Consider the following 144,179-nt stretch of genomic DNA (forward strand, 5'->3'; position numbering starts at 1 on the left):
GTAAGCTTTCTCCTTTTCAAGTGTTTTAAAGGACATTGAAATATTTTAGCAATATTCAAACTTTATTTTTTAGTAGACAACTTTCCTAACCTTGGAATAGGTAACAGGTAATGATCCATAAGAAAAGGCAACAGCTTTTCCATATAACAAATCTTTTAAATTTTTACTGTTTAAATTAGCAAAGCAGATGTTAGCTCAAACACTCAAATAGATTTATAATATCACCATTTTGAAAGGGAATGCTCCCTCCCAATCTGCACAGCCTATCCATGTCTACTCATTCCATGTGACACTTCTTTATGTCCTTCCATAAGTTTGCCAAAGGGAGACCACCCAATATCCCTCTCTTTTTCCTTACATCTCAAAGACACCAGTGGAACACTTAGGTCATCCACTTATCTTGTCTTATCCTCAAAAAATTACCAGCTCATCTTCTTTTCTATCATACATTTTCAGGATGACATCCAGTGATGGGATTCAGCAGTTTCCCACTGGACCTAATTTTGGGTTGAGTTCTGTGAACCCATTGTTAGCAGGGGCGGGTCCTGCGCCCTCCACGTCAGCAGCGGAAGTGGCACCTACGCTTGGTTTCATGGAGAACCCCTTGTTAATTCATTTGAATCCCACCGCTGATAACATCCTTAAATCCTGTTCTTCAAAGCTTCTCATTTGTTATATGTATCAATCTTTTCAAGCATAAAGTGCTCCTCTCCAATGCCACTTGTATGATATTAATTTTTTTAATTCTTTGGAAACAATTATATTCCATGTTCCATCGCCATATAGAAATACCAATGAATATTGGCAGTGAGATCCTGGGGCCAGCTCAAACTGGCTCACAAGAGCCGACTGTTAAATTCTCGATATGAATATTGACATCTCAAAAATAATCAAATGCTATCAATCTGGGCATGATTTACTGTTTTGTTGACCATCTAGACTTAAGAAAATGATAGAGAAAATGTTAACAATGGAGAGCTTTACCATCATACCACTGATACTAGTATCAATACTTTCCACATGTCCTAGTTACTGCTACCTTGGGTAAATTCTTTAACCTGTGTGAATATCAGCATCCCCACCTCTACAATGCCCATCTCACAAAGTTGGGAGAATTCACTAACATAAGGGATATGAAAGGGCTTTGAAATGGTGCTCACTATGTGAGGATCCTAATTGAATAGTTTCAACCATAAATGCCTTATTGTGAGAAAATGGCAAGCATGGAAGCTGCCTTTAGTTTAGACACAAACCCTCTGCATTGATCATAGGATCATATGTTTAGCGTTAGAAGAGAGCTTGGAGGCCTATGAGACGACACCTTTCATTTTACACTTAGGAAACTGTAGAATTCAGTCGTGGTTGTTAGGTAACTTGCCTAGTGTCACAGTAAATAGAACTAGAAAGAATAATCGATGTGGAAGTCAGATTCAAATAGAGATTCAATTCAGTCTGTTAGATAATCCTCTTATTCCTGGTATATTGAAATACTTCCATTGATGATCTCATTAGATTGTGAGATCTTTGAGGGCAGAGACTATTTTTGCTTTTCTCTAGGGCTTAGCACAAAGCTTGGCACATAGCAGGCTCTTAAGAAATGCTTACTCTTTTGGTGATTGCTAAGTTCACAATAAAAAAAAAGTTAAGAACTGTCATATAACTGGAAATTTTAAAAATATCACAATACATTTAAAATAATGTTCTTTTGATTACTAATTCTAACATTTAACTTATATTTTTAATTCAAAAATGTAAATTATATTTTAAGCCTGAAATAAGAAATTAATAATACTATTTTAATTTTGAAAACACTACATAACCGGATTCAGAAAATATAAAAATTATGTAGATTGTAACTTAAGACTATCTTAATTTAATTGTTTGTGATATTTGGTTCTGATTAGTGCTCACTGTCTTTCAACTTTCTTCTTAAAGAAAATCTTTATAATATACAGGTATAAAATTTCTGGGTCACTTAGGCTTATGAATTCTTAATCTTTAACCATAATTTTTGCTGCTCTCTCTTGTGCCCCTATTTGCACTGAAGTTACTGATTATCAAGACCAATGTCAACTTTGTTAGGAGGATCTTTTCAACTTCTTCATAGAATTTCTATACCTTTTTATCCTCTTCAACAGATGTTGGCACATAAGAAGCAATTAGCTTTATGGTGATCTTTTTGTTTATATTCATAAGCACTGCAAGCCCTGATGGCCAAATATCCCATAAAGTAAATGTTTCTTATTTCCTTTGGCTGCATAATATAACCACCTGTGCCAAATCTTTTTTTTCCCCTCTCCAAGGAGAAGTTGTGAGCTACCTTTTCATTCAGCTGTGGCTTCTTTTATGAATTCTGATTTTATTTATAGTGAGAAAATAATAAGATCAAAGATCTATACCTTTGGGAAAGAGACCTCAGCAAATATCTTACCCTCTCATTTTACAAATGAAGAAAATGAAATTTATGAGTATTAAGTGATTTACTCAAATCATACATAAAGCATTAGAAGTAGGATTTGAACCCTGATCTTCTGACACCAGAATCTGCGCTCTTTGATATATAAGATCCTTGCAAGTAGGGATTGCTTCATTTTTTATATGTGTCCCTAGAGCCTAGCATACAGTAGATACTTTAAAAACCTTGTTGGTGATTTCATTGGAACCATGTTGCAATGTTAATATGATTCAGTTTCTTTAGCATTGAACAATAATCTCAAATACTGTCAACAGTTAAATTCATGTTTATAAATAATCTAAAAATTGTGTCATTCTTAGCCCTGTCTACTCCCCTTTCCAATACTCTGCCACCAAAGATGTAAAAGAAGAGTGCATGGAACCAAGAACCATTTTATATTTTTGTTTCATGAGTTGCCATAGCGAAAAAGTTCATCACCTATTGGTTACACTAAATATCTTTATGATAGGATTGTATACGTAGAGCTGGATAAGAGTTCAGCACTAATAGATCACTTAATCTTTCTGAGCATTTTACAGCTGAAACTGAGAATAAAAAAACTGAAATGATTTGTCTGAGATCACATGGCTGGTTGTTGTCCTTCATTCTCAAAGATGACCAAAATGACATCACTATGCTTGAGTCAAGATTCATTGTGTCCTACTGTTGCTGATCAGACCAATACAAGCTCAGAATGTTCTACCACAGGTCGGACACAAATAGTCTGTGTGAACATTTGGAGTGGATACTCCAAACCTGTGCATCCTGCATTTCCTTTGAGCTGTTTCAATTCTGCTTTGTTCATATAACACAGCACCTTCTCTGATGTGGGAACTCCATGCTGACCAGTCCTGTGCCAATGTCTCCCATGTCAGACAATCAATTCCAAAGTTCTTGAGAGAGACCTTGAGAGTGTCCTTGTATCGCTTCTTCTGACCACGATGTGAGTGCTTGTCCTGTGTGAGTTCTCCATAAAATAATCTTTTTTGCAAGCTGATGTTTTGTATTCAAGTAACATGGCCAGCGTATCAGAGTTGCGCTCTCTGAAGCAGAGTTTGAATGGTTGGCAGTTTAGCTCAAGTAAGAATCTCAGTGTCTGGTACCTCATCCTGCCAAGTGATCTTCAGAATCTTCGTAAGACAATTCAAATGGAAGTCATTCAGTTTCCTGGCATGGCACTGGTAGACTGTACAGGTTTGACAGGCATATAACAATGAGAGCAGCACCACAGCTCTGTAGACCTTCAGTTTGGTAATCAGTCTGATACCTCTTCTCTCCCAATCTTTCAGGTCTACTGAATTTTGTGTTGTCTCTAAGTGTGCACACATTCCATGTGCCAATGGTGAGTGGAATTGTCTTTGCAGAAGATCACATATGTGGTATATGGCAGAATTTGAATTTTAACCTAGGTCCTCTGATTCTACATCCATTACTCTCTAGTCTGGGGAAACTGAAGAGGTATTTTATGGACAATTAAAATACAATTAAATAATTTTAAAAATTGAATCTTATATTAATCCCCAAAGGTAAAAGCAAAATATATGCTCTATTTAGTAACTAAATTAGGTAGAAATGTTAGTGTATGACTTTTACATTAATATTAAGTACATGCATATAGAAACAGCATTTATTTAGATCACTCCATGAGTATGACATTAATATTGAAACATTTTGACTGTTATTAAAGTTACACTACTGATAATTGTATTCATACAATTATCATTTGTATAGTCTATACTAAGATGCCCTTACTCTATTGTAAATTCCTGAAGGGATTAGCACATTTGCTGGCATATAGTAGGTATAAGTACAAATATAAGTAGGTATTAATAAATGTTTACTGACTGAATAATTGCCTGAATGGTCTCAACATTTATTCTCTGATATAGATAGGCCTTCTAAACTACCATATTTCCCAACAGTATTTAAAAACTTTTCTTTATCCTTTTTCTCCTCTCTTGAGCTAGTCTCAGAGGATCAAAAATATAGAGAAACTTTCCTCCTTGCCAATGTTATCTTATTTTTCATCTTAACCTGTTTCCTGCATGATTTTGCTTCATTCATCACAATTTTAACTTCATTCTCATCTTCAGTGATGATACTCTTTTCTGCAACCTTTTCCTACAAATATGCAAAGGTCTTCCCTTTCATAAAAATATGTGTTCCCTTGATTCTGTTGGCATCTCAGTCTATAATCTTATCTCTACCCTCTCCTCCATTGCAAAACTTAACAGTTCAAACTGACTGCCTTTACTTTACCAGTCACTTCACTTCATCTCCCCTAATCTGGCTTCTCTCCTCATAACCCAGTTGAAATCACCCTTTCCAAATTTACCAATAACCTCCTAATTGCCAAATACAATGACCTCCTCTCAATGCATCTGTGATACTCTTCTTTCCAGTTCTTCTTTTACCTAAATTCTCTTTCTGAGTCTCTCACTTTTGAGCTTCTTTTCCCTTCCACCCCCTAAAGCACACATATCACAAGGTTCCATCTCACATTGTACACTTTCTTGGAAATCTCTTCTCCTTCCAAGGCTTAAATTATCAGCTCTATGCAAATGATTCATAAATTTCTCTCTCCAGGATGAGCTCTCCCAAGTTCTAGTTTTACATTTGTCAGTAGGACAACTCCATCTAAATGCACAGCTCCAACTCAAACTCAATATATTTAAAATCTAAGTCATCACTTATCCTCCAAAGCATGCCCCTCCTCTTAACTTCCCCATTTCCTTGATGGTACCACCATCCTCCAGTCACCTAAGCTCAAAACTTCTGTCATCTTTGCCTCTTCCTTCTTCTTTCATTGACATTCAGTCAGTTGTCATTCCCAATCAATTCTGCCTTGGTAGTATCTGCTGCATCTGTTCACTCCCCTGTGCTCTCACTGTCACCACCTCAGTTCAGGTTCACATTATTTCCCAGTCACACTGGCCTTCTGACTGTTCCAGGAGTAAGATATTCCATCTCTACACACACACGCGTGCGCACACACACACACAAACACACACATATAGTGCTTTGCAAACCTTAAAGTGCTAAATATTATTATTATTGATATTGATGATGATGGTTTTAAAATCCTAAAGCACTAAATAAATGCAAATTATTTCTTTCTTTCAAGAACTCTATTGCCACCTCTTTCATGGTGTCTTCTTTGATCTCCATCTCCTGAAAATGATCTTTCCTTCCTCACATTTCTTAGAGCACTTTGTCTAGACCTATTTACTCTTCTTACATTCCACTTTTGATCATAATTTGTTTATATATCTTAGTTACACTATTAGTTTATAGCCATACTATTAGATTATATACTACTTGAAGTTGGGGACCATGCCATTTTTCACTTGATATTCCCAATGCCAATCTCAGTATACTAAGTGCTTAATGTTTGCTAAATTAAATTAATACTATAATGAATAGTAGAAAATTATTTAATATTGTTGCACTGAATGGGCATTTATAAGTACCTTGATGTGTAAAATACTTTGTTAGTTTAAAAAGCTGAGGCAGAGAAACAAACCAAACCATCTGGAAAATTATGTTTATAGGAAAGGCTTCCATAATTACTCCAGGCCAAAATGATGTTTGACTTCTACAGATCTCTATAGAATTTGTAAATTTATAATACAATTTAGCAATTGCTCATATACTGTTTTGTATTCTGACATTTTAATGTTGGCCTATTCTCCCTCATGTTTGTCCTCAGTTCTTTCTGTCCCAGACTGTAAATTCCTTGGAGGAACAAATCACATATTTTTAAAAATTATTTTTTCTTCTTTTGCTGTACAATCAATCAATGGGCACTTACTAAGTACCTACTGTGTGCCAGGCATTATGCTAGTCACTTGCAGATATAAAGACAAAAAACAGAATGCTTATAATATCCTATCCCACATCTAAGAGACAGTAGGATGCACCACCAAATTACTCATTTTATGTACCTATTCATGAAATTTGTCATTTTGGGAGGGATGGGGGTTGAATGGGGCCAGGGGTCACAGATGCAGAAAATTCCCAATGAGGAAATTTCTACTAGATTTGCAACTATTATTCAGGCTGTAGTCTTTGACAAATTTCCTGGAACACTGAGAGGCTAAATGATTTGCTCAGGGTCCCACAGTCAGTATATGCCAGAAGCTGGACTTGAACTTAAGTTCTTCCCCACTCTGAAGCCAACTTTCTATCCACCATACAATATTGTCTCTTTTTAGGTTATCATAACCCATTAATTCAGTGCTTTAATCTGATCTCATCAATATGGGTATTCCCTCTACCAATCCAAATCTCAAGCCACTGATGTCTGTCATGTGAAACTCTTGCTCATGTTCTCCTGTAAACCAAAATGCTAAGGGCTTCCTCTAGCTCTCTGAATATCATGTGTCTGCTTGTGGACTGTCCAACAGTCATTCCTTGCTTTTTCTATATGATTAGCCCATTTTTTTTCCAGGGCATTATGGTGACATTATGACACTTTTTCGTATTATTCATTGGTAACATTTGTAACAAGGCAAAAAAACCTGCTACTGGTCCCCTAGTCTTGGGCACTCATTCCCTCCCCCTCCCCTAATGGGTCCCTATCAGCTCTGGACCTATACACAAAGACCATGTTAAGTGGATGTGGGTGGGTGAGAAGAGTAGTACTGTCCCTGGCCTTCTAGAGATAATCATCAGGCTCTCTTTCTTTCACTTTCTAGCTCTTCACACTTTCTACCCTGGAACTCTAGGGAAACATCACTTAAAGCTTAGGTTTTGCTAATGTCACCAAACTGGGTGGTGGTGGTAGTGGTAGTGGAGAATAGAAAAGTATTCAATGCAGAATGTAACTCAGATATAGGACAGCTACCGTACAAAAGAAATGCTTAACATAAAAGACTCGCAAGTATGTGTTAACAAAGACAAGTAGGAGTTATAAATTATTGTTATCCCTTGCAGATTGAGACTTAAAACATTGAACCATGAAGCATTTCACCTTCACCTCTGTTCCACAATGCAAATTCCTCCAGGTCCACATCTCCTAGCAAACCAGGCCAGGGGTTGCTCTCATCCCCTGCTGGTGATCAGCCTCTCTAACACACAAATTATTCCAGCTATAAACCAATTCTCACTGAAGGACCCAATAATTGAAAGCAATACACGTTTTCCCAAGGATTCTCTGGCCTTTTTGTCTGCTTCTGCAATTTGTGGTCCAGTTCACTGACTATCTGCAGTTTTTGACCAGATAGAAGAATTCTATGAGTCATCCATCCAAATGCAAATCACACAATCATAGCTTTAAAAGAAGAAGAAGTCTTAAAGGCTACCTAGTTCAACTCCCTCATTTTACAGATGAAGAAGCTGAAGCAAAAGGGAACCAAGTGACTTGCCTAGGGTAAGCTAATAAGTGTCTGAGGCAAAATACAGGGTCTTCCTAATTCTAGGTCCAGTACACAACCTACTATGCCATACTCTTACTCACATAGTAGGGATAGTGAATATTCTACTTTTATTTAGATTTTTCCATGTGAATTAGGTAAAACTATTTTGAGTGATTTGGGTCTCATTTAGAAGTCTTCAAAACTGGAAATTTGATGCAATCAGAACGTGTATCTAGAATGATAGGAGTATCTAAAGGAGGCAGTATGGTATAGTGGAAATAACACTGGCTTTAGTTAGAAGATCTGGATTCAGATCCTGTCTCTGATGCTTGATTTGACTTTGGGGAAATAATTTAAATTTCCCTCAGCCTGTTTCCCCATGTGAAAAATGAGGGAGCGGACCTCTGAAGTCTCTTCCAACTCTAGAGCTGTGATCCTATTAGAATTTCATTAATTACAGGGAATCTTCTTTCACTGAACTCTGTTCTGGACATCCTTGACAACAGGAACAAACATCTTCAGTGAGCTGTGTCTCTCTGTCATTTATATCTCCTGATATTAATCCAAGAGCTATCAAATAGTTATTTTTAATCTATAGTGGCTCCTCTTTGCTTTATTTTCAGAAATAAATTTGGCTCAAAATTTGTTTTTACATCACCTACACTTCCCAATATTTCTCATCTCCCTCCCTTCCCAGAAAGTCATCTCTTATAACAAAGAATAAGGAAGGGGTGGGTGGAGGGGGAAGTTCTTTAAAACCAACATGTAGAAAAAAAAAATGTAACACTACATGTAACATTCCATATGCCCACCCATTAGTAAAGAAGGTGGTGAGGTACCTTCTCATATCTCTTCTTGGGGGACAAGTTGAGTCATAATTTCACAACGTTCATTTTCAATTGTCGAGTTGTTGTTCTTTCCATTTATATTTAGTCATTGAACATGTTGTTTTTTCAGGTTCTCCTTATTTCACTCGGCACCAGTTTATGTTTTCCCATGCTTCTCTGTAATCACAATTTCTTACAAATATATTCCAAACTACGGGCATCTACTTGTTTCCAGTTCTTTGCTATCATATATTTTGGTGTATACAAGTCTTTCTTTTTATCATTTACTTCCTTAGTGTATATGCCTAGCAGTAAGATTTCTGGATCAAAGGGTATAGGCATTTTATTCACTTTCTTCATTTAATCAAAATAGCATCCCAGAAAGATTGAAACAATTCACAGTTCCACCAACGGTGCATTACATCAGTGTTCCTGTCGTTTCTACACATCCTACAATACTGATTCTCATCTTTTGCTAACTTTGTCAATTTGCTGAGTAATGAGTGAAACCTCAGAGTTGTTTTGATTCGCATTTCTCTTATTCATATTTCATATAGTAATAAATTCCTAGCAGTCCTAGCTTTTGATAACTATTTGTTCACATGCATTATCTGCTTATATCTATGGGGAAATAGATTTTTGGTTTTCTATGTGTTACTTGCCTACATATCTTGGATATCAGACCCTTTCCAGAAATATAACAGATTACTTTCCAAATGACCAATTCCATTTTTATTCTGTTACTGTTGTTCAGTAATTTTTTTTCAGTCCTGTCTGACTCTTCATGACTCCAATTGGGGTTTTCTTGGCAAAGATAGTGGAGTGGTTTGCCATTTCCTCCTCCACCTCATTTTACAGATGAGGAAACTGAGACAAACAGGTTTAAGTGACTTGTCCAGGGTCACACAACTAGGAAGTGTCTGAGGCTAGATTTAAACTCAGAAAGGTAAGTCTTCCCAATTCCAAGCCTGGTGTTCTAGCCACTGTACCACCTAGCTGACCTATTCTATCCTAATTGCAGTAATTCCGTGTAAAGCTTTTCTATTTTATGTAATCAAGACCATGAATGAATGAAAAAGTATTTTAATAAGCCAGGAACTTGGCTAATTATTGGGGATACAGATACAAAAAGCTCAATGGCCTCTGCCCTCTAGGAGCTTACATTTATTATTATTTTTTTCTTTTTTTAATTTTTAGTTTACAACACTCAGTTCCACAAGCTTTCGAGTTCCAAATTTCCTCTCCATCCCTCTCCTTCCCCCTCCCCCCCAGATGGCATGTAATCCGATATAGGTTCTACATATACCTTCACATTAAACTTATTTACATAATAGTAGTTGTAAAGAAGAATTATAACCAATGGAATGAACCATGAGAAAGAAGAAACAAAACCAAAAAAGAAGAAAAAGAGAGAGAGCAAATAGTTTGCCTCAATCCGCATTCAGACTCCGTAATTCTTTCTCTGGATATGCATAGCTTTTTCCATCATGAGTCTTTTGGAGCTGTCTTAGAACCTTGTATTGCTGAGAAGAGCCAAGTCTATCAAAGTTAGTCATCACAGATACTGTGTGTCTGTAATCACATATAATGTTCTCCTGGTTCTGCTCCCCTCACTCAACATCAGATCACATAAGTCTTTCAGGTTGTTACGAAGTTCATCTGCTAGGAGCTTACTTTTTCTTTTTGGAGGGAGGAAGGCAGGGCAATTGGGTTAAGTGACTTGCCCAAGGTCACACAGCTAGTAAGTGTGTCAAGTGTCTTGAGGCTGGATTTGAACTCAGGTCCTCCTGACTCCAGGGCCAGTGCTCTACTCACTGAACCACCTAGCCGCCCCGAGCTTACAGTTTAAAGAGGAAGAAAACACAGATGGAGAGGTCTTTTGATCTGGGAAGTCATAATGCCATTGGCCATAAAGCCACTAAAGGTTTGAACAAATGACACATTTCCTTGCATGGAAAAACAGAGTTGGTTTCTGTTGCCAGAGCAAGAGACAGAATATGTGTGTCAGGGAAGGATACATGTGTAGCAGCATGACAGATAGTGGGAGTGCAGGATGGTATGTCTGGGGGGCAAACAGATTGCAGGGAAGTTATTTTGAATAAATGAATAAAGCCTTTATTAAGCACTTAATTATGATTATTATGAAATTTATTTTTGTGATTACTTCTGTTACTTGTTTTGTTAATTTATCCCAAAGCTGTAACTGTGAAAGGTATCTAATCTGTTTGTATGGTATGATGTTTAATATCCAAGTCACATGTCTATTTGGTATAAGTTGTTGTAAACCTAATTTTCACCAGATAGCTTTCCAATTGTCTAAGTAATTCTTGTCAAATAGGGAGTTCTTCCCCAGGTAATTTGTTTTCAGGTTTATGGAACACTGAGTTCAACTGTTTCTGATTCTTTGTTGCCTAATGTATTTAAACAAAGTTACTTCTGTTGTTTCATCTTTCAAGGAACTTTTTTATGGCTTTGGCATGTGCCAGGGAGGAAGAAACTTTAATCAGGCAATATATTACATCACTGTGCATCGGCAATAAAAATAAGCTGCTTTTGCCTCTAAAATATGGCATGATGTGAAAAACACTGGATTTGAAGTTAAAAGATCTGATGTCAAATCCCTGTTCTATTTACTGGATGTGTGACCTTGGGCAAGTCACAACTTCTGAGAAGTATTCATATCTATAAATGACTTAATTGGATTAGCTCTGAATCTATGTTTCTATCATCCTAAAATGGAGTTCACTTGTGGTTCCTTCAGTTTTCTGTGGAATGCGTAATCTTATTCTGCATGCCAAAAGGATAGAAGTTTTAGGGCCTTTGAGGTCCAGCAACTTTTAAGAGCTAGCTAGCATTTATACAGTGCCTTAAGGTTTACAAAGCACTATATATATAATTAATGAATTTGATCCTCACAACAATCCTGTGAGGTAGGTGCTATAGTTATCCTCGTTTTACAGATGAGAAAACTGAGACATAGAGAACTTAAGTGACTTATCTAGAGTCATCGCAAATAAGTGTATGAGGTAGAATTGGAACTTAGGTTTTTCTGACTCCAAGTCCCACATTATTCATTGTGCCACCCAGCCGCCTGGATACAAATGAAAAGAGTTGACTAGAAAGAAGCTGGTCTGCAAAAACTATTTCAGTTCAGTGATCTAGAGGAAGTCTCTTTACTTCTTAACCAGTTTCACAAAATTTCAGAATTGGAAGGTGCTTAGTAGCCATCCAGGCCAACCCATGATACTACAATGTAACCAACAAGTATTTATCCAGCCTATTTGAAGACCTCCAAGGAGGGAGAACCCACTACCTCTTGGAAAAGCCATTCCACTTTTGGACTACTCTTATTGTTAGAAAGGTTTTTCCTGACATCAAGACTAAATTGGTCTCTTTGTAACTTCCACCAGTTGCTCTTGGTTCTCTAGAGCCAAACAAAACTAGCCCTTCCTTCTACCACATGACAAGCCCTTCAAACACTTAAACGCAGCTACCATGTCTCCCTGTCTTTTTTACAAGCTGCCCAGTTATTTCAATCAGTCTTTATGTCATGAACTCAGTCTTTTACCTTACTCCCAAACTCATAATTCATCAGCAGCCCTGGCCCCTGGGACCCCTCCCTGCCTCCCACTGGAGAAAATGGACAGGCATTGGAGAGCTCCTCCCACATCCTCCACCACTTAAGGAGGGTAGCTAAGGAGTTGTCATTTTCCACCCAGTTGTTTCCTGGGCTTCATGATCTCCAGAAACTCATCTTTTCACAAGGTGAAATCAGTTCAGAAATGTTCACCTACTCAAATCATTTCCCACCCCAAATGCAGGCCTTCTTCATGCCCTGGAGCTGGGTAATCCCTCTCCACCACCACCACCACCACCACCACCACCCCTTCAGCTTCTTTTTGTCTAGTCTTCCCCAACTAAACTGTGATTTCCTTGAGAGCAGAGACTGTCTTTTGCCTTTCTGTGTATCCCCAACACTTAGTAGGCACTTAATAATTATCGACTGATGCTGATTGCCCTCTTCTGGACACTATCTAGTTCATCAATATTCTTACTAAACCACAGCACCCAAACTAAAAATATTCCAGATGACATCTGACAAGGGCAGAATACAATGCAATTATCACCTCTCTATTCCTGGAAATGAGGCTCTAAGATCACAGTAGCCTTTTTTTTTTTTGGCTGCCATATTACAATGCTGACTCACTTGAGCTTGCAGTCCACTTAAATCCCCAGACACCTTTCAGAATTGTTATCCATGCTTCCATCTTATGCTTATGGAGTTGATTTTTTTTTAAAATTCATGTGAGTCTTGTATTTATCCCTTTAAAGTTGATTATATTAGATGTGACTCAATGCTCTAACCTGTTCAATGTTTTCCTATGTAAAATGAGGGAATTGCTTGGGATGACCTCTAAGTTCCCTACAAGCTCTAAATAAACTATCTAATTCTAAAAATACTCAAGAAGCTAGTCATTGAAGGTTCGGTCTGTGTAGTTTTAAAAAAAATTCTTCACATTCTAAATACAAAAATGTAGTGCAACATGTAGAATGCTTAGGGACTAAGAAATTCTGAAGTCTTCTGAATAGGTAAGGACTTACCTTACCCTGTCAAAACAACCTTTTTTTTCTTTTTAATCATTTTGGACAGAAATTGTTCTAAACTACTGCACACCTGCTTTCCTAAAGACTTCAGTGGGCATTATTTGTCTCTTACTGATAGCTTCTTATTACAACTATATGTTTCTGTATTGTACTATACTTGCAGTGAGGCCTAGTTAAGAGCTATTTGCCCAGCTATTAATGGCCCCAGAATATCATACCTTTTTATTGGTCTCCTTTCGAAGTTATCTCTAACATTCTTCAATTTTACTTATGAGGTATATAGTCTTTAATTTCTACAACTTCCGGCCATCCTTCATATTTGTTTGTATCCTTACAGTTCTTTAAGTGTTGGTGAAAACACAACTTACGACTGATGTAGCCAGTTCATTTTTTCCAAAGGCTGTTACTTCAGAAACTATACCACATTTCCAATCTCTATCCTATCCTGGTAGATGGTGTCTACCATTGGATAGATGAAGTTGCTGGGTAATTCTAATAAAGTGAGGCTGTGACTGTGCTGTGTCAACTCAAAACGTTAGATACCACAGGAAACCTACAGGGAGAAGACTTTCTGCCAGCTTGTGCACTTTACCATGACTTGTCCTTGGATGAGGGCATTAAACTACAGAAAATAATTCATCAACAAACCAATTGTGATACAATGTAAAGTGCTTTGGTCTTGAGTTAGAAAACTTCAGACGAAGACCTCAGCTTGTCACTGTAACCTTGAGTAAGTCCTTCTCCTCTCTAGGCTTATTTCCTCATACAAAATGAAAAGGCTTGTAATTCTAGCTATAACATTGTGATCCAAAAGCCCATTCCTGACCTCAAGAAGATGACTTTTTGTTATGTATTAGAAACATAAATGCATAACTAAATGCAATGTAAGTTCCCCAGGCAGAATATTCTAAAGTGATCTGGGTTAAGATTCTAGTCTTTTCTGTGGTGTGGGGTTGGGTCTTGTTATGTGTTTTCAAAAAGCATTGTGCTATAGAATAATAGTTAAAATTTTCATCTAGTGCTTCTTGTGTGCCAAGCATTTTAAGTGCTTTACAATTATAATCTCATTTAATCAGCGCTGGGGGTATTATACCCCCATTTTACAACTGAAAAAAACTGAGGCAAATAGAGGTTAAGTGACTTAAGTGAAGTTAAGTGACTTTAGTCACATAGCTAGTAAGTCTGAGACCAGATTTAAATTCTTTCTACTTCAGCTAGCTGCCTCTAGGAAACCCATGAAGAATTTCAAGTCCTGGCTAAAATGATGGCTTTTATATAGTGCCTAGTAATTGCCAGACACCTTGAAAAGTGCTTCACAAATATTATCTCAGTTGATCTTCACAACTCTGAGAGGTAGGTGCTATCATTATCCCATTTTACAGAGGAGAAACTGAGAGGTTAAATGACTTGCCCAAGGTCACACAGCTAGTGTCTCCAGGTCATATATGAACCAGGGTCTTCCTAAGGCCAGACCCAGTACTCTACCCACTTAGCTGCCCAGGCAGAAAAATGCTGCGGTTGGGGGCTGAACAGTAGAAAGACCAAAATTTAACAATATTTTTAAGAAATCAAGCAAATCCTTAATTTTATTTAAAGATATCTCCAGGAACAGTCCCGGTCATTCTAGTGTTTAAAAGACCAAGATTTAAATCCACTATTTGCTACTTCCTATTTGGAAGTCACTTCACCTCCGTCCTTATCTGTACTGCAGGCTCCAGGAGGGCAGGGTCTGTTTCACGTTTGCGTCCTGGAGCGCCTGGCCCCGAGTGTCACAGAACCTATTAATAAGTGTTTGTTGACTGATTGCTTGACTGGTGATGCCTAAGGTCCCTATCCAACTTTGAGCTGACCCGAATCATTGAGCCAAGTGGCACCTGCGGCAGGAAGATGGGGCTGTGGGGGCGGGGACCTCGATGGAGGTCTGACTGAGGCTTCTCCCCAGCGCTCAGCCGGGCGTGGACAGCTTCGGATCTTGGGGCCCGCGTCGGGTCCAGGCTGCTCCTCGCCTGCCCCGGGGTCGCGCTTTGCTCACGTCCCCCTCAGGAGCCACCGACCCAAAGCCTGGGCTCCTTCCTCGACCCAGACTCCACAAACCTCGGATGTTCTTCTTAATCCTCTAGGGAGGCTTTCGGAAGAAGGGAAGCCCAGCCGCAGGGGAGCACGTGACGCTCCCGGAACAAAATGGCGGCGGCGGCGACCAGGGCTTCTTACGCGCAGGCGTTGGGTCGCGCGGAGGTTGACGCCAAAGGCTCGCGCCCGCGGCGCCCGAAGGCGAAGGTTCCTCGGGTGAGGGCGGGGGGACTCGGGCTGGAGTGAAGGGCGGGGGGACTCGGAGGAGGAGGAGGAGGGGAGGAGGGGAGGAGAGGGAAGGGGAGGAGGAGGAGGAGGAGGAGAAGGAGGAGGAGGTGTCGGGGACAGTTTGTTGTGTTCAGGCGGCGAACATGGCGGGTGTCGGCGACACGGCCGCCGGCACCGCAGCCATCCCGGGCAGCGGCAGGGACAGCAAGGACCGGGACAATCGCGGCGAGGTGGAGCAGCCGCCGGCCGGAGGCGGCCCGGGCCCGGGAGGCGGCAGCGGCCACCGCTTTTCCTCGGGCCCCGGCAGCGGCGGCGTCAACGGGCCCCCGCCGCCCCAGCTCACCGAGACCCTGGGCTTCTACGAGAGTGACCGGCACCGGGAGAAGCGCAGGAGCCGCTCAGGTGAGAGGCGACAGCCGCGGGCCTCGCGAGGCAGGGCGGGCGGGCGGCCAGCTCGGGCCAGCGGCTTCTTCGCCTGGTCCTGCCTGCACCGAGCCGCGGGCCGAGGGAGACCGGCCGCCAGCGACCGGAGCCCTCCGGGAGGGACTAGACGGGACGGGATGAGACGAACGAGCCCCTTCCCCGGCCCGAGACCCTGCGCTACAGCCGCCGCCTGGGGCTGGGAGGGGGACTGGGGCAGAGGTCACGCCCGGCCCGGGGCTGGAACTGGAGAAAGTGGGGAGACGGGCCGGGCGAGGGGCTCCAGGAGCCCCTGAAGCTCCGCGGGGCTTCGCTGTTGTTATTGTTATGATTATAATTGTTACATTTAAGTGACCTCGGAGCTCCTTTCCCTGGGATTGCCCCTTGACTAGCTACTATGTTGCAGCTGCAGGTTCTTTTCCTTTCCATGCCCTGCATTTGACGGTTGACAGCTACACTTTGTTACAAGTAACTAAACCCCAGCACTTAGTTCATCTCTGCGATCAGCTTAAGGGCTAAAACCGGAAGAATTTTGCTGGGTTTTGTAAGCTGTTGTTAGTTATTTTAAAGAAGTATTTAAAATTTTAGAAGTTGTCATCTAGGTAGCATTGAGCAAGTCGTGAGTGCCTCAACCAGACAGACATTAGGCATTTCGAGGGTGGAGAGCATACTTTGATCGTCGTTATGATCTTCATGGCAGTGACAGTGTTTTAAACCTTGAAGCTCCGTAGAATTGAGAATTATCATTGTTATCCAACAATCAGACTAGTTAATTTTGGAGGGGGTCATCACCAGAATTTCAGTCATCGCAACTAATGACTTTTTTTTAAATCCACCACAACTTAGGGAGTCAGACAATCCACTAAACTGTGGCTCCATTGGTAGAAGGTAGAGGGAGAATTTGTAGTGAACGCCTATATTTTTGAATCATTGAAGTGATATGATTTTGTTATGTTGATATTTGGGGGAATCGGGAAGGGTGTAATAGAGGAACAGAAAGGTATTGGGAGAGAATTGGGGAAAAGCAATAGAGCCCAGTTTTTCTCCACATTCTCAGAAATGTTAATATAGAATTTAATCTTCCTCAGATTTTCACTAAACTGTAACTTCTTGGGAGGGGGGAGGGGATATAAGGAAATAGATCTGTACCGTTTCGTTTAGTATTGTTATTTTCATGTTGTCTTATAATAATGTCTTATTTATATGAATTTTGTTTATTTTTATAAAGGGTTTTACAAGTATTACCTCATTTCATCCTCATGATAACCCCATTAGAGAGACAGTTCAAATATTATATCCATTTTGCAACTAACTAAAAGGAGGCTTGCCCAGTCATCCAGATAGTAAGTAGCAGGGAGAATTCGAACCAAGGTCTTTTGAATTCCAGTCCCGTGTTAATACATTTTTTTAGATTAAACGAAGCTGCTGCCCTTAAAACAATTCCTTTAAGTTATGGAATTTAAAAACCATAAAACTTTGGATTTGGAAGGAGTGTTAGCTATAGGATCTACGTTTATTCCATGCTTTAAGAAACAAGTCCCTTTACATCTTCAACAGGTTTAAGGGACTTATCCAAAGTTGTTCTGCTGGTAAGTGACAGAACTAGAACCAGCACCCAGGTTTCTAGAATCTTTGACCAGTGATTCTAATACACTAGCTGCCATTTGTGTATTCTGAATCTGATTTAATTGTTGCCTCCAGAGACAGGGACTGGAACTGGACATGTGATTTCATTTAATGAATAAATAGACCTTAACAAAAAGATTTGTTCTGTGAAGTTTGGATTCAGTCAAAGGGCTGCATTTCAGGACCTAGAGGGCCACATGTGGCCTCAAGGCCACAGGTTCCCCACCTCTGCAAGGATTAACCCCATATACCAACACACATCAGCACTTTTTGCACATTATATCTAGTAGAGAGGGATTAAGAGACTTGCTCAGCATCTACCATGTATCAAAGGCTGGACTTGAACCCAAGTTCTCTACCCACTACTCTCACTGCCCCAGAGTAAGTGGGATAAATGTTATGGTAATAATACTGTTATTGTATATGACATCTGAGAGAACTGAAATTGTTAGTCTGCTATTTCACTGAATATGGACTGATTGTACCATTTTTTATTCTTGCACATCAGTTCATCCAAAGGCACACAAGTTCTTTTTTCTGTTATTATTGAAAAGTTGCTTAACAGTCCATTCACCCTTAAGTCTGCTGCATTATTATTAATTCATAAAATAATTCATAAAATTGACCATATTTTAGCATTGAAATTTGAATTACCATGACTTTGATGATTTGAGAGCCTGATGTGTAGAGGATGGTGTGTAGTATATAATAATAGATATGTTAAATTCTAGAGAAGTCTACAGCCTCAGCATTTTTCCTTTGAGTGTGGAGGAAGTTGAAAATTTTAAATTGTTCATTTTTTTCTCCTGAACTCTGTTATGTTCTTATTTTGTTGTCAGATTCCTGCTTGAAAGTAGTATTTACTCTCTGAATTGGCAGGAGCTAAGTAAGACAAAGGTATTAAATGTTCCTTTTGCCTGAATGTTTTATTTGCCTGGACTTAAAGATCAAAAGCACTCAGATTGAGATGCTGCCAATCTTTACTCTAATTTCTTTAAAGTTATATATGAATTTTAGGAAATCTGACATTTCAAAAGTTGCTACTGTGCCTGTACCTCTTGTCAAGACAAATAATGTAAGTCTTTAGAACTTTAAATATAGTATGCCACTATTTTTTACTTAGTGTTCTTAGGTAGCCCACATTTCTCCATAGTTCCATCTTTGCCTCCCCAAATCAAGATGCTTTGTTTACCACAGCCTTAAGCACACTCACCATATTCAACTGTATCAGCATTATTCAACCATTGAACTATGAAGCTGTAACATTTGGTCTTGTATTTAAAATACAGTTAACAGAAAAAATATCAAAGCAGACACCCTTTTTGGAGGATAGGAGAATGTTTGCCCCTTAGATATCAGCTCTGTGTGTGTGTGTGTGTGTGTGTGTGTGTGTGTGTTTGTGACTAGCAGTGATAGTCAAAGAAATGGTACTAAACCAAAAATTATATAATTTTAGCCAGTACAATTTTTTGTTTTGTATTTTTGGATTATACCCTTGTTCATTTATACAACAGTGTTTCATTCCAGTAGATGAGGCTATGGAGGAAGGGAGGAGGATATAGGGTAGTAATTCATTCCTAAGCTTTTAAAAAAAAATATGACTGAAGAGGTAATCTTCCTTTTTAAGATTTTGGATTTTTTTATACAAAAGCAATTCATTTTTTCACTTTCTGTGAATCTTTCCAGAGGTACTTGTGACTACTACCAAGTGTCTTTGGAAATGGATACAATGCTAGTTCTGTTGTGGTATCTGTGCTTCTTGCTTTTATTATCTTGCAGATAGCACTCATTGATCATATCAAAAGCCTTGTAGCTTTCTTTCTCCACTTAAGTGACCAGAAACTTAGAGGCACAGTGCCAAAGGCAGACCTGATAATCAGTAGGGACTTGTAACTCAGGAGAGTAGCTAAACAGGTTAGTTGAACTATTATCCTTAGGTCTAATAATTTTTCTCTTTCCCACTCTTGTACCAATAACTACCAATCTTTTCATTTCTCTTTGCTAGAACAGAGGATAATAAGCATAAGAGGATAGTAAACATAAGAGGATAATAGTACAGTCCCTGACCTAATGATTGCATCCCACTTGCTCTCATCTCCCTGTACACAGTAGGCATTTAATTAATAGTTCATTGAATTGAGCAACTTACATTCTCATCTTTGTTCAGTTGCTAACTTGACTTAAAAAATCCTTACATTGCTTGCTTAATATTTCTGTTCCATTTTTGAGGCTCAGAACATAAAATATAGTGGAAAACAATAATTATCTACAAATAGAAAATGTCTAAGGGAGAAGTTTTAAGGATGAATAGATAAAAATTTGTAAGGAGCTTAGAGTAAGATTTGACTGCTATATTTGCTAAGAGCGCTATGGGTGTTTGGACTTAGTAAAAATTTTAACAACTATTCACATCATAACAATATTCTAGATATGCATTTTTTGAATCATTTGTCAGTCTTTCTATTTTTCTCCATACTGACCGTTTAATTTAGTTATTGAGAGGGTAGGGAAGGCAATGAGCAGAGTTGAAAAAAGTCAAATAAGTTAATTATTACTTTCAGCAATTCCTCCAAAAGATTTAGTTAGAAATGATTGAAACTAATAATGAAACAGAGAGTTTGGGATTTTTCGTGGCTTTTGATTACTCATATATGCTGATATATATATATATATATATGTAAGCAAAGGAATACAGTACTAGATTTGTACTTAGCCCATTCAAACCTGGGTTTGAATCTTGTCTCTGACATAACTGTGTGACCATGAGCATGAAATATATACTTACTGACTAGGTTTCCTCACCCGTGAAATAGGGGCAGTATTTGTAGTACCTATCTATTGCACTGTTGTTGAGAAACTTAAATAAGATCATGTATGTAAAATGCTTCCCAGGCTTAACAGTACTCTCTAAATTCCAGTTACGATTCTTTATGTGCGTTTATTTCACCAACTGCACATTCTTTCAATTTTTGCTTTGGTAATAAATTTTAAATAATTTTTTTTTTCGAAAGAAACAGACATAAAGAAGAGACTGAGAGGAGAGGAGAAGGAGCATTCATTGTTGAGGAATGGATTAGAGTACTATTAGACTTGGAGTCAGGAAGACCTGTCCTTTCTCAGATCCTTAGCAGTGTATCATATGCTTTTGGAGCATCAGATTCCTTATATGCAAAATGAGCATAATATTTGTAAATATCATAGTTAAGAGGCAGTGTGGTATAATGGCTAGAGAGCCTACTCTATAGTCAGGAATTCCAGGGTTGAAGTACTTGTCCCTTGACACACACTGGACATGTGACCATGGGCATGTTTAACTTCTTAGTGTCCAAGTCACATCTCTAAGACCGATCTGCATTGGTAAAGGACATTTCTCCATCAGAGCTCCCTGAACCAATAAAATCATAGGTCTGCTCATGCATACATAAGTACGTACATACATACACATACATACAACATAGATTGTTAGATATATGACTCTAAACTTCTCCTAAACTCATGAATTGCTGAAGGCTAACCTTGATTGTAAAGCAAAGATCTAACCTCTGATATTTACTGCTTGTGAAATCTTGGACAAGTCACTTATCCTTTCAACACTTCTTTTTCTTAATCTATAAAATGGTGGGATTTGATTAGATAGTTTGTGAGGTTTCTTCCTAAATCTGTGACCCTAGAACTTGATAGTGAAGTTGGATTAATTGCAGATCATTTGCAAAGGAAAGTAAGCCCATTCATAGCACTAGCTAATACATACAATATCTTTTTACATGATAACCTGGAGTAACCACAAGCCTAATCTAGACAAGTGGAATGGATTTACCACCACACTGATAAGCTAATCTACATTTTGAATTCTTAAATTCTTTAGTCAACAAACAAATTTAAACTGAAGCTGCAGATGCAAAATATTATTCAGATGTCTTTGCCATGGTATAGCATTTAAAGTCTCAACCAGTTGAGAATATTTGATTTTTAAGAATATTTTTATACAGGCTCCCTTTTTTCTTTGTGTCTATATCTCTCTCCTCCCCCTTACCCCCTTTAGTGCTACCAGTGATATGCCTGCCCTGAACTATACCATAAAGTCTAAAATAGTCAAGAAGAGAGCCCAAAAGTTCATCTGACAGCAATCAGATTAATATAGTGATACATTACTCTAATATATATTCATTATATATATTATATATAATATAGTGATATATACTATATATTAATATATAATGAAATTGTTGTAAACCAAAAGGCATTGTGCAAAGAACATCCAAGTGATAGATCTCAATGCCAGTGTTGTTTGTAGAAGTGATAAGAAAACCAAATATGTGCTACTTAGTAGATTCCAAAAATTTATGGTACACAGTGTCAAAGAGCTAGAAGTGGGTCTGATATACAACAAATCTTACTATGCAGAGATTGCTAACAATGTTTTTCATAAATATCATAAAGTGGAGACAGTAACTCATAAGGCCATCAGCATTGATCTCTCAAGTATTTAACATCTATCCCTTCCCACTACTGCCACCTAATATAGGCTTAGCCACCCATTTAGACCATTACAGTAGCCTCCTAGCAGGTCTTCCCACCTCTGTTGCCTGCCAATTCATTTTCTAGCCCACTGTCAGACTCATCTTTGTTATACGTAGATCTGGTCAGATCACTTCGCTACTAAAAAACAAACTTGATGACTTGTTTTTCTTTTTGCTTACCAAAGAAAATTCAAGCTCCTTTTCCTGGTACTCAAGGATTGTTATGGTAGGATGCTGTTTTATTTTTCTATGCTCATTTTTTGCTACTCCCCTCTGAACTGGCCTTATTATCCCCAGGATACACATTCTGCATTTTCCCATCTAAGTTGATAAGACATAAAGTAGTTCAAGATGCAAAAAGAACTATCTTAGCTTTTATACCTAATGTTACTGTATCTTGGGTAAAATTATCAAACTTGGGAAGGCATGATGTTTTCAAAATATGTAAGCATTTGTTCTAGTAATTAAAAATGAAGAAGACAGCATAATTGGTAGTATCTTGGTGAGTTCTTGGTGAGAAATATATCAATTATCATACATTTTACTAACTTAAAGTGAAAACAGTAGAAGTTTACTAAGTAACACAGTTTAATGAAAAATAAGGATGCAACTGACAAGAAAAATTATTGAAATAAATTATTCCCTCTTGTAAAGAAAGTTGAGCAAAAAAAAATGACTCCTGCATTACTCTGTCCAAAATTATAGAGCAGAATCACTTCAGAGAGGTTAGACATATGTGTAAGAATGTTTACAGTAATACTGTGTAAAAAAAAATTAAGCATATGTTCTTAGGAGGGAATCAATTTAACATTTATTGAGCACTCAGCATGTGCCCCAGGCACTTGGTATACAAAGATAAAAATTAAACAACCTCTACCCACACGTAGCTTCTAGGTTCTGTGGAAGATAGCATGTACACATATAAGTAGAAACAAAATACATGCAAGATAATTTTGAGGGGAGATACTGCCCATTGGGGGAGGGAGGAGTGGACTAGGTCTCCTTTGGAAATGATTTTTAAGTGTCAAAGAGAACTTGGGATTCTAAGGGGTGAGAAGTGAGCATGTTTCAGACATAGAGGACAGCTTGTACAAAGGCTTGAAGATGGATGAGAAATAGTGTGTCATGACTGAATCACAGTGTAACTGGATTTAAGAGTACCTGAAGGGGGCTAAAGTATAATAAGGCTGGAAAGGTATATTGCAGCCAGGCTCTGAAGGGCCTTAAAATACCTAATGAAATTTTATATTTGATCTTAGACATAATAGGGAACCACTGGATTTTACTGAGCAGGAAAATGAAATGGTCAGATCTGTCTATAGTTTAGGTATGGTACTTCAGCAGCAAGGACAGAAATTTAAGACAGGGAGAACAATTACAACCTATGGTTAGAGGACATGATCTGGAGGAGGATCCAGTAAAGGAGACTGAGAAGTAGGGGTCAGATAGGTGAGAGGAAAACCAGGAGAAAATAATGTCCTGAAAACCTAGAGAGAAGAGGGAATCAAAGAGTATTTTCTTAACAACCCTCTCCCTATGCCCCCTTGTTTCCTTGATGAGTTTGATATATTTCTACACCAAATTGTACATGTGTGTTCAATACTACTTTGAGTTAAGTTCATCTTATGCCACTCCCTCTACCCCTTCCTCCATGCTTGTATGTTCTGTAGTGTATATTCTACTTCTCATGCCCAGCAATTATGAGAAATAGCAAGTTCAAGCCCTTTCTTACTTTTTCCCCTACATTAGTGTATCCTCTTACCCTCCCTTCTCTTCTTTCTCTTTCCCCTCTTAAAACTCAAAACAACATTAGTCTACCCTTAGGGCCTCTGTTGTTCTCATTTAACTCTACTTGCAGTATGCTTTGAGGATATTGAGGTTCTGAAGGGATACTTGTTTCTTCTCCCCTTATTAAAATTTTAGTACTACATCATCTTACAGATGGTTCCAGCTAAATTTACCTTTCTAGGTTTCTGTGGACTCTTGTGTTTGTATTTAAAAGCTCCTGCCCAGCTCTATTCTTTTCATCAGAAATGTTTGAAAGTCCTCTATGCCATTAAGGTCCACTTTTTCCTGTCCTGTAGGATGATGTTCAGCTTTGCAAGTTATTCTTGGTTGTAAGCCTGTTATCTCTTGTCTTTTGGACTGTAGGATTCCACGATCTCCTCTCACTTTAGTAAGAGTTACAAGGTCTTGAATGATACTGAGCCTATTTCCTTGGTACTTGAATTACTTTGTTCCGGATGCTTGCATTATTTGGGGGGGGGGAGGGGCGGAGTAATGGGTGTTATAGATTTTGGCTCTGATATTCCTGGAACTTTTCATTTTAGGGCTTCTTCCAGGTGGTGGTTAACAGACTCTTTTTAGCTTTACTTTGCTTTCTTATTCTAATAGATCTGAACATTTCTTTTTTTTAAAACTAAGTCATGGTTTTAGAGAGTCTAATGATTTTTAAAATTTCTGTCCTTGACCTCTTTTCTTAGTTGTTTATGTTACAGATACACTTTCTTTCAATTTCTTCAAACTTTTCATTTTGTTCTAATATCTCTTGTGCTCTCAGGGACTCTGATTTTTCTTTAGTCTATTCTAGTTTTTAGAGTTTCCATTTCTTGGACAGAGTTTGTCATTTTCTCTTCTGAACTACTTATTCTCTTCATACTTTCCCCTAGAGTTTTTATTTCATTTTTTTTATCTTTTCATTTTTTTTTTCTAAATTCTCTCTGCTTGCAGTCATTATGGAGTTACCTGTTCCTTCTTTGGGGAATCTCTAGATCTACAATAATTTATACTGTTAGTGATTTTTATTTACTCACCTCTCCAGCATTATTTCTTAAATTGGGTCTTTGTTCCAGAGCCAGGCTCTACCCCCTGGTGCCATTCTCACTGGAACAGTTTGTCCTGTTTGGTCTTCCTGCATTGACCATCTCCCAGTTTTAGGTTTTCTACATCTTTGAGGATCTGAGTGCTGGATCTTCAGGACCCTCTCTGGCATGTCAAGAAAGAATTTTCTAGCCGTTACAGCCTCTAGTCTTGGGGTGTCCTTGTCTGAGTTCTTCAGTACCTTCTCCACTGAGCACTGCCCACTAATGTTCCCATGGCTTCCAAATTCCCCACCCTGGAGCTTTCTGACCACTCTGAGACCTTCTCAAGGGAGCCTTTCATTCTTGCTACCTCCAGACACAGAGCCTTGTAGGCTACACATTTCTATTGCTAGTTTCTGGTCTTGCTACAAGGCTACCCAGTTTTAGAGCTGGTAGACTCTCTTTCCTGTTGCCCTCAGGATTCTACCTGATCTTTTGTTCACTTCTGGGTTGGAGCAAGGCACTTATTGTAGTTTCCCATGGGAAAGTTTAGAACAACTGGGTTTACAGTAAAAGATAATGAGATCATATTTTGATATGTTGATTTTGAGGTATCTATGGGACATCCAGTTGGAAATACTTAATAGGCAGTTGGTGATTAGGGACTGGAACATAGGAGAAAGATCAGATCTAGATATATAGATGTGAAAGGCACCTGCATAGAGATGCTACTTCAACCCATGAGAGCTGATGAGATCATGAAATAGGAGTGTGCTGGCAAATGTTTAATAACTGATTCTCCAGGAAAACAAAACATAACCAAAACAAAGAGGGAATCACAGTATGGCCATTAACTTTAAACTGCATTATTAACATTTTGTCTAGTCAGTAAACATTTATTGTATCTACTTTGTGCCAAGCATTGTGCTAAGCACCGGGGATACAAAGAAAGGCAAGAGATAGTTCCCATCCTTGAGAAGCTTATAATCTAATGGGAGATACAACATGCAAATAACTATGTACAGATAAACTATATACAGGATAAATAGGAAATAATCAATGTAGGGAAGATACTAGGATTAAAAAGAATTTTGACAGGCATCTTTCAGAAGTGATTTTAGCTGGGACTTGAGGGAAGCCAGGAAAGCCCAGAGGTGCAGATGTGGAGGGGGAATATTGCAAGCATGAAGGACAGCCACTGAAAATATTCGGAGTTCAGAGATGGAGATGGAGTTATCTTGTTCAAAGAGCTCAGCAGGGAGGCCCATGTCACTGGACAGAATATTAAGTGATGGAGTATACGATGTAAACAGATTCCAAAGGTAAGAGGGTCTGTGCAGGTAGGTTTTGAAGGACTTTGAACGCCAAACAAAGGATTTTACATTTGATGCTATAGGTGATAAGGAGTCACAGGAATTTATTGTAGGCAGGTGACATGGTTGGACCTTCACTTCTAAAGTGTAGACAATCAGCCAGATAATAAGTCAAGCCCTAATTTGTAGTATTTGCCAATTTCTGAGGTGTAAATGCTTACACTGAAAATTAATAGTCAACTCTCTAAAGCCTGTTCAAACTAGCTCCAAATACATCCACACATTTTCTGAGAAAATGTAGAGAAAAAATAGAAGAGGGCTCAGGCTAGAACCTTGAGATACACTCACAATTGCGGCATGACAGAGCCCAACAAAGAAGGCTGAGAAAGAGCAGTTAGACTGGTAGGAAAAGATCCAGAAGAGGACAGTGTCACAAAAAATCTAGAGAGGAGAGAGCATACAGGAGGAAGAAGATAGTCAACAGTGTCAAGTGCTGCAAAATAGTAAAAAGGATGAGGATTGACAAAAAGCCATTAGATCTGATGAGATCCTTGGTAAATTGGAGAAGAGCAGTTTCAGTTGAATGTTCTAGCTGGAAGCCTGATTACAGGAGGTTTAGAAGAGAGTGGAGGGAGGGTTGGAGGCAACCAGTGTAAACAGCTTTTTCCAGGAGTTTATATGAGAAAGGGAAAAAGAGATATAGGATGATAGCTAGTGGGGATAGAAGGTTTTGTTTTCTTTTTAGGATGAGGGAAATGGATTTGTAGGTGTTAGAGAAGCAACCAAAAGATAAGACACTGAAGATTAGAGAGACTTGAAGAAATGATAGTGGAAACCAAAGGGCCTTCTTTTCTTCAGACTAAATAAAGGAGAGGTGTGAAGTGGTTATCAATGAGGATAAGAGGAAGATAACAGTTAATGACCTCAATTTTCTTGGTAAAATATGCAGTATGATCCTCAGCTGAAAGGCTTTGGGGAGAAGCGTGCTTTGAGAATCTTGAGGAGATATGAAAAGGTTTGGGACTGCCACTACAGTGGATATGATAATGAATCAATTATGGAGAAGTAAAAGAATTGTGTCACTGCAGGGAGGATAAAGTTGAGATTAAATAACGTGAATTCTAGGAGACCCAGCCCACATAGTTGAGTGATTTTCTCTAGCTATTTTAGTAACACTTAGGATTGGAAAGACATAGGAACAATTCACTTTATAGGAGATTATTAACCTGCCTACACAGATATTGAAAAGGAAAGATCATAAGTAAATAAAGTAGGAACAAGGATCCAATGGGAAAAAAGAGAAAGGAAACCAGATTTACTCTGATCCCTGTAGTAAAGAGAACATTAATTGGAATTTTAACCTCAGGTTACAAGACAAATAAAGGGGATAACTTTGCATTCCTCTCCTTTCTCTGGATGGGTCAGAAGGAATGTCCACTATGATACTACACAGATCTGGCCTTCGATTGTTGGATTGATTTTGGAATAGACTAAGAGATTCAGGTTCATGCCAGGGCAGATTTGGAGATTTTTAGCTAAAGCAAATTCAGATCCATTATTGACCCCCAAGCTGACCCAAGGGATAATCAGATGGCCAGGATGTGCTGGTAAATGTTTAACAAGAGGCTCTCTGAAAAGCTTCTCAATTATTAGCATTTTCTTTGTCACTTTCTTGTCTAGACAGTCAACAAAACAATTAATCAAGCCAAGATGTAAATGCTCACGCTGAAAATTTAAGTCTATTAGATTATAAGCTGGCTCCACCATATTCCCAGTATTGGATCACAGAATCTTTGGATTGGAGGGACATATTTTAAGTCCTGAAGTTGGTAAATTACACACAATTTTATTATTTTATCATACAAATTTAATCTGTCATTTTGGCAGTGAATTGATGAAGATTGTTATTAATGAGTATAATGCACCTTTTTGTCATTAGAGAATTGAAGTATCATAATAAATCTACAGAAATCCAACAAAACAAATATTAGGCAATACAATAGAGCTCTGTTATAGCATACCTTGTTATCATAATGGTCATCAATCCAGAATCTTTGGTGGAAAGTAGAAATTTTGGGCTACAGTTTTTATGGTAAAGCTTTAAATGTTAACTGGTTGTTATTTGTAGAGAAAACTTCTAAAACAAAATTGCTTCCTTGCCTTCTCAAAGTTTTGAGGTGCAAGTGGTTGTTTACCACCCACCCTATCTTTTTTGTTGCCAACTCTATTCTCTATCAGACTAACTACTGCATACTGCTCAAATGTAATGATAATTTACTTCTAGGACACTTGATATTTAACTAAGGATTTTATTTACACCAATCCTATGACATAGGTATTGCAAATAATATTGGATTGAAGCTGAAGTAAAATGACTTGCCAGGCAAGGAACGATTAGTAATTGTTAAAATCTGGATTTGAACCTAAGTCTTCTGATTTCAGGACTATAGACTTTCAGCTGCTTTTTCTGTTCATTGCTCCATTCTCTCTTCTTCTCTCTCTGCATTTCTGTTTGTCATAACTTCTAGTCTTTTCAGCTTCCTCCAATTCTTTTATAAATACCACCTGACAGCATACTTATGTTCTTGTGGTTCATTCTAGTAGAATTGAAGCTCCTCAAGGGCAAGACCTGTGGCATTTTTGTCTTTCTCTCCTCTTTATGTGTCACAGTATTTTGGATGTAAGAGTAGGCATTTTAAAAGGTTCAAATTAAATTGAAATCTCTTGTCTAACTGAAAGGTCGTACTATGTCAGATCCAGTCTTAGACTAAAGACTGTCAGAGCTGGGAGAGACTTTAGAGGTTAAGGTAGTCAGCCCTCTCCTTTTACCAGTGAGGAAACTGAAATCCAGAGCCATTCTTGACACTTGGACATGGGTCAGTGACCTCATATATGTGGTGGGAGATGAGAATTTGACTTGAGACTTCCTGATGTCTGTGTTCTAAAGGGGTCCTACTGAAATTGACACTTTGTATTTTTATCATAGAGGAGCAGCATGGCAGAATGTGGAGAGCTACCTTAAAGTCAGGAAGAGCCGGGTTCAAGGTCCTCACAAGCTGTGAGTCCTTGGGCAAGTCACTTCATCTCTATCTGTAAAAAGAAGAGGATTGAGCTCCAAAACCTCCAGCTCTAGATTTACTGCTCTAAAGCTGTAATATTATGATAAGAATTGAAGTTCTTTTTTTTTTTGCCTACACCTTTAGAAAACACATATGATATCTAGTAAAATGCCCACAAAGTCAACAGCACAAGGGAAAGCAGAGGTATGTGGATGTGGATAGTTTTTATAGTTGGTTTGTCTAGAACTCAGGAAGCAGAATTGGTATTTTTTGAATGTTGAAAAGAAAGTGAGTTAAGCTCAATGAACTCTAAGATGAACTGAAACTTTTCTACTAATTGTTTATCTTGCAAAAAGTTCAATCTTGTTTTTAAGAAAAAAGTCTTGAAGATGAGGGTATGGTGCAAGAAACACTGCATTTTCTTTCCAATTTTGTGCCTTGATTTTGTGACCTTGAACAAGTCAGTTCCCTTCTTTGGGTTTTAGTCTCCTCATCTGTAAAATGAGGATGTTGACTGGAGGATGTCTAAAGGCCCCTCCAATTCTAAAATTCTATTGATAGCATGAGTGAATTTGCTTAGGAGAAACAGAGGAGATAAGAAAGGAAGTAGAATAATGCAAAGGAAGGGGGTGGGGGTGTTACGTAGAACTCGATACAAGAATTTGGTCCTGATCCTAAAGGCAAAGGAAGAACCCTTGTAAGTGTACAACTGATGCCTTGTGATAAGGCAAGCAGTATGTGAAGAATTTTGTCAGCAACTTTGTGGACCACCTAGGAAGGATTTGTAAAACATCAGATGAGAATTGCTGAGGACTTAGATTTAAAAATAGTTAAGTAGAATTATCTCTCTTTAGATTTAGCATACTTCCTTGATGTTTTAAATGTTCTTAACATATATTCTTTCCCTCTTCATATTTCTTTCTGTCATCAAAGTCCTACACTGCCTTCAAGGTTAAGCTAATTTCACTTTTTTTCACAAAGCCTTTTCTGACTTCCTGAGCCCATGATTATGTACTAAATAATCTTCTGCTGTATAATATGACCCTAACCATGGTTTTTCCTCATGGTCTTGTCCTTGGTCCTCTTCATCAACTGTCATGGCTTCAATTACCATCTCTTTCTAGATGATTCCAAAATCTATTTATCCAGTCCTAATCTCTCTCCTGGGCTCTAGACCTTCACTACCAATAATTTGACTGATATTTCCACCTGGACTTTCTATAGGCATCTCAGATTCTACATGTCTAAAATATAACTCATTTGGGGCTGCTAAGTGGCACAGTGAGTAGAAAGAGCACCGGCCCTGGAGTCAGGAGGACCTGATTTCAAATCCAGCCTCAGACACTTGACACACTTATTAGCCGTGTGACCTTGGGCAAGTCACTTAACCCCAATTGCCCTGCTTTCCCCCCTGCAAAAAATAAAATAAGATATAACTCATTATCTTGCTCTTGAAATATGCCCCTCCCCCAGACTTCACCATTTCTGTTGTAGCCATAGTCACCTAGGTTCCCAGCCCTGGAGTTACCCTTGATTCTTCATTTTTTTCCCAAATCTATTCAGTTACTTTATAGCATTTCTCACAATTGCACCCTTATCATTGCTTTTATCACCAACATCCTAATTCAGACTTTCAACCCATCTTGTTTGGATATTTCAGTAATTTATTAATTGATCTCTACTTCTAGTCCCTTTCCTTTCCAATATATCATTGACATGTCTGCCAAAGTAATTTTTCTAAAGCTTAAGAATAACCATGTTATTCTTCTGCTTAAAATGTTGCTGGGGCTCTCTCACTTCAAATAAAATGCAAACACTTCACATTGACATTTAAAACCCTTCGCAATCAGACTTTAGTCTACCTTTCCAGAATTATTCACGTTACTCCCATTCACATATTATGCATTCTACCCAAGATCTGGCCTCCTTGCTACCCCCAGAACTGGACGTGCCATTTTCCTCTTGCCTTTGTACATGCCTCCCCCTGTCCCTGAAGAGCATTCACCTCACTTCTGCCTCTTAAAAGCCTTTCTTCTTTCAAGAAGATGCTAACTTCTAGGAAAATCTCTGATTTCCAAGTTGTTAGTGCTCTCTCCTGCCTCAAATTAGCTCATTTGTACTTATCTGTTTATTTGTTGTATTCTCCCAGTGCCTAGCACACTGTGCCTTGCACGTAGTAGGTGCTTTCATAAATGTCTGTTGAATCGAATCTAGCACTTCATTCAGCATGTATCCAGGAACATTCAACTATGTGCATAATAATACTGAGCTAAGTGCTCAATCATGTGTTACCTTATATTATTCTCTAGTTGCTTCATCTATGTACTACATGCCTCCCCTAATTAAAGTGTAAGTTGCTCTATAAGAGCTTGTTGACTATTCTTTCTGTTTTGTCACTTTGTTTTTCTATAGAGCTTTCATTGTTGAGGTTCCTCAGTGCTGAACTAACAAGAGGGTACTTCCTTGAACATAATGAGGCAAAATATACAGAAAGAAGAGAGAGAGTATACACATGTATGCGAATACCAAGAGAACTGGAAAAGGTATCGTATTTTTTTTTCATTAAAAATGGACTTATTTTTGAAACTTTAGTCATGTCAAAATGTTAGTCATGTAAAAGTTCTTCAGAACAAACTTGACTTACGTTAATGATACTGGAAATAATGTTATCTCAAAAGTCAGAGGAGCATGAATAATAAAATAGAGAGAGAATATGTTTAGCATAATCAGAGTTCTAGTGATATAATACTGATAGGTTTGGTGAAAGATTGTTCTCAAGTTTAAAAAAAATTGATTACATTTGACCTTACCTCCCAATAAAGGTATTCATCCTTTCTTCTCATTTTCTTTTTAGCTCTCCATTTTAGTTTGCTAAAAGAGACATTTTATTAAGTAGCTCAGTTTTTCACCACTCAGAATTTGTAAGCTGTAGTCTATAAGGCAGTAATTATGGAGCAGGAATTATCTATTTTGAAACAGTCAATACAGTTTTATTAATCACATACTGTGTCCCAGGTACTATGCAGTGTTGTGCTGTACTGTGCTAAGTGCTGAACATACAAAGCAAAGCAAAAGAGAGTCCCTGCCCTCCAAGGAGCTTACAGTCTGTTGGGAGAGCCATCACATAAAAGAAGCTGAAAATCAGAAGTGGGGGGGGAGGGAATGGCAGAAGAAAGGAAGAGTAACTGGCCCGGGGCATGATGAAGTTTTATAGCCAGGTGGGAAATATTGGACTGTCTGCCCTGGGCTGCCTCCTAAAATAGACGATCTAGGTGGAGATCTCTGATATCTGCCCTCTACCATCTCTAATCAGAGGTAAGGAACTATTTGAAATATTTCATTTATAGTCCCCACCTATTAAAAAATCTATACATTAAAAACAATTCTATCTGTTCATCTGGAGTAGTGGTGTCTACTAGAAAATGAATGGGTTTTGGCTGGCCTTCTTAAAAGAAAACACCAACCTCAAATCTAGAGGGAAATCCTGTCATCCATCCTTTGCTGCCTCTATCTCCAGCAGGCTTAGCATCCTTTAATACTTCATTCCTTTGCACATATTTTATTCTCCTGGTCACTTGTTTGGTGTAACCTAATGGAACCAGATCAGATCTGCTAGGAAAGCAGTTGTCGCTTGTCTATGGTGCTAAGCTGTAAGTACTGTATAAATCCCTGCAACTGGGCCTCATCTTCTTGGATGCCTTGTTAGAATGAAGGGATAAAAAAGTAACTTAAATTTAACTTTTGAATTGAAGTTAGTGAACTTGAATGCTTCCAATTAAAAATTGCTAATTGAAAAGTTACCCTTCAATATTTTTGTTTTGATAGTGAATTTCAAAATGTTCCACCTTTCACTTTAGTTATTTAAAATACAAAAATATTGTCTTAATAGACTAGGAATCATAAAACAATTTTTTTTTTACTTTCTAGAAGTTTTATAATGAAAAAGCCATGATTCGAAAGGATACGTTGCCTTATTTCCTATCCCTTTACTTCAGCTGGGCTGATGATCCTATACTTCGGACAGAAAGTAGTTTTGGGAAAATAGAGACCAAAACTCACTATTGTTTTGTATTGTATTTGTAATGATAGTCTTCTTGAAGGACTGCTCAGAAATATGCTTACAAAGGCCTAAGGAAGTAGCTATCAGAGAATACTGAGGGCATGAAGAAATTTTTATTTGGATGAGATTTTTTAGGAGCTAGCAAATAAGCAAGGCAGCTAGATGGCTCAGGGGATTAAGTACTGGGCCTGGAATCAGGAAGACCTGAGTTCAGATCCAGTTGTAGACACTCATCTAGATGTGTGACCCTAAGCAAGTCACTTAACCTGTTTGCCTTAATACGCTGTAGAAGGAGATGGCAAACCACTCCAATATCTTTGCCAAGAATACCCCATTTGGGGTCTCAAAGAGTCAGACACAACTGAAACAACTGAACTACAATCAAAAGCAAATAAGCAAGTAGTTGTATGAAAGGTAATATGAAACAGTATGTGATCTAACAAGATTTTTATCTAGGTCATAGAGAGCTAATTCAGTCACTATTGATAAGCCTCATAGGCTATTGTGTCAACTGTTTGAAAGACAGATGCATACTACAAATCACATTTGTTTAAGATATATAAAGAGTGATTTCTTTCATCCCACAGTACAACATTTCCTTTTGGGGTTTCATTAAAAATTAAGAGAAGTTCATAAATTAATCTTGTACTCCAAGAAAAGCAGACATTAAGGATCTTATGGTACAGCATTGTGGATTTAGTTAAGGCTTTTGGTTCACAGTAGTGTGGTTTTAGTTTAAGAAACTTTTTGATACAATGGACTGGAAATCAATATTGTATATACTATTTTAGAATTTTTTTCTTCACTATTACATATTTAAATTTGCAACTTTAATATGATAATAAGAGTTTTTTTGCATGTGACAAAATGCTAACCTTGATCTTTTTAAAGAAAATAAGACTTTATGTAAAAACTTAAAGGGAAAAAATTTTCTCACTGTCCACATCGCTAACATGTTATAACCCCTGTACCTGTAAAGTTGATGTTTTGAATGGACTTTACATTCATGCCTATGAAGTTTTATCTTAATACATTTGGCTAAATGCTCATAACATAGTATTTTTTGTTATAAGGTTATGTTGAGCAATTAACATTTAAATTGGCAACAACACAGGAGACTTTTAAGGCTCATAGATAGCTTTTTTTGAATAAGAGCAGCTCTTTTGCAAATTCAGTTTCTAATGTATTTTGAGGTTAATGTGGATGGAATAGGATAGGATAGGACTAACTGCTTAGTACATGCCAGGCACTGCTAAATTCTGGGGCTACAAATACAAGCAACAAGACAGGCTCTGCTTTCAAGGAGTTTATGTTCTAATGAAAGAGTTCAACACATAGTAAGAGTAGAGGAGGTAATGCAGGCTCACGCTGGGAAGTGGTAAGGGTGGCTTCCAGGCAAGATAAGATGGGCACTGACCTTTCAGAGGCCAAGGTTTTGATGGGAGCTGAAGAGGATAGTCAGAGTGCAGCCTGTTGGAAGTCAGTTAGGAAGTTACTGGAATAGCTAAGTTTTGCTTATTTTGTGAATGTTATACTACATATGCTGGGTAAGTAAAATTTATATTAAAATTATTTAGAATTTTAACTGCAATAACAGCCAGAATTTGCTGGTACACATAGTGAAACTTGAGGCACACCATTTGAGAACCACTATTCCATCCTATCAAGATCTTTTTGGATCCTGACTAATTCAGGGCATTAGTTATCCCTCCCAGCTGTGTCATCTGCGAATTTAATAATCCTCATTTATGGAGATTGTCACCTATGGGGATTCTTTCACCTTCATAAAGTATTCCTTTAACTAGTAACTTTGCCTTATTGATGATATTTAAAGGGGTTTTCTTCAGTGTGGATTTTCTTATGTGCATTAAAGTTTTGCTCTGCCTAATAGTTTTCTGCATTCATTACATTCATGTACTTCTCTAATATGAATTCTCTGATGTTCTTTAATGATTACCCTCTGGTTGAAAACTTGATGTTCATTATACAGACAGGGTTTCCCTGGGGAGTACAGATTACCTGAAAAGTATCTTTTTAGGCTGAAAGTTTTCCCCCTCCTCTTGTTTCGCTGCTCTCCAATTCATACCCCACAGAGCTGCCAAAATCATCTTCCTAAAGCATAGGGTCTGAGCATGTCACTCTCCTACTCAAGAAACTTCTCTGGTTTCATAGGCCAAAATACTGACTCCAGCCTACCTTCTTTTTCTTTCTTTTTATAAAATTAATTTATTTTTAGTTTTCAACATTCACTTCCATAAGATTCTGAGTTCTAAATTTTCTCCCCTTTCCTCCCCCTCCCCTCCCCAAGATGGCAGGCAGTCTGATAGAGGCTCTACCTGTACAGTCATATTAAACACATTCTCACATTAGTCCTGTTGTAAAGAAGAATTGGAACCAATGGGAGGAACTATGAGAAGGAAGAAACAGAGAGCAAATAGTATGCTTCCATCTGCATTCAGACATCATAGTTCTTTCTTTGCATGTGGATAGAATTTTCCATCATGAGTCTTCTGGACTTGTCTTAGATCCTTGCATTGTTGAGAAGAGCTAAGTCTGTCAAAGTTAGTCATCATACACTGTGGCTGCTACTGTGTATGATGTTCTCCTGGTTCTGCTCTCTTCACTCAGTATCAGTTCATGTAAGTCTTTACAGATTTTTCTGAATTCTACCTGCTCATCATTTCTTATAGCACAATAGAATTCCATTACATTCATATGCCACAACTTGTTCAGCCATTCCCCAATTGATGGGCATCCCCTCAATTTCCAATTCTTGGCCACCACAAAAAGAGCTGCTGTAAATATTTTTGTACATGTAGGTCCTTTTCCCAATTTTATGATCTCTTTAGGATACAGACCTAGAAGTGGTATTGCTAGATCAAAGGGTATGCGAAGGGTTTTATAGCCCTTTGGGCATAGTTCTAAATTGCTCTCCAGATTGATTGGATCAGTTCACAACTCCACCAACAATGCATTAGTGTTCCAATTTTCCCACATATTCTCCAGCATTTATCATTTTCCTGTTTTGTCATGTTAGCTAATCTAATAGGTATAATATGGTACCTCAGAGTGGTTTTGACTTGCTTTTCTCTAATCAATAGTGATTTCGAGCATTTTTCATATAATTATAGATAGCTGTAATTTCTTCATCTGAAAACTGCCTGTTCATATCCTTTGACCATTTATCAATTGGGGAATGACTTGTATTCTTAAAAATTTGACTCAGTTCTCTATAGAAATGACAGCCTACCTTTCCAGACTTATTTTGCATTTCTGCTCTATACTTTATATTTCAGGCAAAGTGGCCTACTTACTGTTTCCAGAATTATTATTCCATTCCCTACCTTGGTTATTTTGCACAAGGTGTTGTTCCTTGGGCCTGGCAGGTACTCCCCTCTCAGATTTCTGCCCTTTGGAATCCTTAGCTTCCTCCAAGCCTTAGATCATGTGCCTTCTTCAAAAGGAAGTTTTTTTCTGATCACATTTTCCTTAATGTTGTCTCCCTCCTTGAATTTTCTTATACTTGGTGCTGAATCTTCCCATTCTCTCACCCCTTGAGGGCAGGGAGTGTTCCCCCCACCTTTTTTTTTTTTGTCCTGGAGTTTGACTATGGATATGGGAGAGCTAAAGCATGATGCCTTGAGGTCTGAGTTTCTCTCATGTTTATTTCATTCAGAACATTTATTTCTGATACCACTTCTTTTAATATTTCCCCTCTGGCTGAATGCTTTGTGTTGTTCATTATGCTAGAATAGAGTTTTTCTCTATAATGTATTTTCTTATGTTTATTAAGGTTTCCACTCTCTGCAAAAGTCTCCCCACATTCAACTTGTTCATAGAACTTCTCTCCACACTAAGAATTATGTGTTTTTAAATAAAGGATGGTTTGAAGTCCTTATGCATTTTGATAGTTGGTAACTTCAGTACAAAGGTATATAGAAGGGAGGATGACAAAAAGTACGTTAGAAAATATGGGTCAGGTTTGTGAAATGAAAGGCTAAAGGCATATAACTATTCAGAAGCCTCACATCTATATTACTCTAATGCTTTCCTTTTTTAAAGAATGGTTTATTGATGCCTTTTATCTTTACATCACAGTCATGCTACCCTACCTCTCCTGCTCCAGACTGAACCCTCCCTTGTGGCAAAGAAAAAGTTAAACAAAAACACCTGATCAAAGACTGACAACATACATAATACTTTGTCCAAGAAGTCTTCTGCACTCTCTTTCATGTAGGAAGCAGAATATCTTTCTTTATGTTGTCTCCAAGACCTTCACCAGTCTTTTCATTACTCAAAGTTCAACTTCCTATTAGTGATCTATTTATTTACATTGTTGTCATCGTATATCTTGTTCTCTCTTTTTCTTTTCTTTTTTGTTGTTGTTGTGCTACTTGACTGCTTTCTTTGAAAAGACAGTTGAAAGTGCTGACATCAAATAACATAATTTTTAAAAAATGAAACCGACAATATCTTAACAATCCTAGATTCACTGATGTAAGATTCATATCTGAATATGTACAGTCTGACAAACATCGGATTTGAGCAAAGGTCAGAATCAGTATCAAATTGGGATAAAGAGTAAAGAGGAAAAAAATGATACTACATACTATAGCCACTGTAACCTGACCTGTTGAAGTGAGATCAATGAGTTTTTGATTTAGAAAAATGGCAAGTAGAAAAAGACAAAAGACCTTGATTCCTGCAGAATTTTATCTAATAAAAATTAGTTCCCACAATAGCCCATAAACTTGCCTGGCTAGCAAGAGAGACTTTGCAGCCAAGGGCAAAATTAGCTTGAAATACAGACTCTCTTGTAAAATACTACAGATAAGGATGGCAGAAAAATTAGGAACTTCATTTAAAAAGTAAAAAACAGTAGAAGTAAAGTCTACAGAAAGCTTGGCATGAGACCCAAATGAGCTACATCATCCCAAGAGCACTCAGAAGAAACTGTCAAGAAGACAAGTAAAGAGAAAATGAGAATGGATTTGTTAATGTTTCTTTAACTATTTGTTCTCATCAGTGACCTTAGAATGAGCATATTTAGATACTTAGCACTTAAATACCTACTATGTTATGTGAGGAAATAGAAATAAGATGAAATCTGATAGAATGACTGGACATGAACTGTTGTATGGAAGAAAAAAGTCTGTACCAGGGGCAACACAGTCCTAAAAGTCTTCAGAAATGTGTTTTCAAGATATCTCAAAGGGACGATTGAACAAGTATAGTGACTTTGTCAGGCCACTTCCTGATAAGAGGCGGCCAACTAGAATTATGCCACATGGACTTTACTGTGTTTCTTTGGTGCAAGCTATTGGGGAAGGCACTTAAAAGGATAATGCTTGATTCTCCCCCTCAGCCCTGAGACGTTTCTGGTATTGGGAATATGTACAAATGTGCCAACTCCACCCCAGTTATTTTGCTGAGTACTGGCAAGGGTGCTACATCAGTTTAAAAAGTTTCCATTCTTACCCCGACAGAAAGGCTACTGCTTGCACATGTACTGGCCTAGAAGAATCTGTGGCTTTGTTGCTTTTTCTTCTTTTTTTTTTCTCCTTTGTGTCTTTTCCTGAACATAACTAGGTTATCCTGAGCTGTATATTCCTAGTTTTAGTGACAGGCTTATGAGTCAAAATGTCAGTAGTTCTAGTTTCCTGAATTAGAGAGAATTTCCAGTAACAGGAAGGGGAATCTAAGTCTTGCCATGATCAGCTCCAGAATCCTGTGGAGTTGCTTTAGCCATCCTATGTGATATTTCCTGACCTTATCAACTGTGATGGAATAGCCAGGTACAGTGACATTGAGGTCTGCAGCACCTAGTTTTGGCATAGAAGGGCAAAGTCAGGCCCCAACAGTGGCATTGTAATAGCTACTGCCCTAGTATTACAAGGAGGTATCAGTTAACTCTGGTAAGAGCACACAGTGAACAGAGCTGCCAGGGGCCATTGGTTCAGGCAGATTTTTAGCTTATGCTGTACTTCATAAAGGCACTTGGGGATCTGTGCTGTTTATCCTGACCCCACAACCTTCCCTTGTCTAAGCACAATTTTTATTCAAGTCATGGAGAATAGATGAGTGCTAGCCTACATGTTTTTCATAAATATTAAAGAAATTCATGTGGCAGATGAAGTAGCACAAGTGTTTTCTAAAATTCCATGAGAGACTTAAAAATTCAATTTACCATTTGGTAACTACTTTTTAAAAGTACATGTAAAAGTAAGACCATGGTAGATCAAAAATTCAGATAAGACAGTCCCTGCATTCATGGAATTTATAATGTAATAGAGAATAAAAAAAGCAAACTCTTCTTTATATGCAACATTAAGGTCTGCGGAGTGCTGTCCTGCCAACAACCCTGTGAAGTAGGTAGTTTAATTACGATTATTAATCCGGAGATCCAGTGAAGGGGAGGAACTTGCCCAAGGTCACATGGCTGCTGAGTCAAATCTGAGAATGTGGTCTAGGTATTCTAATATCAAAACCATGCTTCTGGCCATTATACAAGGCTCTAGTCCTTTGTTATTATTGTCATTTTTCAGTCATGTCCCCATTTGGGATTTTCTTGGCAAAGATCCTCCAGCCCATTTTACAGATGAGGAAACTGAGGCAGGGCTAAATGACTTGCCCAGAGCCACACAGCTTGTAAATGTCTGAGGCCAGATTTGAATTCAGAAGGATGAGTATTCCTAACCCCAGGCCTGACATTCCATCCACTGTGCCACCTAGCTGCCCAGTCTTTTATGTTAGAACAGATGATCTATCAGGACTTAAAAAAAATTTTGTATCCATTTTAGACATAGAACTGTAGGACTGTTTTCAATAGCCTTTTAATTTAAATGTACACTCAGGTTATAACTAATATGCAATTGAACAAAAGCAATTATTTTCCTATTGGTCGTGACATTTTACCATGCAGGTAGAAGTGAACTATATTTGTGTGTTGTTCTTAGTGTTACCCAGCAATTCTGTGACTTTTGGTGCAACTTTTCAACAAATTCAGTTCGACAAATTTTTTTGCTAAGTGTCTATCTGTTATATAAAAATACCAAGCTGGGGACAGAAAAATAAAACAACCCCTGTCCTTGAAAAAATTTATATTCTTTTGTTAAGATACTTAGTATAACAAGATAATTTGTGTGGAGAGAGAGCAGAGCACATTAGTAAATAAGGAGATCAGGGAAGGTGTCATGGTGGTTAAACTTTAAAGCAAAGTAAGGTTTCTGAGAGGTGACAAGAAGTACATCCATGCTTGGAATGATGCCAGGACATGGGACTGTGGTATGTCAAGGTGGGAGCACCTAGTAGTCCTGTTTGGATGCAATATAGAATGCATGAAAAGGAGTAATAAAAAATAAGACTAAAAAATTAGGGAAGCAAGGAATAGTTTATCTGTCAAATTTATGGGGAGTGGAGAAATTTATGACCAAACAAGAGAGAGAGAACATTATGAAATGCAAAATGGATAATTTTGATTACAGTAAATTGAAAAGTTTTTGCACAAACAAAGCCAATGCAACCAAGATTAGGAGGGAAGCCAAAAGCTGGGAAAGAATTTTTACAACTAGTGTCTCCGATCAAAGCCTCATTTCTAAAATATATAGAGAACTGAGTCAAATTTACAAGAATACAAGTCATTCCCAATTGAGAAATGGTCAAAGGATATGAACTGGCAGTTTTTAGAGGAAGAAACTAAAGCTATCTATAGTCATATGAAAAAACGCTCCAAATCACTATTGATTAGAGAGATGCAAATCAAAACAACCCTGAGGTACCACATCATATCTGTCAGACTGGCTAACATGACAAAACAGGAAAGTGATAAATGCTGGAGATGTGGGAAAATTGGAATGCTAATAATTGTTGGTGGAGCTGTGAGCTGATCCAGCAATTTGGAACTATGCCCAAAGGGCTATCAAAATGTGAATACCCTTTGACCCAGCAATAGTGCTTCTAAGGCTATATCCCAAAGAGGTCATAAAAATGGGAAAAGGTACCACATATACAAAAATATGTATAGCAGCTCTTTCTGTGGTGGCCGAGAACTGCAAATTGAGGGGATGCTCATCAGTTGGGAAGGCTGAACAAGTTGTGGTATACGAATGTAATAGAGTACTATTGTGCTATAAGAAGTGATGAGCAGGCAGACTTCAGAAAAACCTGAAAAGACTTATATGAACTGATGCTGAGCAAAGTGGGCAGAACCAGGAGAACATGGTACACAGTAACAGCCACACTGTGCAAGGACTGATTTTGATAGACTTAGCCCTTCTCAGCTATTCAAGTAGGTCAAACTTTTCCAAAGGACTCATGATGGAAAATGCCATCATATCCAGAGAAAGAACTATGGATTCAGAATGCAGCGTGAAGATGACTCTTTTCTCTTTAGTTGAAAATAAAATTAGTTAACCTTTAGTTGAAAGTAAAATTCGATGTAATGGTGTTATAGGGAATTGTTATAGGGAAAGAAAATACTAGATAAACCTAAAAAAAATTTAGTAGTTGCTATTGATTGATCTTTTTAATATTTTGGGGAAAAGTCCTAATAGCACAGAATAAATTCAAAGATAAACTTATATGTTTATATATCTTTAGTGTAGCTAATAAAAACACAATGTTTTATTGTTTATTAATAGTGATTTATTGTGGTATCTATTAGCAATAGAAAATTAAATATGCGTTGAGACAATGTAATAGTCACATTTCCATCTCACAAAATTCCCTATTGTTTCCTCCTGAAACTGAAATAAGAATTGTTCAAATCTATGTATTCTTTGCAATATAATTCTTTTTAAAATTTGTATTTATTTTTAATATTCATTTTTTAAAAATTTTGAATTCCAATTCTCTCCCACCCTCCCCCTTGTCATTTTTTATAGCACAATAGTATTCCATCACAACCATATAACACAACTTGTTCAGCCATTCCCCAGCTTATGGGCATTTCCTCAATTTCCAATGCCACCAAAAAAAGTGCTATATTTTTGTATATGTAGGTTTTTTCCCTTTGCATTGATCTCTTTGGGACACAGACCTAGTAGTGGTGTTGCTAGGTCAAAGGATATACACAGTTTCATAGCCCTTTGGACATAGTTTCAAATTATTCTCCAAAAAGGTTGGAGTAGTTCACAGTTCTACCAACAGTGCATTAGTATTCTGATTTTCCCCCATCCCTTCCAGCATTTATCATTTTCCTTTTCTGTCATATTATCCAACTGATAGGTATTGTGTGGTACCTTAGAGTTGTTTTAATTTTCATTTCTCTAACCAGAGCTTTTTTTTCCTTATGACTATATATATTTTTGATTTCTTCTTCTAAAAACTGCCTGTTCATATCCTTTGACCATTTATCATTTGGAGAAAGGCTCAGTTCCATGTATATTTGAGAAATGAGTCTTTTATTGCTTTAAAAAAAATTTTTCCTTCCGGTGCTTTCCTTCTAACTTTGGCTGCATTGGTATTGTTTGTGCAAAACTCTTTTAATTTCATGTAATCAAAATTATCCAGTTTACCTCCTGTGATGCTCTATAGCTCTTGTTTAGTCATAAACTTTTCTTATATCCCTAGATCTGACAGGTAAAATTTTCCATGCTTCCATAATTTGCTGATTGAGATGACCCTTTCTGTCCAAATTATGTACACATTTTTACCTTATCTTGGTATATAGTGTGAGATTTTGGCCTGTGCGTAGTATCTGGCACGCTGTTTTCCAGTTTTCCCAGCAGTTTTTGTCAAATGGATGTCACAGCTTGGATCTTTTGGCTTATCAAACACTAGATTACTATGGCCATTTACTACTGTGTATTATGTACCTTATCTGTTCCACTGATCCACCTCTCTATTTCTTAGTCTGTACCAGATTGTTTTATGATTACTGCTTTGTAATAGTTTAAGATCTTACTGCTAGGCTATTTTCCTTCCCATTTTTTAAATTGATTCTCTTGATATTCTTGACCTTTTATTCTTCCAGATGAATTGTTATTATTTTTTCTAGCTCTATAAGATAACTCTTTGGTAGTTTGATTGGCATTGGTACTGAATAAGTAAATTAACTTAGGTAGAATTGTCATTTTTATTATATTGGCTCAATCTACCCTTGAACAATTAATATTTCTCCAATTGTTTAGATTTGTCTTTATTTCTGTGAAAAGTGTTTTGTAATTGTGTTCCTATAGTCCCTGGATTTGTCTTGGCAGGTAGACTTCCAAGTATTTTATAATGTTTGCAGTTATTTTTAATGGAATTTTTCTTTCTGTCCCTTCCTGTTGAGCTTTGTTGGTAATGTATAGAAATGCTGATGATTTCTGTGGGATTATTTTATATCTTGAAACTTTACCAAAGTTGTTAATTTTTCAGCTAGATTCTCTAGTCTAGGGTTCTCTAAGTATACTATCATATTATCTGCAAAGAGTGATAGTTTTGTTTCCTCACTGCCTATTTTTATTCCTTCAATTTGTTTTTATTTTCTTATTGCCATAGCTAACGTTTCTAATACAATATTAAATAATAGTGATGATAACAGATATCTTTGCTTTACCCTTGATTTTATTGGGGAGGCTTCTTGTTTATGCCCATTACAAATAATGGTTACTCTTGGTTTTAGATAGATACTATTTATCATTTTAAGAAAGCTCCATTTATCCCCATTACTCCTGAAACGGAAATAAAAGTTGTTCAAATCCATATTTTACTTGCAGTATAATTTCTTTCTCATCCGACACTCCTTCAGATTTTATGAAAATATGAGTAGTCAGCCTCATGAGTTATACTCATAATGTATGAGTATGCTTTGTGTGAACTCTTTTTAACCCCATTTCGTTTTTGTTTTTCTCATTTTTAAGTATTCCATCAATGACATACTGGAAAGTTTTGTGGTGAAAGGGGGGCAGAAAATTCTAGGCCTAGAAGTAGCCACAGAATATCAACAACGGGGGGGGGGGGGGGGGCAGGCAGTTGTTTCCCATGTCTCTGTTAGGCTCTATACTGTCTTAACTCTACTGAGTGGCACAGTGGATGGAGCTCAACCTGGAGTCAGGAACACAGCCTCAGATACTTCCTAGCTGTGTGACCCTGGTTGAATCACTTAGTCTCTGCCTGCCTCAGTTTTCTCATCCATGAAATGGGGATTATAATAGGACTTACCATATTGTTGTTGTGAGGATCAAATGATATATTTAGCATTTAGCATGGTGCCTGGCACACTACTGGCTCTTAAAGATGGCTTTTTTCTGTCCCTCTCCTCAAGTGTGGCAGTTTTAGCAGTTTGCTGCAAACTTGGGATTCTTTTGTGATTCCTTTTTTCTTAATTGTATTAGAGGCAAGAACCATTTTGGAAGTAGTAGCAACAGTACCCAAGGCCATGGTGGAGAGATTTTGGGAGAGAAGAACAAAATCATTGGATCAGTTACTGTTTAGTCTTTTGCTGACTGGAAGTGGGAAAAATCACATTCCAGAACCAGGAAGATTGTACTGCAGCAAGCAGAATGGAGGACCCATGGAGCTACTGTACCATTCTTCTGTTACTCAGATGTTTTAGTTGTTGATAGTAGCACGAGGGGGAATCATTGGTACAGGTCACTTTTTTTTACTGAAAAAAAATTTTTAAAGCAATATAATTGTATAAAATGATATAGAGAAATAACTACTAGACGTTACTTATTTAGTCAGGTGATATTTTGCATATGTAAGTATTAAAAGTTGGTGGGATCATGTATCAAGCTCATTGGGTTATCCCTTCATCAACACAGGTCACCTTACCATGTGATTTCTATCCACCGTTTTCCATGTATTTGTGCAAGTCACTATGTTTTTTTGTTTGCTTGTTTTTTGTTTTCTGCAGAGGGGGAGGGGAAGGGGGATAGGCAGGTAATTGAGGCTAAGTGACTTGCCCATGGTCATGTAGCTAGGAAGTCCAGGGCCACTACTCTATCCACGGCACCACCTAGCTGCTTCCCTCTAGCTCTTTTGATAGTTTACTGGTATTGCAACACTCAGGCTCTTCATCTCTTATCCCTCGTTCTCATTTCATGATTGACTCGCCTCATCTGCTAGTCATGTGTGCACCCTTGATGATGTATTGTATAAAATCACTCAAGCGTTACCTGTGACCCAAGAGGCAGCTCCCCTCCCCTTCCAATCTCCCTCCACAGGGAGTTTTTTTTCCCTATACTTATGCAAAGCCTAAATTTATCCTGCAGACAGCCTGACCCCAACAAGGGGAGTCAAGTTTTTCTCAATATGTCTGATACGTTATATCCTCGCCCTGGAGTTGCATGTAAACTCTCTACAACAAAGCTTAAGTATGGCTGGTGTCTAGTGTTTTCCCAAAAGGGACTTACAGAGTCTATTCCAGAAAAGACATTGTACAAAGTAGAATATATACTATATATAATTGTACAAAGTAGTTATCAGATAGATGGCAGCTATTCTCTCTACCTCAAAACCAGTGCTTGAAACAGAAGATTCATAAGCATGCACTGTCCTCCTGGCCTGGTCATCTCTTTTGAGAAGCAGTGTAAATTCCCCTGTTCAAGTACTGGATGATCTCTACACTCCCTAGAATTTCCCTCATCAAGATATTGCTGAGGATTTCCTTTTTCATGAAGGTGCCATGAGTTTCCGCCTCGTTTGCCTGTGCTCATATTTGCTTCAGTTTTTTGGGACACTGTTTCTAGTGCCTGTAGCTTCTGTCTATGTTTTTGTTGTTGTTGTTGTGGTTGTTACAGCTTTAGCTTATCAAAGTTTCTTTTGGGATTTTGAGCTCATTATTCAATGTGGCTCTGGTTTTGGATCTTTGCTGGAGTAAAACTCGGAAAGTTTGGCTTCAGCTTCTGTCTAACCCAACACAGGGCCATTTAAACTGGCTCTCATGTCACATTGTTGATTCATTAACACTGAAGTCCATGAAAGGGTTGTTTTGTTTTTTTTTTTTTTTCACATGAGCTGTTATCATCTCCTTCCATCTAGTGCTAGTAAAATTGATTTTTTTTGCCCTAATCATCACTTTACATTTATCTTTGTTCAATTTTGCCTTGTTACAGTTCACTTAATATTTTAGCCACCTGAGGTCTTTTAATCTGTCACTTATGTTGGTTATCCCATACATAATTGTGGCATTCCCTTTTAATAATCAAGTTATCTTTGTCTTCAGGTTATTAATAAAAATGTTGGATAGTTGAGGGTCAGGGATGGATTGCTAGGGTGGGTCAGTGGAGCTCTACCTCCAAGTTGATATGGGCCCTTAAATGCCTGCTCTCTGTGTCCAATCTAGTCACTCTCACAGCTTTTTGAAGCCACGTAACTATACTACCATGTACCTTGCTACTTTCCATGTTGTCCACAATAGAATTATTGGAAATTTTACCAGTTTCTTGGCTAAAATTTAGCTAAGCTACATGTACAACTTTCCCTGTGTCTAACAATCTAGGATATAGAGCCATAGCTATACAGCTGAAATGGATGCCATCTAGTCCAATGCCCTTATTTTAGAGTTAAGGAAATTGAGTCTCAGAGGATTTAATTACCTTGCCCAGTGTCCCAGCATTTGTACATATTATCATTGAAATTTCATCATAGATCCTCTAATTCCAGAGCTATTGGTCTTTCAACTGTACTGTTTTAACCATGTCATGAAGGAAGTCAGATTAGTTTGGCATGACTTCTTGTTAATGAAGGCATACTGCTTCTTTGTGATTTCCTATTCTAGATGTTCTCTTACCTTCCCCTGAGTAACACATTCTAAAAACCAAATTATTTAGAAATCAAAGTTGAGCTCACCAGTCTTAGTTTTCAGTCTCCACACCCTTTGTTTTATAAAAATTCCAGATATTTTACCTTCTCGAGGCTGGCTACGTTGCTCGTATTTAGCTATTAGCCAGTACTTTTCAGAGATCAATGACAGTGATTTTGCAATCATATCCACAAATTATTATATTTGGATGTAGTCATATTGAGCTAGTTCATATGGAGCTAGTGAGTTGACTTCAACAAAGGAAGCAAAATGGTCTCTCTTCTTGTATATCTTGGATTTCAATTACTTATTAGCCATTTTCTTCCACTTTTTTTCATTTTCTTCTGCCTTACTAACTGTGTCTTAGCTGTTTATCACCATATGTATGTGAGTTAACATAGTTGGAACTTGATTTTTAAAAATTCCTCTATCTTATTCTTATCCTTATGGCTCCTTTTGTCTTTATGATTTACTCTAGAAAAAGAAGTAGTAATTACCTACTTACCCAGAATCCAGTGGAGATTAGACTGTGCATACATATATCAAACTACTGGTCATGTTCTTCAGTGACAAAAATTACATCAGTCCAAATATATGAGAGCTTGTATATTTCATAAAAATTCCCCTTTCATAGGTTGTAAGCCCTTCAAAGACAGAAGCCAATTTTTTTGTATCCCCAGTGCTTAGTACAGTGCTTTAATGTTTACTGATTGTTAAATTTCTACTGTTTCTCTAGCCTAAGCCCCAAACACCAAATCATCTGGCAAAAATCTTGTAGTAAACAGATTATTTGTTTTAGCTTTCATGCCTAAAAGAAGATATCTTGCTCAGTTTTTTTTTTTTAAATACGTTTCAAGGTGAGGTATTCTCAGGTATTTCTCTTAACAGATTGCGGCAAGCAGTTGTGTATACATTTTATTTTATCCTTAATTTTTCTCTGTTATTCCCTTTTGTAAAGTATCAAAAATGTTTTTGGAATTTGTTGTATAGTACATATACAACAGTGAATACAGCATTTGAATCATGTTTCAGGATTCACAAATCCTCAGTCAGTCAATAAACATTTTAGTGCCTAATAAGCTCTAGGCACTTTGCTAAATGCCGGGGATACAAAAACAAAAAAGAAGACACTGTCAGTTCTCAAAGAGCTTACAGTCTGATGGAGGACAGCACACAAGAGGAAGCTGTAAAATTGGGGTACAGAAAGAAGGAATGGAAGTTACAGGGAGCATAATGGAGCTGGTGGGAAATGAAGAGATGGCTGGCCCGGGAGACCTCCTCCAATGGAGGCTTTGGGAGAAGTTCTTTGCTTTACCCTTCAACCCTTCAATCAGAGGAGCAGAGGCTACTGAGGGTATCAGTGGGGTGTGGGTGCCAAGGCTGATACAATGTCACAGGATGATGCATTTCCTCATGATGACATTCCCTGGGACCATGACAGAATCTAATCCAAATGAGTGCAGCTGGTAGGAAAAATACTGGGAAAACTCTGATATATGGGTTGGGTTTTGTTTTTCTTTTTGATTTTTTGCTCAGTTGGTAGGTCTGCATACTTAAGTTTCAGAGAGGCTGAATTTCTCAATTGTGTTTATTAATTTAAATTTTTGTATCAGTTGTGCTCCAGGCTAAAGAATACTGCAGATATACATCAGTTTATAGTGGCAGGATTGACAAGATTCTCGTGTCTTGATTTATGTAACTGTTCATATATGTGTAGTTGAAAGCCTATTAGTTTTGTCAAGTCAGAAAGCATTTATTATTTCTTACTTTGGACCAGGCACTGTGCTAAGCACTGGAAATACAAATAGAAGCCAAAAGAAAGACAACTGGGGAAAGAGCCAGGATGGTAGACTAGAAGAAAGCAATGTAGCTGAGCTCCCATCCACAACTTCTCCAAAGAGAGACCAGACAAGACTGAATCTTGATGGAGAAATCCAAAAAGAGACATGATGAGTGCTTTGTCTGGTCCATATCACCATAGGGAGACAGACAGAGTGGTCTATAGATGCTGGGACAGGGTTCGGGCCGGAGCACACAGGTAGTGGAGCATTCCATCACTCAGGGAGAGGCTGCGCACTAGCACAAAATGAGGTCCCAGGCCTGGGACATCCCAGACCCACACCAAGGCTGCTTTGGGGATATGTCCTAGCTCGTAGCTTTGTCAATCCAGGGTCACAGATCCAGGGTAGAGTGAGAGGGGAATCTGTGCTACAGCAGTGGCATTGTCTGTTTGTTTGTATTTTTGGAGGGGAGAAGGCAGGGCAATTGGAGTGAAGTGATTTTCCCAAGGTCACACAGCTAGTACGTGTGTCAAGTATCTGAGCCTGGATTTGAACTCAGGTCCTCCTGACTCCAGGGCTGGTGTTCTACTTACTGTACCACCTAGCTACCCCCAAGTAGTGGCATTGTCTTTGCCAGTAGGGAGTCCCTGGACAGTATACTGAGAAAGGAGCAAATTCAGAGCCAGTAGCAGTAATAGTGTAGCTCAAACTCCAAGCCTCAGAGCAAGATCTCACTTCTAGCATTTAGCCCAGCCACTGGAGGAATATTCAAGAGAGGAAACCAAGACCAGAGCTGAGCCTACAATTCTTCCATTTTGAACCATAGGGCTTTCCAGCTACACGATAGGGGCTAAGACCAGCAGAAGTCTATTCTTGTATAGCACCAAACGCAGGTCAGGTGATTTTCAGAGCTCAGACCAGGGGGTACAGCAACCAGACTTTGCCTTGGATCAGATCCCTTTGGGAGTACTAAAAGAAAGCTTGTAGGTACCCAGCCTGTTGCTGAGATTCTGGAATAACACAACATGCAGTATTCCCCAAAAAGCAACAATAGGACCAGCCCATCCTTCAAGAAGTGTGGCAGAACCCAGACCTAATCTCAAGTGCAAAGTCTGGAAGTATGCTGGAAGAATGTACAAATTAAAAAAAAAACTACACCATAAAGAGATATCATGTTGGCAGGGACGCTCAAGACACAAACTCAGAAGAAAAGAATGACTCCAAAACAACTGCAAAGAAATCATCAAATCAAACTTGGTACAAACTTAACCAGAATTCCTACGAGAGATAAAGCAAGAGTTTAAACAAAAAGTTTTTCTCAATGAAATAAGAGTGCTTGAGGAAAAAAAATAGAAAACAAATGAGAACTGTGGAAACAGTATTGGAAAGGGGTCATTTCTTACTTATTCTGCTTATTTGTATTCATTTGCATGTCTCTCCCATTATTAGATCATAAACTCCTTGAGGACTGAGGCTGTCTTTTGCCTTTCTTTGTATCCTTAGTGCTTAGCACGGTAGCTGGCATAAATGTTGGCTGATTGATTTGTCATAGATTCAGAGATACAAAATGGGAAAGAACATTAGAAATAAAGTAAATTCCTTTTAATTCAATAAAATAAATATTTCATTTTCAGAAATAGGTTTTTTTAATGACTTACTACATAGAGACTAGGCTTTGCAGAACACTTTATAATCCTTTTTTGTCCTTTCAGCTTTGCTGGGTAGGCACTACAGATATTTATTAGCTCCATTTTGTAGAAAATGAATTTATAAAATTAGGCTCAGAGAGGTTGTGACTTACCCATAGTCACATAGCTACTAAGTGTCATGGAGAGAATTCAACATCATGTCTCATCTTACTATAGTTCAGTCTTCTTTTTAGTTCATCTCAGACCCAACAAAAGACTTAACTCAAAGACTGAAAGTTCTTGAAAGATATCCAGGACCAATACGATAAAAATTTAATGATGAACTCTAGAGTGAGTAGCTCTGTCCAAGTTTGTTGAAGTCTTAGAGTATGTCAGAAATGTAACTTGTCAGTATATGAGGAATCAAGGGTTCCAGCCCTTGGGGAAGTTCCTTAACTTCTCTGGGCTTCCAAGTTCCTACCACATAAAAGAGCTTGGATTCAGTGACCCCTGAAATTCCTTATAAGTCTAAAATTCTGATACTTTGGTGTTCCCAGCTCATCAAGAGCTTTGATGTAATGGAGGAAATGGTTTCCATTTCACTGAATAGAATGGGTATGGAGTGACATACTTTAACCAATAAACTTAACCATTTAGCAACTCAGTCAAGGAGAAGAAAACAGAAAAATATGTGAATAATCTACCTGCTATGAAATTCACCTTACTCTAGAGCTAGTTTTATATCCTCACTTATACAATCGTGTATACATTATGATGATAGATTAGAATTATGGAAAATATAAAGCAGAAATATGTGGTGGCTCATTGCAGAAGCAGGAGACTAAACTATTAAAAAGTATATAGAAGAATGACATAGGCCATTTAGTGTAGGAGCAAAAGCATAATGTGGTTCAATATAGCCTTTGTATTAAAGTACAGTTTAATAATAATAGCAATTACTCTAAATCATCAATAAAAAAGTTAACCTTTTTCTATTCTATTTAAGTATAAATTACTACTGAATTGCTTATATTTGAGAATATGTAACTTTTTGTGACAAGGTTTAACCTCCAAAAGATGCCACTGCCTGAGTTTATGAAATGTGGTACTACATTTGTTTGATACAGATTTATATTAAGATTAAAAACTATCCGTACAAAAAAGAGAGATGTATTCCTATCTTAGGAAAATTATCTTCTGAATAGAGTAATTTCACTTGCCTATATTTTAGAGATATTTTAAAATTAGTGAACAGGTAAAGAAATCTGTGGATTTTCTTTAAACATTAAGAATCATTTCACAAATTATATCTTATGTTTTATTCAAATATTATTATTATTGTTCAAATAATATTATTTTTGGCCCAGACTTGTGGTTTCATTGGTATGGAAACTCCCTTTATTGATACAGATGGGTAATTATATAACTTAAAACGCTAGAGAGTTATGTGGAGGCATGGAGAGATTAAATGATTTGCCCTATGGTTACACAGCCTGTGAATGTCAGAGACAGGACTCGAAGGCAGTCTCTTGACTCCAGGGCTGAACCTCAGTCCAGTTCACCTTTCTGTCTCTCTCATGCTGAAAAAGAAAGAGAGTCAAATTTAGAGGTAGATCTTCATAAGGTTTTTTTTTTTAATAAAACCATTTAAAGAATGAGCAAAGGCTTAGTAAATCATATTCAATATGTTATCCATCATTCAAAGGCTACTCTTCTGAGTTGTTGTTTAAAGTGGACGACATACTGTGGGAAAAATTGTAGATGGTCCTTTGGAACAAAATCTCTATGAAATAATTAGTGATGTGAAATGAAATGCCTAATGTTCTTAAACTTACTTTGTTAAAAATTTGGTTTCCTTAATTACTTAAAAAATAATATGCTCTTTTCTTTCTCTTAAAAAAATCTAGCTTATGATTTTTGGAATCTTTCTGTGCCTGGATGCATTTCTCTATGTGTTCACCTTACTTCCTTTGAGAGTTTTTCTGGCGTTATTCCGATTCTTCACTTTGCCATGTTATGGCTTAAGGTAGGTTTTTTTTTTTAATATCATTGCTTACTTTTAAAATATTTATATTATTTCATTGTCAGAACTGATTGTTTTCTCTGAATAATTCTGTTCTAAATAGACCTTGCAAATGAATCTAAGGGGCAAATTAACATAAGATAAAATTCACATTTATTTCCTTGTGATCTGACCCTCAGTGCAAGTAGTAATGCTTACATGTTCGTCCCCCAGGTTTTGGATTCCAAACATTCTTTTTTTTTACTAATAAGATCAAATGAATAATTTAGTAGACAGGAAGCTAGCATATTGGAAAGGTCACTAGGCTGTGAGTTGGGAAGCCCATTTCTAGTCTTGGTTCTCCAAGTAACTAGCTTTGTGATTTTGCATAAATCACTTAATGTCGAGCTCAGTTTCCACATCTGTAAAATGAGGGTGTTGGAATAGTTGATCTCTAAAATCCCTTCCAACTCTTAAGAATTCATGATCTTGTATTTCCTAGTAAATTTTTTTTCTTTCCTCAGAAAGATAAGACTAGGAAATATGGATTAATACAACTTTAATCATTTCTACTACCTCATAGGAAGCCCTTTTAATTTTTTATAGCTTACCAGCATGTCTTGCTCTTAACTGCTCAAAAATATTTATTTGATTAAATGCTGCTTCACCAAATACCTTGACTTTCACATTGGAAAGATGTTGTATCTGTTTAAATACAAAGTGGTAATTTAATACTGCATGCTTTTTATAAATCATCAAGAGCAAGTATGCATTCATAACATTATAATAACATTTATATAATGGTTTTAAGAGTAAAAGCAATTTATATATGTTTTCTTATTTGATGTTTGCAGCAACCCTTTGGGATAGATAAATTGAATATTATTTCCTTTTTACAGATGAGGTAATTGAAGCTTATGGAGGTGGGCTTGTCCACATCACACCATCTAGTAAATGGTAGATCCAGAGTTCAAATTCAGATCTTCTGTCTCTTAAGTTAAATATTATTTTTTTACCCCATGTTGTATAAAGTCTCTATTCACTTGAATAATAATAATGATAATAAATGAAATTTATATAGTTTTAAGATTTACCAGGTGCTTAATAGCCATCATTTAATCCTTGTAACAGCTTTGTGAGGTAAGTAATATGAGTATTATCTCTATTTTATGTGTGAGGAAACTGAGGTTCAAAGAGGTTTTGCTTGCCCAAATGCATCTAGCCAATGGTAGATAGAGGACTCAAGCACAGATATGCTTTGCCTAGTATAGTAGTATTCTTTCCCTTGTGCTATGCTGAATTAAATGACTGAATTCGAATTTGAATACTGTGTATAGTATAGTTTAATATTGCTTCATATGGCTATGGAGTAGTGTTGTCCACATAAGGTATTCAGGACTCATATAACTGATTGTCAAATAAAGCACAACTGAGACAAAACATTGTAGTCCCACAATGTGTAGAGAGGCAGTATTACAATAAAGAGTGACCAGCCATAGATTCTTGAAGCCCTGCTTTAGAGTTCTGCCTGTGACCTCGAGCAGCCTTGTGACCCACCCCCTTTGGTCACCCTGTCTCTCAGTGCCTGCCCAAAGGTGACTCAGTAAGAGCTTAAATGTGTCCCAGATGACTCAGACTCTGCTTTGAAGGGGAGGGGTTTCCACACTGTGAGTAGTATCTCACCCTGACGCAGTCACTAGTCTCACTTCCCTACCCCCCATATTTTAATCTCTCTATAGGGCCTGACCCTGCAGTTTCATCAGCATGGCAAATTCCTGGGCAAGGAGACTCCCTCTACTAATGAAGGTTGCTACCTGCTCTGGAACTCAGACTTTGAGTTGTGCAGACCATTGAGTGTTAGTCATATATGCAACACACAAACATACACACATTTTTATCTCTTAATGAAATTCTACTTCAGTAAATGACTTTATAGAACTCAAGCAGAACTTAAGTTCATTTCCCCAAAATTGCAAAAATGAAATAGTAATTTCCAACATCTTGTTCAGTATTGAGACATTTATGATATCATACAGAAATTGAGGGCAGGCAGATATTTTCCACTAAATGTATGTCAGTAAACAAATCTTTATTAAACATTTACTGTGTTCTAAGTACTGTGCTAAACTTTGGGGATGCAAAGAAAGGCAAAGGATAGTCCCTGCCATCAAAGAGCTTGCATGGAGGAAGGTACCTCCTGTGGGCATGTGATAGAGAAGTCCAGAGGAGTAGAGCTGGGTGGCCTGGGAACCCTCCTTCAGGAGAGGTTCTAGGAGGAGCTATGTACTAGTAAAACTCAAAGATAACCTATTACCTGATCATTAGTATTTTATTTCTTTTCAAAATAGAGCCTTAATCTTCATCATGATTTTTCCATTCTAATAGTGTCTTCATTGTCTTTCTTCTTAGTATTCTCTTTCATATTTAACTGGAAAGTTTGTCACAGATATGTCTGAATTCACAAAATTAGTTACTCTCAATGTAGAATAACTTGCCAGACTCTATAGTCCTTGAACTATAGAATTGGTGAATATCCTATAATAACATAAAATAGATATGTTCATACATAATGCATGTAAGTAAAGAACAAGAATGCCCGACTGTCAGATTAGCCTGTTACAAAATTACTGTGCATTCAGTATGTAGAATATAATTCCATTTAACAAAAATATACTAGTCACACAGCATCTTCACACTAAAAAAAATTAAAATGTGATAATATGCCAATTCAAAGTCCTGTATATTTTCCCATTTAAAATTACTATTTTTGATGAGGAAAAAACCCATTTGCTATTTCTGCTATAAAATGTTAAAAATTATTCAATTTTGATCTTAAATTTTGATAAGGATAAGAATTCAGCCTTTCCGATACAATAATATACAATCCTATGGATCTCTTTATTATGGTTAATACTTTAGTTTCATACAGCCTTACACACCTACCAGAATATGAGAAAATTAAGTCCATAATAAGAATTAATTAGAAAAATTCATTTTAGGATTCTTTAGCTTCATGATGAGTAGTATGAATTTTTCTTACTTGAATAAAGAAAAATTTCTTACTTTCCCACATTATTAGAATATAGATTTTGTTTTTAAAAAGGTATTACATAAGGGATGGCAGTGTAACTTAGTGGATAGAAGGCTAGCCTTAAAGTCAGGGAAATCTGGGTTCGTGTCCTACTTCTTTTACAGACAAGCTGTGTGACCATGGGTGAGTCACTTAACTTCTCAGTGATTATAGTTAGAAGATTCTAAGTTACAGATGAGTTTCTGATCTGTGTAAGTGGAAGACTTCTCCATTCTCCATGGGGAGTTTGTCATAATAATCAAATCACACATCTAGAAAAAAAGAAAAAGCATAGTAGTAAGTAGATAGATAGACACACAGATAGACAGACAGATAGATAGATGTATATATGAAAGAACAAATTGCCCTTATGCTTTTTAAAAATTACTATAGAATTTATCCTCTACATAGTCAATATATAGAGATATCGATTTATCTATATCTTTCTATATATTCACACACAGAATAAGATTAATTTATTTGTGACATTGTGGCTGCCTTACAAGATTAGATCATTTCCTGTATCTTTACAAGGAATCAGGATAAAATACAAGTTCCAAAGTGGGCACATAAACTTAACCAGGGAGCTATGTGGGAGTTTAATAGAACTCTTTCTCCCTACTTCCAGAGAAAAAGAGAGAAAGCAGAATTATTTTAACCTTTGATTTATAAAAAGAAGGCAAATTGAAGCTTGAGAAGAACCTAAGACAGTTTATTGAAAGTAGCAAGATTACTTAGGTTTATATTCATTTATCAACTATGGAGTGAGATTGTACTCAGGAGACTATCAAGTGAATGTCTACGGTAGTTTCCATAGTAATGGGGTATTGCATATAGAGCTCGAATACCCTTTAATTTCTGGAGACGATATTACTAACACTAAGAAGTATTTTTTTTTAACCAAGGTGTATACTGTGAATAAGTAGTAGTGCTATTATACCTATGCTCCTGGATACTTTTTTTTTTAAATCATCTGAGTTATTTGAGGTATCGTTTCATTTCTGTATATACGTCTAGCATAGCCCTAGGTGCATTTTATGTGATCTCCACTTCTTTGGGTTACATATAAATTAGGTCGTGACTGAAAGCAGAGTGGTTGGGTAAAATATAGATCCTGAGGGGTTGAGAGAATCACAGATTTCCTAGATATGACAGGGGAAAGCCATTACTACCTGTTTCTTTCATTTCCCTTACTTGTCCAAAGCTACCAAAGTTTTGAATTTATCTGTGGCCCATTGATAGTCTTCTTAATTTATCCTTATTAAAATGCTTTGCTATGTAACTTAATTTTTAAGAAGTTTTTAAGTGTAGATTTACAATCAAGTTTTACTTTTCTTCTACCTATTCCTTTTTTCAAGGTCTTCTAGCCAAAAGTCGACACTAGAGGGCACCTGTCTCATACCTTTCAGAATATATGAAAAATTTATTGTGAAAACGATTTTGTCACTCTCCATCTTGCTCAAAGCAAGCTTAATTATCAAATTTATATAGTTGCTAATATTCATATTTGACAAGAAACAATGGTTGGGGTTTTTTTGTTTGTTTTTAATCTGTTAGTCTGTTAGAACAAATATCTACTTTGAATAGAACTTAAACAAATATTTATTGTGGGATGTCTGCTAGGCACAATTTTGATGATGATGACCAAAGTGTCTTATTCACTATAATTTCTCAGTGTCCTAATTATGGTAAATAATGTGGTAAATAAATCATTTGTGTTATGGTCTATTCTGTAATGTTTTCATTGAGCCATTTTATAATTTTAATACTTTGAATACCATTAAAATATATTCTTGAAACAATAGTTTTTTAATCTCTACATTGATTTTTTTCTAAAATAGATTCTTAAGAACATTTGTATATGTTGTTAAAAGGCTACCAAATATACATTAGATATTATAAGAAGTTTCACTTTTCTAGTTCCAAGTTTTAGTATTCAGGAAATAACTGAACATTTCCTTCTTCCTTCCTGCAGCTTTACTCCCAACGTTTTCTCCACTTTAGTCTGACTTGTCTTGCCTATAGCCATATCATCATATTTCGTCTTTTGTGCTACATCTCTTTCAGCAAATAAAAACTGTTCTATCTATAAGACTTTCTTTTCATATTTTTAAGGGGATAAGGGGCAAGAAGAGCTTTCAAGATTAGTAAATAAGTTGAATAATATTTGTTCTGCCTTTTTTCCTTTGATTCTATTTTTTTATAACTTGGCCTCCTCCCCCATAAGAAAATTTTTAAAATAAAAGATTATTTTGTCAGATGACAACTAGTTCATGGCACAGTGAGCAAGCTATAAATGCTAATAGTAGCTTCATGTGGTCTTTTTACATTGGGGGAGGGAGGAGAAGAGAGAGAGAATGTTAGATAATTTTAATTTAGCACCACATCATTTAGAAATGGACATTTTTGGTTCTTGGAATTAATTGACTCTTTTCATTTACTTCGATGGTTTCTGATGTTGGGCATTTCCAAAGCCTGACAACCCCTGGGTCAGAATCTGCTTTCGAATTCAATCTTTGAACCATTTTCTCCATCTTTACTTCAATGGCATAGAAATACATGTTTTGATCATGTAACAACCTACTTCAATTTGTAATCAACAAATTATGCTAATAGCTGAGATAAACTCTTGATTCAAAAATTTTTACAATAAAGTAACAAATCTACAGGAAAAAATGGGTCTTCTTGACATTTCCTTGTTGAGTGATACTAAGTTACTTCTCCTTAAACTTGGGTTCAAAACATCAACTTCACTAGAATGAGATGGGTAAGATAAAGATTACAGAGAACAGTCTGAAAAAAGACTTGGGTTTTCAAATGGAAAACAAGCTCAATATGAGCCACTGGTGTTAATACGATCACCACAGAAGCCAATGTGATTTGGGGCTAAATTAAGAGAATCTTAACTTTCAGGAATATAGAGGTGAGTTTCTTTGTACCGGGTGCTGGTTAGACCATATTCAGAGTACTGTATTCGTTTCTGAGTGCCACAGTATAAGCTTTGGTGAGCTGTAGAACATGCAGAGAAGAACAACCAGAAAGGTTAAGGGCCATACCATATCTATATTCGTCAAAGGAACTGGGAATGTTTAGCTTGGAGAAGAGAATATCCTGGAGGAATCTATATCTCAAGGGCTTGTGGAAGTGGGATTAAACTCGTTCTTTTGTTCCCTAGAAGGCTGTTCCTTCTAGGAGCAGTGAATGGAAGTTGCAAAGAGACATATTTTGACTTGATGTAAGGAAAAACTTTTTAATCATTAGAACTGTCCAGAAATGCAGTGGCCTGCCTCAGGAGGTATAGTAGGCTTTCCCTTCTCTGATCTTCAAGTAGAATCGAAATGATCACATGCCTGGTAGCTTGTAGTGGTTGACTTCTTTCTGATATGGATTGAATTAGTAAAGTACTCTTTTACTTCTTAAATTCTGTAATGCATTATGTTTGAAACTAAAAAAAAGTTTCCATATTCATAAAAAATGTAGTCATTGCACAGATTTATCTACTTTTTCTTAGAGAAAGCTTCTAGAACCTTACCAAAATAAAATTTTATTTGCTTTGAAATCTTTATAAATAGAATTGCCTATAAGTCTTTGTTTGGAAAACTTCTTTGTGTTCAGTTGTTAACCAAGAAAATCCTAGTTTCTTGAAAAGGGAAGTTATGGTTTTCAAAAAATAAAATTCTCTAGTGTCAGGTGAAGAGGTTGCCAAGTCATCCTTTTCTTATAAATTCAGTTACAAATTAATAATTTCTATATGTTTTTTAATTGCACTGATATTGTAGTTGATCTACTTTACCCTTAAAAGTTGTGCCTTTTAATTTGATATTATAACTGAATGAAAGAATTATAAGGCAAAATGTCACTAAATGTTAAAAAGTTTCTCCAAAAAATTTCTCTATGCAGTGTTAAGTAATTTGATTTTGGCTTCCCTTTCATTTAATGTAAAGTGTATTTTTATTTTGAAAATATGAAGCTAATAGGACAATTTTTTTTAGAATAGAAAAAAAAGCTTGGGTTTTTTCCCGGTGATTCATCCAAACTCTAGCATTTGTTTTTATTTTCCTGAGGCCTTTTGAGGAATGAAATAGATTCTTGTCAGACAAACTACTTCCATTGAACAATTCTAGTTCATCTTCATATTCTAAAACTATAAATTCAAAGTATTTGAGAATCTCTGTACTTACTGGATTTTCTTTCATGCTGCATATCCATAAAGATTTTCTGTTTTTCAACATATAGTTTCCTCTTTAAAAATTCTCTTAAAATGCAATTTACTCCAGGTTTAGTGGGGTACGTCTGTGGTATACCTGTAGACCCTGCTGCTAGAGAAGCTAAGGCTGTTGTATTGCTTGATTTTGGAACTTCTGAACCTCAGTAAAGCTGAAGATGATTGGGTGTCTGTTCCAAGTCCACTATCAATATGATGAGCCCCTGGGAACAGAAGCCCACCAGGTTGCCTACAAAGACAAACTGGCCCAGGTTAGGTCAGAAAAACAGAACAGGTTAAAGCTTCCATGGTGATCAGTATTGGTATCAGCCTGTTAGTAGCCACTGTACTTCCAGCCTGGGCAAGATAGGAAGACCCAGGCTCAAAATTAAAAAAAAAAAAAAAGTAAAATAAAATTCAGTTGAGTTTTTTACACATAAGCCTTATTTTTGGCATGTCCTGTTATTGCTACCACTATAAGTCACATAGAAAAAAGCTCTTTGTAAAATTCAATGAGGAAACCAGTGTGTTTCCTTTTACCATGGCATAGCCATCTTTCTTTTTTTTTAGGTAGCTTATATAGTCAGGTACATATTTACTATTTTAGCCTTCATAACATCAGAATTTGTTGTCCACCTTTTCCTCACGATGACCCTCTTGCGTAGGGTAGCAACATTACAACCTTCTCTCTCTCTTTCTCTCTTGTAAATCAGACCCAAGGGAGGAGCACTTTCACTTCCTTTATAGGATGGAATGTGGTGTCACAGGGACTCCTTGTGGTGAGTAAACCCTGATTTTTCCTTCTATGCTCTTGGCCAAATTGGCATAAGTTAAAATTAGAATCTATCACAATGCGAAAATAAACAACTTAGGCAGAATTAATAATTTTGGGGTGGAAATATGCTTCTTATACATAAGAATGCAATTTAGTTCCCTTCAGTATTTTACCTCACAATAATAGCTTATTTTTTTTTGAAATGTGTATGTTGCTTTATATACATCACTTCTTCTAATATTAAGAAAATAACTATAAAAACAAATCTTTGATTATGCCTTTTAGGCTAGCCTCAAGTATATATTTTTTTACTTATCCATTAGTGCTAAATATAGTCTGTGTCATACAATCATAAACAATATCTACTTTACAATTATCAAAATGTTTCACCCAAAGAAATTAATTTTTAAAAATTCTCTTTCTAGAATAGGTTGAAATAAATTTTAGTTCTAAGAAACACTGAAGGTTTTTAATTTAGTGATAAAATATTCATTTGCAGTTAATACTTAATTTTATCCTAGAATTTAGCAAATAATTTCAGTCTTTGGATCCAAGAACATTTGAACATTTTCATCCAACCTATAGAAACATGTCTTACAAATAAATCTCCTTTATGTGTATATAAATATGTAAGTTTTCATATACAAATATGTATACATATATACATATGTAAACACAAAAAATAAAACTAAGCCCAAATTTTTAAAAATATAATTCATAGATACTTAAGTTTTTATGCTTCTGATTTAAATTCTTAACTTTCTTTAAATTCCTTCACTGGTCTTACAGGTAGCCAAAAATCAATCTATACCAAGAAAAAACTGAATTCAATAGAAGGGCCACAGGTTTTATTACAAAATGAAACTTGGAGTAGTGGTACGTTGACATTTTGACTTCCACATTTATTTTATCATGTGTTTTGATAACTTTTGCCTCCATATTCCCAATTAAATATGAGAATTATTCCATTCTGTCTCTTCTGTTGCTATTGTCTCTCTCCCCTGCTGTCTTTATTCTCTTTGTATTATTTTCCCAATCTTAGTTCACATGTATTCTTTCTGTCTTAATTGTGAGTATGGCATGTGAGCTCCAAAGAGGGAGAACAGGAAATCAAATAGAAGGAAGAAGTAAAAGGAGATAATGGCCAGCTTCTGATAGCTTTGTCTAAAGCTTTCCTTTTCTCTCCTTAGCTGGTAGGGTACATTTATGGGTAGTTTCATTATTTGCACTTGCACCCACAGCACCTGTTTAAGTACCTGGCACATAGTAATAAATAGTAATTGAATGAGTTATTGATTAATGACTATAGAAACCTTGTAACCAACTATGAAAGATGTTATGCAAAAAGAATGGAGGACTTTGTATAAGCCACAGTTAAATTTGGAAGATTGAATTTTTTTCAGACTGTGTTCCTTGTATAAATTTACTGAATCTATAAGAAATTGTTTGGGAGCAACTAGGTGGTACAGTGAATACAGCACCGGCCCTGGAGTCAGGAGGACCTGAGTTCAAATCCGGCCCCAGACATTCAACACACTTGCTACCTGTGTGACCTTGAACAAGTCACTTAACCCCAATTGCCCTGCCTTCCCCCCTCCAAGAAAAAAAAAGAAAGAAATTATTTGGAATGTTAACATTCCTTCAGGATCTCTTTTTATGTTATTTTGAGACAAGAGGTAGCATAACTTGGTGGATAGAAAGCTGGACTTAGGGACAGGAAGGTAGGCTTCAGGTCCTACTCTAATATTCTGTGTGTCCATTGGTTGTTTAACATCTCAGTGCCCCTAGGCAGCTCTCTAAAATAGAAGTTACAGAAGAGTCCCTGATCTGTGCATACCCTGCACTGATGAAATCAAAGATCTAGATACATCCTTGTCCTTTCCCCTACAAAAAAAATATGAAACCTTTCATATTCTGGGCTAAAAATCAGGTTGGTACATTTCTGTTTTGTTTTGTAGCCTGACATTTTTTCCACATTTCTGTGCAATATGTAATGTGATTGTTAGCATCTTAAGTGGTGTTTTATTTTACATCATATATAACTAACGTTTGTGAAGAAAAATTAATACGTGGAGTAGATTGTTAGAAAAGTATTTCAGAATTATTCATCTTTTTAAACACTAGAGAAGGAAAAACTAGTTATTCTTATATAATTTCAAAGGCACAAAGGAGAAATAATTATTACAGTTACATAGAAGAAATATCATTGAACCAAGTTGCTTGCTATATACTGTATTTGTAACATTAGGTCTTTTTTTTTTTAATTTTTAGAGGAGAAATCACTTTTAACATACCCACACAAAATTTTGCAAAAGCCCAGCTTTTAAAAACAATTCTGGTTCATTTATAAGGGCACTTACATGAAAACAAGGCTTTTGTTTCTCAAGAATCCACCTGCTTCTTCTAACTCTTTGATTGAAGCCATGATCCTCAATCTGAATACCATCGTTATCTCCATGACAGCCAATTAAGAGAAGATATAACTTTATCAGAGTGTGAATTTCTGTCTGGAGATTTGCAATAAGTTTGTTTGTGCTAGAAATTGGAGTGAAGTTGAACTTTTGGATCAGATGTTAAAATATGTGTGTATATCACACACACACACACACACACACACACAAAGATATATATATATATTCTTATTCCAAATGTATGCTAAATAAGGAGCTAAAAGAAAAAACCTGATTAAAATATATTCTAAAAACAGCATTCTAAAAGAATTTTCTCGTATTCTTTTAGATTTAAAGTTGGAAGGGACCTTAGAGGCCAGCTAGTCCAGTCCTCTCAACTTATAGATGAGGAAACTGTAGCCCAGAAAAGTTACAAGATTTACCCCAGGACATACAATCATACCCTTCCTAATGCTGATAATTGGTTCTGCAAAAAAGTAATGGATAAAATAATATTACAAAAAGAGTTCCAAAAAGCAGTCCCATAATTGACAAAGTCTCATGGATATAGATGGAAAGATATGCGCTAGATGCACATAGAGGAGGAGCACAGATGTAGAGCTGGAAGTTCATCTCATCCAATTCTCCTTCATTTTTCAGATAAGAAGAATGATATTCAGAGAGGTTAAATAACCTACCATTGATTCACAGGAAATGACAAAGCCAGAATTTGAACCTAATTTCTCTCTCTCTAAATGCAGCGCTCATTTTAGGTGAGGTAGGTTTGGAACAATTGAATAACTGAACCCTGAGGGTTCATTACTGTCTCAGTAGCACTAGTTGAGTACACCCAGTGGCCTGTCTTTGATCTTATAATTTTAATATTTTTATATGTTACTTGATAAATGCATAGATGGCATAGATTATCAGAGTCACAGACAAAGTTGCAAATTTGACACGAAACTGAAGAGAGTCAGCTGACACAAAATTTTAAAAATCTCAACAGTTTAGAACATGGGGCTAAAAATAACATATAAAACGTAAAGTACAAATTGCATCAAACCCCAGAACTTCACAAGGCCTCTCAGTGAGAGCCCTGATTACTTAAAAAGAATCAAGCTAACTAACAGTTCCTATAGGAAAAACCAAATGGACGAAAAATACCTTGTATCCAGAGTATGAAATGCAGTTGAATTCCTAATACATTGATATATAAGTATACTGTATTATCTCAGACATTGTTCTGTACCCAGAATGGGATCATATGGGGGAGATGGGTCAGATTACCCATGAGAAATTGCACAGGGCTTTCAATGATCCCAAGCTGCTCCTCCCTGAAAACATTTTTTTAAACCATTTTAAAGACAAATTTATCTTGATGAAGTACCCAGATCTCTAAAGAATCCAAGTTAAGGGTGATTCAAAAGTCACTGAAGAGACACTTGATGAATTTAAATCCACTATAGCTTATATCCATTGGTGACCTATTCACAGGAAGTGGTATAAGGCTGAGGTGTCAAACTGGAAACCTGCAAAACTTCCAAGTGCTGACTGAAACATTAAAATATCATTGGGACATGTTTAACAAAATAAATAAAAATTCAATACAATCTAGATAATGTTAATTTGTGGTTTCCTAATTTCTATTTGAATTTGATACCGCTGGTATATTTGATACCCCTGGGGAATGTATGATTGGAAAAGGAAGTGGGTTGGTTAATAACATGACTTTGTAAGGGATAACAGATGGATGGTCAAGTACTTCTATACTAATAAAATGTAAAAATATTTGAGGAAGGTCCATAACATACTGTTAGCTAGCTATCTGTACAGTCTTTGGGAGCACATGTATAAGAATCACATAGGGTGAGATAGCATTTAAAGATTACAATCTGTACTGGTGTAAGTAATATTCATATTAATGAGTTTATGAATCTGTTGAGGTAAATGTAAAGTGTTATTTTGGGATATAAAATATCAACTTCATGAGTATAAGATGGAAGAGGTATAACTAAATAGCTCTTGTGAAAAAGATCTGGATGTTTTAATAGACTTTGATAACTTTGTGTGAATTCATGGTGTTTTGTGACAGTTAAAAAGTTGATTAACACACTCAGTTGGATATCTTACTCCATAGGAAAGTAAAGGGAAGGGGATAAAAAAGGGGGGATGATAGAAGGGAGGGCAGATAGGGGAAGGAGATAATCAAAAGCAAACACCTTTGGAAAGGGACAGGGTCAAAGGGAGAAAATGGAATAAAGGGCAACAGGATAGGATGGAAGGAAATATAGTTAGCCTTTCACAACAAGAGTATTGTGGAAGTGTTTTACATAATGATACACGTGTGACCTATGTTGAATTGCTTGCCTTCCTAGGGAGAGTGAATGGGAAGGGAAGAGGGAAGAGAATTTGGAACGCAAAGTTTTAAAAGCAGATGCTCAAAAAAAAGTTGTTTTTGCATGCAGCTGGGAAACAGGATATATAGGGAATGGGGCATAGAACTCTGTCCTGCCCTACCAGAAAGTAAGGGGAAAGGGGATGGGAGACAGGGGGGTGACAGAAGGGAGGGCTGACTGGGGAATGAAGCAATCAGAATATGTGCCATCTTGGAATGGGGGGGAGGGTAGAAATGGGGAGAAAATTTGTAACTCGAAATCTTGTGGAAATCGATGTTAAAAATGATAAAATTAAAAATTAAAAAAAATTTTAAAAAAAGTTAATGACATCTTAGGCAGCACTGAGTAGTGTAGGGTCTAGAGCAGAGGTGTCAAACTCATGGCCAAAACTCAAATTGGGAGATGTCTAACAAAATAAATAAAAATACAACATAGATAATATTAATTTGTGGTTTTCTGAGTCAATATATGGCCTTTAGGGATCAATTTCTATTTCAGTTTAACACCACTAATCTAGAACAGGGTAGGTGATAATCTTATTCTCTACCCTAGTCAGACTTCCTGAGGTGGGGTTAGGGAAACCTGCATCCTCAAGGCCACATGTGGCCCTCCAGGTCCTCAAGTGCAGCCCTTTGACTGAATCCAAACTTCACAGAACAAATCCCCTTAATAAAAGGATTTGTTCTGCAAAACTTGGACTCAATCAAAAGACTGCACTCAAGAACCTAGAAGGCCACATGTTGCCATGAGGCCGCAGGTTCCCCGTCCCTGAAACTAATGTATTCAGTACTGGATGTCCCATAGGTATTTTTTTCTTTAGGCTTTTGGAGGGGGGAAGGCAGGGCAAATGGGGTTAAGTGACTTGCCCAAGGTCACACAGCTAGTAAGTGTGTCAAGTGTCTGAGGCTGGATTTGAACTCAGGTCCTCCTGACTCCAGGGCCAGTACTCTACTCACTGCGCCACCTAGCTGCCCCAGTCCCATAGGTATTTATTGCAAAGACTGACATATAAAATCAGAATTCCTCTTTTCCCCAAAACCCACCCCTCTTCTGAAATTCCTGTTTCTGTTGAGGGTGTCATCATCTTCCTGGTACCCAGATTGATAATCTTGGAATCATTCTCAGCTTCTTACTGCCCTTCAGCCCATATAGTCAATCAGTTGCCAAGTCTTATCAATTTTATTTCTACAGCCACCTCTTACATCTGTCCTCTTCTCTCTACTCATACAGACAACACCTTGATTCACATCCCATTGACCTTTTGTCTGAACTATTACAATTGCCTCCTAATTGGTTTCCGTATGTCAAACTTCCCCTTCTTCAATATGTCTTCTACACAGCTATTAAAGTGAGTTTTCTAAAGAACAGGTGTGACAAAGTAACTCTCCTTCTCAGTAAACTTTAATGGCTCCCTCTTACCCCAAGGATCAAATACAAACACTTCTATTTAACATTTCAGTTCTTCACAGCCTGGTTCCAACCCACCCTTTCAGCCTTATTACCTTTTACCAATTCTTCAGTCTACACCAAAATGACCTTCTTCTTCTTCCTGCTCGTGCTCACCACACTATCTCTGGTCTCAGTGCCTTTGCACAAGTTGTCTCCCAAACCTAGAATGTATTCACTCCATAAATCTTTCTCTTAGCATCGCTGATTTCCGTCAGTGCTCACCTTCATTACAGCCAAGTTTTATAGTTAAGGTAGGTTTGAGTTATTTTTGTGAAATGAAAACTGGTATGGCTTTATCAAGCCCTTGCCAAGAGCTAAGGGACAAAAATTAAGGGAGTGGGATAAAAGGAACCTTCTTGTTTTGAACACTCCATTACCTTGGAACAAGTGTCATCTGAAGAAAATTACTAGTATCAGAAGAAAACTAAAATTTTCAAGGTAAATCACAAAGTTGATGGAAATTCAAAACCATTATTTGTGGGTTTTAAACATGTGTTTATCTGGTGGGATTAGGTTGCTTTTCTTTTTATGGTATTTTCCCCCACAAAAATAGACAACTCTGCATCTGCTAACATGGTATCTCAAAGTAGAAATATGAAATATTGGGAGTTTTTAAAGGTTTATATAAACGGCTACATGTTATTAGCGCACCTCATTTGACTGTCTAAATCTGAATACGTGTTTTTCCCCATTCACATTATTTTGTTTTTTGTTTTTCTTTTTGGAGACTGAGACTCCTTATCCCATCCAGGCTGGAAGTGCAGCCCTTTCTTAGGTCTAGTGGCTTCTTTCTACAAAGCAGGGTCATTGTGTTGGTGCTAGACTTAGTTCTGACATCCAATCAGCTTTGTCCATAGGTCAAAATTGTAGCTCAGAACTAACTCCAGAGTTCAAGCCATCCACCAGGAGCTTCAGTAAAGAATGTGCCACCACATCTGGCCAGTTCACACTTTTTGAGTACCAACAAATCGAACTCTTTTGATGGCCTGTTATTCGTACATCCTAAAATATTGTTACATCTAGAAATATGCACTACCAAGCTTAGTTGGCCATAGAATATCAGTCATAGGCCTTTTTTCCTTCTATACCTACAGTATGGCATAAATATGGTTAAAATGAAGAAAATATATGTGTATTATATTTATGTATATGTTGCCTGTATATGTGTGTATACACACACAAATATATGAATCAGACTGGGTAAATCAATGTTTCTGTTTTGAAAATCAATGCCATTTGGTTTAAAATTTCAGTGTGTTTCATGATGGCTTTAAATTAGCAATCTAGTCTGTCATTTCATATAAATGCAATTTTATAAAATGGTCACAAAAGATATACCATTTTGTCACAAAATAAGTAATATATAGCTTATTGCAATTTCTTTTCCTTTCTTTAACATCTCATTATATTTTCCTGTGTCATGTGTCCCCCAAATATAATAACCATTTTAAATTTGTGAGATTTTTGTGTTTTAAAAGTATCAGTTATGTTACCTTTTTTCTATGGACTTCAAGGATAATATTTTCTATTTTAGTGGTTATTAATTATAAGAATGATAGGAATTTGTTCTGAAAAATTAAATATATTTTCATTTATAGTAGGAATACTAGTTTTTCATTGGAAAAACTCAACAGGACAGTTTCTTATCAGGAATCTCTGATATTTTCTCATTAACTCAGTATAGATGCATGTGGGGGGCGTGTTATGATACAATTTTAAAATCATTAGATTCAAAGTCAGAAGATTTGGTTTCTAGTGTCTTATATGTTATTAACTACCTGTTCAATCTTGAAAGTCATTTAACCTCTCATTTTTCTTATCTGTTAAATAAGGATATTAGACTAAATGATCTTTAAATTCTCTTCCCACTCTAAAATTGTATGAATCTATAATCATATGATAAAACAATTGGAAACTTTTAGGTGCCTTTATGAGATATATTTAAAGAGAAAAGAATAGCAACTGAATTCCTTAAGTAAAACTTTAATTTTTCTTTATTTTTTGGCGATTAAATTACTTTTATAGTTCACAATTTCAATTTTTTTTTCAAAAATTTAAGCCTTAAAACTTGGAGATGAATATGTATTGTAAATTTACCAAACGTTTCTGTCATGTTGCTATTATTATTTCTTTCCCTGAATCTTACTTAAGTATACTTTAGATACAAAAGAATAGGTTATTGAACCTTAGGTAATTCATGTTTCAGCTTACATCAGGATTCACAATATTCTTTTTTAATTTAGTCCAGAAAGTTTGGTCCACACATTCTTAGTACTGGAATTTGAATTGGTATGGCCATTTTTTCAACCAGCTCCCTGGATTTAAACATTGTTGACTCAAATATCTCAGACATGTGACAATCATGGCCAGTTTTTAAAAGACACAGTAGGATTCTGCAACTTCCTATTTTTTATTTATTCTGGTCTAATAATTCAGCAGACATTTATTAAGTACCTACTATTTGTAAGACATTGTACTAGGTACAGGGTTGAAGAGGGAGATGAATAGCATTTTTAGTTTGTGGAATCAAGGAAAGCTTCTTGGGGAAGTGGTATGGAATTTGAGTCTTGAAAAAGAGAACAAATAATAAATAAAACAAACATTAATCACCCCTGATGTGTAGAGCATGCTGCTAGGAGTGGAAAAGACCCAAAGCTAAGGTCAGATGGGGTCCCTGTATTCAAAGAGCCTGGTAAAGGGATAACTCCCCAAACACAAGTCATTTCAATCTGCTCGCACACACACACACACACACACACACACACACACACACACACACACACACACACATGAAGCGCCTACTCTACATAATGAGTGGCTTATATTGTGCTTTAAGGTTTTCAGAGTACAATTTTGCGTCTCCTCTGATCCTAACCATGCTCCTTTGACATGTCACTATCCTAACTGTATAGCTAAGGAAATTGACATTGAGTTGTTAAATGTATTATAAAAATGTTTCATTGAGGTTCTGTTCTTTTTTTCAAAAGAAAAAATTTCTACCATTTCCCTCTGGCAACCTACCCACTTCTTCCAATAGAACCTTCCATTGTACTATGTCTGAAAACATTTGTTTCATTCCCCCCTCTTTGCTGATAGCTAGGATGGTTTCTTCACTGTCAAGTCCTCCAACATCTCAATTGGCTACTATGGCATTAATCAGAGTCCGTTAGTCTTTCAATATTAATTTCTTTACATTCTTGTGGTTACCATCTAAATTGCTCTGGTTCTACTTCAAATATTCAAATGAATTTTTCCACATTTTTCCAAATGCTTCATATTCATCATTTTTGGCTCAATGACATCGATTACATTCATGTACCATGATTTATACAGCCATTATAATTGATGGCACTCATTTTCCTTTAGATTTTTATTATAAAAAGTGCTGCTGTACATATTTCTGTATACATGGAACTTTGCTTTTTATTTTGAACCTCAATGCTTTTGTACTTATGTACTCAATGTCTTTGAGTACATACTATTTAATGACTAAGTGCCTTGTGCATGGTCACATGACTAACAAGTTTCAGAAACAGGATTTGAAACCAGGGCAGTAATATTCATCACCAGAAGGTTGGCCACTGATTGATGATTTTTTTTTTGTTCAAGTAATTCATAAAGATTATCTGCTATAGCATAAAGTAATTAGAGCTGCTTGGTATGGTGCTCTCTCTACTTTCCTACACAGCCATTCTGGTGTAGTTAGTTTGAGATACTTTGCTCAAGTACATGAAATGTACTTGAAATGCTAAAGTACATGAAATGTCTATGATTTTATCAACATAGAGTACCCTCAGTGTGAGAATTCCACCCCTAAAGTTGATCACAACTTCTTTATGAGCCACAGAGAAGTTAAGTGACTCCTCCTAAGAGTTACAAAGCCATTAAGTTGGATTTGAACCCTGGCATTCTTAACTCCAAGATGTCTACAATTCTGTATTTTGTATACATCCTTGCTGGGTGCTGAGAACATAAAGGGATAGTAACAAACCTGGGATTTCATTGGTGTCAGGAACTCTCTCTACCGATTCCTTCTTTGCAACTTAGAATCTTTATGAGTTGCCTGGAACCCTGAGAAGTTAAGTACTCCCCGAAGGTCCCACAGCCAGTATGTGTGAGAGCTAGAACTTGAATCTAGATCTTCTTGACTTTCATAGTATCTCTGAGTCCACTACACTGCACTGCTTCTCTGGTACTAAGGCTATTAAGGTAAAAAATGAAAGCCCTTCTACATCAGTCCCTTCTGCCAAGAAGCTTGCGTCCTCAAGGGGAGGAGGTGGGGGTGAGAAAATACACCATGTACACAGGCAAATAGGAAATCATTCTGGTAGGGAAAGAACACTAACAACTGAAGGAATCCATACCAATATCTATCTCAGAACTAACTAGAAATGTTTTCACCTGAGGCGTTAGGAGGGTGGGTGGGTGGGGGATGGGGACAGGGGGAGTGTGACTAGAGCCCAGAGACAGTCCAGCCACAGGTGTAGTTGCAGAGGAAAAGGGGGCCACTCATCCCCAGTCTGTGGTAGAGAACTGTTAGGGATAAGGCACAAGGATGGCAACCACAAAGCTTCTCTCCTGTGCCCATGTGTGTACCGTGGAGCAAGTCTCCATTTACCCTGCACTAATTGTACTCTGAGCAACACAAATAGCTATAGTACACAATAGTACATGGCAAAGGCAGTAGAGATAAAAAAAAAGTAAGGTCTGAAGATACAGAGATCATTATTTGACTGGATGGTGAACAGACAGCGATTCCAAAAGTAATGTATTTTATATGGCATAAATAGAACTTGCTTTACGTCTCATGAGACCTGATTGTTCTTTTGGCTGCCTCAGGGTGAACTGCAAATTTTGATTTTGATAATCAAATGGTAGCCACAGTAAATCTGGGGATCCATTGATGCAAATCCATTTCCCATGACATTATCAGTGACAGTAACAGTGAGTTATGTGAGTTTGTCAAAACTTACTGTCTACTATGTAATACTTGTTTACTATCTTTATACTGGAGAAGCAGCGTGGGGTGATAGGAAGAGTCAGACCTGGCTCCTCATTTACTCTCTGTTTGACCCTGGAGAAATCACTTAACCTCTGTGACTATAACTTTTAACTTTCCTGATCTGTCAGATGGAGTTAATAATATTCTACCTCAGGAGTGTGGTGAAGAAATGGATTTGTAAAAATTTAAATGCTATCAAAATGTGAATTATTAATATTAAAAATTGGTAGAAAAACAATACCTTCATAGTAGTGTCAAGTGATTCAGTTTGACTTTTCTTGTATTTTAGATCTGTGTGCATTAAAAAAATGTAATTATTCCATGTGCTCCACTCTTAGTCCAACTGAGGCTTCTTATTTTGAAACCACATTAAAACAGATCTGATATTTTCATTGCATTTATATGTTTCAGAGACAGACGTTTGCTTCAGCCTGCTCAGATATGTGATATTTTGAAGGGTGTCATCTTGGTAATTTGCTTCTTCATGATGCACTACGTTGATTACTCTATGATGTATCACCTGATAAGAGGACAGTCTGTCATTAAACTTTATATCATCTACAACATGCTTGAGGTAAGGACATAAAATCTTGCCAAGACAATGTTGAGTACATCTGTTTAGGTCAGTTATCATATCTTGCACATGGATAATGTATTTTAAGTTTAATATGTGCAATATAGAAGAGCATGTGCTAAGCACCATAGGGAGAATGAAGATTTTTTTTTTTTTAGTTCTCAGATCAACTAGTAATAAAATTTCGACTTCTATAGTTTATAAAATGAGAATAACTGTTTCTTAGTCATATTCGGATATAAGTGCTTCTTATAATGTCACTAAGTGTTTTTATTGAAAAACACTCACTCCTTGAATATATATTGGAAACTTATATGTAACTTTCGCTAGAAATTCACAATTTAAAAATTACAACTGAGGAAAAGATTAAATATGAATAACAAGTGCTTTTGCTTTCACTGTAATGAATTTTTAAACTGTTTAAAAATGTTTTGGGGCAGCTAGGTGGTGCAGTGAGTAGAGCACTAGTCCTGGAGTCAGGAGGACCTGAGTTCAAATGTGACCTCAGATAATTGACACACTTACTAGCTGTGTGACCTTGGGCAAGCCACTTAACCCCAGTTGCCTTGCCTTCCCCCCTCCAAAAAGAAAAAGGTTTCATAACTTTTACCTAGCCTTATTAAATCTGTATTTGACTTAATTTCCCCAAACACAATGATCTTAGCTACACTTGCCTACTGTCTAGTTCTTGGAAAGATCCCTACATTTCTGGTCTCCATGCCTTTGCATTAGCTATCCCCCAAGACTGGACTGTTCTTTACTCATATTTCTTAGTTTCCCTGATTACCTTTAAGACACAGCCCAACAGAACCAGGAGAACATTGTATACAGTAATAGCAACATTGTGCAGTGACCAACTTTGATAGCTTTAGCTCTTCGCAGCAATGCAATGATCTAAAAGTCTCAGGATGGAAAAGGCCAGAGAAAGAGCTATGGAGTCGGAATGCAGATGGAAGCAGACTATTTTCTCTTTTGTTTGTTTTTTCTCTCTTGTGGTTTTTCCCTTTTGTTCTGATTCCTCTTTCACAACATGACTAATGTGGAAATCTGTTTAATATGATTATATGTGTATAGCCTAGATCAGAATTGCATGCCATTTGGGGGAGAGGAAGAGAGGAGGGAGGAGGAAAAATCTAGAACTCAAAATCTTATAAAAGTGAGTGTTGAAAACTAAAAATTAATTAATAAAAAAAGAAAGTATCTGAAGAAAAAAAAGAGGCAGATCCAAACTCACTTTATGCAGGAAGCCTTTCCTGTCCTCTCCCCTCCTATCTCATTCTTATCCCATCTCCCCTGTCCCACTCCCAGTTCCAAGTCACTAATGCCTTTCCCTTTCAGATGACTTTCATTTATTCTCTGTATATCTTGTATATACTTAGTCATCTACATGTTGTCTCTTTTATTAGAATGTATATTCTTTGAAGGTAGGGGATATTTTTTGTCTTTGCATCCCTGGCACTTAACACAGTGCCAGACATAAGGACTTAATAAATTACCTGTCTATTGACTATTTCTTCCAGAAGAATAGAAGCTCCTTAAAGGCGGAGACAGTTTTCATTTTTGTCTTTGTATCATCGGTGCCTAGCATTAGTCTGGTTTATAGTTGATGCTTAATAAATGCTTTTTGAATTGATGTAGTGAGGAGAGAAGGACAGATAGGTGGTGGAATAGTTAGAATACTGGGCCGGGAGTCAGAAAGATTCATCTTTCTAAGTTCTAGTATCTCTGCCAAGAAAACACCAAATGGGGTCACAGGGAGTTGGACATAACTGAAAAATGACTGAACAAACAAAAAGTAAGGAGAAGCTTGCTTTAGAGTTGGGGGTTATTAAAATTTGTATCATGGACCCCTTTGACAGTCTGGTGAAGCCTATGGTGAACCCTTCTTAGTGTAGTGTTTTTAAGCATCTAAAATGAAATACATAATATTACAAAAGAAACTAATAATATTTACATTTGTCAAATTGTTTTTAATTTCATGGACCCCAGGAGCCCTACTTTAGATGCTCAGGTGGGTCCAGTAGCCATGGTGAAGGATAGCTAAAAAAGATGGAGGTACATTATCAGATTAAAGAGGAAATCAACTGCTGAGGATGGCTCCAGTGACTCAGGCTGGGACAGCAGTAGTCATTCATCTGAACAGTTCATTCAATTCATATTCTGAAGTCAAGGAATATTTGTTTTTATTGAAGGCTAGTGAGTTGCTCAATTCAGTGTTTAGAGCTGCATTTCCCTGTGCTTGCCATGTTCGTATGTATGCAGTAGGAAAGGAATCTTATTGTAGTTTAGTCTTAATCAGTCTATTTCCTATGAGGAACACCAAGAAAACCCCATCTCTCTAAAATGGGGACAACTTCATCCCTGTTTGCAGTAAGTCACCCATGCTTATTCATTCTGCTTCAACTCTTCTCATATTTTTTACTAGCCTCTTTGGGACTGAATGCTTTGGCCTGTACCTTTAACTCTGTGGGGAAAAATGAGGCTCTAGGATCTGTCTGCCTGCCTGTATAACTAGTTTAATCAGATATTTGGTGATTTAGTGTTCTAGCTCAATTTAGCGGAGATATTTATTTGCTAAATAGTTTATTTTGCCACTTATGGTAAAGAGTCACTGTAAGTCTAATTTGAAAAGATTGTTGAGTGCAAGAAGTAAAGCGGTGAATTTGGCCAGAGGGGACACGGGCAAGTCACTTAACTTCCTCATCTCTATCAAGTCCATGATAATACTTCTGCTACTTACTTTAGAGAGCTGTTGTGGAGACAGCACCATGCAAACCTCCAAGTGCTAAATCAACATGAGGCAGTTGTAATATAACTCACACATGAAGGGAGAGACCTGAAAATATCTAACAATCATTTGATTATATGAGGTAGTCCACTATATGCAAATAGTGACTCTGTGTTCAAATATTGTTGATGAGAGTGCAAATTGCCGCTGCCTTAGCTCGGTACAAGCTATCTCCCATTCTTGTTATGCCCTCCATCTTCCCTTGTGTCTTTGGGTATCCTTAGCTTTCTTCAGAGCTCAGCTCAGGTGATACCTCCTATTGGAAGCCTTTATTTTTGCAGCTGTTTTAATGCTATCTCCTTCCTCAAATTATTTTGCCTTTATTTATATATTTATTTATGCGTTGTGCCTCCCAGTAGAATATATGGTTTTTTTTAATGGCAGGGATTTTTTTTGTATTTTTTGGTTTGAATTGTCTTTGTATCTCACAAAGGTAAGGAAACCTGTGGCCTTGAGGCCACATGTGGCCCTCTAGGTCCTCAAGTGCAGCCCTTTGATGGAAGAGTTGTTTTGTGAAGTTTGGATTTGGTCAAAGGGCCTCACTTGAGGACCTAGAGGGCCACATGTGGCCTCGAGGCCACAGGTTCCCCACCCCGGTAATACTTTGCACATAATTGCTTAATAAATGCATTTTGAATTGGATTAAATTGATCATTTGCCCTCCTCTGAAGGATTTATATTTGAATCATTTCAATTGCTGAAATGTGTTTTGGTTTCTCCCTTGCACTTGGATATATTCTCACTAGTTAATGGATACTGGTGATAGGATGATCTCTAAGATGAAAAATTGTTTCTAAAGTTTGACTTTGGCCATTTTTGCATATACTTTAGTGGTTATTGATACATCAATCTCAATGATGACTACTAAGTGAAGCACTTTTTTATATATCACTCCTCAGGTTGCTGATCGCCTGTTTTCATCATTTGGCCAAGATATTTTAGATGCTCTTTATTGGACAGCGACAGAACCTAAAGAAAGAAAAAGAGCCCATATTGGTTTGATTCCTCATTTTTTCATGGCTGTGCTTTATGTCTGTATCCTTTTAAAATTTCTGGGAACCCCAACTGATTGACAAATTCATTCACTTACAATATGCAGTTTTAAATAATTACAAACAATAGCTAGTAGCCTTATTTATATACAACTAAAGATTGTTATTTCCTTGTCAGTAACTAGATGCTTTAGGATTTTAAAAGAATAATTTTTAATCAATATAAAGAACATTACATTCATAATTCTTTTAAATTCTTTGAATTTATAAGAATTACTTGGGATACATAATAAAACAAGAGATTTCATTATGAAAATGCAGTGAACAGAATCAAACTCCAAGACTGTAATTTTTTTTTTTGGTAATTGTGATTAAATAATTGAACTAAGCTTTGAACTTTAGTATGAGAAACAATACATTGATAGGATGGAAGCAGTATTCAGGTTTGGGGGTTTTTTTGCAGGGAGTTGTTTCATTTTGTTTTTCAAAGAAGGATATATGAGAATATGAAAGGAAAACAGTGCCACTCCTAAACAAGTTATTTTGAATGTACTTGCCTCAGAGATATAATTAATGCTATTTTCATTCATCTCTTTCCTTCTAAAATGCCCGAGATAAGTCTTGAGTTTGAAATTTGAGGGACATAGGGAGAAATTTTTGAGAATTTCTCAAGCTTCAATATAGTCTTGTTGGGGTTTTTTGGTCTGAACTTTTGATTCTACCAGTATGGGGAAACTCCCAGTATGAAAGCTCTTCTCCCTGATTCAGATCTACAACTTGTCTACAAACCTAGAATTAGACATAACCAGTGTTTCAGAGATGGGACTTGAATTCAACTCTTCCTGACTCCCTAACTAACCCTTTGTCTTCTATATCATGCTATAGCTTATATTGGGGTTATGGTGATTTTTTTTTCTGTTTCTCAACTATTCTAGTTTTTGGTGAAAGTTCGTATTGGTGGAGGTCAAATCAGAACAAACATTAAAGTTTAAATGTAATGCTTTCACATCCAATCCCATATGGGAAGTAGGATCATCAGAATGCTTTAAAATACTATTGATATAATACAAACAGTAACACAGTTACTGATTTCTAGAAGGGTCATCTTTAAGAATGGAATTTTGTTTTTTTTCACTCCAAGAATGAACTGATAGTTTTAGAGACAGAAAAGTTAAATATTAAATGCTTAACCGATGATAGGAAAAAAATTATCCAAAGCTAGTTACTATGCCAGGATTAGCTCTCAGTTGTGAGTAGGAACTGTCTCAGCCTAGATGAAGCAAGTATTCTGTAAATATTCTGTAAAAAAGCAAATATTTGGGCAGTCTTCGACATTTGTACTTCTAAAATAGAACATAGGGAAGGATGCCAACTAATTTTACAGGCTTTTTTTAAAATCAATTATCCTGCCTTCACAAAAGACTGTGGAAAATTAAATATTATTTGAAAGAAACACAGAATGATATCTGGGTTAACTTTTTCTCATTAATTCCTTTTAGTAAGAAAAAATATGAATTAGGCATATTAACATATGATTTAATATTGAACTTCCAAGCCTCTGTTTGCACACTAATTAGAATTTTCATTCAAGCACAATTAGATGGACAAGCATTAAAGTTTGTTGGTTATTTTAAATCCAAGTTCCACAAGTGTTGCTGTTTATCAACTATCCAGTAGGGAAATTATGAAGAATAGTAAATTAAATCTGAAAGAATCAATCTGCTCTTTTTTTCCTCATTGAATATCTTGAAAATATTTTGTACTATGTCTTTATTAAGATGAAATGGAAAAAAAATATTTTTTTCCTTAATGTCAGCATTAACAGTTCTGCATGCAATTCTCATTATGGTTCAAGCAACAACCCTCAATGTAGCTTTTAATTCACACAACAAATCACTGCTTACTATCATGATGTCTAATAATGTAAGTGGAAGGAAAATTTTTTACAACCTCAAGCAATATTAACATATAGGAGTTAGAATTCTAAACTTTATTTCTATAATTCTAAATGGAGTTAAATCAGATTTAATAAGAGATTCATTATTTCAAAAATCCTCTGCATTAAAATCATGGCTTAAGGATACTTATATTTAAAATTTTAGTTAAAATTGTTGATATGATTATAAATATTCATTTTGTTTGAAATTACAGTTTGTTGAAATTAAAGGAAGTGTTTTCAAGAAGTTTGAGAAGAACAATCTCTTTCAAATGTCCAATAGTGGTATGTATAATGCCTGGGTGCCAATAGCTATCTTAAGTTCCATTAATATTATCATGCACGTTTTTTAACGAATTTGTTGTTCAGTCATTTTCAGTTTTGTCTAATTCTTCATGACTCCATTTAAAGTTTTCTTGGCAGAGATACTGGAGTGCTTTACCATTTCCATCTCCAGCTTGTTTTACAGATGAGGAAACTGAGACAAACAGGGTTAAGTGACTTGCCCAGGGTCACACAGCTAGTAAGTGCCTGAGGCCAGATTTGGACTCAGGAAGATGAGTATTCCTGACTCCAGGGTCAACACTCTAGGCACCGCACCCCTTAGCTGCCTTTTTAATGAATACTGAAAATTTAATCAGACATGTTGGAGAGGGGATTTTTGTTCAGTTATAACTTGAGCTATATGGGCTGCAAGGTCCCTTCCAACTCTGAGAACCTTTGACTTCTTTATCCTTTTCCTTCGACTTTCCCAACCATCTAATCCAGGCTTTCTAGCTAACCATATTTCACAGAGTTGGAAGGAACCAAAGAGGCCGTCTAGTATAGGCTATACCCAAATACTTAACTTCTTTACAAAATCCCCCCTGAAATGGCCATCCAGACCCTGCTGGAAGATCTCCAGTGATCGGTAAGTCTACCACCACCAGAGGCAAGCTGTTCTGCTTTTGATTAGCCCCATAAATGTTAAGAGATTTTCATTATATCAGGGGAAAACTGCCTTTCTGCCTCTTCCACCCATTGTTCCTGGTTTGGCACCGTGTGGCCAGACAGAACTCTAATCCTTCTTGCATCCACACACACACATGTGCAACCACACACGTTTTACCTCTTAAAATGACCACCCCCAGCTTCTGCCCCTAATTTTAAGACGGCAGTTCTCCCACAATCATTGGTTGCCTTCCTCTCTGTCTAAGTCCTGGCTTTGCTGTTTGGTCCCTGTGTGATATTGAGCAGATTACTGCATCTCTCTGCGTCTCAGTTCCTTTGTCAGTAAGACCCCTTTCGGCTCTGCGTACTGCGGTTCTGTGAGCCCCCTTTCGGTGCTCTACTTCTAGTGTCCCTTTTTTAGGTTTTTTTCTTTTTTTCACTAGCTGTGTCTCAGCTGAATGAGAAAGAACAATATAGTTTAAAAGCTATTACGAGTGAATGTCGAATGGTTAATTTTGCCCGTTGAGTCATGAGGCCAAAATGGGTCATTAACCTCTACATTATCACAGATAAGTGTAGAAATGCATCATTGTGCAAGTCTGACTGTAAAGGTTTCAGCAATTAAGTGTGATGTTTTTCAGGTAAACAGATTTAAATCAAAGAGATCTTCAGTGTATGGAAATTTTGACATTTAGAAAAACCCACAAAATTGTATTGTCTCCTATGTAAAATAATTTCTATTGCTATATCACCTGTCACCGCCTGTTCAAGTTGGTCTAGTAGCCCCCTGAGGTCCATTTTAATGCTAAATTCTATGATTGTGTACATGGGTACATCTGGTACGTGGTGGCATTTTGTTAGAGTGAACATTTGGAGCTGTCCATCCCTCCAAAATCCACTAAAAAAGTCAACATTGTCCCCATCCTAGCCTTTCCCTTTATATAACATCTAGAATACCTGTTTTCCTGGGGAAATCTTTCACTCAAAATTAATAATATTATGGATTAATAGTAATTTTCTCATTCTTTAAAAGACAAAAACATTAAAAGTGTAGCTGTCCTTTACAAAAGCACTTGAGCATGTTGTGAAGATGCCAAGCTTTAATATTTAAGCAAGGTCCCATCTGTTTTGAATGAAGGTTCATTCAATTTACATATGTGTGTATGTGTATACATATATACACACACACATATATTTGTATATGTGCACATACATACATACACACATGTTGAATTCCATTTCCTCTACATTAGTGGTATAAAAATGCCTATCAGTAATGTAGATTGAACTGAATTAAGTACTTCTCTTCAGTCTGAGTTAGAAGTTTCCATATAGCTCTATAAGCCTTAACCTATGAAAAAATTAAAAGAATGAAAATTTCCTTCCCAGAATCCGATTTGGAAGGGACCTAGCAGGTCATCTAGTCCAGGAATCCCCTCAAGAGCATACCTAGCAAGCGCTTCTTTAGCCTTTGCACAAAAGACCTCTAATGAGGTAAAACACTAGTTTTTGAGGCAGCCTTTTCCACTTTCGAATAGCTTGGCTTATTAGGAAGTCTTACAAATTATAAATGCATGAAGTGGGGACTTCTACCTTTTTTATAGTAAGGGCCTTCAAATGGGGATTTGGGGAGGGACTAAATGGGCTGATCCTTGTGTGCATCACATGAAAGAGAGGGAATAAAGGGTCCTGTGTGGCCTGTAAGAGATTCGTGATGCATTGTAAGTGAAAGGCTTTCCTATCTCCCATGACTAAACCAAGTCACATGAACTCAGAAAAATTAGGAACATAGAATTATCATATTTTACTCTGCGGTAGTCCTGTATCCACTAATATACTAGCTTTTATAGGGATTTAGAATCGGAAGATAAAGGTACACATCATCTAGTTTTCTAGTCATTCCCTTTACATGAGTTTAGTTTTGGACATGTGCAGCTTAAGATATCTATGAAACATCCATTTTAACGTATCTGATGGACAGTTGGATATGGGAGACTGAAGGTTAGAAAAGTGGTTAGGAATGGATAAATAGATCTGAGAATCACTATCATAGAGATGTGGGAGCTAATAAGATCACCAGGCAAAATGTGCCTTGGATTCTTGAGTCTTTCATCCATTTTCAGTGCCATCTACTCTGGAATATATCAGTTGAAGTATAAGAATCTTGTTCTTATAGATCACAAAGTATGTTTCTGTGTGTCTATGTACATGTGTGTATATATATACATATATGTATGTATGTATGTATGGAGAGAGAGAGAGCTTTTTTTTTACAGTATACTTTGTATATTTTTATAGTACTTCTGTATTCCACAAGAGGCAGTGTTGTCTAGTAGATAGAGAGCCTGAGACACATACAAGCTGGTGTGGCAATAGGAAAGCCTCTTAAGTTTCTTCATGCCTTTCGGCATTTCTAGGTTCATAAACTGTACAGAGGTTGATGATTTTCGTTGGTAGAGGAACTTCCTCACCTGTAAATTTACATGCGGGCACTTGTTGAAGTAGAGGAAGAGGAAGGTAAAATACAAAATGGAAATCTCTATAAAGTAATTTATTTTTTATGGTCGTAGCAATGTCTAATGTCTTGCTCAGTTGTTAAACCTGAAATATTTGTTAAATGAATGAACTTCAGAAAAATTGCGAATTAAAGACTTATTGGTTAGAAAAGGGCAATGGATCTGACAGTGTTGAGGAGAATGGGAATGAGAGAATAGGAGATGCAATTAGGGATTGTTTTCTTGTTTTCTCCTATGTGGCTGGAAGCCAGTTAACATGGGGGTTGGAACAGAAACAAGTGGGGGGAAACTATTCTATTCTCCAAGGTGTGTTTTTTAGGCAAGGGCTAGACTCACTCTTGCCTGAGGGAGGAATGGAAGTGTCAGTGTTTTTGCTACAGCTGTTCAGGAAGAGGATTTTGGGTGATGATCAGTTCCAGCCTGCTGCTGTTCCTACCGTTCTTCTAGAGTTACTGGAAATGGCAGACCACTCCAGTAAACCCCAAATGGGGCCACAAAAAGTCATATATGACCGAAATGACTGAACTTCAACAACAGTAAGAGTTGACGGGGGAGGATGTATCACTTAAATCAGGGTTAGTGAATCCCCAGTTGGCAGAGGGCACATGAACGGCCAGGGAAAGGAGAGGGAGGAAGGCACTCTTAAATCACATGATTCCTATAAAGCAAACTACCGATAAATTACCAGCCTGATTTTTACAAAATCCAACTAAAACTTCCATTTCCGTATGTTGTTAATTGTCTAGACTTAAAAAAGTGATGAAGAAAATATTAGTAATGCAGATTAAACTTTAAAATATGGCTTGTGCACATTTTTTTCAGAACCCCAGTTCTTAAGGATTTTCCAGTACACCCCTGATTGTAGCCGATACCACATGGTTGTAAGCTGTAAAGGATAGTAACTATGACATGCTCAGTTTAAACTTAACTTAATTTTAGAGTGAAAAGGTATCCTACACATTATCTACCTTTATTTTTATGGGTGAGAAAACTTAGGTCCAATAGGGTTAATTCATCCAAAGTCATTTGTGTTTTATACTATTTTCAATTAACTATCTAACTCAATGTCAGACCGATGCCCTTATAACACCTCTCACGTTACTTTGTGTGTAGTAAGTGTTTAGTAAATATTTATTGAAACAAATCTTAAATATATTATTTATATTTCTATTTTCAGATATTAAGGAACGATTCACAAATTATGTGCTCTTGCTAATAGTATGTCTAAGAAATATGGAACAATTTTCTTGGAATCCAGGTAATTAAACATTTACCAAATGTAATGAAACTTAATTTTGCTTTTGAATTAAAATTCTTAAAATGGAATGCAGTAATTGCTAAAGTTTTTAAGAAATACATTTTCATCTTTATCTAATTTATGTACATATAAAAGAAAATTCAAACTTAACCCAATTCAAGGATTGTAGGTATTTTTTCCAGCCATTTTAAATGTGCCTTGTTGACTTAGTCTTTTCCTGATCCCTGAAATAATGGGTTTGGGATTATGAAGACGTGATAGGTGCTTGTCATGATAGAAGCTTGTCATACTTCTATCCCCTACCCTAGTTCTTACTTCTCCCTTTTTCTGGTATCTCAGTCCTCTGGAACTCCTGGAACTGTTGCTTCAGGTGACTTGCTCCAGTAAAGCTCCACCTTGAGCCACCAGGGGCTGCCACTGCCACTACATATGTCTGCCAAGGGCAGGTAGCCCTGGAAATCTTGAGAGGCTTCATTACCAAATGGAATAAACCTTCAAGATGCCGAAACAGGGAAAATCATTTGTTAGGGATCCTAAGTTTAGAGCCTGAAGAGACCCTAGAGGTTGTCTAGTCCAAACCTCCCCCACCCCTTGTTTTTAACAGATGGGCAATCTGAGGCCAAGAGAAATGAACTACCCAAGGCCACACAGGTACTAAGTGACAGAGCCAAGATTAAACTCCAGCTACTCTGCCTCCATAACTAGCACTCTTTTCCCTCTACTATGCTGTACTTGAAATTGTGTCAACAAAACAAATCCTCACAGGGCAGGGTGATGTTTTAAGAGTTGGACTTCTCTTTGACAGAACAATGGAAAAAACTGCATTTGGAGTGAAACATTTGCTCTAAGAAACCATACCTAGAAAAGTGGCTCTTCAATTTTGTTAAACCTAATTCCACAAACACCTGCCAGTCTTGGGTAAGATTCATGGCCAGAGTGCTTGATGCCAGCAAACATCTTAATTGGAAATCTTATCTTAAAAGCCAAGCTCCTGGGTGACCACCTCCTTATCCAAAGTGAGATTTTTTTTTTCTGTTTGAGAGAAAGATACGTGTTTGTGTTTCCAAGATTTGGAATTTTTTAAATGGAGCAGGCTGTTTTACACTCTTCTTTGGGACATCTCTATCTCTAAATCCTTTTATGGCAAAAACTCTCTTCAGTCATCAGACCACCTGTTCTGTGGAAACAGACACGTGATGGTTTCCTACCTGGCAAACAGCCTTCACTGACCAGTACAAACTCTTCAGTTCCAGAACACTGAAGGAATGCAATGAAACCCCTTCCAGGTGTAAATACAGGTGGACAGACACTGGTCAAGATGTGTAAATAACATCCTCCCTGCCTCCCTCCCTGTCCTGTCATCTTCTTTCAGCTCTTACTTTCTCCCCTGATATTAGATGTTCATGTTCAAATTCCATGGTTAGTTTTGATCATTTTTTGTTTCATAAGTCTGCATACATTTATAAGCTAGGCTGACATGACTATATAATGTAAGTAACAGGAATTTATGAATTAAAATACTCCTAGTCAAAAAGGACAGGGGAGAAACTCAAGGACTTAAGGAACCACAAGCAAGGATGTCCCTAGAGCCTTCTCTTTCAACAGGCACTCTCTCTTGAAAATACCATCTACTCTTATGACTTCAGTTGATGGCTCAATGTAAATGTCTCTAAAGTCCATAATATCAGGCCCTAATATATTACCTAAGTTCTAGCCCTCCATTTCCAATTGATTGCTAGAAATCATATAGCTGCCCTGCAGGCCCTTCACATTCAATGTGTCCAAAATTTAACTTTGGATCTGTCATAGAATCATCACCAAAAGTGACGATAGAGATCATTGAGTCCTACCTCCTCATTTAGAAGATGCAAAAACTGAGGCTCTCTGACTCTAAACCCAGTATTCTTTCCAATTTACCACATTGCTTTCTTTACCTCCCTTACATGCCTATCTTGTGTCATACTTTTTTGTATACATGTCACACTATCCTCCCAATGTCCTCCCCTCCCCTTACCATTGACATTTGACTGTAAGCTTCTTAAGGCTCTAAATAGACTGTATTTGTTTTTGTTCTTGTTTCTTCAGTACTTTTAATTTTCATGCAGTCCATATAGTAGACATTTAATATTGTTTGTTGAATTAAAGTCTGTCTTCCTTGTACCATGGCATTATCCTAAATCATCTCCTATAGTTTGAATTCTACAATTTACCATAAGTCTGGTAACAAAATATGTTAACAAGTGTATCTTGAGATAGTGAGTGACTGTATTTAAGCACTACAAAGTCAAAGTTCACTTGGCCCGTCCATTCTTCATTTCCCCCTTCCTCTCCACCTTTGTAGGATAAGGAATTGTGGGAATTGCATACTTATCAAAAAAAAATCAACTATATATTCAACACCTGTTTTTCAAAATTATTGATTATCTGCCTTCCTTTTGGAGGTTTTTCTTTTAGACTTTCACTTCTGTTTATCCACATGACTATATATGATTTCTCACTATTGGTTAAAAGCAGGTTTTTAGAGAATCTGTGGATGTTTGAGCCTTAGACGTATTTGCCACAGATCATTGATAGTTGTATCTATAACAAAAAGTCTGCTTATCCTTAATAAGGTATTCATGAAGTCTTTGATGTAAAACCCCATTATAAACTCTTTAAGGACAGAAATTCTGCTTATACTTTGTATTCTTCACATTGCTTTACATTTGGAGTCATCACTTGCTAATTCGACTTGAAGAATCACCAGTTCTTGATTATAATTCTCCAAAAACTGTTGCCTAGTCCTATCTAAATATGTTAGGTAACATTGGAAGCATACCAGCTTTTTTTAACTGGCTAAGCTGCCTACCTATAGGTAAAACTACAGAGTCAGTTAACATTTATTAAGTGCTATGTGCCAGGTACTTTGCCGATAAGCATAAGTGAGTCAAAGAAAGGCAAAACTAGTCTGTGCCCTCAGTGAGTTCACATTCTAACGAAAGAGACAACATTTAAGTAACTAGGGGACCATACAAGATCCATATAGAATTGATAGAAGGTACTATGAGAGGCAAAGGCACCAGCAGCTGGAAGCACCAAGAAGAGTCTCCTGCAGTAGGTGGGGTTGAACTGAGTCTTCAAGGAAGCCAGGGAAACTGAGACAAGGAAGTAAGAGGGCAGGGCATTTGAGGCATTGGGGCAGCCACTGCACAGAACTGGAGACAGGAGTGGAGAGTCTTGTGTGATATATTGTAAGTAGACCCAACACAGAGGGATCTAAGTGCTCTTGGAGGGGATTACAGTGTAAGAACACGGCAAAGGCAGAAATGGGCGAGGTCAGCAAGAGTTTTTAATGCCAAAAAAAGGAGTTTCTATTTGAACCCAGAGGTAATAGCGAGTCACTGCAGCTCATTAAACAAGGGAGTGACATGGTCAGGCCTGGGCTTTAGACAAATCACCTTGGCAGTTGAGTGGAGGGTGAATTGCAGTAGCAAAGGACTTACAAAGTAACCTACAGATTAGAATCGTTCCTTTAATTTGAGCTAAAATATAATTGTTTCATCAATGGGAAGATATTTGCGAGGAAAATTCCATAATAGTCAAACTTACTTTTATTAGTTTAAAATGCAAGAGGTTCTCCCTTTGAAGCTTTTAAACTGTTGTGGAAGCACACGGTGATTATCTGACTTTGGTTTTCTTCTTAATTTTATAGATCACCTTTGGGTATTGTTTCCTGATGTCTGCATGGTGATTGCCTCAGAAATTGCTGTGGATATTGTAAAGCATGCCTTTATCACCAAATTCAATGACATTACCGCAGATGTATGTTTGTCATAATGATCTGAGAGTTTTAGCTTGACTTATGTTTTAATATTTTCTGTTTTTCTTTAATGTAGCATTAAATTATAATGTATATGAAGACTAATAGGAGAAAGGTGTTTTGTATCACTGAAGACCATTTATTTTTATCTCAGAATTAGAAATTTCATTGTGTTTTTAAAATCTAAGATTAAATAGAGTTTCTTTTTGCTTCCGTGTAAATTCACATAACATCTATTCTTCTAGTTTCTAGATGTATACAGAATTTGGTTTTCCTATCGAAGGATTTGATTACATTTGGGGAAGTTTATTTTATAATTGTAACCTTTCTAGAAGTGAGCATATTGAGGTGGCTATGTTAAAGGCATGGTAGAAAAAGAATTCTTTTTGTTCATATAGGTTTCCCTTATCTCCCTTTTACAATGGGGTCAAATATAGAAATGCTCTTCATTTTATTGACTTTATGAATATTACCATGTGATGCATTTAATAAGCAGGCCACAGGGATTTACATTTGTCCTGCTTTCATTTAAGAATGCAGAAATAAAAAATAATAATGAGATAAGTTTCAACTGTGAAGTACTACAGTTTGCTGTTTGAGTTATTGTATATTAAAGTTTTATTTTACATATTTTGGTTAGAATATGTAATTAGAATAGCAAGTTAGAATAGTAATTTCCATATACTGATAAAAATAATCGCTTTACTTTTTTACCCCTTTGTTGCCTTAAGGGGAACAGCAAAAAATTTCCATTAATAAAACCATTTTCTCTATATCAAAGTAAAATTCATACAGTAGATTTCAAGGAATTAGTCTTTGCTGTTCAAATTGGCAGATATATGCATATCTTCAAACTACGCCATGTCAATTATATTTATTCCTATACCTCCATTCCCTAGGAAGCTCAAGGCAGTTAAGCATTAGAATTTTTATATATGACAGAATTCTTAACAGTTCATCTTAAACAATTAATATTGTTTAAAGTACCTTAGAATATAGTGCCTGAAATCCCCAGCTTCTTAACATTTCTTGATCATGAGTATACATGCATATGTGTATTTGCACAGTACTCTCATCTGCAGCAAATACCTTTTGACCTAGGAAAAACATTTTTAAGTTATTTAATAACACTTTATATCATAAAAATAAGAGCATCATGTTTATGTACAAGTAGAAGTAAATAAATTGGAAAAGTGTAACAAACTAGATGAAATTTAATGAGAGCCCTGGTTAATATTCCTCCCCCCACTTTTTTGCATACCTTTAACTCTAATAACTTTAATTATGTCAGCTGAAAAGACAAATTAATTATCTGGGCATCTTTGCTCTTAATATTTTGTTTTGGTAATGCTTCACACAAAAACACATTTTGAGAATTGGCTCTTTTCAGGCACATAGCATTTTATCTTCAAAATCAGCAAAAATTAAGGGTGATGTTTTGCTTTACATTTCAAGTGGAAGCCCAACTATTATAATCTGCCACATTTGTGTTGGCGGCAAGATTATTGTATTTTGGGCAAGCCAAGCATTTCATGAAATATTAAGTCATAGCCAAACTTGGATATTGGCCAGATCAGCGAATTTAATAATATCCTAAAAATTCTGTCTGTTACAGATATAATTTAAAGAGATTAGGTATAAATTATATTTCACAGATAAACACTGATTTTCCCACATGTGCTATAAAGGGTTATATTTCTTGTTTTCAATTTTTTTTTTTAGGTCTACAGTGAGTACAGAGCTAGCCTTGCTTTTGACCTTGTTAGCAGCCGCCAGAAAAATGTAAGTATTAAATCAAAAGTGTCTTCTGATATAAATTAATGGTCTATTAAATTCAGTTTGGACATATTACTTAAAGGATCTGTGATTTTATGGAGATGAAGATTCTGCCAATCATATCAAAACTATTCTCTGCCTTAGTAGACAATCTTTGTGAATTACTTGACCAAAAATTTTTCATCAGCCAAAGGCAAACTTTCTGGTGATCAGTGTCACTGAACTAGGCTGATCCTCAGATGGTAGTTACAGATATCATTGCCAGGTCCATCTCCAAAGTCTGTAACTACTTACACACTGCACTAAGTGAGACCCCTGAGAACTCAGGATCATCTGTACCATGACATGGCATTGGAATATAGCATCTTTGCAATTTTAAAATATCAGCTAAGAAAAATTGCAATGTTTAAATTTCCTTAGAAGGTGAAGAATAAAAGAACAATGTTAAGATCAATATTCACATGTTTAACCTATTCTCTTTAATCACATTATCTTGTAAATGCCTTGCTATTTAAAATGTATTTTAAGCTTTCTTGTTTTACCAGTTTTATTGAAGACCATTAAAATTTCTTGTCCACTTGCTTTAAGTTTTACCTGTCTGATATTTGACAAATACGACAAATAGCAGCAATTGCAAAATAAAATGTTTTAAAGTAATTTATTGCCAATTTGACATTTTCTTATTCTTTCTCTTTCTAGGCATACACTGATTACAGTGATTCTGTTGCACGGAGAATGGGCTTTATTCCTCTCCCACTAGCTGTTTTAGTAAGTATCTTATATGTCTTTCCCTTTTTTAGTAGAAACTGTGCCTTAGTACTTCAAATGCTTCAATGATCAATAATTTCACCAGAATAACTCTACAGCTTAGTAGACTTCACTTGGGATTTGTTCTTCCCTTATTCCCCCAGTTAAATGATGGTCATACTTATTATTTTTAAAGTGCTGAAGTACTAATAGGTATGTTACAATAAGATTGTTTCCAAGGAGTCTAACATTACTTGGAAAATCATACATGAAAAATATCATCACAGCTTAGAGGAAAATATCTAAGCTTTAATTATTGATATCCTTTTGTTTGTTTGGTCCTTTGGAGCTTTGTTCATACAACTAGGCACATTCTAATAAGTGATGTTGTAGACATGCAAATAGTTTCCAGATACCATTATGCCAGCTCAATTTAGATTAAGCCATGATAGTTGTTTTTGTTTGTATCCATATCTGTCAATGTCCTTTCTACTTACTCTCATGTTTTTAAAGGAAAGAGAATACAGGCATCTTTCTATAGAAAGTATAGCTAGTGTTTCCCTATAAACACAGAATCTCGAGAAAACCAAATGAACGATGACATAAAATGAAGTGGTAGATCGCATTAAATTTATTTTAGACTTACTATCAGTTTTCCTTTGGGTTATGAACATTTGACTGGCTTATTGATATTTTCATTTCCATGAAATCCAGATTGTAATACCTTGACAGATTTTGTTTTAAAATTGTGCTAATAGTTTATATTGTATGATTTTCTTTGCTTTGAAAGAGAGAGTAGGTTAGGTGCTAACTCTTATAATGCAAGAAAATTTCATGTTGAAGGACAACTTAACCCTTTAAAAAAGTTTATAAGCAAACAAGAAAAAAGAGTTTGTGAGCTAGTAGAATCCTAAGGAGGTATAAGTACATGTTTTACAACTGGAAATACCAATTTTTCTATTCTAAATACCCAAACTGAAGTGGTAGGAATGAAATTAGAATAGACATTAACTGAAACATCTTCATATGCTAAATCTGAGGATAAACATAAGTTGCCTGAGGGCTAAAGAGTGCTTGGAAGGGATTGCTTTCAATAGAACATGAACTTGCTTTGGCAGTTAAGCCTTTACCTATTTTGGCCAGTATCACAGATGTTTAGTCAGAAGAACAGACTACCAGTAACCTACCTGTTTATATATGGTGGTTATCATCCACATTTTAAAATTTAGCTGTTTCTAAACTTTTCTAAACTTTTAACTGTATTCTTTTGCATGATCTTCTGAAACGTCTGTCAAAAGACTTCAATGTGATTAGTAGTAATATTAGAAAAAGAAATTTGTTTCAGAAAAGCATCTCGTGTTATTGATAGGGATTCCTTAGTTATGTGCTGGTAGTGAAGTGTTCTCTTTTGTACACATCTGTCTTTAGGCCCAAAAATAGCACCATAACTTGGTAGAAATGATTATATCTTTTAGTCCTGACTTTTCTAAGAAGAAAGAAGACATTCCTAAGGTCTAGTTAGCAAACAGCCTCAGTCACTAAAAGTTACTGTAGAGTTGTGAAGCCACATAATAAGAAACATACAGAATTAGGTTTATGATTGACAATGCCTTGTATCATAGTGGATGGAGGGTGCAATACAAGGAAGAAAAACTAGGCCAATTTATTCATTTTTTTTTCTAACATTTTAAAAAACAGATTTTTTTTTTTTTACCAATTTTTACTACTTAAGAACGAAAAAAAATTTTCTTTTCTAAATAAAGGAAAAAGTGCCAAAAAAGAAAAATTGTAATTATATAGATTGTTTGCATGGATTCACAATATTAAAAGTTTCCCTTAGAGATTTGACTATAGATAAATCATTGGCTCATTTCTTTTAAAAAAGAAATTGGTCTGGCTTGTGCCAGTATTAACTTGACTTTCCAATGAAATTTACTAAATATAAGTTTATTAGTAGTTTGTCCAAAAGAAATTTTAAGAATTTTGAATCAAAAAGTTAATTTTTATCCTACAAGATTCCCTTATTGGTATATAAACTTAGTGTATTAAATGAATAAATAATTTCATTATAAACTATTTTATTTTCACATCAAGCAACTGCATATGTTAGGTTTCAGTGATCCTTTTAAAAAATGCATTCTTAATCGTTAGCAATAGCATGAGAAGACCTTAAAACAATTGTAAAGGAGACTGGACTTACTCTAAAATGTAATATCTCAATTTACCTATAAACTGCCCTCCCTTCAGCTCTGTCCTTTGCATTGTTGCAAAGGAGTATCTAAAGACACCATGGTGCACAGAGCACTCTAGGGGCTTAGAGTCAGGAAGACCTGAATTCAAATGCAGCCTCACATACTACCTATATGACCCTGGGCAAGTCATTTAACCTTTGTTTGCCTCAGTTTCCTCAACAGTAAAATGGGGATAATAATATCACCTACCTCCATGGTTTATTGTGAGGATCAAATGATGCATGTGTTAAGCACTTAGTACAGTTCCTGGAACATAGTGGTTTTTAGAAAAGGTTTGTTTTCTTCCCTCATGTGTAAGTGTCAAGCCAACACAATTGTGTCATTTATATTTGTTTGTATCTTTTTTTGAGGAGTACTAGTAGCTTCATATGCTAGATTTAAATACTTAGTGTTTATTAATCTCTCTGCCTATGGGAAAATAAACATTCAACCGTCAGTCTTAAAAACATCAGCTTGTTTCTTGGCCCCAAATAAATAGGCTTCTGATGGTGATTAGTTTTGTAGGAAGCAGGGCCATATTCTGGAATCATCCAATTCTTTTAAGATACTACTTAGTCAGAGGGGACAGAGTGGTAATTAAAAAGAAAAAGGATATTATAGATGACAGAAGCTGAGGCAAGGGGCAGCTAGGTGGTACAGTGAAGAGCACTGGCCCTGAAGAGGACCTGAGTTCAAACCCAGCCTCATACACTTGACACTTACTAACTGTGTGACCTTGGGCAAGTCACTTAACCCCAATTGCCTTGCCTTCCCCTTCCAAAAAAAAAAAATAGCTGAGGCAAGATATGGGGGAACTTACTAAAGGAAAAAATGGAGTATGGGGATGTTTGGGTAGGAGCATATGTGTTTCCTCAGACGGTAGTAGGAAAAGCTTTCAATAAGAAATCACCTTAAATTATCTGATTGTGTCAAAATTTAAAGAACCTTATTGAGTTGCCATTGCCTTAGCCCAATTGGCTTCTAGAACTCTGTAGGGTTTAACACCTTCTAATGAGAAATACAGAAGAAAAAGCATTTGAAAATAAGAGACAAAAAGTTTGGGGACACTGTTGCACTACTGAAAGATCTGTATGTTTTAGACAAATTCAGAGACTTATTTTTCCTAGGTTTGTCTGAGCAAGACAAAAACTTCTCCCTACAAAAATTTGTTTAAAAAAAATTGGACAGTTTTAGATGTATAGGAGGCCCATCTACTTAGGTCAGCACCAAAACAGTGTTCCCGTCAGTACAGGCAGATCCTAAAGAGCCAATAAGAGGTAGGTGGATTGGTGTCTAAATAAGTATTAATGACAATTGATTTGTTTCTCTTTGTTAGCTCATCAGAGTTGTAACAAGCTCAATTAAAGTACAAGGAATCCTGTCTTATGCCTGTGTCATACTCTTCTATTTTGGGTAAGAGTAACCATTCTTGAGTTTATTCATAGTTTAATAAGCTAATGACATAAGATATAAGCAAACTGAGGTTAGTACAAGTGATATTGCCATTCAGTATGCTATGCAGCTAGGGAAATGCCTACTGGGGGGAGTTTTCTTTGATAGAGTGTACCTTCTTTAAAAGATGTTTTTATATATACATATATGTGTATATACACATACACACATATATGTATATATACATGTGTATATGCACATATACATGTGTGTGCATATGTGTATATGTATGTGTATATGTGCATGTTTATGTATGCATACACATATTTGAGACTGTTAATAGCAATTGGTTAAAGTGATTTGATTATAGCTTCAAAACCAGAAAGCTACCTGTTCACAAAAATATTAATCAGAGCATAATAATTCATACACTTAGTGCATTTAAGTTTTCAAAATTACTTTCTCCACCACATGTAGGATGGGTATAACAAGTATCATCTGCCTTTTACAGATGGGGAAACTCAGACTAGAGAAGTGAGTTGATTTGTCCAAAGTCCTAGTTAATAAGTGAGGGAGCCAGGATTCAAACCCAGTACGCCTCTGAAGCTTGGTCCAGCACCTTTCCCAGTTTGTCACATTGCTCTAAGATATGAGATGTTTAGAAAGGCCTAGCTTTACTGCTTACTGTTTGATTGAGCTTGGGCAGGTACTTCATCTCACTCTGCTGTAGTTTCTTCACCTGTAAAGTTCATTCATTCAGTTAAAATTTATTAAGTGCTTACTGTGTGCCAGACACTGTGCTAAGTACTGCGGCTACAAAAAAAAGTCAATCCCTCCTCTTAAGGAGTTTGCTTAGAGATTCAGTTAAATCTCTAAGGTTTTTTATGGTCCTAAAAGCTATGATCCTAAGAAAAACATATAAAAAAGGACAAATTTCTAGAATAAATTGTACACTAAGGCAGTTGTACAATCAATAAGGACTTATTAATCACATACCATATGCTTAACTCTACTTGGCACTGGGGATATAAAGGCAAAAACAAAATTGCCTCTGTCCTCAATAAACTGACATTCTGTCAAGGACATACAATAATAGGACAATTGAATTTTTTAAAAGCCAATATAAACCCTGGCTGACTTAGGAGAGACAGCAGGACCATGGAGGTTCCTGCTATACTTTACCTTGATCAGACCACAGCAAGAGGATTGATAACACATTTTAGAAAGGACAGTAATAAGATAGAGACATTCAGAGTAGGCAAAACAGGGCAACAAGCATTTATTAAGCACTTACTATGTGCTAAGTGCTGAGGATACAAAGGCCCTGCTTTCCAGGAGCTTATATTCTAATTGAAGAGGACAACACACAAAAGACCCAAAAGGGAGCTGAAGGGGAAGTCAGGGAGAAGGGATGACAAGGATCACACAGCACCATTTCATGGCACTGAAGTCCAGAAAATCAGAATTAATTTTTACTCCCATTTTTGCTCATAATTTGAGGCTCTACCATCATGCCTACTTTAAGGTATTAGTTATTTTGCTGCTCTTAAATAGGTTACCAGTGATCTAGTTGCCAAATCCAGTGACCTTCTAAAATTTTTCTCATTCTCTTTGATCCTTCTAGCTTTTGACACTATTAATCATACACTCCTACTGTACACTCTTTCCTCCCTTAGTTGCCATAGTCCTGTGGTTTTCACCCTACCTCTGCCTCCTTCACTGGCTCCTCATTCTCTTCCCATCTCCTTAATCTGGATGTCCCAAGAATATCTAACCTTTACCTTTTTTCACTATTATTATCTCCCTTGGCAATCTCATTCATGCCTCTCTGGCTTCAACTACCCACCTCTATGTAGATAACTCTCAAATGTCTATTTCCAATCTTGATCTCTCTCTTTTAAGCACCAGGCTTATATGTCTATAACTGCCTACAAGACATTTCCATCCACCTGGATGTCCCACTGACACCTCAAACTCAGCATGTCTGAAACCAAGCTTTTTCTTCAATTTTACTTCTTTTTACTTCATTGCTGTCTCTCTCTGAAACCACCATTAACTCTTCCTCCTGTGTTTTAACAGTTGTGTTATCTTTAGTTCTTCTCCTCCTAACCTCTCATGTTTAATCATTGACCATGTCTTAAAATTCTATGAATGCATATTGGTGAAGCTGTAAACTAATCCAGCCTTTCAGAAGAACAATTTGGAAATATGCCCAAAGAGCTATAAAACTGTACATACTCTTTGACCCAGCAAAATCTCTACTAGGTTATACCCCAAGGAGATCAAAGGAGAAGGTCCCAATGTACATAAATATTTATAGCAGCTCTTTTGTGGTACAAAGGAGTTGGAACATCTTGTATGAGGAACAGCCAGGAGACCACTATCGTTGAATCATAGGGTATGTAAAGTAGGATGAGGTGGAAGAAGATGAGAAAGGGAGAAAGAAGCTAGGTTGTGAAGGGATTTAAAAGCTAATCAGAAGATTTTTATATTTGATTCCGGATGTAATAGGGAGCCACTGGAGTTTATTGAGTAGGAGAGTGATATGATCAGAACCTGTACTTTAAGATCACTTTGTCAGTTGAGTAGAGAATGGGCTAGAATCCAGGTGAGGAGACCACCCAGGAAACTATTGCAGTAGTTAGGGGATGAAGACAGCTATGTCAGAAGAGGAGGAGATGAAAACAAGGGATATTGTGAAGGTAGAAACATCAGGCCTTGGTGTTCTTCCCACCAGTTTTCTTGAAATTCGTAAATGATGTTATGATTTTATCAAATTTTATCAACATTAAAGAATAGACATTCCTGTCTGCTTTACCATTACACCCTAAGGACCATGGGACCTTTCCAGCTGATTTGCATTTGCTAACTCTTGTCTGTGTTGTCTCCCACATTACAATATGACCTCCTTGAGAGCAGGGACTGTGTGTACTTTTCTCTTTGTTTCTCCAGTGTTTTGCATAGTGATCTTCATAGTAAGCACGTAAAAATGCTTTTTTGCTTATTTAGTCTTTTTCAGATATAAAATTAAATTGGTCTCATGCCATGCCCCAGATTGAAAGAGAGCTATCTGTAGCTAGCAGTTATATATCACTTTGAAAGTTTGGAAAGTGCTTTATAAATATTATTTAATTTTATTCTCATAACAATCCTGGGAGTTAGGTGCAATTATCCCAATTTTACAGGTGATGAAACTGGGGCACACAGAGTTCAAGGGACCTGCATAGGGTCACACAGTTAGTGAGTGTCTGAGGTTGCATTTGACTTCAGGTCTTCCTGCATTCTACCCACAGTGCCATCTAAATGCCTTTCATTGTTATAAAGTTAACTCATAAAAGTGCTATGCTGGGAGAAAGACACAAATAAGAAGAAAATGAAAGCATTATTATTTTGATATGACCACAAAATGATTGTAATTTACTAAAATATTCAATTAACTGCAAAGGGGGGGGGCATTTATTTAGCAAGTGTACTATATTTTACAGTGTTGACTTATTTAACTTTTTCAGCAAGGCGCATAGCACTGTACACTCTTATGGTCTATACACTTGGAAAAATCAAGGCCCATTAGGGGAATAGGAGATAATACATATACTTCAATGCTAGCGAAAATGATATACTGTGGAGGTTACAGACCTGCTTTTTAGCTAGCAATTAGCTTGAAAGTTAATAAAAGTTTTTTTGTTTAATTTTAGAAACAGACAAAGACTGTCAAAAAGCCCTCAGACTTTGTTTTCAGATTATTCACATGAATTACTTTCTTTGAAATGAAATAAATTTTGGAAGAAGAGGAAAAAAAGTTATCTGGTTTGTTTTTTAAAGTGAAGGGAAAAAAATGAGGGATATGGTATTCTATAATATAATCTTATTGATTGAATTATACTATCGTGGGTAGTCAGATTTTTTTAGTTAGATTCTCTTTGTGGCCAATTACTGTCAACTCTGCTGTCTGGTTGGTTTTTTTTTAACATTAATTTAAATAAAACATTTACGTAAAAATTTACTGTCATAATTAATATAAGATTAGATTATATGTGTCCTTTGCTATTATGGACTCGTTTTTCATTTTTGCATGAATATATGAATTGACTGTATCTAGAGCACATCAACTTCTTTTAGCTACTAGTTAAGAAAATTGTTACATAAGACCCTCTTTTCTGCCACAGATTTTCAAGCCTCCCATAATAATTTTTCCTAGTTTGTCCCATGTTCTTTTTACACTATTTTATTATAATTATTTTTATACTTGAATGACTAGCTAATTGTGGTATTTTCTTTGGGCATGAATGTATCAATGAGGTCAAATATGCACATAATATACTTGAAAGTCTCATTAAAAAAAAAATCTTGGTATAACCACATCAGTAGCATGTTCTTCTAATCACCACTTGAACAGGAATTTTCAACATTTTTCTCTTTAGTATAGTTCATAAAGCAGTTGTCTTTTAGTAAGGAACCATATGCCCTTTGTTTCCAGTCGAAACCATTTTAAATCTAAAGGGAGATGATCCTAAGAGAGGCACAGTCATTTCTTAATACTTGGAATAAGGGAAAATGAAGTTATAAGCTAGTTTGGATCTAAGCCTGAACAGCTGACTTCCGGATCTCAGTACCCTTATTTGTTATAGGAGAGCATTAGACTGGTCCCTAACCATGCCAGTACTAACACATATGATTCTATAGCTTTCATTTCTTTTATGTCTCCTTGCAATGCCTAATGATTTGTGCACATTGCACAGTGAGTAATGTCTCAAGCTAGCCATTTCATCGATGCCCGATTCCTTTAATATTTTCTGCCCTGCTTTTCTTAACCTCTTAAGAAAAATTATGTCATCATACAAACATGCCATGTAGAGATTGTCTGTGGAATTTCATGGATATCATAAAATTGTCATATAATGTAGCTTTTTGGTATATTAACTATTTTAAGAATTGTTAAGAAATTAAAATAATTTATTTCTGGTTTTAGGTTGATATCACTCAAAGTCCTTAATAGTATTGTGCTATTGGGAAAGTCATGTCAGTATGTCAAAGAAGCCAAAATGGAAGAAAAGTTGTTTAATCCTCCTCCAACCAGCACACCAGGCAAAACATCTAGTAAATCACAAAACAAATATAAATCTTCCCAAGGTATGTTTGGTTTTTTTATGTCTCCTGTTTTCCTTTGCAGTATAGATCTGTTTACAATATAATCATCTGGCCCTTAGTAACTTTGCCTTAGTTATACATAAAATATGCAGTTAAACTTCAGTTCCATTTGTGAAGGATTTGCTCTGCTCTTAATTAAATTTGCTTTTGCAGGTTTAAAATATTATCACTACTCCACAGTAACATATACCATGAGGCACATACACAAGGAATTCAAATAACTTTTAAAGGAGTTTTCAAATTAAAAGATATCATGCCTTCCACAAACTATCAAGTAAATGTTTATTAGTTTGATATTGGTTGAAAAAGCTGAAGTTGAGAATTTAATCAGAAATAGCATTGCATGAAACATGTATCCATAATATTAATTATAGGGATAGATGTAAAGCACTGTGTAAATTCTATTTCACAGAAATTAAGTGCCTTCTTTGTGCAGGGTACTGTGCTTTCCAAGTTGAAACATGACAGTGCTTTAATCTAGTGCAAGAGGAATGAAATAGGTCCACAAATAACATTAATGCATGTTAGACTGTGATAAGTAATTCATGATAGTCAGCTAGCATTTATCAGATGCCTACTATGTTCCAGTCACTGTGTTGAGTCCTAGTATAATAAAGGACAAACAGAACATTTAGGGAGAGGATCACTCAAGGAGGGGATAGAGGAGCTGAGAGAAGGCTTCTTGGAGGAGGTGACCTCCAAGCTGAGCTTAGAAGGAGAAAGATCCCAGTAGAAAGAAGGAGGGAGTCATATTCTAAGTATGAGGGACAGAATGCATAAATGCAGTAAAGTACAAAAGATCAAGAAGGTAGTTGTGGTTGGCAGCAGCACAGAGCATACTTTGATGAGTACCTTGAAAAGAGGCTAGAAATGGATGATGACCCATCGATTGCCAAATGAAGGAGTTTGTATTTTATTCAGTAAGCAATGATGAGCCACCAAAGATTTTTGAACAGGGGAATGATATGACTAGAGCTGCCCATTAAGAAGACAGCTTTGGCAATGTTGTGATTTGTTGGAGAGTAAAAAGCATCAGAGATATGAAGAACAAGAAGAAGGCTGTTGGAGTAGCCCACTGCAAGAGGTAAATGAGGGCCTGATTAGGGTGATGTCAGTGGGAGCTGACAGATGCTAGTATGGAAAGAAGAGTGCAGATGCTAGAGATTTTTCAGATTTCTATTTGAAAGAACTTCACGAAAGAATATATGTCAGGAGTAAGGGAGAAGGAAGAGAAAAAGATAGCATTAAAGTTTTGAGCCTCATGAAGCATAGTAGTGGTGACAGCAACAGAATAGCAGTGTTAGGAGAAGGAGCCGGTTTTGGAGGGAAGATACTGGGGCATGTTGAGATGGACATGTTTCATAGGCAGCTGAAAATGTGGCACCAGAGTTCAGGGGAAAGGGTTAGTGCTACTAGAGAGATTTAGGAGTTATCTGTTTAAGAGGTGATAATGACAGTATGAACTTTCAGAAGACAGAGTGTAAAAGGCTTTAAAACAACAAAGGGTTGAATGGTGGGAGATGCCTGCCCTCTTACTGTGTTAGAAGACATGTAAGAGGAATCAGTAAAAAAGATTAAGAAGCACTAGCCAGGTAAGAGACGAAGCCAAGGCGGGAGATAATAGTAGAAGGGAGTAGTCAGTACTTTCAGATACTACAAAAAAGTAAATGAGAATCAGAATTGATAACACTCACATTGGATTTGGCAATTAGCTAGATCATTGCTGACCTTGGAGACAACAGCTTCTGTATATTAGGTTTTAATAAAAACTAGATTGAAGAAAGTTGAAGAGTAAGTGGTGAGGAAGGAGAGACATTAAGTATGAAGTATTGTTACTAGAACTTTAGCAGTGAATGAGGAAGAGAAAAGTTGATAGTTTAAGCAGATAAAAGGAGCAAAGGACAATTTATTGGGAATAGAGATAGCAAGAGGAAGGAACCAATGGTGAGGAGGCAGTTTGAAAATGTGAGGGATCTAAGGTCCTAGAAAAGACAACCAGTGATGAGATCAAGGGCTGTGGTAGACTAGTGAGCATTAGCAAGAAAGATGACCACACCATCTTTAGATACTATAGAAAAGGAGAGAAAAAAATGAGACAGATTTTGAAAAATGAAGATGAGCAGAACTCAAATCAGATGGCCTCAGGAAAAGAGGATGTGTGGTTATTTAAGCAATAAGAAATTGTTGGAACACTCTTTTAAAATTAGAAGAGTCTAAGAAATCCTTTGCTGTGGAGAGGACCCCACACTTGTCATTTGTTCAGGGTATGGGTTAGCCGGTGAAGAGGCTCACTCTACCAAGACAGTGTGGCAACCGCAGCTTAGAGTCCTAGTCTCTTGAAGGCACCAAGAGGTTGAGTGGCTTTTCCAAGATCAAGCAGCTAACGTATGTCCTAAGTGGAGTTTGAACATAGGTCTGCTCGACTCTATCCTGGTGTGCTACACTATCTCTCAAAAAATCATCATTCACTAAAAAACTTAATTTCAAAAATCTTTAGTAATGGGATCTTGCCCATAAAATCTTAAATGTGGTATACCTTTTTGTGACAAGTATCTTCAGATGCAAAATCTGCATTAATCCTATGCACTTTTACCTCACCTTCCTTCACATTTGTTTCTATTTCTTTCTGCCCTTTCTAGAATGCCACCATTATGCTTGCCTCCAGCAAACACATTTCTCACAAATTCAGATATAAATGAAACGGAAATTTAAAGAGAATAGAAAGAAGAGATAGCATGTTCTGTTTAATCCCATTTCCTATTTCTTCAAAGCTCTGTATTTAGGAGTTAGTGTTTATTTTCATGACTAATGAAAGGAAATTAATTTTAAAACATTATTAGAGAAGTTATATTTTTTCCAATACCGAGATCAGGAGGTTAGATTCTACATAGTAATGATAAGTGTGTACAGTGTTTTGCACAGAATAGCCTTAAGTTTACTGGGTTGTTTTTGTTTGTTTGTTGCTCCATGCCTGTGATTTCGTGGTCAATGGAAAGTTTCTGTGTGAAAACTGCTTCCACTTTTGTAACTCAACAACATGCCTGTAACTTACACTCCAAGAGAGTTTCATGAAACATTGAGCTTAAGTGACTTGCCCATAGTATACAATGTAATAATATGCATCAGAGGCAGAATTTGAACCTAGGTTTTCCTAACTCCAAGGTTGGGCTCATACCTACTGTGACGTATCATCATTTGCTTAGTCTAAATCAAATTTCAATGATAGATTTCATCAGCACTAGCACACTAAATGAATAATAAACTGAACGCATGTTTTCTTTTTAATTAAATTTGTTTCTGCTTTTTCAATAGGGCTTTCTACAGAAGAGACCTTATCAGCTTCCATAATTAGCCAACCTGTACATCAAAAGGAAAATACAGCTCCATCACTTATTACCAGCAATTCTGATCAGTTTCTGACAACGCCAGATGGTGATGAGAAAGACATTACTCAAGAAAATTCTGAATTAAAACACAGATCATCAAAGAAAGATTTGCTGGAAATTGACAGGTTTACAATTTGTGGAAACAGAATTGACTAAATTCTTTGACTTTGACTTTGTGTGCTTAGCATACTGAGCTTTGGGGCAGCAAATGCTATGCTACCAGAATGGACAAATGCCAGACATGGCACCTAATATTTATTTAAAAACTTAAATTATTCATGGCAAACATATTAGTATCTTTCTACAGACAACTTGGTTTGGTTGCTGATCAGATCAAGTAACAACAGAGATCTCTAACTTGCTATGTGGAAAATGTGATGGATTATGAAAACCTCTCCCTGCTTGGCAGAGTAACAGTTTATTTTTTTTTCAATAGACTGAAACAAAAGCAGAATCCCTTTGGCTTTGTCAAACTGTGCTTCCAGAACATAAAATGTTGCCTCACGGCTTCTTCAGTAGAAAAGTATACCTGGAAAGCTGTGAAATCCTTAACGTGAAACTACCTTCCCAGTGTCCTGTTTCATGAGCAGTTTTGAAACTTTTACTTCATCTGCCAAAGCATTAAAAAGAAATGAACTTTGACAAAATAAAAAGCCACAATAAATGTTATCACCACTCAGAATAATCCTTGAAGATGTATCTGAACTAATCAGAATAAAAGACTATCTTAAATGAGACATGATGCATAGTAGCATTTTATCTAAAAACTGAATTAGTGACAGTTTATAAAACAAGCAAATTAGAGAAGGGTCTACGTAACTGGGCAAATCAGTTTTTATCATTTTTCAGTTTACTCTCCTGTAAAGAGAAGCACGAAAAGGTGTGAGTTGTTTTGTTGCAGTGGGACAAATAGAAATTTTGTCACAAAATGGCACTTTTTGTACTACAAAAGCAGGGCAGTGTTAACTTTAAGGTACAATACCTGGTTTCACTTTATTATTTAAGTGCTGTAGGAATTGTTATGGTGGGAAAGCATTTAATGTTAGGTTGACTTGTGGGATAAATGTCTATAGAGTTGTATAAAATTCAGAAATGTCCCATTTATTGATAGGTTTTTTTAAATAGCAATTTTAAAATAAAATGTCCCGAGCTGGGTTCGAACAGCATTGTCATGAAGTGCTTGGGTTTTTAAACTATGATGCAGACTTAATGTATTCATCTGTGTTGTATGAAGAAGAGGAGCCAAAAGGTCCTTTGAGTAGAGCTTGAGATCAAGATTTTATTTTGGCATAATTATTGCACTACCAGCTGCATCATGAGGCAAGTTAGTCCCCATCCTATTTTATCCAGAGAATGCTTCATGCATTTTTATAAAAAGGGTACAACCTCTATTTTCAGAACTATCAAAAAGCTTTCATTAATGTTAACTAAATTATTTCCTTTTAATTTTGGATTTCAAACATCGTGTGGATAGTTCAGATTTATTAAATGCATAAGGTATATTTTTGGTTAAAAACTAGTCTCTTGCTGAATGGAAGAAAAGCCAGCTTTAAGCCTTAGGTTTGTGCATTTGAAATGTGAAAGTTAATTCTGAATAATTTGTATTGATTAAAGAAATTGAAAGACTTGTTCATAGAAAAGAGAAGACTGTGTGGACATGCTTTTGTGAAACCAAAAGAAATTTGTAATTAAAATGAAAAGAGAATTTGATTGATTTTTATGAGAAGGTACCACTTTAGCATTATTCTTTCCTCCATCCTTTCCATTAACAGAAACAGCAAGAATCCTATAAAAGGTGAATGCAAATAATTTCGGGGACATAAGGGGTGGGATTTGAAAACCATGACCCTAATTAAAAAACAGTATTTGTTTTGAATACATTTTGTGTTCATGCAGAGAATGATACTTTAAAATTCAGTTTGAATTATTGAATAAATGTGATGTCATATTTTTTAATTTTTTCAGTTACTTTGCAGTTTCTATAGGGATTTTGGGATAATATTCATTTCTTCTGTTAAAATGACATTCAGTACCAATTTTATAAGTGCATCTTGTGTGAAACTCAATAAATTCAATTTTGTAATCTTTTTAAACAAGGTGATTGAATTTATTTTTATAATGCTAAAAAATTTAGTTGCTTAATACAGCTTTCACTTTTAGATGGTAAAAATGCTGTCAATTTTAAAAAATAAAAGCTAACTTCATTTTTTCTTTAGTGTTAATGGTAATAAGAAGATTGACTTTTATCTCCTAACAGAGAGTCTATACCTGTTTTATTTAAAGCTACAATCAGTATTACTAAAGTATTCATGACAGAAGCCTTTGGATGTCAAAGGAGTAAACTGTTTACCTAATAGGCTGGTATTGGTTATAAAGAAAGAACTTAATGACTTCTCAAGTTATTAGGTGCTGTACTTTGTACTTAACTTACCTGTCATTTATCCCTATGAATGGAGCCAGGACAAAGGCATGGCTAACATGCCACAGCATATTGTACATATCATCGATTTTGAGAGACCTTTAATGTTTACCTTTTGGTATGAATGTTTCATTCTGGAAAATTATACTTTGCTACTTCAATTTCATTGATGTGTAGGTATTCCTGAAATAGGTTTTTACTAGTTTTCAGGTATGGGTTGTTCTAGATCAAGGTTGGGGAACCTGCGGCCTTGAGGCCACATGAGGCCCTCTAGGTCTTCAAGTACAGCCCTTTGACAAATCCAAATTTCACAGAACAAATCCACTTAATAAAAGGATTTGTTCTGTAAAACTTGGACTTGGTCAAAAGGCCAAAGCCAAGGACCTGAAAGGCCACACGTGACCTTGAGACCACAGGTTCCCCACCCTTGTTCTAGATAGTCTAAGATCCCTTCCAACTCTGAAATTCTGTGAAATTTTCCATAGAAGTTCTTATTGGAGGCCTTTCTTTAGGTTTTTTCTTTTAACATTTTGTTGGTATCAATGCATCAATTGATTGTCAATCTATCATCCCTGATTCTCAGTCCATGACCACCCCAATTTCTTTTCTAATCGTACATTTCATGGTTGATTTCTGTGATCCCAGGCAAATCACTTAACTTGTGAGTCAATGGGAATAATAATCCAACAACCTCCACAGAGCTGTTGTGAGAATTAAACCTTGTGACATATGTAAAGTGCTTTGCAAACTCTGAAGTGCTACATAAATGTCAAGAAAGGAAAAAGAAGATGTTGAAGTCTATGTAAGCCCACCAACGTGCCACTCCACTGCTTTTTGAGTTGCTAGCAATTCGGATCCTTTGTGTTATTCTATGATTTCACAGCCATATAGCATCACTAAGATAATATCGGTATTAAAAAGTTGGAGTTTTATGTCTTAGGATTGTTGAAAACACTATATGGTTTCCCAAGTGCAATCCAACCTGCTCACTTCTCGTTCAATTCTGGGCCCAGTTAAATGTCTATCTGAAGCACCTGTGCAAGTTAAACAGATGGAGTAACTCAGCGACAGAGTGCCCATGCAAGCTGCCTGTTATAGTTTAGGCACTTCTCAGCCATTTGGTTTGATTCTATGGGAAGTGAAAGGTTGACCACTTCAGTAAATCTTGTCAGAGTGTGCTGCGACAGTCAAAATCCTGACATGCCTTAGTCATATGTCTGGAAGACCTTCCTGTCCACAGAAGATTCATTTTCCATTTGAACTTTCTCCTTGGCATACTCCATTACATGCGCAAAATCTTTATACAAGATGCTCTTGTCTTCATAAGGGTATGTTTGTTTCTGCTTTCAACATGAATACAGTAAGTCTAGGGGAAGCAGTGTTCTAGGAGATGATTCTGGCCTTTGGTTATGCCAGGAAACCCATCCAACCAACTTCTTTGTGAGCTTGTCCAGGGAAAATTGATAAAATCTTCCACTTAGATGCACCATCTGTCTTGTGCTTTCACTTCATTAAGAATGCCAGTATTGGTGTGGTTCAGGTTCTCCAGTAAAACATAGACTCACTCATCATTAGACAAAGATCTCATGTTCAGAATAGCAACAGTTAAATATCTGTCTATAGCCAGTCTAAAAACTATAATTCTTAGCACATTTTGCCTCCTTGTCTTCATTCTACAACCATTATTGTGGAAGTGGAAGGAAAACCAAGCAAGACTATTTTCTATTTTTGTTTGTCTTGTGGGTTGCAATGCACCAAAAAATTAATTAACCTCAGAACCATCCTATTGGTGATGAACATGTCCTACATCCTTAGACTGCAGAAACTATGCCATCGGGACTATATTCAAAGCCTTTCTAGCTTGGCAGAATACGACAGAATTGTGTTTTATTAGCTTAGCCTTCAAGAATTCAGGAACATCTCCACACCTTAATGAGGCAATGAAGTAGGCCCCTTGTGGAAGAATTCTGGAAATGAATGCCACCCTAAAATGTACTACGCTTATGACAACAAATGCTTAGCAATGCCTAGAAAGCTTTCTGGCCTTCTAATATCACTCTTCTTTTTTGTCTCTCTAGTGAGCATTATCTCTCAGGATCTAGACACCAAAACAGAAAAGAGCAACTCATGTTATAAATAAAAGACAGTATTTAGACATATTCTGATTACTAAAGGAAGGAAGAAAAATTAATAAATTCATGACAGAAGTCTTTGGATCTCAAAGGAGTAAACTGTTTAATAGGCTTGTTATAAAGAACTTAATGACTTCTCAAATTAATATTTTTTGGTTTGTGAGAATGTTTTGCATTTCACATCAGTGAGTTAGGCTCAGGTAACAATTTAGTATGAAGACACCTTTTATTAAAGCATAAAACATGACAAATTAGGGGGGGTGGAGCCAAGATGGTGGCTGGAAAGCAGGGACTTGCGTGCGCTCCCCACCATGTCCCTCCAAAAACCTATAAAAAATGGCTCTGAACAAATTCTAGAACTGCAGAACCCACAAAATAACAGAGGGAAGCAGGGATCCAGCCCAGGACAGCCTGGATACTCAATGGATGAGGTCTATCACACACGGAGCCGAGGGGAGCAGAGCTCAGCGTGGGAGGCAGCAGGACCAACCAGACCAGGAGCCAGGCAAGACAGGCCCTAGCACCCTGAATCAGTGAGCTGTGGCAGTTACCAGACCTCTCAACCCACAAACACCAAAGACAACAGAGAAGGTTAGTGGGGAAAGCTGCGGGGGACAGAGTTTGAGGTTCGGCCACTGCCCCAGGGGCAGCGGGGCAGGTGCAGCTACAGAACTACAACTGCAGTTACTTCTGGCCCCAGGCCCACCTGGTGGGAGGAATTAAGTGGCAGATCAGAGCAGGAGTTCAGAGCCTGCTGAAGATTTGCATCAGGTCTGGGTTGGTGGTTCTTGAGGAAGGAGGAGTGCTGGGGTGGCAGAGTTGGTTGTATAGAAATAGCTCTGAAATCAACGGCACATCCCCTCAAGCTTGGAACAAAGTACTCTTTGCTCTACAAGCAGTCATACCCCGACAAAAAAACTCAAGGGTCAAGTAAGTTGGCTGGGAACATGGCCAGGCAGCGAAAACACACCCAGATTCAGTCTCAGACTTTGGAGTCCTTCTTTGGTGAAAAAGAAGACCAAAACATACAGCCTAAAGAAATCAACAAAGTGCAAGAGCCTACACCAAAAGCCTCCAAGAAAAACATGAACTGGTCTCAGGCCATGGAAGAGCTCAAAAAGGAGTTGGAAAAGCAAGTTAGAGAAGTAGAGGAAAAATTGGGACAAGAAATGAGAATGATGCAAGAAAACCATGAAAAGCAAGTCAATGACTTGCTAAAGGAGACCCAAAAAAATACTGAAAAAAATTGTTGAAGAAAACAACACTTTAAAAAATAGACTAACACAAATGTCAAAAGACCTCCAAAAAGCCAATGAGGAGAAGAATACTTTGAAAGGCAGAATTAGCCAAATGGAAAAGGAGGTCCAAAAGACCACTGAAGAAAATACTACCTTAAAAATGAGATTGGAGCAAGTAGAAGCTAGTGACTTTATGAGAAATCAAGATATTGTAAAACAGAACCAAAGGAATGAAAAAATGGAAGACAATGTGAAATATCTCATTGGAAAAACCACTGACCTGGAAAATAGATCCAGGAGAGATAATTTAAAAGTTATTGGACTACCTGAAAGCCATGATCAAAAAAAGAGCCTAGATATCATCTTTCAAGAAATTATCAAGGAGAATTGCCCTGATATTCTAGAGCCAGAGGGTAAAATAGAAATTGAAAGAATCCACAGATCGCCTCCTCAAATAGATCCCAAAAAGAAAACTCCTAGGAACATTGTCGCCAAATTCCAGAGCTCCCAGGTCAAGGAGAAAATACTGCAAGCAACCAGAAAGAAACAATTTGAATATTGTGGAAAAACAATCAGGATAACACAGATCTGGCAGCTTCCACATTAAGGGAACGAAGGGCTTGGAATATGATATTCCAGAGGTCAGTGGAGCTAGGATAAAAGCCAAGAATCACCTACCCAGCAAAAGTGAGGATCATGCTGTATTAGGAGGGCAGAGTTTATAATCTCAAAGAGGATCATAAACATGTCTGAAACGTTCGGAATCGCCGGATATAAGAAACTCTCAAAGTAGAAGGCAGAAGAATCAAAACATTTATTTAGGCTCCACAGTAACCAACCCATGAACCAGCAACCCCATTTTGATATATTGATCAAAAGCTTCCAGGCCCAATAAGTACGCCTTGAAAGAGTAACCAGGAGGCTACAGAGAAGCATGATTGCGTAAAGCAAAATCATGTTTCCCCCTCTATGGTAATAAGATTACCCCACTGGCCTGAAGTCTTTGTTCAGCTTTCTCCCGTAGGTCAGCTCTGCTACTGGCAGCTCCTGCTTCAGCTGTGTCTGTGGCTGTAACTGTGACTGCAACTGTAACTGTCGCTGTAACTGTCGCTGTAACTGTCGCTGTAACTGTCGCTGTAACTGTCTCTGGCTCCAACCGGAAAAGGAAAAGAGGATCTTCAAGCTGTCCTCTCCCCTCTTATAGAGTTTTTGACATCATCGAGCACCGCCTGAACGACCAGGGCCGATTGGTTCTTGACTTGGCCCCTCCCCCTAGCGTAGCCGTTAACACCTCCCCTCAGCCAGCCCCATGACTCATCACACAGGAAGTTGTCTGCTGCCTGGAATGCTCTTTGGGCTTCCTGCCCCGGAAGAGCAAGCCACAGTGTCCAGAGGCTCAATGAGGTAAGCTGAGTCATTCAAAGAAAACAAAGGCCATTCTGGCTACACATGCTCCAAGGCAAAATATGGATTTTCAATAAAATAGAGGACTTTCAAGCTTTCTCAGTGAAAAGACCAGAGCTGAATAGAAAATTTGACTTTCAAACACAATCAAGAGAAGCATGAAAAGGTATCAGCACAATATTTGTGTCCTAAAACAAATTTGAAAGAATGGACTTTATACTGGGGTAGGAAAAAAATGTTTTTCAAGAACTGAAGAACTGAAGGCCTGGAAAGAGAGTGCCTAATTCTCCCCCCACCCCCAGGGGAGTTCAAATCTCTAGGACTACATAAACTACATTGTAGGGCACTTAACATGGCAAATATGATTAGAGAACTTCTGTCATTAATATTTTAAAAACTGTGAAGAATACAAGAAGTGATATAGGCCCAAAGAAGATCAGCTGTCCTGATCTTTCCAAAAAGTAGAATTCTGGCAAAAAGTACAGAATGTACAACTAATGGGATAATGATATGTGAACATTTGAAAGGGGAAGTAGTGGTCACTAAGACCCAGCATAACCTCACTAAGAATAGGTATTGCTAAATTATTAGGATTTTCTTCATAAATAGGATGATTACATTAGTAGATGAAAGGAATCCTATAGACATAATATACCTATTTCAATATTTTTTTCATGTTCTCCTTATGAGATACGAATTAGAGAAATAAGCCTTTCAAAATTAGAACGTAGGAGAGTGCATGTATGGCTACGCAATAGTACATGTGAAAAATGTATGGGGATTTTCGCAGACTGTATGCTCAAAATTAGTCACTAATGGTCAGGTGATATTTCAGGCCCTGCCCTACTCCCCCTCAAACAAAGCTTGTGCAGTCATAGGTTGCATAAAGAACTGATTATTTCCCAGAATTAGGAAAATGGGCTCTATCTGTCCTGAACTCTGTCTCTCCTGGTAAAGCTAATCTGAAGCACTGGAGACTCGGTCCCTTGAAACGGGAACCTTTTAAATGTCTGCTTTTTTGTTCCGAGAAAATAACAGTGTCCTGCATATAACTAAGTGCTAAATAAATGGTAGTTGATTGGAAAAAAAAAAACATGACAAATTAACTTTTAAATTTTGCAATTAAAGTATAAATATCAAATGTTCATAAACTTTCTTTCAAAATGTGGGCATGTACCAGCACATGGCAATTAATTTTACTGTGTTAGACACAGTGAAACCTTTGACATACTTCGATCCTTGAGTAATCAGCAATCACGTCAGCCAAGGAACTAGTCAACAGAGAGGTGATAGCATGAAATTGAGACAAAATTTCCTATGGGCTTCCTATGTGCGTTACTGTTTCATTGACATTGGATACTTTTATTTAATATTTATTTGATGTGGGGACAATGGATGCTGTCTGGGCCCCGTTTATCCCAAGATCAAACTTACATCAAGCTCATTTATCTGGGGCAAATCCAGAAAAAGGCTTTTGCAGGCTGCAAGCTGTCAAATTTAGAAGAGAGGTTCAAAGTCTTACAGGGAAGTGACCTCAGACCTCATCTGCTTCAATCCATGCCAGACCAACAATTCCATCTCTTACCCTCCTAACAAACGGTCATCCTTCACTTGCAGAATTCCAGTGAGGGGGAGCCCACTACCTCCCAAAGTAGATCATTCTACTTGTAGATACCTCATACTTACATTTAGTATCTCTCTTCCTATGTGCAACTTGCACCCTTTACTGCTAGTTCTGCCTGGGGCTGAACAGAACAAGTTTCATCCCCCTCCATGACAGCTTTTCAGATGTTGGCCAGTAATGATCATGTTCTTCCTAAATCTTCTTTGGACTAATTGTCCCTAGTTCCTTCAGCTCACCTTTGTGTGGCACTATCTTGTGGCCCTTCACTGTCCTTCACCTGTCCTATTTATCCTCTTCTGGACACTTTGCAGCCTGTCAAAATCTTCTGTAAAATGTGAAACACCAGCACGCCGCACCACCCCCCCACCCAGGCCTGAAAAGGCTAGATGAGGTACGATCAAGGCAGATGTCAATGGAGAATGATTATGCAGAATGCCAGGTCCAAAGAACTCCTCCTTCTGTTGTGCTGGCATCTTACTTGAGCAAGACTGAAACTAACTTACAGCATCATAATGAAAGTTATTCATCCAAATTAGAACCATCGGAGGTAGAGTTTTGTTTTGTTTTTAAACAACAAATTTGCACAGTTATTACACAGCAGAAGGATATATTCAGCAAGGATCCAGCATTGATTCAGCTGAGAAGCTTTCCAGTGTTGGTCATGCTTCTGGTATGCTAGCCTGATCCCTTAAGAAGGAGCCCCCTGACTCCTTATATGTTGGCTTTTTGTTTCTTTTTCTTTGCTCAAATGATGGGGGAAGCATGGCAATAGCATGTAAAAAGGTCACTACCTTTTTAAATTTTAATTTTTTTTCCAGTTAACAAGCATTTAATTTCTCTAATATCCTGCACTACCACCTGGAAAAATAAAATAAAGCAAAATTCCTGAAAACAATATGAACAGTCATGCAAAACAAATTCCCACATTTTCTTGTCCAAAAATGTCTCATTCTGCCTCCTGAGTCCATTACCTCTCTGTCAGTATGTGGGTAGCATGCATCATTATCAATCCTCTACAATTAGAGTTGGTCATTGCATTGCTCAGAGTTCTTAAGTGTTTCAAAGTTGTTTGTCTTTACAATGTTGTTATTGTAAAACTTTCTTTCTTGTTCTCTTCACTCTATATCAATATAAGTCTTCCCAGGATTCTCTGAATCCTTTCCTTTTGTCATTTTTTACAGTGCGATAACATTCCTTTACTCAGCCCATCTAACATTTGTCATTTTTCTTTTTTGTTAGCTTTGCTAATCCACAGAGAGTGAGACGGAACCTCGGTGTTCCTCTAACTTGCATTCCTTTATTATTAGTGATTTGGAGCATTTTCCTTATATTTATTGATAGCTTGTATTTCTTCCTTTGAAAACTTCCTGTTCTTTTCCTTTGGCCATTTTTCCAATATAGGACCAATAGCTCTTGGTCCTATAAATTTGAATCAATTCCTTATGTCTTGGATAAATGAGACCCTTATCAGAGAAACTTGCTGAAAAGATTTTTTTTCTCTAATTACTTGTTTCCTTTCTAATTTTAACTGCATTAGTTTTATTTGTGCAAAAAAAAATAAATTTTACATGATCAAAACAATGCATTTTATCTTCTATAATCCTCTCTAACCTTTATTTAATCATGAATTCCTCCCTATCCATAGATCTGAGAGGTAATTTCTTCCTTGTTCTAATTGTTTATGTTGTTGCCTTTTATGTCTAAGTCATTTATCCATTTGGAATTCACCTTGGCTTATGGTGTGAGGTATATATCTGTCTCTAATTCCTATGAGAATGCTATCTGATATTCCCAGCAGTTTTTGGTTTGTTTTTTTTTTTACAAATAATCCACCACAATAACTGCAGTTTTTGTGTTTATTGAATACGGTGCTACCATTTATGGCCCTTTATTTCTGTATGTTGTGTACCAAGTCTGTTCCACTATTTGACCTCTTTCTCTTTTTTAAACCAGTACCAAATCATAACAATGATTACTGCTTTATAGTATAGTTTAAGATCTAGTACCGGTGGCCCTCTTTCCTTCTTTCCCATTTTATTTCATGATTTTCCTTTAGGTTCTTGACCTTTTATGCCTCCACGTGAATTTTATTATTCTCTTTTCTAACTCTTTAAAATAATCCTTGGGAGGTTTGGTTGATACAACACTGAGTCAGTTAGATTATACAGATAGTGTTGTTAGCTTTACTATATTGACTCAACCTACCCATGGCAATATTTCTCCGATTATTTAAGTTTGTCTTTATTTCCACAGTGTTTTGTGTTTGGACTTATATGGTTCTAGTATGTGTCTTGGTAGATAAATTCCCAGATATGTCATGCATACTGTTATTTTGAGTGGAATGTCTCAGATTTATGTGTATTTATTTCATATCTTGCAACTTTGCTCAATTGTTTCAATTAATTTTGGTTGACTCTTTGGGATTTTCTAAGTAAACCATAACATCTGCAAAAAGCAATAATTTTGTTTTCTCCTTGCTTATTATTCTCATTCCCTCAATCTCTTTTGCTTTATTGTTATACCTAGCATTCCTATCATTTATGTTTAACAGTAGTGTTTATAATGGACATCCTTGCTTTATCCCTGCTTTTATTGGGAAAGTCTCTAATTTTCCTCAATTATATATAATGTTTGTTCTTGGTTTTGAATAGGTTTTTTATTATATTAAAGAAAGGTCCATTTATTCTTATGCTCTCTAATGTTTCTAATGGAAACAGGTGTCAGACTTTGTCAAAAAGTCTTGAAAGCATCTATTGATACATTAATGTTTACTACACCTTTCAAAGCCATATACCAGTCCTGGGTCCCCAATCCCACCACGTCTCAGTCATATCTATGAGGTCAAAGTTCCTTCCTCACATTAAAATCTAGGTCACCTTGCTTGTTACTCATACTTTGTACACTTGGATATAAATATCTAAGTCCACAGATTTTCATGTTAGTTCCTTTCTCAGATTTAGTCTCCTGTAAATTACTGGGCATCTTATTGCTATTATTTTTCCTATATTATTGTTACTCTTTGTGGTATCTTACTTGGTAAATTATGTACAGCTAGTTTAGGATTTGTTTTTAAATTTAGATATCTAAAGTTTTAGGTATCTAGAGGAACTAGAAACAATTTTATTTATGTAGAATACCTCAGTCCCTTCCAAATGCCAGTTAAATGAGGTACTGTTATGTTAAATTTCAACTAGAAAAGATAATAATGGAATATTGTCACCTTTAATGAAAGGCATATTCTATACAATGCTTGTTAACATATTTTTTAGGTTTTCAATTGTATTTAACCTGATGAAGAACCCCTCCGACCTATAGCTTCTTCATCAATTCTAATATCATCTGATTTGCAAAATTCCTTCCAAATTTATCATTCTGTGAATCTCAGAAGTAACCAGAGAGTATATTTTGGGTTTTGCTTTCTACATATATATTTTAGTTGCATTTCATTTGGGAATTGCAATAGTTTTGGTTCCTTTTTAATTGGATTCATTCTGAGATTGCATAATGGATCAGATCTTGCCAGGTGAATAATTAAAACCATGGAAAGTTGTTACTTTAGAAACTTATCAAGTTAACACGAAGGTCTATTTCAATGCCTCATCATGGCATAGAAGAAATCCTGGATTTTTGAAAACTATGCCGATGGGGTATAAGTTATAGCAGATTCTTCCAAGCTGAAACAAATTTTGGTACCTTTCCAGTTACAGACTTTCTACTGTCCAAAGTTCAGTCTTACAAATTATAGAGACTTACCTGTACTGTATGGTGGGACAGTGAGTGTTGTATTCTTTATCCATGGCAATCCATAAAATTATAAAATTAAAGGTGGCCTTCAACCCTGTGAGACCCTCTTCTAGCTCTGCACCCACAGTGACAGAATAAAGAAAAGGGTGCAGAAAATGCTAGAACTGTGCAATTGCTATACTTGCTAGGAGCCTTAACTGGCATTCAAAATACATGCTTTTCATCCAATGATCAGTCAACTGATGTTATTGAAAGTAGTGACATTCTTGTAATAAATCAAACCATAGGACAAAAAGAAAGACATGACAAATAAAAAGATGATGCACATGTTCCCCTTGGAGATGGACGGAAAGGAATTCATCGGATTGATGATAATGAGTCAGAAAAGGCTTTAGAGATTCTCTGGAAGAGAGAACATTCTTTGCCTGGGCTGACAGCAAGTGAAAAAGCATGGCATCAGGAGATGGAGTTTCCTCTGTGAGGAACACAAAGTAGGCAAGTGTAGCTGAAATGTAGTGTAGGAAGTCTGGCAACATAGGATGAAGTCAGATTGTGAAAGGCTAGAAGTAATAGGGAGCCACTGGATTTTCTTGAGAGAGCATGGCATGGTCAGATCTGTGCTTTTGAAAAATCATTGATGACTGACAAATCTGTTTGTTGCTGTTTCGATCTTTATTAATGGAAACTCTTTCACAAAAATCACAGGATTTAGAGGTGAAAGGGGCCTCTATGAACATCTAGTACAAACCGTGGCTGAAAAATAATTCCCACTGGGACTCATTCAATCAAATGGATGATGAATTGGAGCGGGGAGACCAATAAGAAAGCTGCAGCAATTGTCCAAATGAGATAATGAAGTCCTGAACTAGGATGGTGGCTATGTAAGTGGACAGAAGGTGACATATGAGAGATGTGAAGGCAGAAATTACATTATTTGGCAATAAATTAAATATGTGGAATGAATGAGAGCAAGGAGTCGATGGTGAAACTAAGGTTGCAGGCCTGGGTGATTGGGAAGGTGGTGGTACCCTCAACAATAATAGGGAAGTCTGGGAAAATAGAGGGCTGAAGGGAAAAGAGAATGAGTTCTGTATTGTGGTTTTTGCCTCTCTCTCTAATTTCCTCCGATAGAATGTAAACTCTTTAAGAGCAAGGACTATTTCTTATTCATATTTAGACCTGCACCCCCCATTCCCTAACCTCAAGCACAGGGCTTTATACCTAAGCATTCAGTGAATGATTTCATTTAGGTTCTTTGATGTTCTGTTTCTCTGGTATTCTTATCTCTATCATGAGAAAAAAATACATAATTCCTAGTATGTTAGACTTTAGTATTCTATCATCTATCCCCCTAAACTTTACAGATGAGGAAATTGAAGCTCATAGTGATGAAATTACTTTCCCAATGTCACATAACTAGTTAGGTTGTTAGGCGGAGTCTATATAGATTAAATGTCTATCTCACTGAAACTCATACTTGATAATTGCATTCCTTCCACCAAGAAGCAGTATGGTGGAATTCTGGATCAAGGTAACCTGGATCCAAGTCCTGCCTATAGCAGGTTAGGTCAACTGTTGGTTGTCATGCCATCTACCAAGACTATAAATTGAAGAATGGTTGCCAGTCTGCTTTATTAGAAAGAGTCTCCTCCCAAATAATTCTCTACAATAATGAAATCATAGATTTTCCCTGTTAAAAGAGGAAAACATAGGGGAATTTTCCCTATGAAAAGAGAAAATCATAGAGAAATTTCCCCTATGAAAAGGGGAAAGTTCTCCCCTCCCTGCCAAAAAAATCCCTTCTACCACTCAGAGCTAGTGAAGTCTGCTTGAGAGGGCATGTCCTGCCATTTAAACAGAAGCATAGGTGTGGGTTCAAGGTGTGCCTAGGCATACCCTAATTTCTACCCCCCAAAAAAATGATATTTTGTCTTACTTTAAATTTTGTATTTTTAAATAAAGTTTAGTTTCTAATTTTAATAAATTAAGTATAGTTACATTTTAGTTCCTTTGGTTTCATGAGAAAAAATAATATTGTTTAATATTGAGCATTCAAAATTAGTTCCCCTTTAAAAAATGAAATTCCCCAAGGACACACTTGAAATGTCCCACCCATGATCAGAAAGCTTTTCTACAGACCAAGTGATAGTATTTTCCCAGACTCTGATGCTCTTTTATGTTACTTAGATCTTTACTTCATCCTGCAATGTTGGGACTTATAATTGAATAGGAAGGGAGGGAGGGAGGGAGGGAGGAAAGAAAAAGAAGGGAGGAATGGATGGAGGGAGGAAAGAAAAGAAAGAAGAAAGGAAGGAAGGAAGGAAGGAAGGAAGGAAGGAAGGAAGGAAGGAAGGAAGGAAGGAAGGAAAGAAGGAAGGAAGGAAGAAGAAAAGGAGAGGAGAGGAGAGGAGAGGAGAGGAGAGGAGAGGAGAGGAGAGGAGAGGAGAGGAGAGGAAAGGAAGAAAATAAGAAAAAAAAGAAACAAGCATTTAAATGCACACTATGTGCCATACACATAGTATGGGCTAATCACTTTACAACTATCTTGTTAATTAACACAGTGGGATTATTCATATCACATAATTCTAACTTGCCTGTGTCATATCTACCTCCTTCCCCAGCCCCTTTTCGGTAAGCGTTTCTCCTGGTTACTGAAACTTAGAGATATAAATAGGAAGAGGCTGTCAGTACTATGTAAAATTAAGCCCTTCAATTTCACATTTTCATCCTTTTTTATTGGAAAACTCAATGCAGGATAAGGTGTTCTGTCAGTACCATAAATATACATATGTGCTGCATTTCCCTTTAACTCTTTCAGAGAAAGCAGGTTTAAAGAATTCTTACTAAGACAATTAAAAAGCATTTATTAAGTGCTTGCTATATCTGAGGCACAGTGACAAGTACTGAAGATATGAAAGCCAAAAACAGCCCAGTCCCTGCTGTAAAGTAGATTATATTCTAATGCCAGAGACAAATAGTAAATAACTGCATACATTAGATTGTGAGCTCTCTGAATGCAGGGGCTGTTTTTGCCTTTTCTTGTATCACTGGGGCTCAGCACAGCGACTTGTCATAGACACAAGAGATAAGAGAGTAGAAGGGAGGTAATCTCAGAGGGAAGGCACTAGCAGCTGGAGAGACCAGGAGCAGCCTTCTGCAGAAGGTGTAATTTGAGCCAAGGCAAGTAAAAAGTAAAAAAGCCAAGGCAAGTAAAAAGTGATGGTGATGGAGGTAGAGCATTCCAGGCAGGAGGGGCTGCCAGCACAAAGGCACGAAGACAGGACATGTAGCATCCTGTACAAAAAATAAATGGTGAGTAAGTCATTGTGGCACAAAATTGTACACAGTGTGGAGGGCAGTAATCCTTGTTAAGTAGATTCCATCAAGATCTTGCTTCACTTTGTAGCAGGAATGCTCCCTCTCTCCATCTTCAGAGGGAGTGGGGGAAAAGCCATGCTCATCTCAGGGATGAAGTCAAGGAACATTTGTTTTTGGAGTACCTTAAGTTAATTGGAACATCAAGTTTACAGGAATGGGAGTTTAATTAATGGAATTTCATTCTAGTCGACTTAGTTTTTCCTGAGGATAGTTCAATGAAAAAATCCCTTTGCTGTTTCAACTCTTGTTGGTGAGAAATCTCTCATAGAATCACAGAATTTCAGGGTTCAAAGGGGCCTCTGCACCCATCTAGTCCAACCCATGCCTGAAAAACAATCCCTGCTATCAATCAACCATCAAGCATTTATTTATTAAGTACCTGCTGGATGAATGCATTAAAAAATATTAAGTACTTACTATGTGCCAGAAACTGTTAGACATCGGGTATACAAAGACAAAAGTGAAAAGATCAATCAATAAACATAAGCACCTACTATGCACTAGGCACTATACTAAGCTCTGGGTCCCTGCCCTCAATGAGCACAACATTCACATACATAGGCATATATAAGACCCATATAATGCCAATACAACTTGGAAGGCAAAACTACCAACAGCTGAGGGGACCAGTAGAGGTTTGATAATAGAAAGTGGAACTTTAGGTTGACTCTTGAAGGAAACTGGAGGTTCCAAGAGACAGAAATGAAGAGGGAGATCATTCCAGGAATGGAAGAAAGTCACAACTGGGAGAGGACTATGTTTAGAGGAAATGATAGTTCTGGTTTAGACTTTCAGATGCTTGCAAATCATCCTGTTGGAAATCTCTAAAAGGCACTTAATACTATGGAGACTGGATCTCAGGACAAAAACTTAGGGTGGATATATAGATCTGTTGAGTCACCAGATCATTTGTCAAGTTGTGTGGTTAGAGTGATGTCCTAGCCTCTCCACCACACAGGTTGGGCTAGCTTTTTGCTAAAAGGCCTCGAGGCTTAGTAGCTAGGGCTTCATGGATTGGCCCAGGAGACTAAGACTCAAATTTACCTTGACACGGCTTCCTGGGTAGGCTCGGTCATATGATTCGACCTCCTGGTCACCTAAGGGCATAAAAGGCTGTCAGCTGAGCTAAGGGCTAAAATGTCCTTGTTAAATATGCTTTCTAAGCTCAGGCTAAGTAAACCTTTTGTAACCGTTGAATGACCAAGCACCTGAAAAGCATCTCATTTTATTCCTATGTCAAACCTGATCTAAAAGGGTACTGCTGGTACCACAAACACTCTCATGTGATCTCAGGGTTAACAGGTGAAGGTAAGCTTAAAGATCATCATCTAGGCCAGTGGTGTCAAACTTAGATAGAAACAGGGGCCAGCAAACTATACATAAGGATCCTTGCAGAGCACATATTGAATTGGTTTTAAAATGTAATGTTACCTATGTTTTATTGTATTTTATTGTATTTTGTTAAATATTTCCCAATTACTTTTTAATTTGGTTCAGGCTACACCACCCCACAGGCCGTGTTTCATACCTCACACCCTAAGTCAACCTTCCTCATTTCACAGATGGGAAAACTGAAGTCTAGAAGAGAGAGACTTTGCCTAAATTCTCATAGGTAGAAAATTCAAAATTTTACGTACATTTATGCTAACTCCAAATCCAGAATTCTTTCCACAATACCCTCCTACCTTAGGGTGGCAAGTGAAACAATGTTTCTTTGATGACTGGATCACCTTCATGAATGTAAATGGTCCCTTTTCAGGACTGCAATAGAAATGGAGAAAATGAGATTGTGTTCAACGTCTACTGCCTATAGCCCATTATGCTGCCCTCCCTTTCTTTAAAACCAATATACAAGCAACAAAAAAGTTACACGTTTAGTAAATGAAATTACAAAAGGATTTGTGAAATATCTATAAAGATCAGGATGCAATGGGGGAAAAGACTGTTTTGGATGAGGAGAGACCAGTCATTTGTTATGTGCGAGTCACCATGGAAACAAAACAGTCACTGTGTTCCATTCAAGAGCACAGGCATGGAAGTCAATAGACAAGTTCTAATCTCAATTTTCCCATTAACCAACTGTATGACCTTGGGAAAATCACTGCTCCTGCTTGTGATTCGGTACCTCAAATTTGGAATAATAAGGTTGGACTAGGTCACTGTCTCCCAGACACCTTGGGAGTGCTTGCTCCTTCTTGGATTACTCTGTAATCTCTTTTGCACACTTTATATCCCGTCCATAGAATATAAGCTCCTTGAGAACTCTTTTCATGTCTCCAGCAGCTCATATGACTGGAACATGATAGGTACTTCATAAAGATATGTTGAATTCAATTGAATTCCTGTGACTGTGGAATGCCTTGGCATAAAAATATACTGACAGAACTCACAAGAGATGGGGAATGGAAAGAATCTGTAGATATTTAAGAAATAGGGTTGTGCATTAGGAAGAACCCTGGATTTGAAGTTAGAAGATCTGGATCCCCCTTTTGGTTCTGCCACTGCCTTTGCCTATGAAGCCTGTCACTTTATGAGTCTCAGTTTTCTCATATGTAAAATGAGAAGTTCAGATTAAGATAACCTTTCCCCTTCCAACTTTCTAAATCTTGTGTTTGTCCTTCATTTTTGAAGAGTACCATGGCATCAGGGAAATGATGACATGACTTGCAGTTGACTTTGATTCAAGTGAGGGAAGACTGTGCAAAGTCACCAGCCTCACTTTCTCCTCCATCTGGATCCAGTGACCTGAAATTCATCAGGAAGACTGGAGATGACCCAGGATGCAATAGGAGACCCTGGACCTTTTAGGTTCAGGCCTTTTCATTTACTCACTTAGAGTGAGTGAATAGGCCTCTTTAAGAAGTGAGTGAAGGGATGGCCCCTTTAATTAGAAAAAAGGAAAAAAAATCTAGCTGGGAGGGGAAGACCCTCAGCGTTGCTCTTTCAAAGAGAAGCAGTCACCATTGACACTCACTCTAATCCCAGAGGGCCCAAAATACAGCCATTAAGTGGAGCTTGGGCAGGGACATATTGTGGTCCAAACTATGAGCTTCAGAGTGAATTGGGTTTAAGGTTTTGAAGAATCACTACAATCATTAGGATACCCCCTAGGTAAAAAGGATGTTGAGGAAATCTTGTAATCAAATGGAAGAAAATCTATTTTCATACTGAAAAAAATATCACATAGCATAAGCATTTTTGATGCATGCATAGCTTTATGTTTAATATTTTAGAGGAGAAAATGAATCACCATTTTCTCACAGAATCCCTCTTCACATTGCATGAAGCCCCAGAATTCAGTGGAACAACATTTGGAGACCCCTGAACTTAATCTCTAAGGTCTTTATAATTGTATGAAGTATCCACCCAGGAACAACAGAGGGCTAACAGTTTCCCTACCATGACAAGGATCTGGGTCACTAGCTCAGTATAATCACAGCTCTCATTTTGGACAACAAGCTAGCAAACCACAGTGTCACTCACAAGTTCAACCCTACTTTGCTTTTTGCCAGGTGTACAGGGACTGCAGCTGTTCCTTGTATTTCCCTTTTCCCCATGATGTGTAAATTGTGCTGAAATAATTTCAAAGCTTGAATAACCACAGGGGTCACTCCAAGGTGCTGTCTCTATTGTCGCATGGATAAGTCCTCAAATTGTGCTTGGGGGAAAAATTCTCCTGCCTCGGTCAAACCATGAGCAGTTTTGGTTGGGCCCATGAATACACCAGAGATGGTGGATGGAATGTCCGCTGTTCTGGACTAGGAACCCATGACTTATGTCTTTTAATTTGCCTTCTGCCCTCAAATATGCCAAGAACAAATAAATTGGGAGTGAAATTATCTTAGCTGGGGGTGAGCCAAAGACAATATTTCAGAAAAGAAGAGCCTTACTCAAAGTCTTCATTGTACCAGGAGAGAAAGGATCTTTGTATACACAAACAGCTTATTTTTTCCCTTGGTCTGTGCTGTAACACATCGATGCTAGAGTTACATTCCCATACTGAATTTAGAAAAGTTTTGTCCCTTCTTACTGCTAGCCAGGAGCAGCCTGTCATGATAATGATCACTGATGAAGGACAGAAATAGAATAAGTCCTGCCTCAATTATTCTGTTGATTTCTTTATAACTGGATATATTTCTAAGCAAGAGGGTTGGATAATAAAGTGTTTGATATGTGCCAAAAGAAGATAAATTTGACAAGGTCATGGAAAAATTACATACTTAGTAAAATTGAATTGAAATCTAATTCAAACACACATAAACACCACTTCCTATCCCCAACAACAAAAATGAATGAAAAGATTACTTAGAAATATGTCAATGACTGGGAAACTAGATACTCTCTGAATTGGGAACCAAAAGGAATCACAGAATCTCAGCATTAGAAAGGACTTGGAGAGGCCATCTAATCCAACTGCTATCTAGAGGCTGAATCTGCTCTATAGAATTCTTACTGTCTTTTGAGCATCTGTCATCCAGCTTCTCCTGGGAAAACCTCAAGTGACTGAGAATTCACTACCTTCTGAAGCTGCCGCATCCATTTCTGAATGCTTCTGCTTGTTAGGAAGTAGTTTCTCATATTGATTTTAAAAATCTCTCAATAGACCTTGAATTTGTGAAACACTTTATGCTTTTCAAAGCCTCTTTTGTTATATTCTTTTGGCCGTTACAATTACCTTGTGAAGAAGAGACAGATAGATCATAGACTCATAGATTTGGAGGGCCACTTGAAAGGTAATCCAAACCTCTCCATTTTTTCAATGAGGAAAGTAAGACCCAGAGAAATCAGGTGACTTGCCCAAAGGCACATAGAAACAGCAGGATTCAAAATCCTGTTTTCTGATTCCAAATCGAGTATTCTTTCCACTGTAATAGGAGATCAGGTCATTTCTGTTCAGTATCTAAATATAGACTATTTCCTCAATATATAAAACACATTAAAAGTTTTTTTTAATAGGAAATAAATTAGAAGAAAGAATCAGATAGATTCTCCAGCCTAGTAGAAGATTTGTATAAGAGAACCTTTCAAGATAGAAACTCAGGTGGCCTCTTAATGACATCAGTATCATCTTCACTGTTCTACTTCTGAACTTTTAAAGCAACAATCATGCACAATTTAGACACTAAAATAAAATATTTACACTGTCATTTGGAAATACCCTAATAGGTGGTCAAGATAATTATCTTATTTCCCTGTAAAACCTTAACTATAATGCTTTATGCTGTAGGCTCCATAGCCTAAAGATAATATTAACCCACCATGTCAAAGCAGGGACTTTCTTTTACCTTTCTTTGTATTCCTAGCCCTTAGCTTAGTGCTTGGCACATAGTAGGCACTTAATAATGTTTCTTGACTGATTACCTGACTAATTGGTGACTGTCTTTCCTGAAGTCTATTTTCAGAATGCCCCCCTCCCAACTATGCTTCTCTTGACTCCCTACTCTTTGGTCATCTCCTTAGTTGTCTTGATGTCAAGACTGTACTCTTCACTTCCCCTATCTCCACCCCCAGTTCTAGAACCAGGAACCATAACCAAATCAAGTCTGTTGTTCTTAAATAGGGTATTTGATCTACCCCCTCCCCACCACGGCTCCACTAACTATCCCAATAACTTTCCAAATCAACACATCCCTCCCTGGACCGCTACCCTTTGTGTTGCTTTTGTATTTGTATTTTAGCACAGTGCTTGACACATAGTAAAGTTAATAAATGTTCTTTCTTTTTTTCTCATTATGTCTTCCCTTTTATTTCTCTTCCTTTTTCCTTCCCTTTTTCCTTATTTCCCACTCCCCCCCCCCTCCTTGTTTCAACAATCCGGCTAGCAGCTGTTGTGGGGGTGAAAGCCCAACAACAAGAATGCTACCAGCACGCTGCAAAAGCACAGGTTCTTTTGAACTGCTTAACTAAGGAAAGCTACGTTAAGGGGTTTGACAAGTTTACTTTAATTCAGCATACAAATATCATTCACTTAGTTCAGGGGAAAAAGGCAGCACCCTGAACTTCAGAATAAAATACAAACAAATTACAAACATCTACAGACAGACCTTGTCTGATTCAAATCCCAATACATAGTTACCAGAGTTTGACAAAGTCTCAGCATCAGGGTTTATGGGCTGGAGGGCTCCTTAGCTACAGCGGCCCGGAATCTCTGCATCAGCGCCATCATGAGTGAGAGCCCCACACAAATGGCCCTGTCCTCTCTTCTTATAGGGCTTCAGACGTCATCAAGTGTCATCTGAATGACCAGAACTTAGGCTGCTATGATTGGCTCTTGAGTTAGCCCCTCCCCTTAGGACCCTGGGAGGTTCATATCCACATAGGTTAGGTTAACACCTAATAGAGGTTAGAGCCTGGGGCTTAGCACTTAGTAAGACTCAATGAAATACACTGAATTGCTCAAAAGAAACAAAGCCAAACTCTTCAAGGGCACTTGTTGAACTAAGTGCTAAGAGACCATTTTGCTTACCAACATACCTCTCTCCCTTTCTTCCTTCATCCATCCTTTCATCCATCCATCCTTCTTTTCTTCCTCCCTTCTTTCTTCATTCCCTCCCTTATTTCCTCTTTCTCTCTTTTCTTCTTCTTCTTCCTTCACTCCTTCCCTTCCTTTCTTTCTTCCATTCATTCATGTCTTTTCCTATAAGACTGTGATTTCCTTTAGAGGAAGAGCTATGTTGCTTTCCATTTCTTTATCCCCAGTGTCTACTCCGCTAATTTCTCCTCCCTTCCCTACTGCCCTGTAAACCTTTAATTCGAGTTTGTCAAATTTAACTGAAGTGGAAAGACCATAGAAGAAGCTACTGAAATAGCTTAAATGAAATGGAATCCTAAAATATGGTGGTAGTCATAAGTATGGGAAGGTAAGGGAGTCTGCCTGGAGTGCTATCCCAGGAAGAAGATCAAAGGTGCAAGGAATTGTTGATTCTGTGTGGTACAGTGGTAAAAACACTGAAAGTGGAATCAGAGGACTTGAGTGTGACTAGAATACCTGCTACTTGCCATCAGGGTGAATAGGAAGTAGAGAAGCTCCTAGGTGCCCTGAAGCTTGGAACGTTATGATCCTATGTGCCAGGCCTGCCCAGAATGCCACTATGGAAACAGCTAGAGCACTATTTCTCAAAATGACACCCCTTTTCCCTTTCTAATCAGTTAAATGCAGTTAATTACATCCAAGAAATACTCATTAAAATGATGTTAATTAGGTCCAGTAGTCCTACTATAAACTGCTGGCACCAATATAAGTCTTCAGTGGAGAATCATTTGCAAAATCCTTTTTTATTTCAAACTCTTTAACTAGGCCACAGGTAATCCCCACTAACAGACAACTGGCCCCATTTTAAAAGTCAGTCCTGTATCTAGGCTTAAAAGCTCTGAACCCACTAAGAATTAAAAGGCCAACCCTTCTACCCATCTAGCCATGACTCAATCATGTGCTAGAACAGAGGTGTCAAATTGGCTGCCCAAAAAAACTGCTGAATGCGGCTAGAATCAGATTAATACGTGATTGGGAAACATTTAACAAAAAAATACAATATAATACAACAGATAATTATTAATTAGTGGGTTTCTAAGTCAATCAAAAAATCCTTCTATTTGAGTCTGACACCACTGTTCTAGGACTTCTGCTCAGGGATTCCATCCCAAAGGAGGCCAGTTCAATTTGCTCTATTCCAGGACCCCAGATTATACCTCTTCCCTTGACCACCTATCCTATGACTGTGTACCCCTGGTTACAAAGGGGGCCATGCCAGGAATCATGGACAGCCAAGTTGCACAAAGCTATCACCACTACTAGAGTGTTTGGTGATATGATGGGCAGGGAGGAATGTGGAAAAGAACACATGATCTAAAGTCAATCAATCAATCAATAAATTTATTAAACATCTGTGTGTCAGGCACTGTGCTAAGCACTAGGGATACAAAAGGGGCAAAAGACAGTCCCTTCCCTGAAGGAACTTACAATGCAGGAAACTTAGATTTACGTCTTTTTTCTGTCACTTGGTTGTGCGACATTGGGCAAGTCACACAGAAACTTTAAACTCTCTGAGCCTTAGTTTCCTTATGGGTAAAATAGGGATATTGATAATATCGTTGCCTACATCGAGGACTATTGTTAGGTTTTTGAAACCTATAAAACGTTGGATAAATGTAAGAATTTCGTTACAGATCAATAGTCATTTCCACATGTCACACAATATTAAGGTTATAAGAACTCTTTGAGATCATTGAATCTGAGCACCTTATTTTACGGAGGAGAGAACAGAACCAGAAAAAGGAGTGACTTATCCAATACCATACACCTAGGAAGTGTCAGAGTTTGGACTCCAAGCATGGGATATTGGGCTCTACCTGAGACAAAACCTGCTCCTTTCAGTAACTAGGGAAATCCTTGAAGGTGGGAATGAGGGGAGAGGAGAAGGGATAATCCTTTCCTGAGTCAAAGTAAGTGAGGCTATGGAGGGAAGAAGAGCAGATAGCATACATAGACCAGGCTTGTGCTGCTGCTAAGCACCAATATACGATGGTTGAGAGAAGCTAGTGAACTGACATTGCTGTTGAGTCATTTCAGTCATGTCCAACCCTTTGTGACCCCATTTGAGGTTTCTTGGCAGAGACACCATAGTGATTTGCCATTTTCCGCTCCAGCTCATTTTACATACCAAGGCAAATGGAGTTAAAGTGATTTTCCCAGGGTCACACAGCTAGCAAGTGTCTAAATTCAAGCCCCTTTGACACTTGGCCTGGTACTCTATCCATTGTGCCATCTAGCTGACCAATGAACTGATACCATCAGAGATTCCAAAGCTCAGAAATTCTGCTGAAAATTAGCGAGTCAGAATATAAAGAGTTGATACTTCATCTAAATTAAAACTGTTTCTTGGAAATTTTGGTTATTATTTTGTTTTTGTTTTTTAACTTGTGGTTTTGACATTGTGGGGGAATTCCTTGCAATGCAGATGAGCAATTCTTCTGTAACTTAGTCTCAGAGTGCTGCATGGGGGTTCTGAGAGGTTGTCCCTTGTCCACAGCTATATAGCAAGTATGTATCAGAGACAGGACTCGAATCCAATCCCTTCTGACTCCAAGCCTGGCCCTCTGTCCACTATACTGTGCCAGCTGTCTTCTAGGAGGGTTGGGTAATTTTATTCTAGAGGCTAACATGTTCTGCCCTCATGTATCTTGCTGCTGACACTCCTTGTGGTCCCAGAAAAGAAATGCCCATCATGACTGCCATCTTGTGTTAATTCAGCCAACCCCAATATGATTCAGATCTCCACACTGTAATCTTTGGAGATCACACCATATTGACCTAACTATTGGTCTTGTTGCCCAAAGGTCCACAATGTGGCATAATCGGAAAGGTACCAAAACTTTTCCTGCACCAAAATACTGTCTCTTTCACCCCTGGCCTGCCACAGCTCCTCAAGTGCCCACTGGAATATCATGAGCACTTAGTAAATGCTTTGTCATTCATCATCATTTACTAGGGTCTTAAGTGTGATGAAGCAATGATCCCTGGCTCTCCAGGGTTGTGCCAACAGAATGTGAGCTCTGTCGGGAGCTAAGTAACTGGAACAGCTTTGAAGACTGGACTCTTGATGCGATATCATCTACCAAATTACAGAGGGTTTGCAACCTGGTTTGGCGAAGAGAGTATTCATGCTACTGAAATCACTAATTCTTGAAGTATTGAAGGAAAAGTGTCTTAAGAACCTGATGAAAACATGTGCTTCTCAAGCATTATTACCTAAGAGGTGACTCATCATCCTAATTAGTTCATGTGACTTAAAGTTATCACTCTTCAAAGGATACACCCACTGGGTGTTAACAGGCTACATTAAGGAACAAGAAGAGCAGTAATTTAAAATGCTATTTATGGAAAGGTATGCTAGGAAAAGATGGTCTGGTCCCTTGTCAAGACTGACAGCCTGAGGGTTCTACTAGTACCCTTCCAATGTTAGGAGAAAGGAAGAAAGGTGCCTTGGTAAGGCCCCCTGTGATGAACCCATAGAAAGACAGGAATAAGACCTGAACAGGGCAGGCACAGATGAGTTTGGATCTACATTTTGGAGGCAGCATCCAAGTTGATGAGCTAACTCACAAAGACATTTGAGTCTTGAGTATTACCACTAACTGTCACCCAGTCGACAGCGATCCCTGGCCAGATATCAGAGCCTAGACACATTAAACCACTCTCAGTACCAGCAGGGCACCAAAGGCATCCTGGATCTTCAGGAAGCAGCTCTGGGAGGAAAGCAATCAGTTTCTGGCATAATCTCCACAGGGAGCTCCGGTATTTAAGAGATAAACAGGTGTAACAGGACTCCACCTTGGGAGGCTGTAGCAGCTGTGTGCAGGACCCTGCTGTGACTGAGTCCTTCTACCTGTGTGGTCCTGAAGAGGCAGTTGGCTGTTTACCAGACATGGATACCAGGAAGGCAATAAGCAGAACCAGGGAGTCAAGCTGTTCTTGGGGAAGATCCAACTGTGAGGAAGGAAATACAGATCTAAAGCCCATAAAGCTAAAGTCAGCGAGCTACAAGATGTATTTCATAGACTGAGCCCAATTGCCTTCTCACTTTCACTCAGTCTCATTCTGTGTGCAATCCTAACCTGTTCTTCTGAATTTCTCAGCATTCAAATGGACCTCCCAGTGGTTGTGTGTGACATCCTATCCCTGGTCTTGGTGTCTTTGCATGGACTGTCCCCCAGACCTGGAAGGCAATCCTTCCTTACTTCTACCTTACAAAATCTCTAGCTTCCCTCCAGGTACAGCTAAGGAACCATCTTCTACAAGAGGCCTTTTATGATCTCCTCTGTTGTTGGGACTGACTGCCTATCTCTTAAAATAATTTTGTAACCCTTTGTGTATTCTTTGTATTTGCTTTGCTGTGTAGATGCATTACCAGGGAGAGGATAGGGTTCCATATCCTGAGTGCTTGGAACAGTGTCTTGCTGATAGGAAACGCCTAATAAATGTTTGTTGAATGGAATATAACTTTCCAGGGAGCAATGTCTTGATGACTCTCCTCTTTCTAGTCATCCTTTTCCAACTTCGTGCCCTGTTCTGCCTTAATTTGATTGGATCCACTTGTAGGAACCCAAGACTTGGTTGGGTGGATTACACAGTGAACTTAGGAGACTGATACATATCATCTATTTCAGTGTATAGACCTACAGATCCCAAAGTAATAATTAGGTATCTTCTTGCCTGCAAATCCCAGCACTCCCTCCTTCCTGAAGAAGAGTACCCAGAGCTATGTCTAGATGTCTAAAGGATTACTTACTGCTCAATGGATCCTTTACTCAGAAAGAATGAACAAAATCTTTGCAAGCTGATTGTGAAAGGTTTTTGAACCCTGCTCTGAAATATCACACATAAAATATAAGATATGATTGGTGGAGCCAAAATTGTGGAGTTAGAAGCAGGGACCTGCTTGAGCTCTCCCCCCAAACCCCTCAAGATACTTGTAAAAATGACTCTAAACAAATTCTAGAGCAGCAGAAGCCACAAAATGACAGAGTGAAACAGATTTCCAGCCCAAGACGATCTGTAAGACTGACAGGAAGAGTCTATCACACCATGCTCAGAGTGAAATGCAGCCTAGTGTGGGTGGTGCCAGCACAGATGGGACTGGAGCAGGCCTCAGGGCACTGAATCCTTGGCAGCTGCAGTGGTTTCCAGATTTCTCAACCCACAAACACCAAAGACAGCTTCAAAGGTCAGCGGAAAGACTCTCTCACCTGGACGAGAGAGGACTGTGGTTCGACCATGGCCACAGCCCCAGGGTGGCAGCAGCCACTGCCACAGAGATGGCTGCTTCTGGAGCTCTTGGCCTACAGACAGTGGGAGAACCAAGAAGCTGATCTGTGTCGCAGTCCTGGGTGGTGGTCCTGAGGTGAGGAGGAGTGCTGGCATGGCGGAGCTGGTGGCAGCTGTGGAGAGGGAGTTCCAGGGCAGAAAACAGTGCTTGTGGTTCCTCACAGACCAGACAGGCCAGGAGAGGAGTAAACCCCTTTCTTTTGATCATACCACTTTGGAGGAACTAAGAATTTACAGGTCCCTAGAAATATACTGAAAACAACTGCACAAAAGCCCTGAAACTTGGGACAATACACCTTCCAATTAACAAAGAGCTCAAAAGTCAAATAATTGGCTGGGGAAATGAACAAACATGGGGAAAAGAATAAGACTACAGAAGGTTACTTTCTTGGTGAAAAAATGTTTTCTTACATCCTTGGTGGACGCACATAATCAGAAGAAGATCAAAACATACAATTGGAGGAAGACATCAAGGCCAAGGCTCCTACATCCAAAGCCTCCAAAAAAAATGTGAAATTATCTCAGGCCATGGAAAAGATCAAAAAGGATTTTGAAAAGCAAATAAGAGAAATAGAGGAAAAATTGGGAAGAGAAATGAGAAGGATGACAGAAAACCATGAAAAACAAGTCAACAGCTTGCTAAAGGAAACCCCAAAAATGCTGAAGAAAATAGAAAATAGAAATAGACTGACCCAAATGGCAAAAGAGGTCCAAAAAGCCAATGAGGAGAAGAATGCCTTAAAAAGCAGAATTGGCCAAATGGAAAAGGAGGTCCAAAAGGTCACTGAAGAAAATAATTCCGTAAAAATTAGAATGGAGCAAATGGAAGCTAATGACTTTATGATAAATCAAGAAATTATAAAACAAAACCAAAAGAATGCAAAAATAGAAGACAATGTGAAATATCTCATTGGAAAAACAACTGACCTAGAAAATAGATCCAGGAGAGACCATTTAATTTAATAATAGTAATAATAATAATTTAATAAAGATAATTTAAAAATTATTGGTCTACCTAAAAACCATGATCAAAAAAAGAGCCTAGACATCATCTTTCAAGAAATTATCAAGGAAAATTTCCCTGATGTTCTAGAACCAGAGGGTAACATAGAAATTGAAAGAATCCACTGATCACCTCCTGAAAGAGATCCCAAAAGGAAAACTCCTAGGAATATTTCAACCAAATTCCAGAGTTCCCAGGTCAAGGAGAAAGTATTACAAGCAGCCAGAAAGAAACCATTCAAGTATTGTGGAAACACAATCAGAATAATACAAGATTTAGCAGCTTCTACACTAAGGAATCAGAAGGCTTGGAATATGATATTCCAGAGGTCAAAGGAGATAGGATTAAAACCAAAAATCACCTACCCAGCACAACTGAGCATAATACTTCAGGGGGAAAAATGGAATTTCAATGAAATAGAGGACTTCCAAGCATTCTTGTTGACAAGACCAGAGCTGAATAGAAAATTTGACTTTCAAATACAAGAATCAAGAGAGACATGAAAAGGTAAACAGGAAAGAGAAGCCATAAGGGATTTATTAAAGTTGTACTGTTTACCTTCCTACATGGAAAGATATTTGTAACTCATGAGACCTTTCTCAATATTAGGGTAGTTAGGGAGGATATATATGATATATAAATATATATACATATATATGTATATACATATATGTGTGTGTATGTGTGTATGTATATGTATGTATGTGTATATATATGTGTGTGTAGGTTTATGTGTATGTATGTATATGTGTATATATATATATATATCTGTGTGTGTATATATACACAGGGTGTGTGTGTGTGTGTGTGTGTGTGTGTGTGTGTGTACACACACACAGGGTAACCTGAATATGAAGGATGATACCTAAAAAATAAAATTAAGTGTTGAGAGGAATGTACTGAGAGAAAGCGAAAGGGAAAGGTAGAATGTACTAAATCATCTCACATAAAAGAAGCAAGAAAGAGCTTTTACAATGGAGGGGAAGAGGGGGGAGGTAAGAGGGAATAAGTGAGCCTTACTCTCATCAGATTTGTTTTAAGGAGGCAATAACGTACACACTCACTTGGGTATGGAAATCTATCTTACCTTGTAGGAAAGCAGGGGGGAAGGGGATAAGAGAGGGGGGATAATAGAAGGGATGGCAGATTGGTGGAAGGGGTAATCAGAAGCAAACACTTTTGTGGGGGAACAGGTCAAGGGAGAGAATGGAATAAATGGAAGGAAGGACAGGATAGAGGGAAATGTTGTTAGTCTTTTGCAACATGTCTGTTATGGAAGTGTTTTGCATGGCTATACATGTATGACCTGTATCAAATTGCTTGCTTTTTCAGTGAGGGTAGGTGGGGAGGGAGAAAGAGAGAGAATGTGGAACTCAGAGCTTTAAAAAAACAAATGTTAAAAAAATTGGTTTTACATACAACTAGGAGGTAAGATGTACAGGCAATGGGGTATAGAAATCTATCTTGCCCTACAGGAAAATAGAGGGGAGGGGTATGGGAGAAGGGGGGTGATAGAAAGGAGGGCAGAGTGGGGAAAGGGGTGGTTGGGGTGCACACTGTCCTGGAGTGGGGGGAGGGGAGAGTTGGGGAGAAAATTTGGAATTCAAAATCTTGAGGAAGTGAATGTTGAAAACTGAAAATAATTAAATTATATAAAAAATAAAAAAATATAAGATACAACCCAGGGGCTACCCCTCTTTTGCAAGGGGTTCTGGCTCTGAACTCATGCAAGCTTGTTTCAGTCCTAGGAGAGGGAACCTGACTCCAAATAGAGGGGATCAGATTTTTCTGATATTCTCTGAATCTTTATGCTCTCACCTGGAATGATGCCAGGAAAACCTCCTTAAACAAAGCTTAAATCTGGCTTGTGCCTAGGATGACAGACCCTTAGCAAGATTCTTAATAGAAAAGTTACTCAATGTACGAAGTAGTATCAGGTATAGGACATTTATTTATTTATTTATTTGTTTGTTTATTTATTTATTTATTTATTTTCTCTACCACAAAAGAAACATAAACGCACACTGACAAATCCTAAAACCGTGAAACAATGACCTATCATTCTTATTCTACTCTCCTAGAAGGCAAAGACTCCCAGGATGCCAGTGGGAGTGTTGAATTTATTTCACTTTCATCTCAATCTGTACTGTCTAAGCAACAAGGTCCATATTTTCTGGCCAGCCAAGTATGTACAGCTCATCCTCCCATCCATGGTTATTTTGTCCTCTGGGAAGGGTGTAGCTGTAGACAGCAACTTCTTCTGGGTAACCAGCATCTGATTCAATTACTCCCAACCTCTCAAACTCATGAAGTTGTTGCTAACCCTAGAAACGTCTGTCTCAGAATTACTATTTACTCATAAGTATAAAAGAGGAAGGGAATAAACATTTATATGGTGCCTACTATGTGCCGGGTACTCTGCTAAGCACTTTTACAAATATTATCTCATTTGATCATCCCCAAAACCCTGTGAGGTAGGTACTGTTGTTATCCCCATTTTTTCAGTTAAAGAAACTGAGGCCAACAGAGGTTAAGTGACTTGGTAAGGGTCATGCAGCTAGTAAGTGTCCAGGGCAGGATTTGAATTCAGGTCTTCCCAACATGAGGCCTGGTGTTCTAACTGCTGCATCCCCAGCTGCCTTCATAGGAAGGGATAAGAATACTTGTTCATTCCTGCAAAGACATACCACATGCCCCACGGGCTTTGCTCCATTATGAAAAAAAAAATGTTCATTTGCCATTTAAGACTAATAGAATTCCTATCAATTGACTGATCAGTACTTCATCCTAAGTCATTAAAGAAAAGTGCATGGGCCCAATGTTGACCTAATGACATGGAAATATACATGATTATGCAAAATTAGGCTAGTCCAATTGAAATTAGACTTTTTGGTGACTTCTAAGGAGTAGAACAGCATGCATCAGCTTGTGATTTGGAAGAGATGTAGAAAGTCCAAAACCATTACAGACTCTCTAGGCTGGTGGACACTACAGTGTGTGACCCCAAGAGGCCAAGGGGCAGCATGAAGCATTATAGACCTAGGGACCAGAGCAACATAAAGGATAGAAGGGCTTTTGTCAACTTCATAGCTTTGCTCAAAGACAGCCTTGGTCACTGTCTATCTTTAAGCAATGCGTCCTTCCCTCATCCTTACATGAAGATCTTAAATATGTAAGAACACATTTATTAAGTGACTACTTACTATTTCATAAATATAAGGGCTCTTATTGTTGGCATTTGCATATCCTAGTGTTGCTGGTGTACTAGAACTAGAGTGTGGTTACTTGAATCTCACCTGATTTTTCTGATGGGCTAGAGTGACTTGGAGGTTGTCTGGATCTGGACCTGAATCTGGCCTTAGCCCAGAGCATTCACTGTAGATGTATCCCTTGGCTGCATCTGCTGGAATGAGGAAGCCAGATAAACCCCAAGGAGGTCAAAGATAGAAAGGTTCCATATACACCACAGTATTTATAGCAACACTTTTTATGGTAGCAGAAAACAGAAGGTAGTCAATGTCCATCTATTAGGGAATGGTGAAACAAGTTGTAACAATTAACATTTGTACGTTGTTTTAAGGACATTTGATCTCACAACAACTTGTGAGGCAGGTGCTACTATTATCTACATTTTATAGATGAAAAACCTGGACCAGTTTAAGTGGCCGAGGTAGGGTTATTCACCTAGCAAGTGTCAGAGGAAGGATTTGAACTCAAGTCTCTTTGATCTGAATCCAGTGCTCTATCTACCATGCCACATAAAGGAACATGATGGAATGTTTCTGCACTGCAAGAAATGATGAATGAGAAGGATTCAGAGAAGCATGGGATGACTTAGATGAATTTATAAAAATGGTGGAAGTGAGCGAAAGCAGGGAAACAATATATGTGATGAATACAACAATATCCATAATATCAATGTCAAGAACAAAAAAGAGAAACTGAACCTTGCCTAATGATCACGACCAAGGCTGGTACCAGAGAAGATTTGAGAAAATGTACTTCCCTCTTCCCTTTGTAGATGAGGGAGCCTATGTGTATGGAACCTCGTGTATATATTGATATGTCAGTTTTATTGAACTTTTTTTTCTCTTTCAGTTTTATTCTTTGTTACAAAGGATGGCTCATTGGGTAGGAAAAGAGGAAGGCTATGTCTGGAAATGAAGGTGATATGAAAATAAAATATCAGTTAGAATATTTAAAAAAAAAAAAGGACAAGGAAGCCAGGATTGGCTGAATGGACCAAGAGAATATTTGCTGAGCATGCAGGACACCAGAGAGTGAGTCTGGGTAGCAGAGCCCTCCACCTTTACTGTGTGCCTCTTTCTCTAATCTTACAGAACCAACATTTTCAGGAAGCACAGGGGAAGACTGAATGGTCAGTATTAGCTCAGGAATTGTCCACAACTAGGGCAGTGTCACATGTTGCAGACCTTTTACTACTTCCATACCACTAACCTAATTCATCCTCTGTTCCATCCCCCTGGGGCCTCTTGCATCCCACATTTAGGAGAACTTAAATGTGTAAGAAAAATCAATTAACACACTTTTATGAAGTAACTACTATGGCATTTAATAATGCTGCATTGTGTACCGCGTAAAATATAAAATTTAAGTGAGACACATTCCCTGACCTAAATGAATTTACATTCTAGTAGACAAATAAGACATTTTAAGTTTGGCTCAAATTGAGATGAAATTCAACAGATGAAGAGAAGTAGCAAGGAGGTTCTAGGTGTAGGGAATAACCTAAGGAAAGTCTTAGAAATGAAAAGGCAGGGTGTATTTAGAAGCCAAATAGTGACTTTTTAGTTTCTTCTCAAATAGAGAGACTTGCCCCTGGTCCATGATTTGACCACCAATTAGACTAGCTGTAAAATCTTTAGAAATTCTTTGAGATCCGATTCTCTTCCCCACAGGTGCCTCTAAGTGTTGAGTCATATTTCAATCCCCGGAGATAGGGATACAAACACCTGGGAATCCAACCTTACTATTAAGTCTCAGTGAGCTGATATTTGCTTTGAAGGAGACCCCAGGGCATGGCCCAATACCCCTTGGATGCTCAAGTGACAGGAGATAAATCACTCACTCCCAGCCCTACAGAAGTGATTCGACTTCTCTCAATCAAGTAAACTTAGAGGAAAGCTCTTGGATAACGCTTATCTGACATGGAATTCTGTTATACATTTCCTGTAAACAGCATTCTTGGTTTTGTGTTGAGTTCACCACGGCTGACTGAATTCCAGATAGAAATATTGTGGGTGTCTGTTAAACAGATAATACACAGGAGGCACTGGAGGTTTGGACTCCAGCCTTTAACAGGTTCGCTCTTGATTTGGTCAGACAGGAAAGACAGCTTGAAAGTGATTAATAATAAGCTTTATTCTAGTCTAGTTTTCTCTAACAGTATTGCTGATAACGGAAGCACTACAAACTCCTACAGTATTCCCTAATCATCGTTCTCACAGGGGCCAGTGAGAAGAGGGGGACAACTACCCCTATGCCTCGATGGGCACAATCGAGACAGATACAACTTGTGCATTCAACCCTAAAGGGTCCCCCTAAATTCCCTCAAGCCTCAATGGAGGCTGGCTGAGGCAAACACAGACTCCCCCGCTCCTGATCCTTGATGGGGGCCGATCAAGGTGCACAACATCCCAACTTGTACATTCAACCATAAAGGTTCTCCAACTCACTGACCACTGACCACCTATTTTATAGGGTATCAGACAAAGAAGGCATATTGCCAGCAATAGCCTCACCAGTTTGCATCACCTCATCCCTATATCTCACTGCACAGTCGCAGTGGATGTTTACAGTTTCAGCACACATGTTTATATTATTTATCCTTATATAATGCTACGCAAGCATGGTGGAGATGTTTTGAACCATGGGCCTGGGAACTAATATCTAATACCTGGGAAACAGAGATTGTTATGGCCACGGATCCTGGGAAACTGAGGTTGTTATGGCTACGGATCCTGGGAAACTGAACTCTAAGAAATAATAACAAAAATCCACTTTGCACACACTAAAATCCACCTTATCTACAGTGTCTCAGGTGAACTTGATTCTGACAAAGCCTAGTATAGGCACATCTTGAATAATATCATCCAACCAAGGTTTTACAGAGAAGTCATTAATACAATACCCACCATAATGTTGGGAGCTCATGACCATATTGTTTGGCCAATGGCCTCTTTTTTGACCTTGGTCCAATGGAGTGAAGGTCCCTCAGTAATTCAACAATTCAGTTTAAGAACCTATAGTACTACTCTGTGCAATATTCTACACTAGATATTCAGAATGCAAAGACAAAAACGAAACATCTTTGCACTCAAGGCGCTTATATTTTACAATAGCATTGTTTTGCCTGATGCTTTCGAACTTAATCAAAGTATACCTACATAACTTTACTCAATACTTAAATGGATTTGCAATCTCATCTGCTTGGATATTCCCATAAATAATGCAAATTGCAAGCCATCCATGTCTGCCCATGCTGTGACTCTTGTTAGGGAAGTCCCAAAGCCAGCTCTAACACTGGAGTGAATTGTTAAATTTTCATTGTGAATATTTACACCTCAAAAATTGGCAATCACTACAAATCAGGCCTTGATTTATCATCTTGTTAGTTGTCTAGTTTTAAGAAAGTATTCGTAATAGCATAAAGTATATTTTATATATAACAAATATAATAAAAATTAATAAGTGTTCACACACAAATACACACAGGCACACACATTTTATACACACACACATTTTTTTCTGGAGAACACTTAGCAGTACATCCCTGTTTTGCTCTATACACATTGCTTGAACTCAGCAAGAGTGAAATAGAAGTCTCAGGGAATGAAGCAACCACCAGACTGAAGGCCTGGTGACTTAAAATGATGATGATGACAATTAAAAATAACTGGCATTTCCATGATGCTTTAAGGTTTGCAAAGTGCTTTGCATCTATTATCTTATTTGAACCATACAACGCCATTGACTCTTGTCCATGTTTTTCTATAATTTTGTCACAGGGACATCCTCCCAACATGTCAAGAGTCTTCCTCCCTTTCCAGACATCTCAAGCATATCAATGGAGCACTCAGACTGACCAACAATTATCCTTAGATTGGGACATAGAATAGGGACAATTTTGACACAAGCCCAAAATATTTTCACTAATTCTTTGTCAAGATTTCTTATTAGTTATATGTGACAGTCAGCTTATGCCCACCATGTGGTTCTCCATTATTTTTTGTGTGATAGTTATTTTTAATTTCTTGGAGATTATAATATTCCATGAAACACAGTGGAATACCGATATTTTTTAAAAAGGATAGGACTTTGGGGGAGAAGCTTGGGTTAGGAGTTATACAACTTTCTGAAGGTAATACAGCTCACTATCCTACCATTTAATTCTGGACCCAATTTGTTGTTTATTTGCATGTACATGTGTGCATGATAAATGTTTGTGTTTGTATATGTGCACATATTATAATGCATGTCTATACACACATATGTATGTGTGTATGTATAGAGAAACAGAGAGAGGGAGAGAGAATCTCTCCCTTTGAAAACTTAAAGCTGCACTAAGATAAGGTCTTTTGAGATGCCCTACATATGTGCACACACATCCATATAAACATATGTATGTATGTGTGTATATACATGTATAGAAGTAACCAGGTGGCTCTGGTCCTGGAGTCAGGAAGACCTAGATTCAAAGCTGGCCTCACTTAGCCTGTGTTTGCCTCAGTTTACTCATCTGGGAGTAATAATAATAGGAGGGATAATAATAGCTCCTACCTCCCAGAGTTGTTAGGAGGATCAAATGAAATAGTATTTGTAAAATACTTTGTAAACCTCAAGGTTTGCTAGCGATTACGCATATATGCATATATAAATCTATATATTTATATTGATGTGTATATGTGTGTGTGTGTGTGTGTGTACATATATGAGAAGCAGCTAGTTGGTACAGTGGATAGAGTAACAGGCCTAGAGTCAAGAAGACTTATCTTCCTGCATTTTAATTTGTCCTCAGACCCTTACTAGCTGTATGACCATAAGCATAAGCAAAGTGGATTTTTGTTATTATTTCTTGAGGTTTAGTTTCCCAGGATCCATGGCCATAACAATCTCCTGTTCCCAGGTATTTTGCCTTGCAATCAGGTGCTGAGTCACGCAAGCTTCCCCACCTGATGGCACTGAGCCAATCAGGTACTGAGTCACCTAGGCTTTGGTGCCTTCTTGCTCTAAGCCTATATAAATGGGAGATTGGTATTTTGCCTGGGGACTCACTCACAGAAAGGACTTTTGATTTCCTGGTTGGGATTCTGGGTAGCCATTACCAAGGGCCACCCCCTCCCTGACTCAGATGTCAGTGCTCTCCCATCTCGTGATGTATGTAAATGTTAAAGTATGTAGCAAGATTACTAGGCAGATGGAACCCTGTCTATTGGATCACCCATTAACTTCTGTGATATAACCTTATACCTTGTTTCTAATCTCTCTAAGTTTCTCTGCTTGTTAGGAATTGATTTTCTCCACTCTCAGGGTGCTGACCCTTTCCCCTGAACTGGTGGGTGATGTCTGTCTTCCTTGGGTACTCACTTCTTTACTTACATAGCTTTCTGCATTGTTTAATTAAAGTAAGATTATTACCCCCTTTGAAGCTGTCTTTCCATTATAAAAGCAGATCAAGAATTTGTGCTGGCAGTGCACCCTAGTGCTAGTGTGGTTGCTAATACAATGACCCTGGGTAAGTCGCTTAACCCTGTTTGCCTCATATAAAATGAGCTGGAGAAGGAAATGGCAAGCCACTCTGGTATCTTTGCCAAGAAAATCTTAAATGTGGTCATGAAGAGTCAGACACAACTGAAAATGCCTGAACAACAGTTCTGTGTGTGTGTGTACACATATAGTCCACCTGACTGCCTATCATAATCTAGAGACAATAGATACCCTTCATCCATTTAGTTTCTGTATTGATGATCAGGCCAAACCCTTTTGTGTGATTTTAGATTTTTCTCAGGAGGTTCCACAATGTTCTAGAACTTGATAAAAACAGCACCAACGGGAGCATGTGGAGGACCTGACTGTGGCAAATTTTTGTCTCCCTGTTTTATTACTCACCTGATGTTTGTGATCATAAAGTTGTCAAGCAAAGTTGTATCTGTGGCTATAACTTTCAAACAATCTCAAATCTTTTTTTAATTTTATGTATGGCAGACAGTTTGTTGGAAGACAACCTTAAAAGCTTGTCTGTACTTAAACAATTGCTTTATTTATAATCAGGATGCTGGACAGGACAGTAGAATCTTATATTCTCTACATCTTTCAGTTCATTATTAGGTGGTAAAGATGTAGGCTAGTTTGGGTTGTCGCTTATGAAAGCCTGCTTGATGACCTGACCATACATTTATGAAAAAAAGGAGATGGCCTTAATGTGTATGGAGATGATTCTAATTAAATTTCACATAGATAAGAAGGTAGGCACATAGGTTGGTAGTTATTGATATTTTCTCACTTGTCTTTTTTAGTGTAGTGTCCAAGATTTTTTCTATGCCTCTGGTATCTTCCTTTCCTTCAGATACCATGTAAATCAGTCCCTTCAATACTCTCACCTCTGGTGCAAATCTTTATGTGCACTTAGTCTAATCTAGTTGTTTTTTGTATATTTGTTCTCTTTGCTGACATTCCTACTTCCTCTATAAGCACATCTGGAACTGTGTAGCGACAGCCGCACTGGCACACCTAGGATGGCGGCTAGCACAGGGTCTTAGATCTGTTTTACTAGGAAAGACTGCTCAAAAAGGGGTTAACAATCCAACTTTTAATTACCGTCACTAGTTCAGTGGAAGGGTCAGCACCCTGAACATCAGAGAAAATACAAGCAGAGAAATTAGCATAAAGACCAACAGACAGGGCTCTTAACTGCCTGAACCAAAGCAATATTGCTATATACTTTACATACACTGCTGGATCAAGAGAGCCTTTACATCTGAACATATGGCTACTCAGAGTCTCAACCAGGAAATCATAAGATCCTTCTCATAAGCAAACCCCCAAAGAAAAATGCCAACTGAGAGTGTGTGTGTGTGTGTGTGTGTGTGTGTGTGTGTATGTATATATACTTCTCAGAGCCAGAAGGCATCACAACCTTTGTGACTCAGTGCCTAATTAGAAATTAGCAAAAGGTGTGAAAGCCTTCCTACAAGTAAGCTTCCTCTAAGCCAGCTTCTCCTTTAAGCAAATTCCTCTTAGGCAAGTTCCTCCCCCAATAGGCTCTATGTGACTCAGGATGTATTGCAGCTGTGACCTGAACCAGAGCTCAAAGCAGGTCACATAGGCCTATTAATGGAAGGTTAAGATCTTCCTATCCCATTAACACTACAAACTGTGATGTTACAGCACAAATACGGTGGCCCCTCTGTTCCTGATGAGAAAATTTTTGTTATAAAAGCCTCTGCAGTTCTTTTTCACTTTTTTCACCCATTTTTCTTCTGATTTTAATCCTCAAACATACTTGAAATGTCTTTACTTAGCTGGTCTCTTGCTAAGCTTTCTTTAAACTGGTTTTACTGCTTCTCTGTCTTATGTGGTGATAGAAATAGGGATGCAGCCTAGATCTATGATTTTATTGGTACAGGTAGCCTCTAGGTGAGGAAAACCCCTCTACTAATTCATATTAGTATATTCTCTGAAATTTATACTCTTAGAGAGTTGAACAGAACACAGAGATATTAAGTGACTTGCCCAGGATCACACAGCCAATATGTGTCAGAGGAAAGATTTGAACCTAGGTTTTCTTGGCTTCAAGGTCAGCTCTCTATTCACTATTCCACATGACCTCCAATTCTGTGATACTATTCAAAATCTTACAATATTTTTCTCCATAAAATTTTAGAAACAAAATTATATTCTAAACTAGCATTGCTATTGGCTGCCATCTCATTCTACTAAATAAGTTTGTGTTGATTAACATGATTTTAAGGCTCTTTTGGTCTTCTCTATGAAAGAGATAAATTAAAGGTTAACTATTTGTGTATTTAAAAGAGACTTTGCATTTGTAGAATACTGTTACACTCCAGCTCATCCTCATCTGCTCCCCACCCCATCAGGACCTTGGACAAGACTCTAATAGAGCCAGAACCAGCTTTCCAAGAGACTTCCCAGCCACCACTTCCACACTGTGCTGCCTCATGTACTAACCTCCCCCCACCCCATTTCTAGTTCCCTTTTATGTATTATCTTCTCCTACTAGAATGTAAACTCCATGAAAGCAAGGACTATCTCACTTGTTTATGTTTGTATTCTCTCTGCTTTACCCCAGTGCCTGTCACATAGTATGTGCCTAAAAAATGCTGTATCTGAATGACCCAGTGAATGAATTGTTCTATGCTTGACTTAGGTTTTATTCAGGTTATCTGCCTGGGAAGGAATCTCCTTTGGAAACCTCAAATAGCCAGACATTGCCTCTGTCTAAGGAAACAGCATTTTCTGTGCTTAGCAGTCCACAGCTTCTATTTATTTTCTCTGGTTGCTAACTTGAGGTGTTGATATTAATCCGCCCATTCCTCTGTGGTTTGTGGCCTGGTTACCTTAGAGATCACCTCCCCCCAGGCTCCCCGGTGACAGACAGTTAGGATCATTGGGAGCCTTGGGGCTAACAGTGCCTCAACTAGGATTCCAAGGGTCTCCAGGGTGGGGAGAGAATTGGGTATTACAAGTCGCTTTGGTCTCCAGCTCTGAAAAGATGGCCAAGTTGTTGAGGGATTGACAGGAGCTGCAGCTTTTATTTAAGAATATATGAGAAGCAGCCCCCTAGCACTGACCTGTCTCCTAGAAACTATATCTAGGTTCTCTGTGTCAGAGAGGTTATTTTTGGAAAGTTTTACAGGTATACAGAGGCCCCTGTTCATTTCATTTCATTGACAACATCTGCCTTTGTAATCTCTCATGCTTTTAGACAGTTTTGCAGGCTTGTGCATTTAAAAATAAGTAAATAAATTTAAAAATAAATATAAGATCTCCAAATGTTTGAGCCACAGTTCAGTTGAACTCAACAGACTTCTGCCCCCAGTGAGTATAGTTAACTTTTCCTACATATCTGCCCGCTTGCTCATCATGGCTCTACTTACAATTAGGTATATAGTAGAAAAGGCACCAAACTAGAGGGTTGGAGACCAGGGTTCTAGTTCCAGCTAGGTAACACAATGGATAGAGGATCAGGCTTGGAGTCTGGAAGCACTGAGTTCAAATGTGACCTCAGAAACTTACTTGGTTGTGTGACCTTAGGCAAGTAATGTAACCTCCGTTTTCAATTCAATAAACATTCATTAAGTGCCTACTATTTGCCGGGCACTATGCTCAGAACTTGACATAAGAGGCAAAAGACAGTTCTTGCTGTCAAGGAGTTTATAATCTAATGGGGAAGACAACATGCAAACAAATATATACAAAGCAAGCTATGTGCAAGATAGATAGGAAATAGTTAAAAGAGAGAAAGCCCTGGAATTAAGAGGGGTGAGAGGATGTTTCCTGCAGAAGGCAGGATTTTAGTTGGGACTTAAAGGAAGTCAGGGAGGTCAGTAGTTGGAGTGGAGGAGGGAAAACCTTTCAGACATTAGGGACAGCCAGAGAAAATGTCCACATAAAAGTTTGCTCATCTATAAAATGAGGATGATAATGGCACCTACCTCCCAGGGTTGTTATGAGAATCACATGAAATAATAATTATAAAGCTCTTAGCACAATGCCTGGCACATGGGAAGCATCAAATAAATGTTTACTATTATTATTATCATTATTATTATTATTATCATTATTATTACTATTACCAGCTACTTCCTGTCTCAGTTTTGTCATCCATAATATAGGGATATATTGCTGCACCTCCAACTGTTGTTGGGAGACGCCAATGATTGTGAACATGCTTTGAAAAATAGTACTATGCAAATGCAAGGATTTTAATTTTTAATAAATTACCCACGTCAAAGTGATTTCCTCTCCTACTCATTTCTTCAATTTATTATGGTTTAGTTTTAATGAACCTGCAATCTGTCTTCCACCCTTACTGCTCTATCAAAACCATTCTGCCCAAGGTCATGAATACTGCCCCAGCATGATACTGGAGCCTGGATTCTGGTCTCAGGTCTTTCATCCACTGACTGTGTGACCATGAACAAGTCATTTCATCTGTCTAGACTTTACTTTCTTCATGATAAGTTGAAGGAGGAAGACTAGGTAACATCTAAGATTGCATCTTCTCTAACATTCTATTCTTCTGCTCAATAAATTGAACATTTTCCCCCTTCCCAAGTACTCTGATGTTTCTGTAGCAACTCCTAATGTTACCCACCTCCTTATTCTTGAAACTCTCCTTCTTTGGCTTGTATGTCGCTACCTCATCCTCCTTGTCCTACCACTGCCCTGTCCACCCCTTCTCTGTCTCCTACCCCAACTCCAGGTCTATTTCCTCTTTCTGCTCTGTAAATAGGAGCATATTCTGAGCTTCAGCCCTTCCATCCCCTTTCTCTCGACACTCTCTTTCAGTGATTTCATCCATTCTCAAGAAGAACCAGTTTAATTTCCTATTTGTCCTGTTCATAACTTGTTTGTTTGCTTGTTGCCTCCCATCAAATTGTGAGTTCCTCAAGGGCAGAGACTATCTTTTGCCTGTCTTTGTATCTCCAGTGCTTAGCACAGTGCCTGGCACATAGTAGGCACTTAAATATTTATTAAACTGACTGACTAATTTAGTGGAAAGAGCACTGGATTTAAAGTCACAACACCATCATTCAGATTCTAACTCTGAAGTACATAAAGGTTAAGTTACTTGCTCAAGGTCACATGGGTAAAGAGGTAGAGCCAAGATTATAGCCAAGGTCAACCGAGTACAAGTTTAGCCAGCACTCTTTCCCCTGCACCACACTAGCTTTCAAACTTCTTTTTGGCTGGACAATAGATCCTTCCCATTCTGCTGTATCAGCTTTCTGTAGTCCTGTACAAAATTCATCATTTTTTCTCCCTTTGGACTTCATTCAATATTCACTCAGCAAACATTTGTTAAATGTGCTCTTTGTACAAAGTCCTCCTAAGGGAGATACAAAAATGAATAACACTCAGTCCTTGCTCTCAAATAATTTCCCTCATTGTATCAATGGTACCATAT

At 37.4% G+C, this 144,179-nt stretch overlaps 1 protein-coding gene across 1 annotated transcript; it reads left to right on the plus strand.

The window, feature by feature from the left end:
- The first annotated feature begins 15,612 nt into the window (after window positions 1-15,612).
- On the plus strand, window positions 15,613-103,336 carry TAPT1 (transmembrane anterior posterior transformation 1). Its single transcript, XM_036763803.1, has 14 exons — window positions 15,613-15,944; window positions 31,694-31,824; window positions 52,390-52,508; window positions 72,182-72,344; window positions 76,032-76,167; window positions 77,950-78,047; window positions 78,276-78,345; window positions 82,684-82,764; window positions 86,456-86,565; window positions 88,286-88,345; window positions 89,039-89,107; window positions 92,654-92,730; window positions 97,679-97,839; window positions 101,170-103,336. The coding sequence occupies exons 1-14, from the start codon at window positions 15,686-15,688 to the stop codon at window positions 101,397-101,399; spliced, it is 1,764 nt and encodes a 587-aa protein (XP_036619698.1). The 5' UTR covers window positions 15,613-15,685; the 3' UTR covers window positions 101,400-103,336.
- The last annotated feature ends 40,843 nt before the right edge of the window (window positions 103,337-144,179 follow it).

Source organism: Trichosurus vulpecula, chromosome 6 (assembly GCF_011100635.1).
Source record: "Trichosurus vulpecula isolate mTriVul1 chromosome 6, mTriVul1.pri, whole genome shotgun sequence".
NCBI classification, from domain to species: domain Eukaryota; kingdom Metazoa; phylum Chordata; class Mammalia; order Diprotodontia; family Phalangeridae; genus Trichosurus; species Trichosurus vulpecula.

Bases quoted from the DNA above. Each gene is read 5' to 3' on its own strand.
- TAPT1 (XM_036763803.1), top strand. From the start codon at position 15,686: ATGGCGGGTGTCGGCGACACGGCCGCCGGCACCGCAGCCATCCCGGGC. The intron at 78,048-78,275 runs GTAAGTGGAAGG...TTGAAATTACAG, and splicing joins CTATCATGATGTCTAATAAT to TTTGTTGAAATTAAAGGAAG. The intron at 86,566-88,285 runs GTATGTTTGTCA...TTTTTTTTTTAG, and splicing joins TCAATGACATTACCGCAGAT to GTCTACAGTGAGTACAGAGC.